This window comes from Ochotona curzoniae, unplaced genomic scaffold, assembly GCF_017591425.1.
Source record: "Ochotona curzoniae isolate NIBS_2020 unplaced genomic scaffold, NIBS_Ocur_1.0 scaffold_4812, whole genome shotgun sequence".
Classification (NCBI taxonomy): Eukaryota; Metazoa; Chordata; class Mammalia; order Lagomorpha; family Ochotonidae; genus Ochotona; species Ochotona curzoniae.
Window position 1 is genome coordinate 333,908 of NW_024467124.1, and position 126,146 is coordinate 460,053.

Consider the following 126,146-nt stretch of genomic DNA (forward strand, 5'->3'; position numbering starts at 1 on the left):
AAACGCTTTTATAAAAATTGCTTTAAAACCATATGCAAATGTGTAATCTCTGAGGGTTTGGGCCAAGATTGTTTTTTTCTATTCTGAGTCTCTTAATGTAGGCACAGCTTTGCGTTAACAAAAGCTGATTCTTAGAGCATGGAAATCAGCACGAAGGATAATACGGCAACCCAGGCAGTGTAAAACCTACGGAGCAGGTGCTTTCGAGGGAACACTGGTCTGAGACTGTTTTCTTACACTTGTAAATGTAGGTCACTGTAGGAACAGCACACCTGCGTGTATAAACTCGACTGTGGAGCTGGTTGGGTTTGTTTTTTTTTTTTTTTTTTCCTCTCTTAATGTGCTGCCTCCTACTTAACAAGGAGTAAAAAAGCAGAGTTAAGTACAGTCTCTGGTGCACCATTTCCACTATGTGACAGAGCTAGATTCTAGCTGTGCACCAGAAGCGGCTGGCTGAGAGCCCCCTTCTGTTGTGGCACTTGAATTCCTTGGGCCAAGGGGGTTTGTGATTTGTCTGTTTAAAGAAGATTAGATTTGGGGAGATGCCATGGATAAAATGTGTCCTCTTCAAAATTCGTGTTCAGACTTAATGACTGTGGAGTTAAGAGGTGGAGCCTGTGGGGTAATGGATTAAATCATGAGAGATTAGTGCCTTCTTAAAAAGTGGGTAATACCTCACTTTTGACGCCAATATCCCACATGGACTCCAGTTCATGTCCCGGCTGCTCCACTTTCAATCCAGCTACCTACTAACATACATGAGAAAATAATAGAGGACAGCTCAAACGCTTAGACCCCTGCATGGCTATGAGAGACCCAGAGGAAGTACCTTGCTCCTGGCTTTGGCCTCAGCCAGCCCTGGCTGTTACAACCATCAGTGGGAATTCTATCAATGCCTGACTCTTCCTCTCTCTCAGGAAGTCAGTCTTTCAGATAGATAGATAGATAGATAGATAGATAAAAAGGTTGGAAGGAACTGACTGGGGCCCTTCATCATCCTTCTCTTCTGCCCCAATGAGGACATGGTGTCTGTCCCCTCTGCAGGACACAGCGCATTTGTAGTATTTCTTACAACAGAACAAAAGGATCTAGAGAAGGGATGTATTTTCAGACAAATTTGATCAGTCCCACATTTGATCTGAGTTTTTCTTCAACTTCATCACCTCAACTTCTCTTTTTGTCTGTTTTGCTACAGACTTGGTAAGCCATAACCAGCAGGCCCTTGCTTTGCGTGGTTATACAGACTGGGACGTCTGAGACAACGTGTCACAAAGTGGTGTCTGCTGACGGCTGCTTGCCACTCCCAAGATGGACTCCTACATGGTTTCCAGCATTTTGGAGGTGCAATTGTGTACATATTTACAAGTGTCACTAGAAGAAGGTTTTGCAGGTTATAAGGAACATAACGTCTTAGCTTTATTTGGTATGATCGATATCAAAATAGCTGTGAAAATTTTCATTCCCTCTAGTAAAATAAGTTTCCATTTTCCATGTACTTCCCAAAATTTCTTACTCTGAATAAACATATTGGATCTGATTTTAATTTGTATTTCTCTAATTACAGTGAAGCAAATTTTATTTTCCTTTTCTATTCTCCGGTAATATTTTGAGGGAGGGGGAATTATTTTTTATTTGAGCACTAGAAAGAGACAAAGAGAGGCAGTTTACTTGTTTACTCCCCACTTAGAGAAGCCAGAATTGGCAAGTCAGTCTAGCTCTCCCACATGGTGTTAGGGACCTCATTGTTTGAGCATCCCCTGCTGTCCTCAGGACTCTGTTAGGAAAACAGCTGGGTTTGGGAGCTGACCGCAGGTACCCTGGTACAGGCACACGTATGTCCTAATCACCATCTTTTCTGTTAGGCCATTAAAAACCGTTTTTACATATTGATTATTTTTCCTTGTATATTTTGGATACTATTACTTGGTTACACATTTTAAATATATCTTTTGGTCTGTAGCTTGACTTTTTTTTTTTAAAGAGTTACTTATTCATTCAAAAGGCAGAATGACAGAGAAAGCAGAGAGAGAGAAAGAGATGGAGAGACAAATGCCAGTAATAACCAGGAACTGAATCTGAGTCTCCCACATGAGTGACAGGGACCCAGGTAATTGGGCCATCATGTGCTGCTTTCCCAGGTACATCAGTGAGAAAATAGATTGAATGTGGAGTAGTCAGGGGTTGAACCTCTGCACTGATGTGAGATGCAAGTGTCACAGTGGTGACTGAACCCTCTATGCCACAGCGCTGACCCCTGTAGCTTTATTTTTAAACTAAATAGTAAGCCATTGTAATGCCATTTATAAATTACAAAAATTATGAGCAAATATTTCCTATTAATTTTTTCTGTTTCTTAAGAGTTTTTGATTAACTCAGAGTCATAAAGACAATCTCTGTATTTTCTCGATTAGTATAAGCATTTTATTCCATATATTTTCTTTTTTTTTAGATTTATTTATTTTTTATTGCAAAGTCAGATATATACAGAGAGGAGGAGAGACAGAAAGGAAGATCTTCCATCTGATGATTCATTCCCCAAGTGAGTGCAACGGCTGGTACTGCGCAGATCCGAAGCCGGGAACCAGGAACCTCTTCCAGGGCTCCCACGCGGGTGCAGGGTCCCAAAGCTTTGGGTGGTCCTGGACTGCTTTCCCAGGCCACAGGCAGGGAGCTGGATGGGAAGTGGAGCTGCCGGATTTGAACCGGTGCCCATATGGGATCCCGGCGCATTCAAGGCAAGGACTTTAGTCGCTAGGCCATCGCACCGGGCCCATTCCATATATTTTCTATAGGTCTCTCTGTAACTTACCTCTGTACAAATCGTTAGGTAAGGATCGAATTTAACTTTTTTACATATAAAAAGTCAATTGATTCAATATTTTCTTTTACAATGGAAGCAGTTTTAACGGGCCTTTTTGATTTCATAAACAAAGGTGTGACTACAAGGCCCTGGTAGTGGAAGGATCCAAGTGACCTAACCCAGGACTGTGAGCTGCCTGTGGGTCAAGAATTCAGACAAGGCACGGTGGGGACTGCCTGTCCCTTTTCGGCCCACCAGCAGGGAGGCGACCCAATGGCTGGGCCTGACTTAGCGGCTGAACTCACCCGGAGTTGTGTTCACTTACATCATTAGCAGATGAGACTGTCTGGGACTGGAATCTCCGCTTGGACTGACATCCTACGGCTCGAGCTTCCTCTTGGCGTGCCTTGTTTCCCAAGAGAAGCTGACAGATGCATAGTGGTTTTTTCTAATCAAGTCTTAAAGTCATACAGTGTCATTTCTGCAACATTCTACCGGGAGCTTCTGCCAAGCTCAAGAGAAGTGAATACGGACACAATCACTTGTTGGATGTGACTTCCTGAAGGGCTTATATAAGTGGGGAAGATTGCCTCGCCTCTCCAGCTTTGGGAGATTTATCTGCCGTAGGATGTGATCCCAGGAAGCACTGGGGAAGCAAGAAATGCCAGCAAAGGGTAGTTAAGGAGAAGGTTGAATTGGTGGGCCGGAGAACTCATTTCTGCTGGAGAGTCCCTGAAGAACCTGTCATACACCGTGAAACCCAAATTGTCTACTGGAGAGAAGGGAGGTGGGTATTTGTTCACCGACCCCTGTGTCTCCCGAATGGAGGCAGACCTGAGGCTCTGAACTACATGACATGTCTGAGTTGCCTGTGCTTGAACTGAGCAAACACCTGTGGACTCAGGGACATGACATGGTCTACCTTAGATGACCTGAGAAGCTGCCCAAGAGAATAAAGGGCAGGGAACCAACCCACTCCTTTCCTGCCCAAAACATACACTCAAACAATCATTAAAAAGAAGAAAAAAAATACATTATAAAGTCATCTGAAATCTTTCTTCTTTATGATGCCCAATACTGACAAGTTTGAGGTCATTTGTCAAATAGTTCACCTTGGGCCTGGCATGACGGCTCAATGGCTAAGTCTTCAGCTTGCAAGAATCGGAATCCCATATGAGGGCTGGTTTGTGTGCCAGGGAATCTACTTCCCATCCAGCTCCCTCTTATGGCTTTGGAAAGCAGTGGAAGACAGCCCAAAGCGTTGGGACCCTTTATCCATGTGGGAGACCCAGAAGAGGCTCCTGGCTCTTGGTTTTGAATCAGCTCAGCTTTGGCTGTTGCAGCCATGTGGGGAGTTAACCAACAGATAGGATAGCTTTTCCTCTGTCTCTACTTCTTTCTGTAAATCTGATCTGTCTTTTCATTACAAATAAAATAAGCTTTTTTTTAAAAAAAAAAAGTTCATTCTTTTTTCAGTTACTTATAATAATATTCTGTAATATGAGTACTTTTTCTGCATTCAGGAAAACAGTTAAATTTTAATTCCAGGTTTACATATAATTTATAGAATTTCAAATATCAATTTAAAAGATTTTCAAGTTAGAGGACATCATGGTTGATCATCTGACTTCATTTAACAATATAACCAAGTTTAAAAAAAATGCCAAGTGTTACGTGGGAAGTGATTGCTGAAGAATTAGGTGAATCTTTACTATTTAGGGAAGTATTTTGAAATCAAGGCACAAAGAGTTTTAATATTATGTCCCACATTCCTGTTGTTTTAAAAGTAAGACTATCAGTATTTCCTCTCATAGGGGATTTCTCTAACTTTCTGGAAATGCATACCAAGGGAAAGCAGAGCGCCTTCCTGGAGCAGCAGCATGTAGCCGACTTAGGCAGAAAGCGAAGCAAGCAACCCTCGCATCACTGTGTTTTAGATCAATGCAAAGAAGTCAACTATTGTTTTTCATCACCACTGAAAACCTGATGGTTGTATTTCCACACACACACACACACACACACATGAACACTGTATTTTATGATGTTATTATTTGCCATTTTCATGAACTTCATAGTTAAATTGACCCATGGCTGCCATGATTTTAAAAATCATCAGTTCCAAACACATAGACATTATTCATCAGCATTTAGGACAAACTTGCATTGGAGCTCTGCCCTTGAGTCCAGTTTTGTGCCAGATGAACATTGATGAAGTTGCTTAGCTTTTGTGCAGGCATCCTGCAATCTATACAGCACAGAGTTTTCAAATGTTGTCAGGCATTTTCTGTTTCAAAGTGCTTTAAAAGGTTTTAAATGATCTGAGTCCTTGAATTATGGATGAATTATGGCTTGTGAGTCTCCGACTACGCATCATAGCTGGAATGTACTGTGTGGTCCAGTCCTCTTGGGCAATGCTGTGGTCTTCAAGGGAAGCCGTTTCTCTGCTGCAGGGTGCTGTGTTGGTGGTGGTTTGGACATATAGGTATTCAGTAGACTACCTGAGATACTCAACACTTTTTTGGAGAACTTACAATTATTTCACAGGTTTATGTCAGAGATAACTTTAAACTTTTAAAAGAAGGTTTATTTATCTGTTTAGAAGGGAGAATGACAGACAGCCAGAGAGAGAAAGAGAGAGATCTTCTGCCAACTGATTTATTTCCCAAATGGTTGCAAAAGCTAGGTCTGGGGACAGCTGAAGCTGGAAGTTAGGAACTCCACCTTGTCTCCCATGTGGATAGCAGGGCCAACATCCACCGCCTTCCCAGATGCGTAAGCAGGGAGCTGGACCAGAAGCAAAGCAGACGGAACTTGCATTGCCACCTCAACGTGGGATACTGGCTTCTTAAGCGGTGACTCTGCACACTACAGCACGACGCTGGCTCCTGTTAGCTGACTCTACCCTAGGATGAGCTAACAACTTATGCTCAACTGTGCCATAACATCCACTACGTTAGGTGTATTCAGTGCAAATTGGTCTTGTGAGATTTTCAATTTAGAATGGGTCTCATGGGACATAACACCATTATAAGGTGAGGAACATCTGTATTCAATATAGACTCCGATTCTAAATTGCAGTCCTGTAGGAAGTGATTTGGATGAACTCTATTAGAATTAAGTCTCTCACCCCAAACAAGATACATCTCCCTGCCAGCGTTATGACGCAGCAGGTGTAATGTATTGCCTGTAATGCTAACATCCAATATGAATAGCGATGCAAATCTCGGCTGTTGTGCTTCTGACTCAGCTATCTGCTGATGCACCCGGGAGAGCAGAGGTAGACTGTCCCAGTGCCTGCGCCCCTGCGACCCACGTGGGAGACGTAGGTGGACTCCCAGATGCTCGGCTTTGGCCTGGCCCAGTCTCAACTGTCGCTGCCATCTGGGGAATGGAACGGCAGGTGGGAGATCTATGTATCTCCCTCTCATGTTCTTTCTGTGACTCTGCCTTTCAAATACATCGATCATTAAAGAGAGAAACCAAGATACATCTCTCCTGGCTTGGTGTCCCTCTGCAGCTTCCTCTTTTGATAAGCTTAAAACCAAATTGTCAGAAAACAGTAATTACCACAAAACACAGCCAGTGTGTCAGCGCGACTAAATTCATAGCAGTGTGACAGGGGAGGTTGTGGAGAAGGTGAACTGACATGACGTTCTAGCACTATACGTGGAATTTAGCTGCGGACAAGCCCCGGTTGCTTTAGTCATGAGCTGTCTCTGCAGTCCCGCTTGCCTTCTACCACTTTCCCACGTTGGAGTTGCAAAGCTGCTCTCCTTGAGAACACTCCCGAGGAGGAAGAGAGGCTCTGTCTGTTTCTGAAACAACTTCTAGGGGTTTTTAGCAGGCAACTATTTTCCGTTGTGTGGTTTGCTTTGTTTCATCTCAGAGGCAATGTGGTTTCCAGCCAGCCCGGCGTGGTGACTGCCGGCATTTTACCTGCTCTGCCCTGCAGGCTGGAGGCAGGCTGAGCTCCGGCTTTCTCGAAAGCCGCTCTGCCACCTAAGCAGAACTAACGATGCTAGAAGAGCAAGCAAGTTGTAATTTAGAAAAATCCAGAAGCCAGCATTTTTTTTTTTTTTACCACAGTGGGTTTTTTCCTCTCCGGCCCACTCTGCTGACGCAGCAGCAGCGGCGGGTTCACAGCCAAGCTTCTGTGTTCTGCTGCCACTGGCTGAGCTCCGCTTGACAAGTGTGCCTTGGGGGACCATCTGTTCCGTGTGTGAGGCACTGACCATCCGCTGGATTTCAAGTCTCTAAGGACTCTGGGGCCCCTCCTCTCTACCCGTCTCTCCTATAGGGTCCAATACGGTATTTGTATTTTTGGTAGGCGGTCAATTGATGTATGGAATGAATGTATGTATAAATAAGTGAATGACTGAATAATAGCCAAGTCTCCCATTTTTAAAACTCAGTGATGCGAGATGGATGGGATCCATTTCAATCACAGAAGAGGATCTGTGGCAAAGCAGAAATAAAATGATGAGAGTAAGAAATAAAGCTGGGATATATACAGGAAATGTTTTTTGTTTTATGAATGATAAATAGAAGAAATATATGTTTGTCTTAGGGTAGATACAGCAAGAAATAAGGATATGATAAATACAAGAAATATAGTTATGTGTCATTATGGTAAATATAAGAAAGATGAGAATAAAACCTACACAAATTGAAACAGTAAGAATTCACCGATTCCATCGTGAAGGTGATTCAAATTTCTATAGATGGAAGTATGGCTCAGCGTGTGTGTGTGTACATTTAATAACGCTATTGATTTAAGTGCACATGCATCCACGTGTTTATACATTCTGTATATTATATACACATGCAGGACATCATATGCAAATGTATACATAATATTTGTGAATGTCCTGTATATGTGCATGTATTTCTACATTCTAAAACATGAATAAATACACATGCAGAGGGAAACACACAAGAACTTTTCTCCAAAAAGTTCATGAAATGCATATTACAAAAGAAAATCCATGTGTGGATTTCATCATAGTTTTGCACCAACCTAAAAGTTCTAAAAAAAGTGTTAATTTACTTTAAAAGGCAGAGTTATTCAGAGAGAGGGCAAGGCAGAGATCATCCATCCGTTGGCTCACCTCCGATATGGAAATACCAGCACTGCAGGCAGCAGCTTGACCCGCTGCACCGCAACGCCAGCCCCCAGTCTCCAGAGATGTGTTCACTTATTTATTTGAAAGGCAGAGTGACAGAGCAGGAGAGAGAGAGAGAGAGACAGAAAGAGAGAGAGAGACAGAGAGAGACAGAGAGACAGACAGAGAGGGCTCTTCTATTTGTTGTTTTTCTTCCCAAGTGGGCAAGCAGCTAGAGCTGGTCCAGGCAGAAGCCAAGGGTCAGGAGCTTGGTTCATGTCCAAGTACTGAGCCATCTTCTGCTGCTTTCCCAGGTGCTGGGAGCTGGATCAGAAGCAGGGCATTTGGGACTTGAATTGGCACTCTGTTATGGAATGCCATGATGTTGACTCCCTTTAAATCCCATTTTCCATGAACTTTTTGAGGTGCCTCACATACATATATTTTATCATTATTTTAAAAGTTAAAAAAAAAGTTTAAAAAAAATTTTTATCCTTTGTGAGAGAACGAGAGGGAGAGAGTTCCCATCAAACGCCCACAGCAACCCTAGCCGAGAATCCAGGACAGGAGGCAGGCGCTCCATTCAGGTCTCCCCCACTGGGTGGCAAGGAGGAACCCAGTCACTGGAGCTGTCCCCTTGTCTGTCAGGAAGCTGGGATCAGACGCGGAGCTGGGCATGGAATCCAGGCCCTCTGACACGAAAAGTGGGGATTTTAACCGGCAGCTCACAGCAGCGTCAAGCACGTGCCGCCGCGTGTGTATGCGTACACCAGAGTTCCTCCTGGAGAGATTTCTTCACTTAGAAGCTTCTTTGATCAGCTTCTTGTGGGCAGAAAGTAAGGGCCTGGGACCCGCCAGTAGAACAATTGAGCCTCCGAGTATCCGATGCCTCCTGGAGTCGGAGAAAAGGCTCAGACCCACCCGACAGGTGCCGTGGCCTCAGCGTGTGTCTCAGAGCTCCTTCAGCCAGGTGGAGGGTGGCTCAAACTCTCTCTTCATTCCAAGGAGTCAGTCTCTTGTGAGATCAGAGTTATGAAACAGAGCATAAGAAAGCCAACAAACTCACTCCACAGCCTTTTCCAGTAGCTGTTGGTGGTAGGCAGTGTGACGACCTCGTTAGCGTACAGTCTGATGCCGAGTCAGGGCCAGCGCAAACCTCCCTGCATAGGACCCGAGCTCAGGCCTGAGGCCACAGCAGCCACTCCTCAGGGGTGTAGCTAGGTTGGGCCACCCAAGAGGAAGGCTGAGAAGATGCTGTGAAAATGCTCAGAACCTGCTGCTAAAGTCTTTTTACCATTCCCTGGGGGATGTTGTGGTTACTGTGTTAAGATGCCAGGGTAGTTTCTACAGTTTTGTTGGGAGGACTGCACCGTGCGCTTGCTCAATGTGGGTGGGGTAGGATTCTGAGGGAGGGGATTATTTCCCTGGCTGGGTTTGGGCCACTGAATACCATTGTCCTCCACAAGGCTCTATTGTGAAACATTTACAAAAGCACTTTTAGGGAGAGATCAGTGTGTGTTTGTGTGTAAGCAGTGGTGGAGCCCTGAGCAGAGGGGAGCAGGGTACTAACACTTTGCCGTGGTCTTGCCACCTGCCCTGGGGGGGAGGGGGGTAGGATAGGGGTGGGGGGAGGGAGGGGCTATTTCTCCAGGGAGGCGAGGTCTCCATTGTATTCAGTGTGGGGAGGTGGCGGAACCTCTAAGAGGCAGGGCACACAGGAAGTGACTGGGTCACTGGGGGGCACTGCCTTGGAAGGGTGGGTCACAGCCCTTCTGCCGAGAGTTGTTGTAGTAAACTTGACCCCTGTTGTAACTTGACTGCCTGGCTCCCTTGTATGCACTCCCCCCATCGTGATGCCGTCTGCGCAATGTCTTCCCCGGAGCTGAACCTGCTGGCCCTGGAAGCAGAAGAAACAATACCTCTTCATGCATTAGCCACCCATGTCTTGTTAAAGCAGTGGAAATCATACTCAAACAACAACAAAGGTTTTAATCTGAACCCTCTGCTTTTTTACACAAGGTAAAAAAAGCCATGGCAAACTTTCTGGGGGTGATATTCTATAAATGAACAGGACGAGTAGCAGAAATACATTTGTCAAAACTGTCAAAGGGTTCACTTAAGATGTGTGTGTCCCTCTTTGACATTTTACCTCAAAGGAAAAAGAACCATATCCCAGAAATACTCCTAAAGATAATGAACTCTAGTTAACAATCCGAATGTCCAGATACTTGCCTGTGAAATGTCCTTCTGTATCAAACCCTGAAATGAAGGATGGCTAGAGGAATGGTTAGATGTGGGTGCGGAGGGATAAAGCAGGTGGAGTTCGATGTCATTCGTAGACTCTAGATGATAGACACAGGGTGCCTGAGGCGGAATGCCTTCAACCTGTCTGTCTGAGAAATGTCATCATTAACTGTAAGGGAGGAACAGTGGCGACACAGCCGCATGAAATCACACAGGTTGCCAGGGACCCTGCCACTGCTGCCTTACGCCTCGGGGTCCTGAGAGGAATTTTGTTTTTTAAAGATTTATTTATCTTTATTACAAAGTCAGATTTACAGAGAGAAGGAGACACAGAGAGAAAGCTCTTCCATCTACTGGTTCATTCCCCAACTCGTTGCAATGACTAAGAGCTGAGCTGATCTGCAGCTAGGAGCCAGGAGCTTCTTCGGGTCTCCCATGCGGGTGCAGAGTCTCAAAGCTTTGGACCATCCTCAACTGCTCTCACAGGCCACAAGCAGGGAGCAGAAATGAAAGTGGAGCAGGTTGAACATGAACCAGTGTCCAAATGGGATAGTGGTGGATGCAAGACAAGGACTTTAGCCACTAGGCTACTGAGCTGGACTGAAAGGAATTTTTTCTTTTTTAAGATGTATTTGTTTTTATTGGAAAGGGGGATATACAGAGAGGAGGAGAGACAGAGAGGAAGATCATCCATCTGATGGTTCACTGCCCAAGTGAGCGCAACAGCTGGAGTTGAGCCAATCCAAAGCCAGGAGCTATTCCAGGTCTCCCACACAGATGCAGGGTCCCAAAGCTTTGGGCCATCCTCGACTGCTTTCCCAGGCCATAAGCAGGGAGCTGGATGGGAAGTGGAGCCGCTGGGATTAGAACCGGCGCCCATATGGGATCCCGGGCGTTCAAGGCAAGGACTTCAGTCACTACGCTATCATGTCAGGCCCCCCCTTTTTATTTAATTGGAGGCTAGGAGAGGGCATTTATTATTGGCTCTTTAAAAATCAGTAGGCAGGGCCTGGTGCGGTGGCCTAGTGGCTGAAGTCCTCACCTTGAATGCACTGAGATCCCATATGGGCGCTGATTCTAATCCTGGCAGCTCCACTTCCCATCCAGCTCCCTGCTTGTGGCCTGGGAAAGCAGTCAAGGATGGCCGAAATCTTTGGGACCCTGTACCCACATGGGAGACCTGGAGGAAGTTCCTGGCTCCTGGCTTCGTATTGGTGCAGCACCGGCCGTTGTGATCACTTGGGGAGTGAATCATCAGACAGATGATCTTTTTCTCTGTCTCTCCTCCTCTATGTATATCTGACTTTGTAATAAAAATAAATAAATCTTTAAATAAAAAAAAAAGAAATGAATCAGTCAGCAACAATTGTTGCCTTGTGCCCGCCCGGCGCACGCCCACCTGCTGGCCCTGGAGAAGCAGCTTCGTGGAAGGAACCATTTTAACTAAGCTCATTTACCGGTGTTGTGGGTACAGAGCCTCCCTTGAAGGTAAAGCAGCCAGCATTGTGAGGCAGGGAGTCAAGGTGCTGCCTGAGCTGCCGGCATCCCCGTTCGGAGCACCTGCCAGAGTTCCTGCTGCTCCACGCCTGACCCATTTCCGTGCTAACATGCCTGGGAAAGCAATGGAAGCTGGCTCCAGTGTCCAGGTCCTTCACACTCGCGTGACACCTGGAGGGACTTCCATGCTTCTGGCTTTGTTCCATCCCGGCCGCTGAGCGAAGCAGGTGCAAGTTCTCTCTATATCTCTCTGTTACCCCACTTTTCAAAGAAGTTGAAAATTAACAAACAAACAAACAAATAAATAAATAAATAAGAAAAAGAAGAGACCTGGCCACTAAAGACTGAACTTTCTAGAAAGGCGTCTTTGGTTCTTTAACCTGCTCTGACACACATTCTGAGTGGCTGTCCCAGCAGCTGCTCACAGCATCCGGTGCCCTTGGCCACTTCCTCCTTAAGGAGTGTGCTCTTCCTGCCTTGCTGGAAGCTGTGCTCCAGGCTTCCTGCCCTCTCCACCTGGGAGACACCCACCCTCATGTTCCAGCCCCGCTCCCTTCTCTCCGTCTAGAGCGCACAGCTCCTTCTGCCATCCTGAGGTGGCCTTGGCCGCTTTCCTCCTTTAGGACAGCAATTTGAGCCAGACTCAACCTCTCTGTACGTCAATTGATGCCATGAGGTTGTAAATGGCTGTTGAGGGCATGTTGAGGCCTTGAATCGTTTGGGATGAAGCTTAGCTGGACTTACCTTCAGTCCAGAGATGGTCTCACCAAGAAATCGCTGAACCCACTAAGATAATAAGACACTGGACTTTATGCTTGGTAAATATTTTCAATGAAAGAACCACAACTGAATTTGAACTGTGGTAATGCAACAAGGTGGAGAAATCCACTATGGGGAGAGGGTTCAGGGAGGGCTGGGGGGAATCCCGGTGCCCATAACACTGTGTCACATAATGCAGTACAATTAATAAAATTAAAAAAAAAATAGGTTGACCTCAAATTCATACCCTGTAAGTCTGAAAAAAAAAATCTTAAATCCAAAGCCTTGAGTCTCCTTCAAGGTTCCTGTGGTGTCTCCTCTCAAATGAGCCGCACGTCTCCGCTTCCCAGGGCATCCCCCCGTCATCCCAGCATCCACGGGGCCGACAGTCTCCTGGGCTGCATCGTCCGAGTGCTGGCCTCACACGCCGTGGCCTTCCTCCTTTGTCTCCACGGCTTGTCCACCACCACGTCTGGCTCCTGGGAGAAGCTGATTTAATTACAGAGGGCAACACGGTGGAAACGGCCCAAGCCAGCCATTCACAATCGACACGAGCCTACACAGCACTGAAATATTACAAACTTCCGAACTTTCGAAAGGCGTGTCAAACTGAAACCCCTGTTCCATCCTTGCACTTACGCATGTGTTTTGTGACAAGAGCATCTCCATATTTATATCACATGAAACATAATAAATAGTCTGAGAAAATGTCATCGATTTCTTTACTTTGAAAAACATGGTAAAGACTTCCGTGCAATATAAACAGGTTTCCTGAGCAGGCACCATGCACGAGGGCTTTTGGAAATCTCTCACACATGTGGTTATTTCAAGATTGCTATCATTTTGCAAACAACGCTTCTTTTCCCTTATGATCCATTTCCAGTGTATGAACTATCAGTTTTTGTAGGAAAACTGGTTCCTGATGTGTGTTTCAGGAGATGACCACTGAGCTGGAAGGGCCAAAATGTCCAGCCAATACTTCTAGTGACTTTACAACGTGCGGACGAGAAATACCGGAGTGATTAGCAATGGGAAATGACACCAGAACTCACAGTGGTTTTCAAATGTTAGCTGGGAGGGGTGAGAGACAGAAGCATATTGGCCTGTGTGGATCCTCTAGATTATTAATGAACACAGATAGACTTGACTCGCTGCAATGAGCTGCAGTGTCTACCAGCACAAGTGAACGCTCCTAGGTTATCACTGAATGCCATCCTGTGGGCAGAATGGAGCTGAGATTCACGGATATTCCCCGGACAGGCGGAAACATGCCAGAGGCACTGAGTAAGCTTCCAAGCTGAGTTCATCAGAGCTCCTGGGAAACCCAGCGGATGTTGAAATTCAGCGGCAAGCCCAGAGGATCAGTCCGGGCGGAGAATTGGATCACCTCTGTTCTCTGTCGCCATCTACTGGGCAATGCTGGCTCTGCTCCCCAGGTGTTGGCCTGGGAGACTTTGCCCCACTTTGCAGGAAGCCCCATGACTATTATCTGAGACGTTTAAGAGAAACCAAACTTGCCATGTAGTTTCATTTGGATTTTGAAATGTCTGCTTCGTGAAGCACACCTGGCATTACATCACCTTTGCTCAGCCCCTTGGAAAAAATGAGCATCAGTGACTCTCCAGGAATTAAAAATGTGTGAGGTTGTTAGTATTTCCACTGAGTGATCATCACAACTAGATTTTAAAACTTTTTTCTCATTTCTCCCCCCGCCCCACGTTGTCTTTCCTGCCCACGTTGCAAGTCTTCAGTATAAACTTTTTAGTAGCACTCCATTGTGTAATTAAAAAATAATGCTAGGGCTGAAATTTAGATTTCTTATCTGCAGAAGCAACCTGTTCGTGGATTCTGACATTAATACATGAAATGGGCTATGACCAGCACTAAAAGAAGGGAAGATCTATCTTTTTTTTTAAAAAAGATTTGTTTTTATTAGACAGGTAGGGCCACAGAAAGAGAAGGAGAGACACATAGAAAGAGATCTTCCATCCGCTGGTTCACTCTCCAAATGGCCAGAGCTGGGCCAATCTGGAGCTAGGGGCCTGGAACACGGATGCGAGGGCCCGAGCATTTAACCCAGCCTCTGCTGCTTTCCCAGGACATAAGCAGGGAGCTGGATCAGAAGTGCATACGAACTGGTGCCCACAGGGAGGCTTACCTCACCACACCATGGCGCTAACCCTAAGGAAAGATCTATTTGTGTCCATCGGAAGGACCTCCATCCTGTTGCCCATTGCGGGATTCTGCCTACATGCATTGTCTCTGGGGCGCTTGGTCATAGCAGCAGGGAGCAGAGTGGTGGCTTCTGGGAGTAGGGGGAGGGAAAGCAAGGGTGCCCGCAGGGTAACGAGTTTTGGCCTTGACTCTAGAGGTCTCTTGTCCAGCAGAATACCTTTGCTTGGCACTGAATCTTTCACTTGAAACTCCGTTAAGAAGCTGCATCTCTTGTTGTGTTCTTACTGCAATCTTAATGAAAAAATGCTAAGCAAGCCAAACCATGAACAGCATCAAAAGAAAGCTAAGACTAGAGTGGAGAAAACCGGAATATGGCTCCCCTGTAGAGTCAGTGTGTATGTGTGACGTGATCGTTTTTTCCTGGGGTGAGGGTGGGTCAAGTTTGAAGAGGTTCAAATGGCCCCATTTTGTTCCCCTTTTGAAAAAAAACAAAGTAACGCTAAACTACTGCATTGTGTTTCAACCAAGGCTGTTCAGGTATGCTAAGGTGGTGACGGGGACGGAATTAAAGGTGTTTGGTGGTACTCTCTCCTCTCTCCGTCTGATGTGGGGGTGACTGACTGGTGTGGATGCTCTCCAGTGGTAAAACTCAGGGCTCTCAGAGGTCCTCTGTCCAGCAGGCCCCGAAACCACCGGAAGGTGAGGTGACGGTGCAGCAGAAATCCTGGAGACAAACCGGTGGTCTTTATTTGAGAGAAGTCACAAGCTTATATAGGGTAGGAAAAGGAGGCAGGCACATGGGTGGTCCTGACAGTACTCCCACCCAACAACGACATTGTAACAGGTTAGTAGGGATGTCTATCTCTCCGGACCCTCCAAGGAAGTTTTAAGTCAGGAAGTGCAGCAGGCCTCAGGGCAAACTCCTTACCTGTTGACTTACCAGGGAAGTCCTAGCACAGCTCGTTAAAGAGGCAGAGAGACTGGGGTGCAGCCCACTGCCCTTGCTGCATGTCCAGTGAACAGGCCATGTTGGTGTCTCAGTTAGCCAAGACTCCCATCATGGGTTCCCCCCCGGGGATACGGTGTGCCATGTGCCTATGGCCTCCCATGTTGGCTAGGCAGGCGGAGATCCAGGGTCGATCTCCCACACAGGGCGGCCCTGGTCCTGAATTCAGATAGAGAAATATGCCCAGGGGATTTTGAACTTCTGCCCTGGGCTGAAAGGGCTCACCCAACGATCATGCCCTGGGTACAGTAGCAGAGGTGGGCCCTTTAAGAAGTTTAGATCATGAGGGTTCTGACCCCTCCACTTCCTCCCTTGAATGACCTAATGCTGTTCTTGGAAAACTGGGTCCCTTACATACACAGCGAGAGTGAGTCTGTGGTGACCAGGTTCCCTCTCGCTGGCTCTCTCTGTCTGGACTCCCTTGTCAGACGCGGCTTCTCTATTTTGGAGTTGCCAGTTTCCAGAGTCTCAAGTCAAACTCGAGTGCTTTCTTTACAACTTACCGGATCTCCAATATCCCGCTTTAGCTGCTGAGGGCAGACTGTGACACAGCATCCTGCTGTGAAATGAAATGAGTCATTCTTACCTTGGCCTTGGTGGCCTCGGGATAAGAAGCCAAGAGGCCATGTGCCCAGTGTGTGGTGGGGATGTGGTGTCAGCACCCTGCTATAGTAGGCGTCATCGAGTTCAAGGGGTGCTCGCCTTTCTCTGTTGTCCTGGATGTCTCTGCACAATTGTGTGTTTCCGACCCTGTAGTCCCTTGCATCTGCAAACCCCAGGAGGGCTTTGCTTTTCTCTGGAGCCGTGCTGCCCACTGTGGATGATGACAGCTGGTAACCTGCTTCTGCTTCTCTAGTGTGTGTACTTTTTCATTCCTCAGGTGTTCTAGCCTGTTCTGACGGCTACAACAAGGTATATGCGTTGGGTAGCTGATAAGGAATGCACGCTTAGTCCTGGGACTGGCGGGTTCCAGCTTAAGGTGCGGATAGACTTGGCATCTGGCGAGTGCTCCCTTTCCTGACATTGGAGAAAGACTTCTGCCTGTGTCCTCATGGTGAAGGGGGGCTCTCTGTGGCCCCTTCCATTTAAAAAATTTATTTCTTGAAAGCTATAGTGGTGGCGGGGGAGAGGGGTAGAAAAAGAGAAGGTGTGAGATTGTGAGATTGTCCATCTTCTAGTTCACTCCCCAAATGGCCACAGAGCTGGAGCTGTGCCGGGCTGAAGCCAGGAGCCAGGAGTGCCATCCAGGGCTCCCACGTGGGGTCAGGGGTTCAGGCCCTTAGACCTGCTTTCCCAGGTGTATTCATAGGGAACCGGATCAGAAGTGAAGCAGCTGGGACATTAATCCATTCAGATATTGGATATCAGTGCTGCCAGAAGCAGCTTGAGCCCCTGTACCACTATGCCACATGACCTCTTTTACAAGGGGATCACCAATCCGACCATCCATCTTCCTAATCTTGTCACCCAACAAAGACACCCCCGTCCCCCATGACAGCGCATTGGTGATTAGATTTTCATTGTAAGAATTTTGGCAGGACACAAAGACTGGATCTCTAGGGCTTGGAGAAGAAGCTCATCTCTACTCTTTGATACTCAAACTCTAAGTATTTTCTCCACACTTACTCTGATGACAATCAGAGAAACAGTCCCCAGGCTACCTGCCCAGGTACATTTTGGGTGGCCTCCCTCCCCGTCACCTGTGTTCCCATCCAAGGCTGCTCTTCCGTGGGTGCCCTGGATGCTGCCCCCACCACTGCTCTCTGCTGCTGCAGTCCCCCTTCCCCACTGCACCTTCGACATCCCCCGCCTGATGGTTCTTGTCAGGCAGATAGGTTGTGGTTGACCCCACTCTGAAAATAAGCAAAAACATTTTTTTAAAATAATGATCCTTCCATTTTTCTCACTGCCTTAAAAATAAAAACCTTTTACCGATTTGTCTGCTTCACTTAGTCTGCTTTGCTTTCTCTTGGCTGCACCTTAGGCACACTCTGCCTCTGCCATTCCACGGAAGCACTCCACTCATGGTCACCAACGATTTCCACGGAGCCAAATCCAGGGGTCTTTTCTTTTGACACATCACCTGCGAGTTACTAGGATTCTTTGTTTTTGTCACCTTTACAATTTTTTTTAAGATTTATTCTTTTTATTGGAAATTCAGATACACAGAGAGGAGAGACAGAGAGGAAGATCCTCCATCTGCTGATTCAGTCCCCAAGCAGCTGCAATGGCCAGAGCTGTGCCAATCTGAAGCCAGGAGTCCAGAGCCTCTTCCAGGTCTCCCACATGGGTGCAGAGTCCCAAGGCTTTGGGCTGTCCTTGACTGCTTTCCCAGGCCACAAGCAGGAAGCTGGATGGGAAGTAGGACTGCCAGGATTAGAACCAGCGCCCATATGGGATCCTGGCACATGCAAGGTGAAGACTTTAGCTGCTGAGCTACCATGCTGGGCCTACTTTTTTATTTTTAAAAATGTACTTATGTGAGAGGAAGACAGAGGTTGCAGGCCAGTTGAGACTGGTGTTATGCATAGAGAGAGAGAGATAGAGGGAGAGAGAGAGAGAGAGAGAGAGAGAGAGAGAGAGAATGAATCTTCCATCTTCTGGTTCCCTCCCCAAATGGCCATACAGAGTGCTCTGGGCTAGGAGGAATCCAGGAGCCAGGAACCTCACCTGGTCTGCCGCAATGCGGCAGGGGCTCGAGGACACGGCACAACTCGCACTGCTTTCTCAGATGTGTTAGCCAAAAGTTGGATTGGAAGCAGGACAGCCAGGACTTGAACTAGAACTCTGCTGTGGGATGTCAGCATCCTCTAGTGGCACCTAACCTGACTGCCACTATGTCAGCCCCAAATCATGACCTTACATACACTGAGAAGCACCAGCCAAATCTAATAGAGATAAACCACACATTCATACACTTAGAAATGAGACAAAAACATATCAAAATATCCATGGTGACTCATCCCTGGGTGATGACATTACAAGTGATTTTAATCTTTGGGCTTTCCTGTAACAACACAATGTGTAATGTTCCTGTAATCAAACTAAAACAAGAAAGGAAGGATGCGTGGTGGGAAGGGTGCAGAGAAATCTACTCAGTAAACTTGGAAACATTCACTTCACGCCCTGGGCACCGGAACACACAGGAAATGCGTGAGGAACGTGGGGAGGCAGACCCCTTCATCGGGGCGGAGAGAAACCACACTCAGTGGCCTGCCCCGCCCACGATGGGCTCCGAGGTGGCCAGGTTCAGTGACCGAGGCAGGGGCTTTCTCTGAGGAAGGACAGTGGCCAAGTCCTTGGGGAACTGGTCTTGGATCTTTAGGTTCTGAGATTTTCTTGGAAGGAGAATGGAAATCCCCCAATTCTTTGTTCCCTGAACTTGGGGTTTTAACAGTGTTGTTTACTGCTTGTTCACTCATCAGAACTTTCCTCTCAAAACATATTTTTTAGTAATATTTGTCCTCCCAAATGAGTATCTGTGTGTAATGAGACTTAACAAATAAAACCAATAGCCTTGAACCAGAACTCTATCCAGGAATGAACCATACATCACAAAGCATTAGGACACTAATGTGATGGATGGTAAGTTTATCATATCAGAGTAGTGGTTTATAACAAACCAAAGATTATGATGTTGTTTTTATGGCAATACAATAGCAGTTTACGACAATCAAAATATATTACTATAGGATAACAGTTGGCTCATGTTATGATAATAATATCAAAATGATAGCAAATGATATCTAATGATATCAAAATGGCGGTTTGTAACAAGCCCAATGTGTTACAACATCACAATAATTTATGTGATGACAAAATTTTGGGTTATGACATCAAAACTGATAATGATGGCACCATGGTTGATTTATGATGTCAGAATGGTGGATTATCACAAACAGATTTATTATGATATCAGTGTCTTTATGACAATATTATGGTGGTTTATAAAATCAAAATTGATTATGACAGCACAATGGTTGGTTTGTGACATACAGGATTGTAATATGTATATGTGCTGCCGAAGCGAGCACAGGATTGCAATATGAATCAACTAATTATACTACAATTTTTAATGATAATACAATGGTAGTTTATGACATTAAATTTGTTTATGACAGCACAATTGGTTTAATATTATGATTATAATATCACAATTGTTGCTTTAAGATATCAGAATTATGGTTTATCAGAAACAATTATGACATTACTTTTTTTTAGATTTATTTATTTTTATTGGAAAGTCAGATTTACAGAGAGAAGGAGAGACAAAGATCTTCCATCTGCTGGTTCACTCCCTAAGCAGCTGCAATGGCCAGTGCTGAGTTTATCTGAAGTCAAGAGCTAGGAACTTCTTCTGGGTCTTCCACACAGGTGCAGGGTCCCAAGTCCTTTACTGCCTTCCCAGGCCATAAGCAGGAAGCTGGAAGGGAAGCAGAGCAGCTGGGATACGAACAGGTGGTGCCCATATGGGGTCCTGGCATGTGCAAGGCGAGCACTTTAGCCACTGGGCTACTGCACTGGGTCTTACGTTACATGTTTTTGTGCTATCACACTGGTTGGCTGTATATGACTGGCTCAGCTCTGGCCATTGCAGCCATCTGGAGAGTGGTCCAGCACATGGAAGACCTCTTTGTATCTCACTCTACCTCTGCCCCTGCCTCTGCAGCTTTTACTTTCAAATAAAGAAATTAATCTTTAAAAAATTATAAAAGAAAGTTGTGAATGGATTGAGGAAGACATGGGGCCTAAGAAATGTTTCTTTAAGTGACTTGAGAGGTGTTTACGTGTTGCTAACTTTTCAATGAGTTCAATTTTTACTTAGAATATGAGAAGTAATGGAATTTAAAGAAGTAATACTAGCTGACACGTAGTTGAGCACTGACTGGGCACAAGGATTGCCGAAGGGCTGTAATGCAGTACACCATTTATTTTTTTCCCTTCTCTTTTATTTTTAGTTTTATGATACAATTCCATAGGCTCTAGGTTTTCCCTGACCCCCTCCCCAAATTTCATCCCCCCACCTGATTTTCCCCCATATCATTACAATAGTAGAGTCCTTCAAAGTCCATCATTCTGCTATTTAAGTGTGTCCTGGCGTGGCTGGTACAGACAATGCCAGACAGTCCGGCATCCTATTGCCAAGATACATACAATAGTCTCTTTGAGAGTCCATCTTTGATGTGTAAGTAGAGATGCATACTGCACTGTATCTTCACATCTGGATATGAAAGTCTATTATTCAGTTACTAGACATCTATACTCTTTATTTTAATTCTGATAACATCCTCATGAGACAGCCAAATCATCCTGAACAAGCCCAATCTTGTCTGATTTCAGAAGCTAAGCAGGACCAGGCCTAGTTAGTGCTTGAATGAGAGATGTTTTAATATCATAACCCCCTTGTATATTAAGAAATTGAAACTTAGCAAATACCAAGTAATTTGCTTTGATTTATGCCCCTGGAAATGGTGGCAGAATTTTGAATGCAGCCAGTCAAAAATGCCTACAGTGGTTAAACTGCAAGGCCTAAGCACTTCTTTTAAAGTGTACATATTGGCTTATGTTACTCAAGAGCTTCAACAACGACTGACACAATCGTTGGCCTTAAGCCTCTGATAGCTCTAATAGTTTGCATAGCAGTTCTTTAACATTTCTTGAATGAATGATTAAAAATGAGCCCGGTTTTGATTCTATTGGGGCAAATCATGTATTGTCCAAATAATAATAACATTTAGCTGTATTTTCATATATAGATTGTTTATATCTTTAAAATAGTGGTAGCACCATTATGTTTACATATAAATGCATTTATAATTTACAGCATCACGGCTCTGCCGTGCTATATGCCTGAGCTATTTGTCGCCTAAGAGTACAAGCTTGTAGCACGAGCCCTGACTCTCTAGCATCATGCCTAGTTTGCCCCTTTCTTTAATTCACCCTGAACACATCATTGTATTGAGTGAAGAAGGAGCTTCCACTGGCACATCTCACTGAGAAAGCTCATTGTACCGAGAGAAAGAGAGAGAGAGAGAGAGAGAGAGAGAGAGAAAGAGAGAGAGAGACTACTAACCCTTTAGGCGTGCTCAAGGGCATGTGTAATGAAACTCCACCATGTGGATTCCACACCAGCACCTCCTGGGCTCCAGCTCTTCACACCCGGAGCCTCGCATGTGAATGAATGACAGAGGCAGCACAAGGCACCGGGCAGCATGCTCCTGATTCAGGTCTACCTGCAGCAAACTCAGTTAGCATGTCCACTTTTCTATGTTCTGATGCTGCGCACCCTTAGTGCTGATTTGGAGAGGAAGTTTCTCCAAAGCTGGCAAGGTCGAATCCCACCACACCAGGTCCTTAACTACCCACCAGGTTTAAGCCAGCTCTGTGAAACCCATTGCTTACAGAAAGGAACAGTGAAGGAGAACCCTGTAAGAGGCAAAACCAACCCAAAGCCCAGAGGAGGAATTCACTAGTAAGGTCAAACCACCTGCGCATGACACCCCACCCTTTCCCTGGCAGCCACATGCGACTACTGACATTCACATTGAAATCACAAGATCAGGGAAAGGCCTCTGGAAATCCACCTTCCCTATGGGAATACCTGGATGTAATTCCCACCTCTGGCTCAGTTTCCAGCTTCATGTGGACCCTGGGAGGCAGCAGGTGATGGCTCAAATGGCTGAGTCCCTAGAGCCCACATGAGAGACCCTGACCAAATCCTCAGGTTCTGACTGGATCACAGAGCAGTCTCAGCCTTTGCAGGTGACTGGGGTGACTCAGCAGATGGGAGCTCTTTCACCAGCCCACCACCACCTCTCAAGTTAAAAAGTTCAGTTTTGGGGGCCCGGAGTGATAGGCTAGTGGCTGAAGTCCTCACCTTGCACACACCAGGATCCCATATGGGCACTGTCGGTTCTAATCCCAGTGACCTCACTTCCCATCCAGCTGGGAAAGCAGTAGAAGACAGTCCAAGGCTTTGGAACCGTGCACCCGCATGGGAGACCTGGAAGAAACTCCTGGCTCCTGGCTTCAGATTGGCTCAGCTCTGTTCGCTGCATTCACTTGGGGAGTGAATCATCAGATGGAAGATCTTCCTCTCGGCCTCTCCTCCTCTCTGTATATCTGACTTTCCAATAAAAAAATGAATAAATCTTCTCGGTCACACTAACGTGTTGCAGGTGCTCAGTGATGGCAGTGTGATGTCCATCCATCAACAAGTTCTTTTACTGACAACCTTATTCCAGAAAAAGTAGAACCAACCCTCCATTGGATCTCCTGGCTCATTCCAAAAGCTGTTTGCTTTGAAAGAAAAAAAGAAGGGGGGCTGGGGGGTTACAATGAAATAGTGACACCATCAGGAAGTTCATTACTTCCCAAAATACAAATCTGAGAAAAAGATTCAAGCACAAAAGCCGTGGCTGTCCACATGCTGGGGCTCTGGAAATGCCTGTAACCTCTCCATCTGCATCCGATGTATTTGCACGACAATGATGGCATCTTAGGGAAGAACCTGAGGGTGAAGCACGTGGCTCTTATTTTTTTCACACTTGCGCACAGGCAGGGGCTGTGTTTGTCATGGAGCTCTCTGGCTGCAGAGCTTAGATATCATCTTTAAAAGTATTTATTTTTGTGCATTTGAAAGGCAGAGTTATACAGACAGGAAAATACACAGAGATCCTCCTTCCGCTAGCTCACTCTTCAAGCAAACTCAGCAGCTGAGGCTGAGCCAACACAAAACCAGAAGCCAGGCCCATGTTCTGGATCTCCCCCATGCATGCTGGGGCCCGAGCGCTTGGACTGTCTTTGGCTGCCTTCCCCGGCACGGTAGCAGGGAGCTGGATCAGAAGTGGAGTAGTTGGGACTCAACTAGCAACCATATAGGAAGTAGATATCTAACGAGGAGGCTTAACTTGTTGTGTCACAGCACTGTCCCTTTAGATGTCATTACTATATGTGCTTTTGGGTGTATGTCAACCCAAATAACAGCTATTAAAAGAAAGCTAATGTATCATATTGGTTTCAGAGGATTACTACTCTCATGACGGCTTATGTTTTAAACTGCTTATTATGAATTACGGCTATGATATTTGATGTTATAACTCCTGAAGCCACCAAGTCCATACCAGCCCCTAAGAAGGGCTCCAAGAAGGTGGAGACTTAGACACATGAAAGCAAGGTCTGAAAGATTAGCTGCAAAGAATTCTTCAGTCTCATGCACCAAGTGTTCCAGCAGGAGCACCATGACACCAGCATCTCATGCAACGTTATGAGCATCACAATTTCTCCATAAATGACATCCTGTGTGCCTGATTGCCGAGGTGTCACGTTCGGCTCATTAGTGTAAGTGCTCCATCAATAACGCCTAGGGAGATCTACACGGCCATTGCCTGCTGCTGATGGGAGAGCGGGCCAGCCACACTGAGTCTGAGGGCTCCAAAGCCATCATTGAGTGCACCCGCCAAGGGAGAGACACAAATGCAGAGAAGAAGTGAGTGCATAAAGTGATGGAAAATATGAATCTGTAGAAGTTATGAAGTATGCAGATTCTGATCTGCCAAAGAATGACTGATGAGTGTCTACATTCCACCCACATCTAACTAATTCTGTTTTGCTACCCACTGTACCACCAAAAGGAGATCACAGATTTTGCTTCTGTGTTAGGCCTAACTATTTACTTTAGACTGTATTGCTAGAAAAAAAAAAAAACCTGAATGGAAGGATTTCAGGAAGTGTACAAATGAAATGTTATGATCAATAAAAACCTGTGGAGAATAGGGAGGAAACAAAGTACTTACTACAGCTTGGGTTCTGTGAGAGTACTTTAATCTTCACCGTCATGCTATCATCATCTTTGTTTTAAGTCATCTCCAAAGAAGACCTGAAGATTGCTTCATCTGTGGACTCAGTCAGTCACTTACTTACATTCATACTAAGGATGTTCACTGTGTCAGGCACTTTCCCAAGAGGATGAACACACAGGGGACAAGCCATCAACGGCTTTGTCAGAGGATGGAAAGCAGAACAGATTGGACAGTTCTCCTGGCCAAGCTTTGCAGCATGTCCCTGGGTCTGCATATGCACACTGAAGTGACTCTGTCAACCAAAAGACCTTGGAAAAAATTTCCCCACCCTGGAGTAACAAAACCAACGACTTCTCAGATCTTGAAAGCACTCAAATAACACTCCTCTCTCTATTGGGATCTGTAGGGAGTCATCAAATGACCATGTCCTCCTCTTCTTCTGTGGATACAGGAGGAAAAAAAAAAGACTGAAGCCCGTGTCCCACCCACCTTCTCTGTCTGACCCTCACTACCCTAATCAGAGGCCCACCTAGGTGTGCATCCGTCTCAACTATGGAAGCAATGTTAAGGTAGATAGATAGATAGATAGATAGATAAATAGACAGATAGATAGGCAGATAAATAAGTAAATAAAGAGTTTGGGCAAAGAGTAAAATGCTTTCTTTCCACCCAGCATCTGGGTCACCCAGCATCTGGTCACCCAGTCCTCTTCTCAGGAAGCAAGCCATGTTACGAGTTTCTTGGACCTATGTCATAGCTGTTATTACTAATCCAGGTATATACAAGGCAATTTAAAAATTCAGATTTAAATGTTACCCAAAGAATCCTGTGACAGCCCAGGAATCTAAAAATCAGGTTTTAAATTTTTTTTTCTTTTTGTACTTCAATTCTAAATGTCAAATTGTGACATTTTATCCTTCTGTAATTTAGGCAATGTCTAAAGCATCTAAAAGGTCAAGTTCTAGCATCTGTGAATCTCAATCATTGAACAAATATGAAACTGTAGCTGTGAACCAAGCACAGTGAGGCTCCTGATCTGACTGAAGTATTAGTTTACAGGAGGACCCATTCACCTCAATGATCACTCCACGAGAGTGTACTGTGGCAGGGCTAAGGGACCAGGGCCGGGAGCTCGGGAGGTGCTTCTGAGATGGAGAACACACAGAGGAACTCCGGGCCAAGAGCAAAGCTATGAGGGAGAGGGCTGGTAAACAGGAGGCAGTGGAAGAGGTCAGCGTGGCTGCTGCCCAGAGAGCAGGACAGAGTGTGGGCCAAGGGCGGGAAGCCCCCGGAGCTGCTTGACCATGCAGGCTGATAGAATGGAAGCTCATAGAATGGCTGATAGAATGGAAGCCATCCAAATGGATTATGCTAGGAGGTGACAGGATCAGAGTTGTATTTGTAGAAAGTCACTACCCTCCGTTGTGTGAAAGGATGTGGGCAAACCAGTGCCAGATTGAGGTCAGTAGGGCCTCCCAACTTCCACCTGCAGTTGTTGCTGGAGATGAGGGAAGATCTCAGACTCAGGGGACAATGGCCAGATAAAAACCAACAGGACGCGCTGGGAGAGAGAGAGAAATCATCAAAAACATCTTCGTGTGGCCAGTGCCTTTTCTTTGCTGAGAGGATGAATTCCAATGCTTCATAAATTTGGAGGAAAAACTACCTCTTGGTAGTTTCTTCATGGTGACTGGTAGGTGTTAACAGCTTGTTTTTTGCATTAGAATTGTATTAGTAAAATTTTATCATTGTGTCAGTAGTCTTTCTGTTCTAAGTGCCCTGGGGCCTCTAAGGACTGCTGAGAAACGGGAAGAAGTGAAACAGACAGGAATCTCTCGCAGTGCTACCGTGCAGATCACAAAATGGAAGAACAGTAAGTTGAGATCTACCTGGGAGAGCTTTGTGGCTGGCAAAATTTTAGTATTAGAGTTGAACAGTTTCTGAAAATGGTCATGGCAGTTAGCAAGGAGTACTGTTTCAGTGTCCCCACGTCCTTGCCAATACTTGCTGGTTTAGAAATGGTTGGTAAAGGTGCAGTTCTGTAGAAATGTGGTTTATGTTGCATTTTCTGCTGAGGGAGGTTGCAGATCTTTTATTGGCCATTCCTGCATCTTTTGGGGAAGTACCTAGTTTTCATTGTTGAGCTTATTTTTCAGTTGATTTATACTTCCTTATTCAGTGTATCCAGAATATGACTCCCTTTTGGTGTATATTTTTGTTTTTCTCATTTTCTACTCTGTGTCTTGACTCTTCAAGACTCTTCTAACATTTTTTGAGAAATGAGATCTTTAATTCTTTTGTTTTCAATAAATGTTTTACTTATTTGAGAAAGGGGGTAAAAGGAAAAAGAGGGAGGAGAGAGAGAGAGAGGAGAAAATATTTATTTACTTTGAAGGCAAAGTGACACAGAGTGGGAGAGAGAGCTCTTCCGTCTGTGGGTTCACTCCCTAAATGGCCCCAATAGCCAGGACCAGGTCAGGAACTCTGGGTCTCTGATGTGGGTGCAGGGACCCAAGGACTGTGCCCAGGTCTGCTGTTTTCTCAGACATGTTAAGCATGGAGTTGGACTGGAAATGGAGCAGCCAGGGGTTGAACCAGGGTCCATGTAAGATCCTGATATTGCAGGCGGCAATAAAACATAATATGCCACAACTCCCACCACCCCCAACACTGTCCTTTAATTTCACAGACTGTACTATCCTACCTTCTCCCAATGTCTTGCTCATCCATAGACCTATTAGCAATTTGGAGGTTATCTTTTAGTATGTTTTTGTTTTTGTGTATAAACATGGGCACTGGTTAGATATAGGCTTATGTCTAAATAGATGGAATTATTTCATCTCTATTAGTTCTGCATACTGCGTGTAAGAAAAGATTGGATAGCCCATATTCAAATAATAAAACAAAGAGGCTTAAGTAACCAAATTAACTCCACCTTAGTTCAGGCCAATATCTCGCAGTCCATTGCCTACATAGGCTAGTTACACAAAACAGGATATTGTGTTCAACATGGGGCCCCAGTTTCATCTGGCCCAACCACAAAGTTTCTATTCCAGGAACAGCGCTGAACAAACAGCTGTCCTTTGCTGTAAAATGTCTTCCTCTTTTCTTCTAACCAACAACTCCAAGGCCAGTTCCCTACTACTAGCTATTTCTCATTACCCTACTAACCACTCAGCATTTCTCCTGGGCATCCAAATCTCCACTGCCCCGTGTGTATGTGTGTGTGTTTGTAATTTTCTTTTTTTTTTTTGGATTAAAAAATTTTTTTATTATTATCATTTTATGATACAGTTTCACAGGCTCCTGGTATTTCCCTTATTCCAACCCAATTCCCTCTTCCCCCACCTAGTTCCTCTATACCATTACTAAGTATAGTTCTTCATACACAGTCATATGTTCATCATTGTGGGCATGGACAATGGCAGAGTCCAGCATCCTGTTGTCAAAATATAGTAAACAGTTTCATTGTAAGTCCATCTTTGGGAGCAGAAATGCATATTACATTGTATCCTCACATCTGGATATGTTAGTTTCTATTTTATAGCTACTGTACACCCCCTCAAATGAAAAGTCATAATGCAAAATCAACAATAGAAAGAAAAAGAGAAATTTACAATGCCATGAAGTTACAATGACATGTTACTAGATATGACAGTCTCCATTACACAGCTACTATACATCCCCTTAAATGAAAAGCCACAAAACAAAATCAACATCAGGAAGAAAAAAGAAATTAACAACACCATGAAGTTAAATAATGGTTCTAATCCTGGATTGACTCAGCTCCAGCTGTTGCAGCCAGAAGATCTTCCCTCCTCTCTGTCTCTTCTCCTCTCTGTATATTTTCCTTTCCAATAAAAAAAAATAAATCTTTTTAAAAAAAGTATGAAATAAAATGGAAATGGGCAAAGGAATGGGTCTGGTTTCTTACAAGAAGGTATGCCCACTGTCATGTCTGAATGTCGAAATCCAAAATAAAAAAATTTTCATTTGTCAGATTGTCCATTACTCAATAGACTCATCTTTTTCCACTTTCTAACTACTAATTAACATTTGGCATTATCTTTTTATAAAATGATTTTATTTGATAATTGATTAAATCATTTGGCAAAATTTTTGGTGTAAGCCCTTCAATTAATAACTAGATGTAGGGTTAAAGCAGCTTTTATTTGGCAAACATTTTAGTTTTGTGCTGCCTATCTTTTAAAAGTTACTGTATTTTAGTTGAAACAAAAATGGAATTTGGAGTGAACATAGACATGAGTTTAGTCTGGCCTGCCCAATTTATTATTTCTATGATATTTATCAAATTGTTTATCTCCTCTGAATGTCAATTTCTTCAACTTTAATTTATGCCACAAACAACATCTATTTAAAGTGATTATTCAAAGGAATTCATAAGTGCTGCTGTGCATATGAACACATCGTGAAATATAAGCTATCATAGGAGTGTCAAATGTAAAAGGTTAAAAATATATCTCAATGTTGCTGTGTTTCAAATATACCCAAATAGTTAGGAAACAAAAGCTTAAACATTGTGACTTTTCCTTTTTTACATGATTTTATAAGGTATTATTCCACATTCTTTAGTTACCAAAGATGAGTAGTTTTCCTTTAAATATTACATATGAAAGTTTCCATATTTCTTAGTATAATAAAAATGTATGTATTTGAAAGGTGAAATTAGAGAGATGGAGAGTTAGAGAGGTGGCATCTATTCCCCAGATGACCACAATGGCTAGGGCTGGACCAGCTTAAAGCGAGGAGTCAGGAGCCAGGAACTTCATCTGGTCTCTCATATGGGTTCAGGGCCGAAAGACTTGGGCTGTTTTTCTGCCACGTCGGAAGTGGAGCAGCTGGGACTTGAACTAGGACCCATATGGGATGCTGGCATTGCAGGAGACAGCCCCCTCCAGTATACTTTTAAGGAATTATGCCTTATGACTAAAACATTTCTGTGAGTACAAGTTTCTAAATATGCACAGAGCCGCAGAATATTTCCAGAAGCTAACCTTTGAGCTCACATACTCACAAACACTCCAGCACTATTTCCAGTCTTTCTAGAGCAAAATAGGCATGCTACTTTAACATATATATATTTGTTTGAAAGAGTTATAGAAAGAAGGAGAGGCAGAGATTTCCCCTTCATTTGTTCACTCTCTACATGGTGGCAATGATTAGAGCTAAACCAATCAGGAGCCAGGAGCAAGAAACTTCTTCTGAGTCTCCCATGTGGATGCAGGGGCCCAGGGACTTGGGCCATATTCTGCTGCTTTCCCAGGTTCTAAGTAGGGAGATGGATTGGAAGTGGAGCATCTGGGACTCAAACCAGTGCCCATATGGGTGCCATAGCTGCAGAGGGAGGATTAGCCTGGGAAGTTACCATGGTAACACCTGGCATGCTATTTTCAAAAATGTTTGCTTTTCTTCCCACTAACATGCCTAGAATAGTAGGGGTAACAATTCAAAAGCTATTGAGAGCTATTTTTTTCCTTGTTCTTCGCTTCTGCGTAAGGAGGAGGGATGAGAATTACCTGGAATTTCCATTTCCAAATATCTGTATCATGTTTTACAAGGGAAGTTTTCATTTAATATTTCATTGAATACTTCTTTAAACCCAGCTTCTCTTTCTGCGCCTCTTGGAACTTCCATAGTCTTATTATTTGGCCTTTTAATAGTGTCTCTTAGTTCTTGAATACTTGTTTTGGCTTGAGTCAGATCAATTTCCAGTTTTTAATTGTTTCTCCATTGTGGCAAGAAATGTCTCCTAATTCTGCAATTCTTTCTCCTGCTTCACTTATTCTATTACTGAGGCTTTCTACTGAATTTTTAATTTGCTCCATTGCATTCTTAATTTCTAACATATCAGCTTTCATTTGATTCATGGCTGCCAGTTCCTGTGTGACATAGTCCTTAAATTCCTTGAACTCCTGTATGTGCTTCTCATTGTTGATAAGAAACTTTATAACAAATTTTTAAATTTCTTTATACCTAATTTTCTCAATGCCTTCCTCAGTTAACCCTGAAGTTGAAAAAGGTTTTTACTCCTTTGCAAGGGAGGCATCAGTAATATGCATTGTGCCTCTGTCTTTTTTTGCTCTTGGTCACTGCGATTCTGGTTAGCAGGTTCCTCTTAGTAGGGCTGATTTCTAAGCTGTGTTACCCACTGGTCTACAGATCAATTTTATTGATTGCATTTTGTATCTGGATCTTCATTTACAATCATTTGTGCCACTCCCTCCAGCAAGTTTCAGTCCCAGGTTCTTGTGCTAACTTTTTACCACGGCCTCTGTAGTCTCAGCTCCTGGCTTACCACTCTCTACCCTCTGTGATCCAGTGCTCTGGCTGCACCATTGCCTGCATGGCCTTTCTCCCACTCTTGGCTCCAGCAATGCCTTGCATTAGGGAGATACCAGTGTCCTAAATCACTGGGTGTTGGTCTTTGGGTCTGAGGGTCATCTGGACTTATTTTGGTAGGAACTCATATGATATCAAGTCAGTACTGATTTCTCTGCAGAACTGATGCGATGCACAGATCCAGAATTGATTTTGCTCCTGGCTTAGGACATGCGCAGCTCACTTTTGTCACTCTGGTCCCCTGAGCCTTTGCTACAGTACACAATTGTACTTGATTGTTTTTGTCTTAGTGCATACACAGCTCACTGCAATCTTTGCCACAGTACACAAAACAGCACCTGATGTGGCACTGGTGGGGTTTGGGCCATGAAATCTACCCTGTTCCTGCACCACCTCTTTGAGTCTGCTGCTCCATCTCTGCTCATAGTCAAATCAAACAAATCAGCAGGACAGGCATTTCGTTGCCTGGTTCACCTCCTGATCTCCTGGTGAACTCCCCTTCTCTCTGGTCATTGGTGGAGCTCTGATCACCGACTGCCAACAGCTAACCGCTGCTGGGGTATCTGGTCACTGTAACACCACTCCATTGTCTCTGCTGCTTTTCTGTGTCCATGGATCTCCAAGTGCTTCTTTGCTGTCAGCCTATTCTCTCCTATTTCCTGAAATCTCTTCTCTCTGCTTCATCCTGTCTATTTATTCTCCATCAGTTAAAACCTGTACTCATCCTATACCATCATCTTGCCAACCTATGCTCTCCATTCTTGTACAAGGATGAGCCACTGAGGTGGCCCAGAACTACAGCATGTGCTTAAGGATTGGCCTCAGGGTCAGACCACTTGTTTATGCAATTTTCCTTGAGGTTGAGGTTCAAGTGTAGCGGTCTAGTTGGGGAGCCTCTTAAGGAAAGTCACTTGGGTAGTTCTCCCTTCTTGCTGTCATGCCTACCAACTGGTTCAGGATTGGGCTCAATCTGCCCCCTGCACCAGCCAATGCACATATCAGTGGGTACAGCTGCCTGATCAGTCCGACCCCCAGCCCTGGCTCTCCTGTGAACAAATAGGTGCTACAGCCTGGCCCAGTCTGACTCATGTCTGGCTCTCATGTACACTGGCACTAAAGAGGCTGACCATGAAGAACTACCTGGTCCACCCCAGCCTGTTTTGATATATGCCAGTGGGTGCTATGACCTAGTAAGGCAACCCCTATGAAACCCTACTATGCTTGCCTCTTTCCCCAGTTTTTGCTTATGTCTATAGGTGCTATGGTCCAGCCCAGCCTGGCCCAACACTAGCCTACCTGCTCTTGCATACACCGGTGAGTGTTACAGCCTACTAAGGGTGATCCCAAAGATCTCCTACCAGGTCCACTCCCAGCCCTAGTTCTCAAACACACTGGTATAGTTAACATAGACTTGACATTATCCAGGTCCAGAATGTCCACTATCCAGCAACTGGCTGCTTTTCTCCCAGCAGTGTAACACTTACCTAGGAACAAGGCAATACAGGCAGTTATCGATAGCTGGGGAGTTGGCTTCTTAAGAACTACCTGGGGCTGGCCTTTGTGCCTATCTGGTAAAAACAGCTGTCTGTGATATTTATATACTTGATGGGTATCAGCTTGACTCCTGGGAACTCTACTTTGGAGCCAGCTCCATGTTAATGGCCTTGGAAAAGCAACAGAAGACCCAAGAGCTTGGACCCTTGTTACCCTTCGTGGAGGTACAGATGAAGCTCCTGGTTCCTGGCTTTAGCCAAGCCAAATGCTGCCTATTACACCATCTGGGGGGATGAACCAGGAGATGAAGCAAATCTTGCTGTCTCTTGTCTCTCTGTAACTCTTTCAAGTGAATAAGTAAGTTTTTTTTTAAAAAGATTTATTTTTATTATTATTTTTTTTTATTGGAAAGGCGGATATACAGAGAGGAGAGACAGAGAGGAAGATCTTCTGTCCGATGATTCACTCCCCGAGTGAGCGCAACGGCCGATGCTATGCCGATCCGAAGCCAGGAGACTCTTCCGGGTCTCCCACGCGGGTGCAGGGTCCCAAAGCTTTGGGCCATCCTCGACTGCTTTCCGGGCCACAGGCAGGGAGCTGGAAGGGAAGTGGGGCTGCCGGGATAGAACCGGTGCCCATATGGGATCCCGGTGCATGCAAGGAGAGGAGTTAGCCCTTAGGTTATCATGCTGGGCCCTATGTTGTATTTCAATTTGCATGTTTGTTTTATAATAGAACACATGTTGAGCCCCTGTTTCCCCAATTAATTTGATTGTCTCATGTGTTCATCTGCTAGGTATTGATTTTTCAAAATATTTATTTTTGGGCCTGGTGCGGTAGCCTAGTGGCTAAGGTCGTCACCTTGCAAATGTCAGGAAGGATCTCCTATATGGGTGCCAGTTAATGTCCTGGCAGCTCTGCCTCCTATCCAGCTCCCTGCATGTGGCTTGGGAAAGCAATCAAGGATGTCCCAAAGCGTTTGGACCCTGCACCTCTGTGGGAGACTGGGAAGAAACTCCTGGCATCAGATTGGCTCAACTCCACCGTTGCAGCCACTTGGGGAGTGAATCAGCTGACAGAAGATTTTCCTCTCTGTCTCCTGTATATGTGACTTTTTAATAAAAATAAATAAATCTTTAAAAATATTTATATTCTACATGGTGAGTGTAGTTGAGTTATTGTTAGATCAAAGTCCCTCAAGGAATGATGCAGCAATAAATATTTTGCTAAGATGTTGGCACTGCTGAAAGAGATTCAGAAAATATTTATCAGTCATTGCTTAGTTTACATGATGTCCTTCTAAATTTTATTGATCTTCGTCCAATTTGAATTCAAGTCATACTAGTATTTATCTAGGGGCCACTGTCGTGACATAGCACATAAAACCACAACCTACAATGTGAGCATCTCATTGGACCAAGTCTCAGCTACTCTGCTTATTATTCAGCATCCTGCTAATGGCCTGGGAAAGCAGCGGAGGATGACTCAAGTTACTTGGGCCCCAGTATTGGCATGGAAGAACTGGATGAGGTTCCTGACCATTGTAGTCAACCAGTAGATGATGATCTATCTCTCTGTCTCTTTCTCTCCCCTTCTTTGTACATTCGACTTTTAAATACCTAAATAAGTGTTTAAAAAAGTTAATTTCGGGCTCAGCGCGTGGCACAAGTGGTTAAGGTCCTTGCTTTGCACGCCAGGGATCCCATATGGGCACCGGTTCTAATCCCGGCTGCCCTGCTTCTCATCCAGCTCCCTGCCTGTGGCCCGGGAAAGCAGTCGAGGACGGCCCAAAGCTTTGGGACCCTGCACCCGCGTGGGAGACCCGGAAGAGGCTCCTGGCTTCGGATCGGCATAGCATCGGCCGTTGTGCTCACTTGGGGAATGAATCATTGGATGGAAGAACTTTCTCTCTGTCTTTCCTCTCTGTATATCTGCCTTTCCAATAAGAAAATAATAAAAATAAGTCTTTAAAAAATAAGTTAATTTCACTCTTCACAGATGTGTATGAAGGCTGGTAGCATTGTTATCCATCCGATGCATCATGTCATCCATGTGACAGATGCACTTCAAGTGTAACAAAGTTAGAAAATAGACAAGACTGAATTTTAGAACTTAAAAAATGTGGAGTAGATAAAAGGACATCCTCCATGTAACATCTGAACTATGGTTTATTTCACTGGGCATTCTGCTTCACGCCAGTGAAACTCAAGAGCAGTTGTTCCACAACTGCGTATTCCCAGTGCTCAGGATAAGTGGCTTGTGCTGGAGTGTAAATCACTGTCTTGCTTACCTCATCCAAAAGGCCGAAATGTCAGCTGAAGTAGGAGTGTGCTTAGTGATGCAGTGGTTTCCTTTTGTGGCAAAGTTATTTCAAATCAGATCAGTGATAAACAATTCACAGTCTCACTTCATGGAGCATCATTTGAGCAGCAGGTTTTTTTTTTTTAAATGATGCATTCATTTTCTTTTTGATGATGTTTACATAGTTGAGGGGGATGCACACCCATGTGGATCACCAGTTAGGGTGGGGAGAGTCAAGGAATGGGAGAAAGTGAACCAGACAAATGCCTGCATTCTTCCTTTTTCTTCTGGGATCTGGGAAAGTAAAGAGAGAAGGGGAGAGGATCGCTTTCAGCAATCCAGCCACATCAGTACCCAGGAATGGTGGAAGGCCACCTGATGTCATTCCAGGGTCCCCAGTGTGGAGTATGTTCTGAGGATACTGCTTAAGTGTTTTTGGTAGCTCTGAGATGCTCTTGATTTCATTGCTCCAAAGTTAAGGAAATCCTTCCAAAGCTCATTGGCTCACATAGTCCACCTTAGAGCTTGATTTTCCCAGATACTTGTCCAGGAGAGCTGTCCAATTTGTTCTGTGTTCCATGGTACTAGATGTCCTGTGCAGGCCTCAATGAGCTAGTTGTCCTCTGTCTCTTATCAATGTTGACATTTTCAAATGAAAAGGCATATATTAAGTTTAGGGATTTTTGAACTTTCACATCAAATTGTATTTTAATTAAAAAAAAAAATGCCCCAACAAGTGTTTTCATCCATTCCTGAATTACTCAAGCCAATTTTGTGTGCGTGTATGTGTGTGTGTGTGTATGTGTGTGTGTGTGTTTTGAAAGATTTCTTTTTATTGGAAAGGCAGATTTCCAGAAAGAAGGAAAAAGAGAAAGATCTTCTGTCTGCTGGTTTATACCCCAAATAGCTGCAATGGCCAGAGCTGGGCTGATCTGAAGCCAGGAGCTTCTTCTGACTCTCCCACATTGGTGCAGGTTGTTAAGGCTTTGGGCCATCTTCCTCTGCTTTCCCAGTCTATAAGCAGGGAGCTGGAACGGAAGCAGAGCAGCTAGGCTATGAACCAGTGCCCGTATGGGAATCTTGCACTTGCAAGGGGAAAATTAACCAATTGAGCCATCACACCAGGCCTTTATATTTTAACTCTTACTGTATTTGGCATGCACAATAAAGCAGCACGTGTAAAAACTACACAGTGCAAGAACTTTATCATAAAGGTTGGTTGTAGTTTTCTTTAGAATTTAGGTGAGAGACTTTTGGCCCTTTTTATTGGATAAATGGGGCCAGAAAGGCAGGGTAGGCTTTGAAGCACTGGTTTTGTTGACATTTATTAAAGCTGGGAACACAAAAAGCTAATTTATAGAAGCAATACTTTTTAATATGAAAAATTTAATGCAAACTTTGTTTATACTTTAGCCTAAAAAGGAAACTTGATGGGACAATATGGCAAATCGTAACAGTCAAAACCCAGATTTTTGAGCCTAGAAGTTATAGAAAATGAGAGGGCTAAGTTTGTATCGCGCATTTTGGTGCATTCAGGAGGCATGAAGATGGGACGGGACTGTCACTGGCCAAGCAGAACAAGCTCCCAAAGAGAAGAGCAAGAAGAAGCTAGTGAGTTTTAGCCAGGCCAGCTTTGCAGTCTCAGCCGGTGGTCACCGCAGTGCTCCTCAGCAAGCTGGAGCCTCTGCCAGCAGTCCTCAGATTGCTTTGTCAGGTAACGCAGAGCCGATCGGGACAGCCGGAAGCGAGCGCCTTCTCGTGCATTGGACATTTCTCGTCAAGTCAGTAGCTAAGGGCTTTTGACACTGAAGAGAGTGTGAAACTCTGAAGTGCTAGGGAAAAAACTTGACATGGGCTGTATACCTAAAAAGATTGTGCGTTCTGAAAGAAAAATATATGATGGCTACTTTAATCAGTGATTCTTTCTGAACTCCTCAAATATCATGAACAAGATATTAAATTGTTCCTAAGGATTTGTATTTCTTTAAATCTTGTTCTAAATAATATCTGTTTAATAAATGACTAGTTGATATTTGTGCATGTTATTTAATAGTTACATTTTTATAGAAAAATAAGAGTGAAGTGTGTACTGAATTTAAAAAAAAACTTCCACCCCCAAATGACAAAGCCAAACACTAGTATCTACTTGGACAGCTAGTAAAACTGTGACAGATTCTTCCTGGGAGAACTAATAGCCTTTGATGAATTAGTTTTCAAGTTCCAATCTGGATTAATATTCACTTTTTAAGGAAGTGTTACATGAGCTACAAGTTTCTTGGCCGTAGACATATCAGGCAGAGCCTCAATTTAATGAACTTAGAATTATGGATATCCTATATAGTAGTTGCAGAGAAAAATAGGCAGTTTTTCCCCAAAAAGTCAGAAATATTTCTGTAGTTCACCTAGAAAATGCTAACAACTTATCAAGATTTTAAATGGAGGAAATTGACTCTTTGAAACTCTCGAGATACCGTCTTTTCCTTTTATATGTAAGGAAACACTTTGAAGAGGGGACATATTTCATTTCTGGGTGTTGGTGGATTATCCCTGTGCAGGTTATCAAACCAGTTAGCTTGTGCATGAAGACTTTCAAGGCCCCTTTCAGTGAAAATATATTACCTTTAGGGTAGAGGTGTCAGATTATGTTCATCACTGCACAGGTTTCTCTTTGTTGTACGAGTATATAAGGCCTGTCAGTTGCTCATTAGTATTTTACAGTGCCCATAACTTTGAGTACATGCTATAAATTGTTGGCCTGAAGAGTAGGCCAAGTTACTAAACCAGTGGTCAGCTTTTTAAAATTGAGCTTCATGTGACACATCGGAATCTTTTACTATTGTAGTAAAAGAACTCACTTGGGTGTTTTCCTGCCGGTAGCACCTCTCCGAGAAGATCATGAGAAGCAATATGTAGAATTGCTTCAAGTGCAGCAGCCTTGATATGGCAAAATCAAAGGCTTTCTTTCTCTTTTGGAGTTTGAAGAGGTATTTGAAGTCTTCTATTGTCACAGATGTAGGCAGACTTATCTTTCATGTGTGCCTGCAAAAACTCAAGAGGTAGGAGTTGAATTCTTGACAAATGTACTCAGCTGGGAATGCCCTGTAGTTTCACCGAGTTTGCTGTGCTCAGCAGAAGCCGATAGGTTCATTTCCATTTAGGGAGCAACTGGTCTGAGAGGGACTCATCCCTCCAGTGCTTTAATAAAAGTAAACTTTATGGAGAGGTAGGATGTTCCTGAATTTTGGGACCTGGAACTGGAGGAATCTTATGACTATACTCACTCTATCAGAGTCCTTTTTTATCTGACCTAGATTAATAGCATATTTTATCTGGTCTTGATTTTCTCAGTTAAAAAGGGTACCAGGGGCCCAGTGCGATAGAGTAGTGGTTAAAGTCCTTGCCTTGAATGTCTGGGATTCCATATGGCCACCGGTTCTAATCCCAGAAGCCCTGCTTCCCAACCAGCTCCCTGTTTGTGGCCTGGGAAAGCAGTAGAGGCCGGCCCAAAGCCTTGGGACCCTGCACCCATGTGGGAGACCCAGAAAAGGCTCCTGGCTCCACATTGGCTCAGCTCCAGCCGTTGCTGCCACTTGGGGAGTGAGCCATCGGATGGAAGATCTTTCTTTCTGTTTCTCCTCCTCTCTGTACATCTGACTTTCCAAAAAAAAAAAAAAATCTTAAAAAATCAAAAAGGGGTATCAGAGGTGAGATGGGGCCTCCCATGCAGCATCTCTTTAGGAAGGCCTTAGGTGCTAGCCTCTTACTGAGGAGGGCAATGGGCAGCAGTTTAAGCAGTGTTTCGACATCTCTTGGTAAAGCCTGCCTAGAATTTTCTTAAGTTTGTCATTAGCCTTTTCACCTTTCCCCAATGACTGAGGTCTGAAAGAGGCATGCATGGAGATAAGAAGCTGTAGTTGAGCTTCGGCTCCTTGTGCCTTTCAGTTCGAGTTGGAAGAGCTTCTATCCATCCTGTGAAGCTATCAACAAAAAAAATAAGGTATTTGTAATCATGTGCTGGAGGCATTTTATTAAAATCAATTTGCCAATCTTCACATAGGTGTGTTCTCCTTTGTACAGGAGTCAACAAGGAGTTGGCCTGATGTGACCACTGGAGTTGTTTCGTAAACATAGAAGGCGGGGACAAGCTACTCCCCCCATGACAGTGTACAGTCATTTTCCTCCAAATACTCGAGACCATTTGGTTCACAGCTTCTCCTTACGGATGGGTAGAGAAGTACATGGCTATTTCCGCAATAATTTTCCGCTGGGAGGTCATTTGTAGTATAACTTTATGATCTCAAGCCCACCATCCACTAGCACCTCTAGTATCACTTCTTATGTGCATTTCATCTCGGGCTCTGTATATTGAGACTTTTTGGTTACCTCCCTGTTGGCTGGGGCCTTAGAGCTGTTTCCACAACCTCCTGTGCAGTTCCAAAGCCTGGTGTGCAGCTGCCCTTTTTGCTGCCTTATCTGCTAATACATTAAATAAAAGTTAACATGGCTAACTTTCTTTTGGAGTCATTTACAGCGGATGACAGCCACTTCTGAAAGTCCCAAGCCCTGCCTGCCATAGGTCTAATGTCTTTTTTTCAATACTTAATGTGACAAGTATTTATAATTAACAGGCTTCTTTCTTATCATATTGCTGCATATGCAAGGAACACAAGGAAAGTACGTTTGGAATCTGTGCAGATATTCACTTACTGCCTTTGCTTAATTGCAAGGCTCTAGTTAAAACAGGAAGTTCGGCCTTTCAGCTGAGGTGTTGTTTGGCAATGTCCAAGCTTCTATCACACGGTGCCATACACTGTGCCGTAATCTGCCTTTCTAACTTCCTTCTTCATGTAACTACCACCATCAGTAAGCCATTCAACACTCGGATTCTCTAGAGGTTTGTCTCACAGGTTCAATCTACTAGAATACACTTATTCTATAGTTTCTACACAAAAGTGAGTTAACTTTTTTTAAAAAAGATTTATTTTTAATTTTTATTGGAAAGTCATATATACAGAGATGACAGAAAGAAAGATCTTCCGTCTGATGGCTCACTCCCCAAGTGGCAGCAAAGGCTGCACCTGAGCCAATCTGAAGCCAGGAGCCTGGAGTCTCTTCTGGGTCTCTCACACGGATGCAGGGTCCCAAGGCTTTGGGCTGTCCTCTACTGCTTTCCCAGGCCACAAGCAGGGAGCCGGTTGGGAAGCAGGGCTGCCAGGATTAGAACCGGCAGCCATATGGGATCCTGGCACATTCAAGGCAAGGATTTTAGCCATTAGGCTACCGTGCTGGGCCCAAGTTAACTCTTCAGTACCTGAAGGCAGCAGTAGTCACTGGGTTGAGAAAAAACAATAGGGCCTGATATTTTGTGAGAAATCCTCCTGTTAGCAACTGATGTCCTTTAATTCCTTTCTTTTTTTTTAAAAAAAGATTTATTTTATTTTTTATTGGAAAGGCGGATATACAGAGAGGAGAGATAGAGAGGAAGATCTTCCATCCGATGATTCACTCCCCAAGTGAGCACAATGGGCCGATGCTATGCCGATCTGAAGCCAGGAGCTTCTTCCGGGTCTCCCACGAGGGTGCAGGATCCCAAAGCTTTGGGCCGTCCTCAACTGCTTTCGCAGGCCACAGGCAGGGAGCTGGATGGGAAGCGGGGCTGCCGGGATTAGAAGCGGCGTCCATATGGGATCCCGGGCGTGCAAGACGAGGACCTTAACCACTGCGCCACTGCGCTGGACCCTGATGTCCTTTAATTTCTAAAACTCCTTACACTTGCTGTGAATTTTGAATCTGAACAGGTTGGCTTAAAGTCAGCTTTGTGGCTTACTCCACCAAAAGTGCTGTAGCAGCAACTGCCCTTGACTTTGCAGCTACTCAATCTAGCTGTTTTGGAAAACTAGGCCACTGATGGTGGAATGGACCCAATTTCTGAGTCTGTAGTCTCAGAGCTGTGGCTGTTTCTTTGCTGAAAATAAAGTGAGTGGCTTATTCAGGTCAGGGATTCCTAGGGGTGGAGCTTCTGTTAATTGTTCTTTAATTCTGTAGAAGGCTTTTGGTAGTTTTCCTATTCAGCAAAATGAGTTTTAAAACCTTACGTAAAGGTTTAGATATTAATTCAAATCCTGAAATTTATATTCTACAAACCCCTGCAATCCCCAAACATGCCTTAGTTGTTTTATCCATAGTAACACTACACACCATACAGTTTCTTTTCTCTTGACTGAAAGAACAACACACTTTCCCGGCATAAGACTATATCCTGGGCAATTTTCCTCTTGTTTAGGAATCTGAACTTTTGTTGGAAGAACTCAGTATCTTCATTCTCCTGGATTCTGGGTTTAACGGAATGTAGAAGAAAACATCATGTTCAGCACAACAGGATGAGTAAAATGACTGCCTCATTAAGAACCCTGAGATCCTGAATCATTCTGTACTCTTCACTGGGCTCCAAAACAGGCAGAATATGAATATTACAGTGTGTGTGTGTGTGACAGAGAGAGAGAGAGAGAGAGAGACAGACAGACAGACAGACAGACAGACAGAAATGCAGGATCAGAGAGACAAAAAGAGAGAGAGGCAGAGTTAACGAGGCAGAAACAGAGAATGAAATCCTGAGAAAGGGGGATGAGCACAAGCCAGTGGGTGCAAGTGTCTGCACACGTGTAGTGACCGTGATGTTGCCTTGGGCCACAGCTGCTAATCTTCTCTATCCTTTCCTGTGTTTTTAAGATTCTCCTGAATCTGCCACTAGAATGACTTGAGATGATGCATGTTAAACAGAAAGGAGAGTTGGCCTGCGTGCTGTGCTTCTGATATTGCAGAGAGAGAGAGAGAGCTCTGTCAGTCTCGGTGTGTGTCTGTGCCCTTCAGGGAATGCCAGTCATCAAGTAGATGTCAACCATGAAGTAATTTAGAAAGCTGTTTCCAGCTGATCCTGAGAGAGATCACTTCTGTAAACATTTTTAAAACATGTTTTATGGTATGCTTCCATAGGCTCTAGGGTTGCCTGTGCCCTTCCCCAAGATCTTTTCCCCCACCCCCACATTGATTTCCTCTCTAGTTTTACAATGGATGTCCCTCATGAACAGTCCCAAGTCCACCGTGTTGTTGCTGAAGTGTTTCCCAACAATGTAGGCATGGACATTGTCAGGGAGTCCATCATCTTACAGTTAGGATGTATTCAATTCTTTCACTGGGAGTCCATCCTTGGTCTGTATGCACAGAGACACACAGCACTTTGTCTGCATGTCTGAATATACCAATCTCCACTATGCTTCCATTATATCCCCTAAATTACAGAACCAGTGAGCACAGTCCACATCGGGGTGAAAATAATACATTTTTGTCAACATTAAGTTAACAAGACATGCTACTAAAATAAAAATGCATCACAAGAGTGGTGAAAACAGGAATCAAAAACCTTCATGTAGAAATAGATGCCAGTGCATGGAGGAATTAAAATGAGTAACTAAAACCTCATTATTCATGATATGTAGTAAAACACTGTTGACATAGACATTTACAGTCTCAAGTGTTTACAAGCAAACCATCTGTTATGGATGATCAACTAATGAATCACAAGAATATATTGAGAGAGATACATATAACTAGTAAGTGCAAAAAGATAAGATTCACCGCAAAAAATAATTAGATTTGACTCTACAAAAATGCATATTGAAACAAGCAAGAGCCATTCCATAAGGAGATGAGCAGAACAACCCCTAGCCATGTCAGCATCGAGGTTTTTGACGGAAGTTACAGTAGAGCAAGCATGTGGCATGTGACTTATTGGGTTTGGCTCATTTCTCTTGGCATAATGGTCTCCAATTCTGCCCATCTGGCCAAAAAAGATTGTATTTCATTCTTTTTAATAGTTGAGTAGTACTCCATGGAATAGATGAACCACAGTTTCTTTATCCAGTCCTCTGTCAATGGATATCTAGGTTGTTTCCAAGTTTATGTGATTGTTGATTGTGCTGCAGTGAATACAGGGGTGCAAGCTGCTTTCTCATGTATCAGTTTCTTTGGATACGTTCCCAGGAATGCCATTGCTGGGTCCTATGGTAGGTGAATTTTCAGTTGTCTTAGTATTCTCCATTCTGACTTCCACAGTGGCTGCACCAGCCTGCAATCCCACCAGCAATGGAGTAGGGTTCCTTTTTCTCCCTGCAACCTTGCCAACAGGTGTTGTTGGTAGTTTTCTGTATGTGGTCAATTCTTTCTGGTGTTAAATGGAATCTCAGTGTTGTTTTTATTTGAATTTCCCTTATTGCCAGAGAGTTTGAGCATTTTTTCCATGTGTCTCTCAGTCATTTGGATTTGTTCCTTTGAAAAGTACCCATTTCCTGTGCCAATTTCTTGATTGATTTGTTTTGATGTTAGATCAGGACTCTGGTGGGATTAAAAAAGCAAGCAAAACAAAACAAAATAAAAAATGGCCTGAGGAGGAGACTACAGGCATAGACCCAGGCAAGCCAAATTTTTGATTCATTGATTTTTATGTATTGTTCATTTGATCTCTGTTTGTTTTATTTCTTCTCTTGATTGTGAACATCTACCTTAGCTTTTTCTCACCCCCATGGCATCTCTCTTCCTCTAGTGGCCTCTAGGGAATGTCAGACATGTCTCTTTTTCCATCTCTCTGCTCATCTGGTTCCTGTCACTAAGCTTTCTTCACAGTCAGCTATAGCAGCCTTTCATGATCAGTCATCTTGGATCTCTCCTGTAAGCTTTTCATAAGCCTAGACATGATATGGCATTGTGCTTGTAACAAGCAGGGGGAAATTAAAGAAAAGGAGGCAGTAGAATTAGTTCTTATCCTATCCCTGTGTTGCGTGGCTCAACACAGTTGGTAACCACATGCTGGGACTGTATGACAGGGCACTTCTGACCTGGAAACACACAAGAACACTGGTTCAATATCCCTGATATGAAAATATGAGGTATAAAACTTACCAGGAACCAACCTGTTGCTTAGGAAGTTTTAGATTTTTTTAAACACTTGTGGTTGTGGGATTTGGGATTAATGTTACTGAACCAGAGTAAGCTCTTTTTTGTATGGAGAATCCAGGAGAAAGATTATGGTAGTGTAGGAAGGAGCTTCTGTGTTGACCACGCTTGGGAATACTTCTCAGGCCCCCTTACCCTCTGTCCTCACAGAGCATACCATGGCCTTCTTATGTGTGAGTTTTTTAAATGACTCCTCCCCTCATATTTCTACAGCTTGATGACTGCTTTGAATTCTTGCTCTGTGTGGGCAAGAACCTGGAATAAAAATGAACACATAGGCCCATCACAGGTTGACTGTCCAGGAGAGGTAGACCCCCAAATCACAGTCTTTTTGCCAAATTAATGTATTATATGACATCCAAATAAGGAGACAGAATTAGCTCTCTGACTCCCCAGTTTCCATATGAAACATGATGAAGGGAAGCAAGCATGGACATCAGTGATGGGAGTTGATGGGTCAGCCAACGAAGACAGTTTCTGGTCTTTTTCATCAAGCACAGCTCAACTACATGCCTCTTCACACACTGCATGGTCAAAAAATAGACTATGTTGGCTCAAAACAGCGTAGATTCTCAAGTCAACACTGATGGATTTTAATGGGCTTGTTAGTTTTAACAAAGCTTGCTGTTATTCTGCCAGGTAAGCTGAAAGATTTCAGTGAGGTCCTAACCTCTTAACCCTTCCAGATCAAGTTTTAGTTCTCTTGGCTTTTGATCATTCTTCAGTCTTGAGTAGGGACAGTTGGACAAACTGCCCCATTGTTGGTGTGAATCATGAGCCTGCCTACCAGTCAGTGGAAATACTGCTAAGCACTTGATTCTTTCAGTTAAATTCTGTGTCCTCAGGACTTTAATTCCATGCTTTGTTGTTTTAGGATTGCATAGGATGGGTTGTAAGATTAAATGTACAACACAGAATTTCTGAATGTAATTAAACCAATACAATAATCCCTGAAAAACTGATCTTATGCCCTGTGAGAGCCATTAAAACAATCCCAAGACCTGGTTACTTCCTAGGGGAATTGAAATACCTGGGACTTTTCTGGATTATTATCTAATGTGCTTAAAATAAATTATCTACCGAAGCATATATATTAATACAGGTGCACCAAGAGAAATTGGCTTCAATGGACACAATGCTTGGCCCCAAGAGGGTATAATGGAGGACAATGCCATTTTCTGCCACACTCAGTTTGCACTTGCTGAACTGTGATAGCTGGAGTATATCATATCCAGTGTGACAGATGATTTTTATCATTTTGTGTGTGTGGTACCAAAGTCTCCCACTAGCATAAACGGTTTTTCTTCCATGTGTGGAGAGGAAACCATCTGCCTAAGACGCAGGTACATAGGCAGTTTTGGGTATATCAAGTTTAGGGGATGACCCAATGGAAGTCTCACTAAAGCAGTGGACAGAGCAAGGGGATATTCACTAGTCTGAGCTGCAAATACTTCACATATACCAGCTGTCAGTTCATTCACATGTTCAAGGCTGCATCTTGAACCCCTTAACAAATGCATATCCATCAAGGTCACACAAGAATCGATTCCTGAAGAAATGTAAAAATTGAGGCGCTCATGGACTAGTTACAGATTAAAATAACTTTCATTAATATTGGGTTGAAGATGAGTAGTCCAAGTTAGTGACAAACTTCTGAATTACAAGATCTTTTTAATATATATGTATTTTTATTAATTACATTGCATTATGTGACACAGTTTCATAGGCTCTGGGATTCCCCCAACCCTCCCTAAATCACAAGATTTTAAAGACTTTTTAATCAAGGGTATTGCATCAGTAGTTAATTTGTTTATTTCATTATGTCTTCTACATTATTGTCTAGTAAAGAAAGAGGGGCTGAGAATCTTCCTCTAAGAGATTACTTCCTGTGTTGAGACCTGCAGGGACATCAGTGGAAACTTCAGTGGACCCTGGTTTTCTGCACTATAAGTCACTGGTGATGGGGGGGAGTCAAAGTGAATAAAAAAGTGGGGGCCCACTTTGGTCAACATTATGTCCCAGTATAAACCTGCCTATTGCAGGCAGGTTGGCATGGAGAACCAGGTAAAAGCAGAAACAGATATGACCAGAGGATCGCGATGGTCATGTACTGGAATAGGACATTTGATGGCAAACTGAACGTCTAGGAAGACTGTCAGCTTTGATCAAGGCACAGGAAATTGCATTACCTTCATGCACGAAAGTGAAAAATTGCAATAAAAGTCCATCATAGGGGACAACAAAAAATATTTACATTTATGCTTTTATTTATACTTGATTTTTTATTTATACTTTTATTTCCTGAAATACAGCTTTGAGGTTTACAAAGAAAGAAGATTCATGAGGTAGTGCACAAATTAACATAATCCTGTAGATTGGGACGGATATGTCAACAGTCCAAAAAGTAAGATATCTGGGTATTTATACATTATTTACCTTGTTTTCCTTAGAAAAGTTGCTTAATGTCACCTACAGGTTACACAGTCCAAGCTTGGGCATGATGAAGTCCACACATGAAAGTAGATTTAGGAGGACTTGTATAAATGTATGATAAATCCAAGAGTGACAGAAGAAAATGTTTAGTTAAAAAACAACATCAACAACTTAAAGGCACAAAATGGATGCTACTTAGCTTCAGCTTGTTTTCTGAAAAGCAACCTGAGGATGCATTATAGGTTCACAAGAAGACTGAAGAGAGTCAAGAGTGGTGTGTATTATTGGTCTATCAATAATGAGCTTGGCCTGAGCACACAGCTGGCCTACTTGGAGCTTCTCACAGGGATGGGCTGTTGACTTCATTCCCTTGAGGATACAGCCTCATGTTTCCTTGGCATGTTTACCCTTCCAGGTCCTCAGCAGCACTTTGTCCCTTGGAGTCAGCAGATGAAGACACACAGCAATGGTAAATTCTTGGGAAGGACAAGTTTGGGACTACCACGGTAATGCCCAAGCTTCGCCTGTGCCCAGGGAGATCTAGTTCTGGAACCCACCATCTGCACTCCCCAGATCAAGCATACTCTAAAGAGGGTGAGAATTTGGTGCATCAGTTAAGATGCTGGCTGGAATGCCTGCTTCACTTTATTAGGGTTTAGGTCCTGATGCTTCACCCAATTTTAGCTTCCTGTAATGCAGGCATTGGGCTCAAGTCCAATGGTCTTAGTCACCAACGTGGGAGACCATGATTGAATTCTTGGTTTCAGACCAGCTCTGTCTTGACCATTATGGTTTATCTTTGGAGGCAAGGGGAGGGGAGTGAATGAGCATTTTGGGAGTTCTGTCTCTGTTTCTTGGCCTCTCAGACAAAGAAGTGAAAGAAACAGGGTTGGAAGCATACAATGAGATTTCTGAGTAGCATCTTGCAGAGGGCTGGACCAGACGCCTTGAGGCCGGTTGGAGCAGGGAGCAACTCTCCCAGGAGTGCAACTGAAGGACACTTATTGCAAGCCAAATTAGTCTCCTGACAAATCTGCATATCTGGCCCTAGATGGGATTCATGTTTCTCATGGTAACAGTGTCTCCCTGGTCAGCCCCACACTCCAGAAATCTCCAAAGATAATTAGAAAGCAGAGTGTCTCTATCACCATCCACTTGCATAAGGAGTGGCAACCCCAAGATGCAGTAGCACACAGTCAGTCACTGGGGACAAGGCTAAAGAGGACAGCAGAGCTTGTAGAGTTGCCAGAATCCTGGCTGAAGAACCTCTGGCAGATTTCATCCCCCACAGCCCCGGATCCCACTGTGCCCGGCAGCTAAACACAGAGAAACAATTTCTAGCATCGAGAGGTCCCCTCCCACATCAGAAAGGACCAGACCCAGTTCTCCACACACTGGATTCTTCTGCAGAACCCACACCCTGCTAGGTTCAACACTCATTTCACACTGCATCCTTCATTGTCATTGATGAGACCATTCAGTTGAATAGAGCATATGTGACATTGCTTAACAGCATTGAACAAGAGCTTGTCTGACACACCTCACTTTGGCCTTGTGACTGCTCACATGCAATTGGCTCATGCTGGGCAATTCTGGCACTAAACTAGGTTGCAGCACCAGCCTTATTGCTCCCCTACCCTGTGATATCCCCCAACCTGACTAGGCTCATCTTACCCCTCTGTCACTTCTCTTATTGGTTGTGATTATAAGATCTTCCAAGCCGATTCTGGGTCTCAGGTCAAAGCCAGCACAGGACCCGGACCCTTAACTGAATCCCCAGGGGCTGAGGTCATCAAATCCAGATAACACCCTTTTCCCCGAATTACTGAAACCAAGATGGGGAGCAAAGGAAAGCTGGGATCCAGAGGAGAGAGGGGCTTACTGTCCAGGAGGACAACAACACACCAAAGCTACCTGGAGGCTGAGGGAGATCTCCCTTTCTGTGGCACAATGCTGGCCTTGTCACTTTTTGATACCTGTCCAGTTGGGGTGTCTAGGGCGCTCATAGGAGTGCTGTCTCCAAAGTATGAGGGTAAGGAGTCTATACCAAGTCAACTGCTCCTTTCCTAACTTACTGAGACTATGGTGGGGGGCCAAGTGTAGCCTTGAAGAGGGATGTATGAAGGAGGAAGAGAAAAACAGGCCACCCCTTCTCTGAGAGGAAGGAATCCCATTGAGGCCCATCACCATCCCATGGGAGGCTGAGATAACCTTTCTTCCTGGGAGAGCTGTCTGGGGCTTCTCAACACTCAACACCTTTAGGAGGAGGCCCATGTCTCTCCTGTAAATGCCGCCTGGAAAGGGTCTGATCTGGCCTCGTACAGCCCTGACATAGCACCATGCATGTTGGAATGATCTATGCAGAATAAGATGGCGTCAGGTTGCCTGCCCAGTGCCCAAAGTGAGTCAACATAGGGGTTGCTGGGGTTAGAATCAGCCCTCCAGTAGGAACTATGCCAAGAGGTCAGAGGTAAGACTAAGGAAGAGTCGCACCCATGCACTTTTTCCTATACGGCCAGAGAGCAGCATGACCCCAGGGCCAGCCCCTCTGATCCTCAGTGGAGGCCTGAGAGCAGTCATGAGAAGGGAGGATCAAAAGGCAGAGGAAGCGAAAAATGAGCACTGCTCTGCCCAGAGAAACTGCACGCTCGACCTGGGGGCACCCAGGGGACTGCTCTTCATTCCTGGGAAGTCTTGATTCTGTTGGGAAATGGCTACGGCTCCTGAGAAGCCCACAAAGAGGACACGAGGGCTCTGCTCAGAGTTGGATCTTCTGCAGGATCTTGGGGTGTGTCCTGCCAGAGCATTGGCATAATCAGGCACTTGCATAGGGCACAGTTCCCTGTTGAGTCAACCCCAGGCTCAGGAGTAGAATAGCTAGGGGAGAAGGGTCCAACCACCTAGGTTTGCAAAGACAGTCTATTGACTATCAAACTCAGCTAACGAAGTGCCTCCTTTACAGATGGGTGGTGGGGGCCTCACCCATGCTGGAGCCATTGCCCCACATGTCATCAGATTCCAATGCTGGACTGTCTTGATGGGTTGCTCTTACCTCCTAAACTGCTTTGCATTGCTATTGAGGGAGAGATGGCACTGCATGTCCAAGGATGCTAAGGTCCCGGGAACCAGACACAGACCTTGATGATGGGCCAGAGCCCAGGGCCACTGCAGCACCACTGCAGCTGCTCCTTCTTTCTCCCCAGCTGTGGCAGATGTGGCAGAGCTCCTGTCCTTGTCCACCTCCAGTCTGCTTGGCCTCACTGCTTGCCACACCCGTGTGCCACACACAAATGTCATGCCTCCAATCCTGCCTCTCTCCTTCTACCCCAACACTGTTACATTTTAGGGTGGGAACAGCACACACACACACACACCCTAAGCCTCCTCTCCACAGCCTTTTCCTGCTGGTCTTTCCCTCCATGCATGGCCAGGCCCACGGTGGTGGTTCTGCCTTCACATGGAGTTGTAGTCCCTCCTGTTGCAGGTCTCCCCCAAGACCAGCCTTGTAACACTCTATATCCAGCCTCCCCCTGCAGAGAGGAACCTTAGAATCCCTTAAGTGTGATCCCCTTCCTTTACTTTCCTTCCTCACTCCTCCTGCAGGCCTTTCTGCCACTATCAGTGCCAACCTATCCCTCCTCCACCAGTCATTTCTTCTACCACAGCCAATGCATCTATATGCTTCAATTCTGAGCCTTCTTTAGACCCTAAGGTCGCAGGCAATGATTGGATCCCACCTCCTCCTTATGCTGTCATTTTAAACTTTCTCTTTGCTCCAGTGGGAATCCCATTTCCCCACCCCCACAGCAGAGTGGTTTGATCCACTCTGCCAACACACCAATCCCTACCAGCCCACTTGGGCCAAGGTTTCCCCAAACCGCCCCAATTTTTGCCCATTCCTTTAGTCTGAAACTGTTCTGTCCAGACTGGGGACTCTTAAGGCAGCAACACTGAGGCTGTCTCCCTAAAGCCTCATTGTCTGTTATTCCAATAAAGGCTCCTGCAGCCTCCTCTGCCCATGCAGGCAGCGTGTCCGCAACCTCACTGCCTTAGCTGGCATGAACAACACCAGGGTGTGGCATTACTACTCCCTGTGTCTCCACAGACAACTATAGATCATTTTCCATGGTGCTTCCTGGTGCTAGAATTCATCACTCAGTGGCAGCATTGCCTCAGCACAAATCTGCTTGCATAGTGTGCCATGGACCAACACACACTTCCAGCCATCCCTTTAATACAGGAATTTCACTGAGCCCACATGCGGTATGCATAGTGACTGCTGTATTTTGTGGATGCCAGAGGCCCCAGCACCAGCCTAGTCCACCCTGCTTCTCCTCAGCGTCATGCTGGCACCATGAGTGAGTTTGACATGTGCATGGCTTGCATTTGTTATGCCACACAAAGCATGACCAGCTTTCCTTACGAGGACAGCCAGTGCTTCTGGCCTACCAGGGTGTTGTCCAGGGTCTCAGAATGACTGGGAACAGTAGTACTTATTTTGCTGGCAACTCTCACTCCAGAGCCATTAGTGGCTATGGAACTAATTCAACCTTTTTTTTTCATTGAGAATTTTTGGATTTGCATGTCCACCCAATGCACCACTTCTAGTATAATAAACTTAGGAACACAGCATTGGCTGTTGTAACAGGGATCCAGGACTGGCTTTGTGTTTGATTCCCATTTAGTGCTCACCACATTCAAGGCACCTATAAGTACAATTGACTTATGCTGCCCCAATAGGTCCCGCTAGGAGAGAGGCGGATGCCACATGCACCTGTAGATCTTTGTGCTTCTGCTTGCCGCAGGTGTATCTGAGGCACACCTGGACAGCAAAACCCACACAAAGGGGATGTATGCCCTTGGCCAAGGAACAAGCATTAAGAGGTCAGTCTCCACATTGCATCCCAGTGTGGGGCTTACCTGAACATACCATAGCCATCACAGTTGCAATATCAGCACTGTCCCTGTGTTTGTAAACACAGCCAAGGTTCAATACTTTATAGTCATTTGCTCAGGACTCGGGTGATCCTGTGGACATGGATGGGGCCACACCCATGATGTAGAACCTGTGTCCCTGCTTCCTAACAATGCATCTGAAGCACAAATGGTTAGAAAATGCTTCTACTTTTAGAGGAGCCACCACTGTGGCCAAGAAACCTGTGTTGGAAGACCTGACTCCATTCACCTCCCATTCCAGAACCTGGAACTCTCTTGGCAACAACACAACCACTGCGACTACAAACACCAGCACTGAGTATGGACATACATTTGGGTCCACTTTCATGCCTTCTCTAAGCACAGGAGGGAATGTAATCTTTCCCTTGAAGAGAGGCCCAGGTTTTCATCTTTCCATCAGTACCAGTGGGGCCCATCTGGCCAGATCACAGGTAGCACTACAGTGGACCCCACTACACATGTTGTGATGGAAAATCCTTGCAGTCTCAAACAGCAGCATGAACCCAGAAGAGGCTGGTGTGGGAAGTACCAGGCATTTCTAGGGGAAAGCACCAACCTTCCTTTAGCTAAGAACATCAGGGGTCCACTCAGCCACGGGCCTCTTTTCCTTAGAACTGAAGCAGCAGTATTCATAAAGGGAAGTTGTCTTTGAAGGCTCCTGGGTCTGTGCTATGGACTTATTCAACAGCCCCCGAGGCACCTCTTCATCTGCCCTGGGTTACCTAGGAACTACCCACACAGTCTTTCTCCTCCAATGGATCTCAACAACAAGGTGCAAATGAACTCTCCCAGATGGTGCCCTATGAGTGGACATCACTGAGCAGGGACTCAGGTCATGGAAGCAAAAAAGAGGTGCAAGATCACACTGATATCAACCTGTGTTGTTTGCATATTTACATATGGGTTGCAAGTATGTGCTGGAGGGTCTGGGGAAGACAAACTCACCCCATGGAGAGGAGATGCTGACCTGGGGGTCCCTAGCCCCTGCAGGTGTCTAGGGTGGCCCATCTGGCCACAGCTCTGTGTTGGTTTACTACAGGTGTGGCACTGGCAGTGTGGCTCCCTGGTGTTCTCAAGCACTCTTTCCTTGCCCTTCCCTCTTGCCTATGGTGGCCCATGGCTTTCCCAGATGGTGATGCAAATGAAAACCTGTGCACGGTCCTTGGCCTCTGCTCTGCATCTTTGCTCCTCAATTCCACGGTGGTGGAATACTTGACAGGGTGAGTTGTGAGGAGCTGGGCCAGACTCTGTGCCAACAACATTCTTTCACAAGGAACAGGATGCACAAGTTCTGTACCACACACCTGCACCTGCTGACTTCAAGGACCAAGGACTCTGTGGTTTCAGTGGCAGAGATGACAAGCCATGAGGACGGGAGCCCTTAAGCCTTTTTCTTCCAAGCTTCTCTTCCAGTCCTGTAACCACCGCTGAGGTCACATCCGCTTGATGTGTGTTGGATTGTCATGTCCAAAAAAGTCTGAACATCTTTGAGTCTGTGTGATTTTCTCCACCAGACATCCTCACACCTCCTGCTTCTTAGATGGTGGACATGATACACAGCTATCTGCGCCTAGAGGAACCAAGAAAGGGACAGTCTTTGCTTAGTTTGCGATCAGTAAAAATGGAAGTTTCTAAATTACAGCTATGACATTTTAAGACAGATGTGATTTACCAATCTTTTGATCCTCTCAGGAAGCTGCTGTTGGATTGCCACATGTCACATGATACCAATTTTAATACTTCAGCTTTGGACTGTATTTTAGATGAACTTCTATAGCAAGTCCCCAAGTCTAGAGACTGTCTAAAGTAGTCATCGGTAACTGGTAAAAGTTTAGACTCATAAATTGGAAGCCATACTGCCCCACCTTATGTAATACAGTCTGCCTGCATGTGGATCAAATAGTCCCTTCCCAAGGTTGCACTCCTCATCTGGCAACCAGCCCTTTGCCCAGGCTCCTACAAGCCTGGCAATGGGGAGGAGTGTCCTTTCTGTCCCCAGGGACACAAAGAAGTGCAGAACCACCTCTCTCCCACCTTTCCCCTCTCTGAGTATGTTTTTTGTGATTTCCTCACCTTTTAAATAAACTTGACAGAAAAAAAAAAACTGTCAAGACACATGATAAGATACTTGGATAAATAAGCCCAAAGGTCAATGAGAGTGTTGGGATTTGAACTCTGGTCTGCCAATAGGAATCACTGCAGTATAAAGACAAGGGCTTTCAAATCAGACTGCGTGCCCCCTGAGGACTTCGTCTGTACCAGATAACTTTTTATATCATAAACATCATAAGCTTTTTATAACTTTTAATATCATAAACAATTACATTTTAATCTGAAGTCTTATTAGAAATCAGGAAATCAGTTTGTGGAATCCTGGACTGATTCAGAAATAAGCAAAAATGATTTCTGAGGGTGTTGTATAAACATGTCTAGTGTATCTTTATAGATGGAATAAACTTAAAGATGCACTTATTGGAAAATTAAGCCAGAACAAATTGTCTTAATTTTTTCTCTTCTTCAAAATTTACCTTGTCTATTAAACTTAATATTATCATGCCATTAAAAATTTACTTTAAAAAATTTATTTATTTAAAGTAAATAAATTTATTTAATAAAGAATGAATTTTAGGTGTGAATAAAGCAAGTTGCATCATTTAGAGCCACAAACTTCAATATAGTTCGTGCCAGCAAATGCCAAGATTCCAGGTCTTTATTGCACACACCTGTCTGATGGAATCCCATTGTTTTCAGACTGTCACAGCCCAGACATCTCACTGCTCTCTGCATGCAGGTACCAAAATACATCCCTCTCATTCTGTTCTTCGATGTCTGTTCAGTGCGGGGTGTAGTAACGGCCTTCAGGGAGGAATCCCCTGCATTCCCCAAGGCTGGAGTATTACAATAACTTACAGAGTTAAGATGGAGATCAAAATCATCTTCATATTGTAGGTGAGGAGGGTTTAAAATTCCACTTTGAATGACAGCCAAATCATCCCCAATTCCAGAAGTGCTGATGTTTGTCAAGTAGTCGTCACGCACAGGACTGCAGAGGCCAAAGGACCTCACACACAGTTTCAAACAAGAGACCAGTCTGAGGGGTATTGAGCAACCCTAGGAAATTCTTCCCAAAGCTTTCCTAACAAGTCACATGCTCACCCTGGAGCGGGGGGACTCAGGCCAGGTTCACAGCTGAATGGCCTTAAGGAGACAGGTGAGGAAGACAAGGACAGAGGAAGAGTAACCCAACTTTCCATTCTCTGTCCACACACCTCACATTTAAACAGGAAAACATTAGAAAGTACTGTGGCCTTATTTGCCCTTTATTTGCTAGCGGCCACTCAGTAGCCTGGGACACAGACCCTTCTTCACACCCTCAGAGGAAGGATGGAGACCTGCGGGCTTCAGGATTTTTTTTTTTACCAGGAGACCCTGCCCTAATGACGTCAGCCAACTGGTACCTGTGGCCCTGTCCCAGATTTCTCACTGAGCTCCCTGGATTGGTTCTGAACACATGATAGGAGCCAGGAAAGGATTCAGGAATTGGTATATAAAAGAGTTTGGTACATAAAGAGTGGGGAAACATTAGGTCTGGGGACAAGAAGTGGCTCCACTGAACACTGGTACACCACTGTTAATGGACATGATTTTTTTTTTTCTATGCATCTGTATGTTGGTGGTAAAGTTTATGTATACAGACTTTCTGGTTTACTCACATCCCATTTTGATGGCCAACTTTGTTACCCCCCAAAAAACCTCACATGCCAAAGCAACACCAAGAGTTGTTAGAAGGTGTTCCTGGTGCCCAAGGACTCTATTGACTAGGAGAGGACGAAGGGGGGCTGTTCCACATGAGCTGAACATGGTTCTGAGGATGAGGACTGAATCCCACTCCCAACTCATGGGTGTCCACTTCTTACATAACCACCTTGAGCTACTCTCTAGAGAGCGACCTGTCTGGTGTGAAGTCCACATAGCAAGTGGCAAGCCTCAAGAGTGTAGAAGTTTTTGCTCTTTATCATTCCCAATTTCAGGCTTAAGCTCCTTTGAAATACATTTCCAATGTGCCTCACAGCAGTCTGCAGCAGATGCGATGGCAAAGGAGAGCTAGAGAAAGGACGTTTTATTTCAGTTCCAACTACTTTGGAGTCTCCAGTCAAGTCACCTGCTCCTACTGCGTCTTGGCCGTTTCACCCAGAAAATGGAGGAAGCTTTTGAGAGCACATTTACAGAGAGGCTACTTGGTTTCATGTGTGATGGCGTCATGTTTTTAGAATACCAAAGAGACGTCTAAGGTGTTACTGCAAAGAGTTCAGATGAGAGGCCGAAGCTCAAAGGACTGAGTTTAGGAGTACGTGATGTGGACCCAAGATGTTCAGACGCTGGTTAAGAGGGCCACCTCCAAGAAGAGTGCCTGGGTGTGACAGCTACCTCTAGTTCCTGTCCCTAGCTTCCTGCACAGTCAGACCCCCGGGAGGCAGAAATGAACTCAAAGGCTTCTGTTCCAGTCACACACGTGGGAGATGTGGGTCAAGTTCTCCCCACCCGTGCTGGGCAATTAAAGACTGACTCAATGAATGGCCTCTTTTTCTCCATCATGCTCTGTCTGTCTGACACCCTGGCTTCCAAATTGATTAATTTTGAAATACAAATTTAGATTTATCCATGACTTTTGCAATCATGTGTAGTTTTTTCACAGTCCTCACAACCCATGAATTTTGTGAAAGTCTCTTGCATTCTTGGTCTTCTAGTTAAGATCCTGTCAAAATGAATGAAAGGACCTGCACCTTAAAGTAGTTAGGACTTACCCAAGGGGACATAATGATGTTCTGGTAGATGTGGGTCAGGAACCCAGAGCTTCTAGTTCCATTCTAATGCACTTTCATTGGTTCTGAAAATGGCAAAACACACACAAATTACAACCTTTCTGTCCAATGAGGCTGGGCAAGATAGAACCTGGGGCGCTAGTTGTTAAGAGGCATCTGGGAGAACAGGAAGGTCAAGTGAGATACCCACCAGGAGCAAAAGAGGGCGCCCCAGAGCAAGGCCCTGCGGGCTGTCTAAGGCTGGCTGGCCATGGCACTTGAGTGCTGGCTGCAGGTCCCCAAACGCTGAGTGAATTCCTGTTTCCTGGCCTCTGGATGCTTCCACTCTGTTGTACAAAAGGAAGAGCAAATCAGCATGTTACCCAATATGTAATGCTATAGAAGATTTCATGCACCAGCTGAGTTACCATTAAATCACTTCAGAGCAACTCTTGTCTACCATTTGGGGTTTAGCATTACGAGTAAGAGAACATTCTCTCAGAAATATAACTGGCCTTTCACTCCAGTTTGGGAAGAAAATTGATTTCCCAAATTCCTTCTTAATTTTTGAAACCTCAAAATTTGTTATATGTTGAATGCGTTTTTCCTTTGTTAAAAAAAAATGAAAATGATACTACTATTTTTTAAAATTCGCATTTGATCTTTTGCGAAATTGCTAACAAGCAATACTTTTAACAAAATTGCACCAAGTGTTTTTTTCAAACAAACAAAACCGTATTTTCTATTATATTCTGCTCAAATGATTCCAAAAAACTGACATGTAAAGTGGCACTCAATTTCAGCTTCTGAAGAGGTTAGAAAAGAACCTTTGGTGAATGCTCCGTGTCTCCATGGTTAGTTGAGAAGGAAGTCCAAACTTGCCCAAATATATTAGAAAAGGAATCTGGGCCTGGCGGGGTGGCCAGGCGGCTAAAGTCCTGGACTTGCATGCACCCAGATCCCACATGGGTACTGGGTGCTGGTTCTAATCCCAGCAACTCAGTTTCCCATCCAGCTCCCTGATTGTGGCCTGAGAAAGCAGTTGAGGATGGCCCAAAGCCTTGAGATCCTGCACCTGTTTGGGAGATCCGAAAGAGGAAGCAGGCTCCTGGTTTCAGGTCAGCACAGCTCCTCCGGCCATTGCAGCCACTTGAGGAGTGGATCATCAGATGGAAGATCTTCCTCTCTGCCTCTCCTCCTTGTCTCTGTATATCTGTCTTTCCAATAAAAATAAATCTTTTTTTTTAAAAATGGGGAATTTATGAGCAGAGGGCCAAAAGATACTGTGCAACATATGAATTAAGTCAGAAGTAACTGTAAACAGGTTTTTAAAGACTTACCAGAAATGTAAACCTTTTTACTGATTTCTGTTATTCTTAGTCTTAAAATGTCTGCAAAGTGATGCACTGGCTACACATCAGCCTCGTGTAAGAGAAAAACACTCCAAGGAAGTGAGCCAAGGGAACAATACTCTAAGTGAATAAGGCCGTGAGGGAGAGGGTGGTCCGATCTTTCCTGGGGCGCTGATGCCTCCAGCTCCGAGGACAATGACTCGTGCTTCCCTTGTCCAGACATCAAAGGATATTTTTTTGTCTTTGGCAACCAGAGCTGGTGAAGCCACTGCTATCTGTTGACTCCAGAAAAAAAAGCCCCAAATGTTGTTTTTTCTAAATTTCTTGCAAAGGGCAAGAGAACCTGCCTGCCAGGAACCAAGCTTAATGTTGGCAGCAACCAGTCAGGCCCCCACAGCACGCACCTGCTCGGAAGCCTTTGCATCCTGGTTGGTGATGCTGGGGACCAGGTAGCCATGGAGAAAGCGCCTCCTGTCCCACTCTCCAAGAGACACACAGTAGGACGCTCCGAGGGCCTGAAGGATTTGGATAAACCCTCGCGGGGCATAGCTTTGCCCTCTGTGATCTGCGGGAGAGGACCCGCAATACCTGGCCTTGTGGCGCATCTGAAGTCCTGGGCAAGGCACCAGGAGCCTGCAAGGGCAGTGCCCAGACAGGACAACTCAGTCTGATCTGACTCCGCAGGTCCCAATGAGCCCCCAAGGAGTGGTCCACGCAGCGCCAAACGCCTGCAACCGTCTCACAGGAGGCAATGGCCGGTTTAGCTCGGGCCTCTGAAGATGTCCGTTGATGTCCGTTGATGCCCACACCGGCTCGCGCTGTCCCAGCACGCGCCTTCTCGCGGGAACGCTTCCCCCAACACGTGTTCCGCAACGACTTCCCCAGCGTTCCCTCCACCAAGGGCACGTGCCCCCGAGAGGGTAGCTCAGCAGGTTTCTCCACCAGTTCCTCATCCTGGGGCTGCATGCGCACAACCTGCTCCAGATGTCACGGTTTTCAGTGCGGAGCCTGGCCCTTCTGCCCCAGCAGACCGGCTCCCCTGCGTCCCTGGCCGGCGCCGTGCCCCAGCCCTGACTCCGGGCTCTTCCTCCAGGATCTCTCAAGGGCCCCTCCCACAAAGGTCTGGAGGTATCCTTCAAAGCAGATGCCGGTGGTGTCTGCTGGAGACTCTCAGATCTCGGACCCTAGAGAGCCTTGATGTTCCCCAGCCTCAGGCCTACATTCCCCCTTCTATCTTCAGCGCCTGAGCAGGTGATCAGGGCTACAAACCACCATCTAGCCTGTCCCTTCCCTGCTAGCAAGAGGCTGAGTTTGACCTTTTCCTGGGGGAGAAAGTGGGGTCATACAGGGAAGGAAGAGGGGGAGTGGGAGAAAAGCTCCATCCCCACGGATGACGCATCAACAGGATCCTGGAGGCTCTGGAGAGCGCACATCCTCCCAGTGCAGGTGGGGGTGGGGGATGAGAGTTGCAGGGGGAGCAGGAATCTCCATTCCAACCTCTGCAGACCTCAAGAGGGCTGGAACCAGCCAGGGGCCTCTACGGAGCCTCTGGTGGGGCAGCTGCGCTGTCCCAGGGGTCCTGCCTCCTGTGCAGCCTGCCCCTCCACACAGCACTGCTCCCCTAACTTCAGGTCTCCTCGGTACTCCGACTGCCCCTGGTGGAGTCAGTGGGCCCAGCTCTCCAGACCTTTGCTTGTCTGTGCAGGGTGCAGCAGGACAGCCTTCAGTTGTTCCAGCCCAGAGCTGGCAACATCCTCCAGCTGAGTGTGGGATGACAACCCCAATTGGTCTGCAGGGGAGCTTAGACTGTAGCCCACCACTTTCCTTTGCCAGCTACAGCAATGAGCCCAGCCACTGGTGAATCAAGGAGTTAGATATTTCTGTGAGATTCTGATTTTCATGGAAATAAGTGGAAAAGAGATGTCAGGAAAGATGAGTTGTCATTGGTTGCCAGGTTGCCATTGTGGCCACCAGGTCAGTGCATCCTCCCTCAGGTGCATCAGGTGGATAACCTGGGTGCAGAACAGTCCTGTATCCTGGGCCTGCATCCCAGACTGTGTCCTGGGGATATGAGTGGAAGCATCCTTCATTTGGACAAGCACCTGTCAGCAACTGCAGTCATGCGTGTCTGGTGTGTTAGATGATTCAGGGCATCTTAGCGTTAGGAAGGCCATATGTGATCCACAGTGTACTGGTCACAGCTGTATTACAATTCCTGCGAAGACCTTCTGAGTAGTCACACAAGCAGGCTCTCTCTCTTTTTACATTTTTTTTAATTATTGGAAAGGCAGATTCACAGAGAGGAGAGAAGAGAGATCTTTCATCTACTGGTTCACTCCCCAAATGCATGCAACAGCCAGAGCTGAGCTGATCCAAATCCAGGAGCCAGGAACCTCCTCTGCTTATCCCACAGAAATGCAGAGTCCTAAGGCTTTGGGTCATCCTCCACTACCTTGTCAGGCTACAAGCAGGGAGCTGGTTGGGAAGTGGAGCAGCCAGGACATGAACTGATGCCCAAATGGGATCCTGGTGCTTGGTTGGGGAGGATTATCCATTGAGCCATTGCCTTGGGCCCACATTCAGGATCCTGTAAGCAGTAGGGTGGGCACTGCTGCTCGCTGGGTTCATTTCTGTCTAGCTTTGACATCATGGCATCCATCCTCTGTTTCAGAATTGTTTATGATTTGTAGCAGATGCAGGACTGTGGATATTTCATAACAGATAATATCAATATGGGCAGTTGATGGATCAAGTTAGTAAAGTCGTTAATAAAAGCAGGGCAGATAGAGCATCATGGAAGCTTCTAAGGCTGCAGAGTGGTTTCTGTTGTTGCATTCTTGTTGAAGCAGATCCCAAGATGGAGCAGGCACATGTATTTAGACTATGATGAGTCTGTCATTCAAGTGAGCATTTCCAAACAGCAAATACATTACAATCATCTTTATTTTAATTCTAAAAATTGAAAATTATGTCAAAAAGTTAATTTTAGTGGATATAAGCATTTAAAATGCAAAGTGCTTTAATAAGTAGATGCTATTTCATTATAAGCTTTGAGTTATGTAAATTATACTCAGTCTTTCAACTTGACATCACTAATGCCATGGCAGAAATGACACTGAAGGAAAACCTTGTGGGTGTGGTTTCAGAATTCTTTAATGATCACCGTGGCTTAGTGTTTGTCACTGTAGTGGCCAGTTACCTCTGGCATCCAGGAAACCCTGAGAGGCTTGGTGGCAGATTCTGTTCTCAGTCTTGGAGTCCTTCTCACTTGGCTTATGCTGGTCACACCAGCATGGTCTTTGGTGATGTGATCACGAATGTGTGTCATCTGCAGTGACCTGGTCAGGGTGATGACTAAAATATTGTTCATAGTTGGGAAATGGGTTATTGGACACACTCTGTAATGAGAATCAAGTAGTTCCTGCCCCAGAAAGCCTCTGGACACCTCACCACGATCCTCTGTATTTTTCATACACAAAGGCTTCCAGGGTGAACACAACGTGACTTAAAAAAAAGAGACTTATTTATTTAGAAAGACAGAGTTACGAGAGAGAGGGAGATAGGGGAAGGATGAGAAGAGAGAGAGCAAGAAAGAGAGATCTACCCATTAGTTCAAGCCATCCCCAGATGGCTACAACAGCCTGTGCTGGGCCAGGCTGAAGACAGGAGCTTCAGCCTCCCACGTGGGTGGCAGGGCCTCAGACTCTTGGGCCATCTTCTGCTGCTTTTTCCAAGGCCTTTAGCAGAGAGCTGGATCACAATTGGAACAGCTGGAATGAGAACCACCATCCATACAGAGTGCCAGAGTCACAAGTTGTGGCTTTACCCTTTGTGCCACAATGCATGCCCCAAATGGCATACTACTAAATTAACAACTAGTGGCCACAGAAATGTCTAGATTTAGATAAACTCTATCCAAAATAGAGCACCAAACAGAGATAACTAAAATTTCTGTGTATCCTGAGCTCTCTCATCATCAATCTAAAAATCTTTCAAGGCAGTTGGAATTGTATGATGGGTGTTCTTGTTTAAACAAGTGGGAGAAAGAGACAGAGAGAATTCTGTTCCGTACTGCAGGGAGGCTGCTGTCTGAGCAGCTGGCCCACTTTAAGGACAAAATCGGTTTTCTAAATGTGTGCAGTTTACGTAATGCACATCTCAGAGTCTTTCCCATGAACAACTGCAGTTAAGTGCCCCAGATAGTGCTGATCCAACATCCACTGTGGCAGAGCTGTGGTCAGGAGGTCAGCTTCCAGCTTCCGCACCTGCCGTGGGGGGAGATGAGCCTGGTAGGCTTATGGATGAGTGTGCATTTTTAAACTTATTTTTTTTCTTTTCTAATAATCTAGATGTACTTTCACTGAACATACAATTATTGTCTTCTGTCCTGGGCTGCCTAGCTCTGGGCAGTGCTGAGGGGTGGGACATATTCCTGCCTCTGGCACCTAAGCTGGACTGATGGTTGTTGGTGTCTTTCAGTAACCTGTTGATGCATGGAATCAACTTTCCTCTCCTTGGTCTTACTATGTAGTTGACATTCACCCCACCTTAAAAAGAAGACTGTTTATTTGAAAGTCGAGGTTACAGAGAGAGAGAGAGAGTGTGTGTTATCTGGCAACAGCCAGATAACTAATGCAGTTGACATCCACACCCCTCCTTAAAAAAAAAAAAGATTATTATTTGAAAGTAAGAGTTACAGAAAGAGAGAGAGAAGAGAGAGGTCTTCAACCTTCTGGTTTACTCCCCAAATGGTTGCAACAGCCACATAACTAGTTCAATCTGAAGCCAGGAGCCAGGAGTTTCTTCCAGGTCTCTCATGTCAATGCAAAGGTTCAGGTACTTGGGCCATGCTCTGCTGCACTCCCAGGCACGTTAGAAGGGAGATGGATTGGAAGTGGAATATCCAGGACTTGGAGCCCGTTTGGAAGGTCAGTGATATAAGTAGTAGCTTTACTCACTATGCCTCACTATGCCATAGCTCCTGCCAACCTTTTTTTTTTAAGATTATTTTCCCATTTTCTATAAGATACACTACTCATTTAATTTTTAAAAAAAATTTTAAAAAAGATTTATTTATTTATTGGAAAGTCAGATATACATAGAGGAGGAGAGACAGAGAGGAAGATCTTCCGTCCGATGATTCACTCCCCAAGTGAGCCGCAACGGCCGATGCTATGCCGATCCGAAGCCAGGATCCAGGAGCTTCTTTTGGGTATCCCACACGGGTGCAGGGTCCCAAGGCTTTTGGCTGTCCCCGACTGCTTTCCCAGGCCACAGGAAGGGAGCTGGATGGGAAGTGGAGCTGCTGGGATTAGAACCAGCGGCCCATGTGGGATCCCGGCGCGTTCAAGGTGAGGACTTTAGCCACTAGGCCATGACGCCAGGCCCTGCTCATTTAATTTTAACAAGTTATAGGAACATCATTGTCTTTTTAAAAAATAGTCTCCTCTCCCCAGTAGATTGATATTGTGGTCGTGTGGACAGATACACACATCATTCCCCGTAGTCCCTGGGGGAACGCCTGATGGTTTCTCTGAACTACAGATCTGATTGTGCCATGCAGAGGCCCCAAAGCTCTGCAGGCTGCCTGTGCATCCAGTTTCCACTCAGGACTCCCACTTATCCCGCATTCAGCAACCCCTCTTTGTGTCCACTTCAGATCCCCACTGCCTAACGATGCATCCATGACCAACGTCTAACTTCCGCCTTTTTTATGTGATCACCTCCCTTTCAGGTTTTCTTTTCGGGGGGGGGGGGCGGCGGAAGGGAGACTTTCCTCCCGCAAGATCCCACTTCACCTCCGCGGTTTGTAGATGTTTCCCTCATTCTCTGCTTGCCCAGTCTGTTTTCACTATGATATTCATGTCCCGGAGATGCAGGAGCACTGCCGCCTCAGGTCTTCTATGTCACCTTACAATCCCTTCCTTAGACAGCCACTAATATGAGGATGTGTAATTACCGCTGTGTGGTACATGGAAGGCGTGGACGATCGACTGGGGAGACACCATGGTGTCATGAGCAAGGTGAGGCCTTGGATATCGACATGGTGGTTCACCTTTCCACGTGGGGGAGGCGAGGAAAGCGCACGCATGTGTAAGATGTTGCTTATGCTTACTTTACATTGATCTGTACATTGTTTTTCCATTTATAAAGTTCTCAGGAAACCCGTGAGAGCGATCACGCTGTCCTCTGATCACAAGTGGCCTGACACTAAATACATCTTTTTTTCCTCCACCTCTTCTTGTTTTGATGAACCTAAGCTAACCGCTGAGCTCTGGGACTAACTGCAGGGCCTGGTGAATGTAACAGCTGTATACTGCTTGTCTGAGAATTGTATCTGATGTTGTTTCTGAATGGGGTTCAGTGCAAAATGTTTGGTATTTATGATATCTTTAGTTTCCCCCTGGAACAAATAACATGCTAGTGTTGTATTACGTTTAACATATGATTTTTTTTTTTGTAATAAAAATAAGTATATAAGAGTGATGGCCATGGTAAATAACCCCAATAAGAGAGACAACTTGGCACCTTGTGGGCGAAAGACCCTAGGACCTGCCAATCGATTGGATGTGGCCAGGCAGGGAGAGGGGACAGGATTTTGGTTTGGTTTCTGAATTTCTAGAACCCAAATCTAGATCCCACCTAAAAGAGAGAACTGGCTGTGGGTCCTGGTTATGTGTTTGAAGCTATGGCTGCATTCACAATCCATGGAAAAGAATGGCGTAGACTTTGATGGATCGCTTAGCCCAGTTCTTCCTACAGTCTGGTTTATCCACCTGACCGCTTATACTTGTACAATAACAGCTGATTCTGAATGCAGCCCTGTCTCCCACCTGCCTTTCTGACAAGCGAGTGGGGTCTGAGCCCGACACTAACTTTGCCTTTCAACTTCACCTCACCTCTCAAGGTCCTTGGCCTTTGTGGCCTCCTGTCCTGGACAGGAATTGTCTCTGCCTGTACCATCTTGCTCATCTGTCTCTCTCTTCCCTTCTCACCTTACATATCTTTAGTCTTAAAACTGTTTTCTCCAGATGACTTTGGTCCATTAAGACCTCCTGTTTTGTCCTTGGTTTCTGAGAACACCCTAAAACATGACTCCAACCCTCCAATTCTGACATTTTTTGATTTCCTATTCAAAATCAGTTCTCTCTGTCTGAGACCCTTTTTGTTTCTGTGGGCCTCTCAGAACTCATAGGCCCATCTACTTTGGTATCTGATACACAAGGCAGGCCTGAGCCATCGCTAAGCACCACTTGGCACCTGCTGTACTTTTGAGCAGAGCTGCAGCTACCTACAACCAGAGCACAGCTGTGCATTCTTCCGGGCTGCTGGGCTGACACATACACCATGAGCATCTTTAGTAACACATTCACTGCCAAAAACATAATGTCACACATGGCTTAATGCCTAGTGCCTTGAGCAAGTGTTTGCCCCACCAGACTTGGGGACAGGTGTCCAGGGGGCCCTTTTTTGACAGGGCTGACTCTGGGGGGTTTGCAATGGCGTTGGAGATCTCAGCACTTGGAAGATCTGGTCTTCCTGCTGATGTCTGAGCTCCAGGACATGGGGAGGTGATGGAAGCAGAGATTCTTCTCTTGGGACTCCTTAGAAAAGAAGTTCTGATGACACAAAGGCAGTGGAAGAGAAATGAAGCAAGTTAGAGGTGAGCAGGGACGCCCACAGTGGGAACAGAGCTCATGGCAGGGACAGAGTTCAGCCAGGAAGCCGAGGAATGTATCAGGTTGCAACTCAGTGGTTGAGTCCAAATAACAAGTCTCAAAATGGGACAAGTTAGAGTCAAGTGTGCCTATGGCCAAATTTTCAGACTTTCATTTGTAGTTTAAGGTGGTCTTCTGAAGTTTGTCCATTGAACCTCAGGCAAAGCAGTTCAGGCAAAGGTAACACCCTTTTACCTACTCTTTGCACCTTAAATTCTTTTTTCTCCCCTCAGGGGAGAGTGCAAATACAGTCCCCCAATACCACAAATTATGCAGTGGAGTTTCCCACATTTGGGGAAATCTCAGGGGTCGGTACATCCCAAGTACAATGAATGAGCCTTGCCTTGGGAAATCCACCTGCATGACCATGGTATCTCCCCTGCCGTGTAAGGATCCACCTTTAATTCTTAAATAATGAGAGAGAGCGAGAGTGAAACAGAGAGAGATCTTTTATCCTAGACAGCTGAGACTGGGCCAAGCTAAGGTCAGGAGCTTAGAACTCTGTGAATCTTTCATGGGTGCCAGGGTGCCTGCTGTTCCCATGGTACTCATTAGCAGAAAGCTGGACTTAGAAGTGGAGCCCACACTCCGTAGCATGAGATGTGTCGGACCAAGGAGAATCTTCACTGCTGTGTTGAATGTCCCTCCCGCTCCCTTCTTTTTCAGTCTCAAATGAGTTTGGCAATCAATGCTAAGATGTTTATATTGTAGCTAGGGCTGGCTGGCATTCCAAACTTCCAAATAACCTTGACTTGATAAACAAAATTCTCTGTTTTTTGATCTGGGTTGTTTGTCTAACCCAAGCAGGTGGGAAACATTTAAAAATTAGTTTAAAAAAGCTATCTGCAGACTTTCTGCTTTTTCCTGGGCAATGTGGCAGGTAAAGTCATTTTACATTGGAAAAAGGAGATATATAATCATTTCATTAAGTTCAAGATTTTGATCAATGCATAAATGCCATCAGAAAAATAAAGGTGTGGACACGACGGCATGGTGAGTTCCACTGAGACCTGTAGCGATGGCACTCACTCCATCTAGGTGCTGATTGGATTTCTGGCTGCTCCACTGTTGATGCAGCTCCATGCTAATGTGCCTGGGAAAGCAGTGCAAGATGGTCCATGTGCTTAGGCCCCTGTACCCACTTGGGAGACCTGGAAGAAGCTCTGGACTCCCTGGCTTTAGCTTGGCCCTTGGCTGTTGGTGCCTCTCTACCTCTGCCTTTCTCTCTCTGCAATTCTACCTTTCAAATTATTCAATACGCCTTTTAAAAAGAAAAAGGAAAAGGAAAAATACACAGTAGTCTTATCTGAGGTGCTAACTTTTAAATAACATTTGTTAATATGAAAAGATTTAGTGTATTTTCTAGGTACAATTCTAAAGGGATAACCGTACTTTCCTTTGTCCACCTCTCCCTCCTTCCCTCCATCCCTCTCTCAATCTCCTTCCTTCAGAGTTAACTTTTGTAAATGCTTATCTACTTCCCCCCATTATTAATCTTTCCATGAACTCTTTCCTACCTTTAGCCATCATCAGTTAATCAAACCCCAGTGCTTTGGGTATCTTATTGCTCCTGGGTGTCTTGGTTGCCATGCAGCTGCTCTAAGTTACAAAACTGCAATCTGAAATTTTTGTTCTCTCCCTATCTTGGCTGAAAGACTATAAAAAGTATGACTAAGTGAGCTCTGGTCTCCACTGTGTAGAGCAGGTGCATCTGATGCACCTGTTTAGGCTGAGTCTGCATGGTGGAATCTGTTAACAACTGATATTTAGATTCCTGGGTGCACTTAGAAGATCATGCAGGGAAGAGTGTGATTCTGCAAGCTCATTATTCATTGGCTCCAGTTTGCTCTTTGATGTGGGCATGTGGGTGTCTTTGTCACTTGACAGGCAACATTCCACCTGCAGGTGAATTAGAGGCTCTGAGTCAGGGGTAAAGAGAAATGTGATTGGCACCATCAGGTTTCCATGGTGAGATAGTGCATCCTAGGAAAGGATTCTCAAGTGCTCCCATGACTGTGCAAATGATTTCGACTACATTCAGTTCCATGTTGACTCATGTTAAGATTTAGAGATTTTAATTTCCTAGAAGCCAACAGATGTGCTTCTATCAGTTTCAACATGCAGTTTGTTGGAGTTTATAACTGTTGAAAACACACTTCACACTTCTCATCAGAGAGCCGTGCTTTACAAATGGAGCTGCTTCCCTTTCCTTGAACACTATTGCTTTAATCTTCTTATTATCCTTACTCCGGAGAGAGTGCCTGTACATGCAGCCATCCTCCTCTGTGCGCAGAAGGTTTAAATAAATCATTTTAAAGATTTATTTTTATTATTTTTTTATTGGAAAGGCAGATATACAGAGAGGAGAGACAGAGAGGAAGATCTTCCGTCCAATGATTCACTCCCCAGGTGAGCGCAACGGGCCGATACTATGCCGATCCGAAGCCAGGAGCCTCTTCCGGGTCTCCCATGCGGGTGCAGGTTCCCAAAGCTTTGGGCCATCCTCAACTGCTTTCCCGGGGCCACAGGCAGGGAGCTGGAAGGGAAGCGGGGCTGCCGGGATTAGAACCGGCGCCCATATGGGATCCCTGGCGTGCAAGGCGAGGACCTTTAACCACTTGCGCCACCGCGCCGGGCCCTAAATAAATCATTTTAAAGAAATATTTGAATTATCCTTGAATTGGATTTTTTTTCCCCGTAGGATTGCCTCAAGTCTTGTATTAACAAAATAGCAGGTAGCACCTCATCTCAGATTTTCGGCGTCATGCATTTTCTTCTCCAACACGAGGTGTACTGCCTTTACCAACAACAAATCTGCACTGATGGATCATAGGAGTGTATACTTATGTAATAATTATGAATAATTATATATAGTTTATGTGTCATTTATAAAATATAATTGCATAATAATAATAATTTTCTCATACCACAAGTTTCAATTACTTTGAATTTCTTGGGTGCTATTTGTATTTTGTAGGCTTCCAAACAAAAGACTAAAGGCCTTGCAATTAAAACAAGGAATCGCGCAATCCATTGTAGATCAGTAGTTGTGGCGTTAGAGTCGGTGTAGAATCCTGCGTATCAGTAAGTATTTTGTAGAGAGAATGCGTGTATGTTTAATTCTGTTTTGCGTGTTACCAATGAGTATGCTTGAGAACGGGTTTGTAAGTAGATTTTATTGCTATTTTTTTAAAGATTTATTTATTTACTTATTTATTTTTTATTGGAAAGGCGGATATACAGAGAGGAGAGACAGAGAGGAAGATCTTCCGTCCGATGATTCACTCCCCAAGTGAGTGCAACGGGCCGATACTATGCCGATCCGAAGCCAGGAGCCTCTTCCGGGTCTCTCACGCGGGTGCAGGGTCCCAAAGCTTTGGGCCGTCCTTGACTGCTTTCCCGGGCCACAGGCAGGGAGCTGGAAGGGAAGCGGGGCTGCCGGGATAGAACCGGCGCCCATATGGGATCCCGGGGCGTGCAAGGCGAGGACCTTAACCACTTGTGCCACTGCGCCGGGCCCATATTGCTACTTTTACAAACAGATCATGGTGAATGCTGTGTGACATTGTGACACGTTTATTATATTCGTGGTACTGAAAAAAAAGTTTTTTGAGGTGGGGAGCAGGTTACACCTGCTACAAACTTTTGGTATTCCGACTTTACTGAATAAAGCAACTTTGGTTTTTGCCCTAGTTATGATCTTCCTTGGGAACCAAAGCACATATTGTAGACAAAAATGGGGTGACCTCCATAGCCTTATCCCATCCTTCCGGAATTATCCAGCAGTTCCTATAACTGGACTCAGAGAATGGAAATTCCTGCAGCAAACAGCTTTAGCAGAGGAAGAGGCTGGCTGTGGTTTGCATTGCCACTTGGGATATTGGCATCCTCAGGGTCAAATCCCAGCTTCACTTTCAAATGCAGCTTCCTGCTAATGCGTACCCCGGGAGACAGCAAGTGATGATTTAAGTATGTGGGTCTCTGCCACCCTTGTAGGAAAACAGATTGAGTTCCTCGCTCCTGGCTTCAACCTGCCCCAGCCTGGGCTGTTGAGAACATTTGGAGTGTAAGCTAGCAAACGGAAGATCTCTGTTAGCACCTACGTTCCACTGCCTTTGGCCTGCTTCAAGCCACGAGAACTCACATCGAACCTGGTCCCCAGTTGCAATTGCCCAGGCCTGAGGAGGGGAAAGGATGCTTCATATTCCGCACCGGAGCCAGGGTCCAGGTGGCCCCGGGGCGGGGACAGAAGCAGCATCCACTATCTTCCTGCCGCAGCCTGCCCTTGGTTCTTCCTCAGCCGATGCGCACTCCTGCGTAGACCGGTTCCCATGGAGAGGCCGTCCCGGTGGGCCCCAACCCTCGCCTCTCCGTCAACATTGCCAGTTTCTGCCAGCTTCTGTCTGCCGGTCAGAAGAGCAAAGTCCCATTGGTACCTACCCGGGTCCGGGCTCCCGCACCGGCTCCCCAATCAAGGCTCTCTTCAGCACCGTCATCCGGACTGTCCAGGAGGGCGAGTGTGGGCGTCCCCGGGGCCGTGTGAGTCCACCAGGCTCCGCGCTGGACCGGGCAGCAGCGCACAGAGCAGCGCGAAGCCGCGCAAACTGCACCTGGCCTCCCAGGTGAAACTGCATCAAAGAATTCTTTGTTAGAGAGTCACGAAGCAAGCTCTTTTTCCAAGACCCAAGTTAAGCTTTTTTCCCCCTGTAGCAGACATATGTGAAAAAGATTTTACTTATATTGGAAAGACAGACAGAGAGAGAGAGAGAGAGAGAGAGAGAGAGAGAGAGAGAGAGAGACAGATTCATCCCACTAAGGCTGGGGCTAGGCCAGGCTGAAGCCAGCGGTCTGGAACTCCATCTGGAACTCTACCCCCCAAAGGGGGTGGTAGGGGCCCAAACACTTGGGTGTCTTTTGCTGTTTTCAGAGGCACGTGAGCAGAGGGCTGGATGGGAACTGGAGCGGCTAGGACTCAAACAGGGCTCGTAAGGATACTGGCATCTCAGGCAGCAGCCTAACGAGCTGTGCTACAACACCCACCCTGCAGGTTTTTTTTTTTTTTTTTTTTTCCAGAGAGAGCACAGGGTTTGTGGAGGAAAAACTGGAGAAGAGGTGGCTGTGGAGGAAGTGACCTCAAGGACAAGCTTCTGAGGGGATGAATGATGTGCAGGAAAAGCCGGGAGAAGCATTCACTTTCCTTCTGGATGGGGAGACACAGGGGTAAGCAGAGCATGAATGAAACCATGTGCTGGCTTCCTGTAAGCCGACCCCACACATCTTTGGTGATATTCACAGCAATTCACGAAATACTGGTGGAAGTGAATTGCTGTGGAAACCCATGCAGGGCTTAACTCTGCACGGGCATGAACACAGCGAGAACAAAACCAGTAGAGCCCCAGACAGGAAGGCAGGGATTGCTGAAAGGCATAAGCCACTGGGAAGGAGCAGACATTCAGAACCTTGGTTTTAGATGTCATAGAAGGCAGGGGTTGAGCTGCATGTAGGGGCTCTCTGAAGGCAAAGGGGGCTCCCTAGCTGGCAAGTAAGCCGTCTGCAAAGAGAATTTTTTTGGAAAGGTCAAGCCCTGTCTCATACAAACCTCTGTACCTGACAGTTCATGTTGCAGGAGGAGGTGACTACTTCTGACTTTATGATTTGGAATTTCAAAACCCATAGGGTAAAAAATTAGCTTTTCCGTAGGACCTTAAATAGTCCAAATAGGCATTTGTCCTAGACAGGCATTTAAATCATCCACATCCCATACCAGACTGCTTGAATTCAAGTTCTGGTCCCATGCCCCGTTACAATGTTTCCTGCTAGTGCAGACCTTGCTCAAGTAGTCCGATCCTAGCCACACATGTGGGGGACCAGGGGGAGCTCCTGGCTCCTGGCTCTGGCTTGACTTGGTCCCAGCTATTGGATGGCTTGGAAAGGGGTGGACTGGCAATTGGGAATTCTCTGTCTCTCTGCCTTTGTCTTTCAGATAAAGAAAAAAATTGAAAATGAACAAATATTAAGTAGATAAAAGAGGATCTGCTAGTTGAATGTTTCACAAAAGTAGATCCTATGTTCTAGTAACGGTTGGAGCTTGGGGCTGAAGTGTAGAACTTTGGGTCAACTTGGGTTACTCTCCCCGGATGCACTTGGTGTTGTTTCATGCTGCACTCCACAGCAGCCCGTTTCTGAGACAATGACTAGGTTGTCCCAAAGCCTGAGAGTGAGCGGCTTCTAGATTTTGTCGTATTTTTAAATGTTTATGTATTTTTATTCCCATGAAAGAGACAGAATGAGAGAGAGCACGCACTCTTCCATCTGCTGTTTCTTTTCTCCAATGCCCACAGCAGGGCATTGGACGCCCTGAAGGCAGGGCACAGGAACAACACGTTGGAGGCAAATGTTCAGTATTTTGGACCATCGTCTGCTGTTTCTCAGATGTATCAGCAGGAAGCTTCATCAGAAGTGGCGGTGGGACTGGGACTGAAGCCTAGGCACTCGGGACAGAAGTACCGATATCCCATGCGGGAACCTGATCCGCTACACTACAGTGCTCCCCAATACAGCTTTACCTCTTACCACCCCTTCGAGTCCCCAACTCTGCACCTGTGAAATGGCAATAATTGTAATTTTGAGATGACTTAGCAAATCCTCAGTGTTCATTCTCATTAACAATATTAGTGGAAATACATGTAAGCCGTATCCTACCCTAATGGTTCATGATCTTCTGGGTTGTCAGACTTGTGCCTTGAAACACATATGGAGAATGAATAAGGATCTAAAGACAAGGAGAGTTTCTCCTGAACAGAGTTAGATGTCAGGAAGGCAGACAGGTGATCCCGCTCATTCACAACAGCCGCTGCCAGAAGGCTCCACCACCAGCCATCACTCTGGCTGAGACCCAATCGTCTGGGATCAGGGACCTTGCCATTTAAATTAAGTTTTGCTCAATTATAAATGCAAATATTGCTGGAAAAGATACTCTGGGAATGAGTAATTGTTCATACCTTGCAGTAGACAATTTTAAGCATTCCCTTCCTAAGATGACGGGCTTTGAGTAAGATTAGGAAGGGGAAAGTATGGAGGCATGGGTGTATTCGTCAGTTAACCGAGTGAGCCCATAACTTGTTTAATTAAATACCCGTGCAGGTGTTTCTGCGATGTTGCTAGTGTTAGCACCTACAACCAGTTGCCTTTAAATATAGGAGATTACCCTGGATAGTGTGGCTGGACCTTGTTTAATCAATAGAAGACCTAACAAGCAAACCAAGAGATGTCCTGGAGGAGAAAAACAGCACAAAGTCTAGTCTGTAGCCAACCAGTTGGTCCTGCAAATCTGACTGAAAATGGTTGCTACAGCTCCCACCTGAGCTTCCAATCTGAGCCTCAGTTTGGCTGCATGTTTCAAATGAGCTAACCCTCAAATGCACATGAGCCAATTTCTAAAAATAAAGGAAGTGTGTGTATATGTCCTGTTGGTTCTGTTTCTCTGACATATGGAGTACATTTTGGACATAAATCAGCACAAGAATTTCAGAATATCCAGTAGAGACCAGGGGAGAAGAGAGAGAACTAAAGAGATGTTGGAAGGAAACAGGCTCTTCTGAAAAGGTCACTAAATGGAAGCAGAACTTCCACAAGAAGTAGGAGCTCTCCAACTAATGCTCAACACCTAGTGAAGCTTACAGCTAGGCAGGTCCTGCTAAAGAGCATCCTCTTTGTTTCTCAGCATCTTCTGCCATGAGCCGGGGGCCCTCTCCTCTTGCTCCATGGCCCTAGCATTTGCAGAGGTGCCTCTTGCCTAGTGGCCCAGAGATTTCAGAGTTAGACGGAGCAGCTGCTGTGCCAGGATCAGTGTAAGAAAACTGGCTTTCCCAGCCTGAGACTCCCTGGTGACTCTGGGTGACAGGTAAGTGGTAACACAATGTAAGGGAAAGGAAAATCTCCTTTGACCTCTAAGGATTTCAAGTGAGGAGCCAGGACCTCCATGTGGGTCTCGCATGTGGGTGGCAGGAACCCAACCACCTGAGCCATCACCTCTGGCCGCCTGGCATGAGCATTAGCAGGAAGCTGGAACTGGGGAACCAGGCCAGGTAGCAGGTGTCCCAAACAGTGACCTAAACTGCTAGGCCAGATGGGACTCTATGTAGTCTTTTAAAGTCTCTGTTAAATCGTCTGTAAATTTTGGGAATAGAACGTGTCACTCACAGGGCTCTTTATTTTAAAAAAAGTTTATTTATTTGAAATTCAGAATTACGGAGAGAGAGGGAGGGAGAGAGAAGAAGAAGGAACAGCAGCAGAGGAGGAGGAGGAAGAGGAAAGTAAGAAAAGAAAGCAAGAGAGAAATAGCTTCTGTCTACTGATTCACTCATTCCTCAAATAACAGGAATAACCAATTCTGGCTCAGGTCATTGCCAGGAGGCAGGAGCTTTTCCAGATCACGCAGGTGGGTTCAAGGTCCCAAGCATTTGGGTCATCCTCCATTGTTTTCCCCAGGCATATTAACAGAGAGCTGCATTAGAAGTGAAAAAGCTGGGGCATGAACCAGGGCCTGAATGGGATGCTAGCATTGCATGTGGTAGATTTTTGAAAGGCTTGTCTGTATGCAAAATTTTGTGAAATGTGTCTAATGATATATAAAATATACAGATAGTAAATTTTTAAGGTTCTTTGCATTCATATAGAAAATATAAAAAGCACTCTAAGATAATTTAAAATAACTTTTTAATTACCTGGGAACATGGCCAGACCATCACTTTGCCAAAAAACAAAAACAAAAACCAAAAAAACTTTTGTATTTGAAAGACAGAACAATAGAGAGAGGAAAGAGGATAGGATGAGGGAGCGAGAAAAAAAGAAAAAGGGAGAGAGAGAGAGAAAATTTTTTTCATCTATTGGTTTATTGTTCAAATGGCTGCGGCAGCCAGATCTGAGCCAGGCTGAAACCAGGAACCAGAAACTCCATCTGGGTCTCTCACATGGATGACAGGGACCCACGCACTTGGGTCATCTTCCACTGCTTTCCCAGGTATGTTAGCAGGGGTCTGAATTGGGAGCAGAGTAGCTGGATTACAAACCGGTGGTCTGATAAAGAGGCTAGAATTGTAATTGGTGGCTTTGCTCACTGTACTACAATGCCAGCCACAGCCAGGCTATCACTTTTGGTAAGGTAATGCCTCCTCATTTTGCTACCACCTAGAAAAAGAATTCTAGATGCATTTAAGCATCACAATTAAAGCAAAAATACCCAGACCCTCTGGGTGGGCTGTAACACTGGCTATGCCAAGTTGAAGCATGTGGGACATCAGAAGGAGCTCCCTAAAGGTCCTTATTTTATCAATTTCCATCTGGCTCTCTCCAGTGCAGCCCTGCCTCATGATCCTGTGGTCTTCTACCCTCCTCCAAATGCAGCTGTTGTCTAGCATTGTGGTTTGGACATTATGCTCATGTGTGACAGGCTTGATCCCTGGGGAGATGCTTCTTGGGAAGTATTAGACTTCTCATAATGTGTGACCTAATGTGGCATCTTAGGGAAGTGGGAGTACACGTTAGGAAGGTGGTTCCTGCATGACTGCTGGAGTTCTGGAGAGAGGGTTGTTACCAAAGTGGAGTCTGTGCCCATCCACTATGCTTTTTGGTTCATCACTAGATCCTTCCTCTGAAAGCCCTCTGGTCATGGCACCTGCAGGTGGGCTTTCCTGAACTATAAGCCAAAAGAGTCTTTATTAAGTTGTTTCAGGTACTTTATTGTATAATAAAAACCTACCTCACCCCACCTGGGGATTTACCTCTTGCTTTCAGTATGAATGGAAAAGGCAGATGACAAATATTTATTGAATCAATGAATTCAGCAACCATGTGTTAGGTACCTCATGCATTGCAGGAACTATAGACGCATTGGAAACACAGCCAAAAGCATGATAGCATCAAGACTCCTTGACTTTGAGGAAATCTTATTCTAGTCAGAGGAAAAAGAGAACAACAGACAAAAACAAAACAAAACAAAACAAAACAGCCATCTGCAGCATGCCAAGTGGTAACAAGTGCTGTGGGTAAAAACAGCACGAAAGTGAGATGGGTGTAGGTGAGCAAAGACTAAAAGGAGAAGAATAAGTGAGTCCCGCGGACACTCAGCCGAAGGGCATCCAATGGAGGGAGTCCTAGCAGGAGTGCTCTGGGCCAGGGGTGGCCAAGTGTGATCCAGGACGACAGGAGGGCTGTGTGGAGCACACAGGGAGCTGGGTGCAGTGAAAGGTCTGATCAGAATTCTTCAGCCTGTGTCTGAGGTGAGCTGCTGACTTTATTGGAACTTCCCAGTACAGCAGAAAATGGAACTTGGCTTTTGATTGACTCTGAGTCAGATGGACGTGGAGGCAGAGGGTCTGTTACTATAAGGCTGGGCGGCTGAGCAGCTGGGCAGCTGGGCAGCTGGGCAGCTGTGCAGGCTGCGAAGTGGGAGCACAAGAATAAAGTCAAGTGTAGCTGCAAGGCTGCTGGGAGGAAGACTCCGCCTTCTCTGTGGAGGAAAAGCTGCAGGACAAGAAGGCTTGGAGAAGATCAGACACAGTAAATTGCTTTTCAGACAGAAATGTGTTATTTATGTTGGCGTAACCATCAGGTTTTGAGAGCAAATGGTCTTTCTTTTCAAGGATAACGGCTTGAGGGACTGAGGGCTTATGCAGCAGCCCAGTGGGAACCAGAACAGCAGAAAGGTTAAGGAGGAGGGTTAGCAGATGCGTATCACTTTAGCAACTAGCAGGCTTTTAGATGCGGTCTTCAAAAGCCACCTGAGACCATCAGTGAGCAGTGTGGTGGGCCCGCTGGATTAAGGTAACTGAAGGAACCCTTGGAATGGTGCAAAGCTTGTGGACCCTGTTGGGAGAGACAGTCCATACAGACCCCCAAACATCCTTGTGTGCTCCTACTGACCCTGCAGTTTGTCTTCTGTTAGGGACGCTTTCCTGGTAAGTAGAGCAAGTAAGTGTGTCCACATGGAGGGAAGACCAACTTGCTCATAGCCTGTTACACTGACTGCTACTGTGTAGATGCTGGGCCTTCAGTCCTGACTCTTGTCCTGTGATGAACCCATCGTCTATGCAGAAGTCATCTGGGATGATTGTTTCAACCAATGCAAATATACTCGGGCTGACCGCTGTGTTTTAGTAACAGTCCTTTGTCCCTGACCCAGGAGTCTTTTGCCTGGTACCAGCATCCAGGAAGCAGTAACCATGTCATGAGTAAAGTTTCAGACCTTTTATAATACTCAACAGGTATTCTCTCTCAAAGGAGTTGTCTAATGCTCCATTCTGTGATTGAGAAGTAGCATGGGGAGAAATGTGAGGGGTATCAGGCCAGATGGTGCACCTGAGCAAGGGTTCCCCCTGGGGACTGTGTTTTTGGTTGAACTGCTTGATGGGGCCTGATGAAACATTAGCAGCACCTCTCATCCACAAAGGTGACACATTCTAAGATGTCCCTCAGAGGCCTGAGACCATGCATATTACCAAACCCCATTTACACAAAATATTTTCCACACATGCATGCCTATGATACAGTTCCAGTGTAAATTAGGCTCCATAAGAAAGTAACAACAGCCATTTAGTAAGACAATTATATACTTCACTAAATGTTGTTTAAAACATATACTTTAAAAAAAATTTCTGCAACTTCCCACTTCTGTGACTATTGGACTCTGACTACTGGACTTTCGAGAAGCTGAGGGTGGCCTGGCCACTGGAGGGCTGGACCCGCCCACCCCCACTCATTGCTGCTGAGTCCCCTTTCCCGCCTCTGCAGAACAAATGTCAGCAGGTGCCTCCAGGGCTGCTGGGGGTGGGTCAAAAATTGGTTGCCTGAAGAACATCATTTCAGGAAGCCTCCACCTGTTAGGAATGTCCAGCATTAATTTAGTGACATACTGAATCCCATGAACTATTGCAAATCTATTATTTATAGTTTGTTCCTTCTGGTAGAATCCATCTCCTTGGAGTTGGCAGTAATGAAAAAGAGATAAGCATGTGATGGAACTGGTTTGTAACCATGTATAAGGAGACTCATATGGCCGCAAAGCGTTTGAATGAGATATTGTAAGGTCAAACTCAGTGGTTTACCCAATGCCCCCAAAGCGTCTCCAAACCTTCTTTGCCAAATCTATTCTTAGATAAATGAAGGGTGATCAACATGGCATGCTGTAGACAATAATGCATCATGCAGGTAGTCTGGCCTTGGTTCCTATTCTGCCCCCATAAGAGTAAGAAAGACTTAGTGTCTGTGCTTCTCTTTGTCTGACCGTGCTGCCATCCAACAAAGGAAAGACAGGAAAATTGAAAGATGATGGAATGTAAGGAAGCCTAACAAGTGGGAAGTTCTGTACATGCACAGGCACAGTACCTTTGTTCTGCAGAATGTGTTGGCTGAATTTAAAACAGTCTTTATCTGCACCCACCCCCTCCAAAATGGTCTGTCTCATCTTCATTGGCAGGACTTCCTGTTGCTGCTTTTGCCGATAGCTCTAAATGTTTCTATAAAAGGACAAGCATGCTATCTCAAACCAAAATCTACGTAACTGACTTCCACATTAGGTTCTATTTACTTCCAATCATACAACACAAACCATAGTAATTGCCATCAGCCTCTGAATCACGGCTTCTGCAATAGGGTTGATGAATTAATGGATGTTTCCACATCATTTAAAACATGAAGAATGCTACTACTGAAGCTTGCTCTTTCCACCTCAGGGAACGTTGTGGGTGATCACCCTCCACCTGATTCCAAAGACAATTACTGTCTTCTCTAGGGACTGGTCACTTGGCTGCTGGGAAGCAGCATCAGGGCTGGAAAGACAGAGCTCCTCCTTCTGTGTCCTGGGAAGGGTTCCTGCGGAGGGAAGCATTTGCTTTGCAGTTCTGAGTAGAGAGATGCTTCTTTCAGGTTAGGTGCCTTTTCTGCACATTCTGGACCTTCCCAAGTGTCTGATGCTGCCACCCAACCAGGCAGAGCATCAATTCTGCATCAGCAGGCTCTGGCCATATCGTGGCAACTACTGGATAGAGGATCTTCCAATACTAGCCATATGCAATCTAAGCACTCCAAATGAGGCTGGCTGGTTTTAATTGAGATGTGTCACAACACTAAACCATGAAAGTCTCCCTCTTCTACAGGCTTGCTCTCTCTAGTTGTCAGTCATCAGTGGCCAACCCTGGCCTGACAATGTTGGGTGGAAAATCCCCAAAAGTAGCAATGTGTAAACTTTAAGTTGTGTGCTGTTCTAAGTAGTGCGATGTCTTGCGATGTCTTGCTGTGTCATACCCAAGATTCGAATGACCTCCTTTGTCCAGTGTATCCACACTGTAAACATTACCTGCCTGTTAGTTACCGAGTAGCCAAATCAGCAGATGTGACTGTCTCAATCTTATGATGCTTGTGTTTGACCTTCAAAGAGTGCCTTATGCTTTGTTATAAAACTTAGGTCTTTCACCTCACTTCATCTCATCAGGTAGGCTTTGCATTGCCTCACATAGTAAGAAGTTTGAGTGCAGGGGCTGGCACTGTGGTAGCATAGTAGGTTAAGCCTCTTTGGTGTGGGGGGGTCAGCATCCATAAGGGTGGGTACCAGTTCATGTCCAATCTGCCTCAGTTCCTATCCAGCCCCTGCTTATGATGTGGGAAAGCAACAGAAAATGGCTCAATGCCCATGCCCGCTTGGGAGACCCAGAAGAAATTCTTAGCCCCTGGCTTTAGACCGGCCAAATTCTAGCTGCTATGACCATTTGTAGAGTGAACTGAAGGATGGAAGATCTCTCTCCATGTCTCTCCTTCTCTACAAATCTGCCTTTCAAATAAAATAAGTGAATCTTAAAAAAAATCTGAGTGTAGTACAGTAACAGATTCTGAGAGAGAAAAAGAGAGACTGCATTCATGAACTTTTAGTTCAGTATATTGTTACAACTCTTCTGTTTTATTGATAGTTTTTGTTTATCTTTTACTCTTTATAAATTAAACTTCCTCATAGGCGTGTTATGTATAGGGAAAAGTTATATATAAAGTGTTGGTACAATGCAAGGTTTCAGGGATTCATAGTGCATCTTGGAACATATTCTCAGGCAGAGTAACTATATACATGGAATTCAAAGTCTTAGTCTGAGAAAAAGCACCCTATGTAGACACCAATTCATGTCCCATCTGCTTCACTTCCTATCAAGCCCTTGCTTACGGTGTGGGAAAGCAACAGAAGATGGCTCAAGTCCTTGAGCCTCTGTAGCCACTTCGTTGTCTCAATTTTGACATTAATTACATGTTGATGTGATAGCATTTTGGATAGATTGAGTTAAATAAAATACATTATTTGAGTTAATTTCTTTTTAGTTTAAAAATGTAGCTACTGGAAAACTTTAAATTAAATGTATATCTACTGAAAGCTACTCAAAGGAAAAAAGTAATTGTGTTGACTTTTTTATTCCTGCTCTAGATCCCTGAAGGAGTTAGGGAAGAAAAGATCTTGAGACCAGCATTGTGGCATGGTGGGTTAGGCTATCTACAGCCATGGCCTATCGGGAGTACCAGCTTCAGTCCCCCCACCTGCTCCAGCTTCTGGTCCAGCTCCCTGCTAATGTGCCTGGGAAAGCAACAGAAGACGGTCCAAGTGCTTGGGCCGTGCCACCCATGTGGGAGACCCGGTTGACATTCTTGGCTCCTGGGTGTGGTCTGGCCTAGCTTTGGCCATTGTGATTACCGGGAAATAAACCAGTGGATGGAAGAGCTCTCTCTTTTTCCCTTTTCCTGTACCTCTGTCTTTTAGTAAATGGTCTTTAAAAAAATAAAACATGAGGGTTTTTTTCTTCTTAAAATTTATGTGAAAGACAGAGTTACAGAGAGAAGGAGAGACACCATACACCACACACACACACACACACACACACACACACACACACACACACAGAGCAGAGAAAGAAAAAGAGATCTAACAATTGGTTCACTCCCTGGAAGGTCACAACAGCCAGGGTTGATTGGTCCAAGCAGGAGCCAGGGACACTTTTCAAGTCTCCACGGTGGGTGCAGGAGCCCAGGGACTTGGGGCATAAACAGCTGTCTTCTCCGGTACATTAGCAGGAAGCTGGATTGGGAAATGGAGTATCTGGGACTGGCACCAGTGCCCACATGGGACGCTGGGATTGCAAGCAGTAGCTTAACCTGCTGCTTCATGACACCTGCCCCAGATCTTGTTCTGCAGCATTGTAGAGCTAGGGAGGCCATTAAGAATGATTGGGTTGGTCTCTCTCAAACCAGAAGCCCTAGGATCCTCTGAGATTCCACAGATGCAGAGAAATCCTCAGGCACTCATTTGAAAAGCAATGCTAGATTCCAGCAGTTATTATTATTATTGTAGATTAGGATATCAGGATTCAGGAAAAATACCTCAAGGCCCCCCACCTAGCTAATGGAGATATGGAAGGCTGGTTTCAGAAAATGGAATTAAAAGATAAATTAGTGTTGATATTAAAAGATGTTTTGAACTCCAGTCCAGTTCTTAGTGTACATTTTTCCATGGCTGGAAACCATGTGACTGGAACCCAGGTCCCTCCCATAGACTCATCTCTAATAGATTATGGAAATGTTTTCTGTAATAGGAAAAAAAAATTCCACTCTTCTATTGCTGAAAACATGTCAGCATACGGAAAATGTCAATGTGGAAAAGTGGTAGTGTCCAAATGAAGCTCATTTCTTTTTGTGCAAATGCAATGACATTTCCATGTTTTCCCCATGACCTCAAATACCCTTAAGGTCTTCCTTTAGGATTTACGTCCACCTGTCTGCCACTCTGGATAGCTGTTATTCTGACATTTACCTCTATGGACCCAAATGTGAGCTGAGGGGATTTTACTCCCTTTGTACATCCACCACCCCTTTTTTTCTTAAAAAAAGATTTATTTTATGTATTTGAAAGGCAAAGTTACAGAGAGGGAGAGAGTTAGACAAAGGTCTCCCATCCACTGGTTCACCCCCCAAATGGACGCTCTGATGAGGCCAGGAGCCAGGAGCTTCCTTTGGTCTCTCCCCTGTGTGGGTGGGGAGTCAGGGACCTGAACCATTCTCCCCTACTTTCCAGGGCCTCTTTGAGACCTGGATGAGAAGTGGAGTAGCTGGGACTCAAACCAGTGCCCATAGGGGATGCTGGCACTGCAGGCCACTTAATCCACTAGACTTCAATACCAGCCTCGGATTCCCATCCCCTACTTTCTTTTTTTCAAGTCAGCTTCACTGTTTACTGCCAGCTTTTCCCTCAGTGCTGGGGTTGGTAAAACCAGCATCCCTGAGCCACCATGTCTACGACCTCCCTGCATGTGACTTAGTCAGTGTGAGAGCTGCCACCCACAGCTCCCTCTGGTAGACTCCTTCAGAGTTTCCTTCTGTAGTGGCACTGCATTTGCTTAGAGAACAAGACATTCCTGGAGTGTTCTTAGTCCTTGCCCAGACTTCCTGGAGGACTGTGTCTCTTCTACCCCTTTCTCTGGCTTGGTGAATCATTGCAGAGGAGACTGCTGGCTGTATGCATTGTATTTCCTTGGTAAGGGAAATCTAGCCTTGCACTCAAGTTCTTGGTCCTTGTACAGACCCGGAACTTGGCTTTAAGGATTGAATATAGAGATTCTCCACTTCTCTAACTTTGTCCGCCCTGCATGCTGTAGGATTACTAAATCTGCTAGAACTGTCCGCAGTTGAAGATATTTCTACATCATCTACCAGCACTTTCATTCTCTACCTACTATTGAAAGAAAATGGAGATCTTTGGGTCCTTGGGATTACTCTGCAGAGGAAAGATAATGTGAGATGAAGGTGTAACCCTCTCGGTGTGTACCTGTTAAGAAGGAATACATGTGTGTTTACCATTGTTATTGTTCACCAGCAGAAAAAACTAAATGACTACAGCTTCATAAATATTTTCTTCCTTTAGAAAAATTATCTAATTTATTAACATGTTCCACATGAACTACTATGTAACTCATCTATTCAGAGATCACCATCACTGATAAACGGGGGAAGTTACCACTTTTGACACTGGCATTCCCTATGAGAGTACCAATTAAAACCGGTGCATGGGTCCAATGCAATAGCCTAGTGGCTTAAGTCCTCATCTTGCTTGTGTTGGGATCCCATATGGGTGCCAGTTCCTATTCTGGCTGTTTCATTTCACTTCCAGCTCCTTGCTTGTGGCCTGGGAAACCAGTCAAGGATGGCCCAAAGCCTTGGGACCCTGCACCTGTGTGGGAGACCCAGAGGAAGCTCCTGGCTCCTTTCAGATTGGCTCAACTCCAGCTGTTGCAACCACTTGGGAAGTAAGCCAGTGGAAGATCTTTCTTTCTCCTTCTCCTTCTCTCTGTAAATCTGCCTTTCCAATAAAAAAAAAAAAGAATCTTTAAAAAAAAGAGAGAAAACAAAAACAAACAAACAAACAAACAAAAAACCCACCAGATCTAAATTGCTTTACTTCCAAACCAACATCCTACTGCTGACTCTGGGAAGGCAATGGATGATGGCTTAGATGCTTTGGCCTCTGTCACTTACATGGGAAACCTGAATAGAATTCCTGGCTCCTGGCTGTCCAGCCTGGCTGGTGCCGATATTTGAGAAGTAAACCAGTAGATGGAAGTTTGACCTCTGTCTCTTATTCCTCACCCCTTATCTCGGATATTTTTTATCTGCTTTTCAAATGAAATACATGTATATATAAATGTTTTTAAAAATCATTTATTCAGCAACCCTTACAGAAGTAACCAAGATTTATTGGGTGCAGAGTGTCTTTGAGTATCTTTGCATGGACTAACTCCTGTAGTTCTCCCTGCATTACCATGAAAGGATATGATCACCTCTGTTTACGGGAAAGGAAATGAGTCACATGACTGACAAGATAAGAAACTTGGGACTCAAGTCCAAGCTATGTGCCCCTGGAGTCTAGGTACTTAAACATGAGGCTATTGCAGCTCCATTTTCCCCATAAGACATGAATAAAGGCCTTGGAAGAGAACTTGCCCCCTTGATTTGTGCAGGGCATAAGGAAGTGAGTTAAAGCTTAACAAGCAGAAAACATAGATGCCTCTAGAATTGGAGGAAGACTAGGACATTGTAGGAAGAATCGGGGTATGACCTTGACTGTTGAAACACTAGCTTTGCAAAGTAAAAGGGGGAGTAGGCTAGCTTGAAACCACCTGGAAATGAGGGCATCAGAGAAGTGAGAAATCCCGGTCCTGGGAGCACATCCATCCTGAGGTTGAATGTGCCCTCAATGCTTGCCTCTGGTCACTGAGAAACTCAGGGAGGACTTGTACCCTGGAGAAGTTAACTCCACCTTTCTTTGTGGGCAATCACAGTGTCACTCAAAAAAGTAGGCCTACAGGGCGGGTGCCTCCCCATGCCTTTCAGTTGAGAATCTGGCTTTTCAGGTATAAGATAATAATCTTGCTTCCTATTCTGTTTCAACCCTGAATTATTGCCAGCAAAAAAAACGGTAGACTTCCAAGGTCAGTCACAACTAAATCACTACTTGGGGCCCTGCTTTGTAGGGCCACCAGTTGTCACTGTGCAAGTATAATTACTAACCTTGAAGAAATGAAGCCTACCGTATTTTCTCACGCTCTGCCTCTGGTGTCCTAGATGCCATCTCTCCTTGTCTTCTTCTTTTGTCCCAGCCCTGTAAAGTTGAGTTTTCCTCCCTTGTGGATCTTGGGGGAGAACTCAGCAGAGGTTCCTGGCTCCTGGCTTCTAATTGGCTGAGCTCCAGCCATTGCTATCATTTGGGGAGTGAAGCAATAGGTGAAAGATCTCTCTTTCTTTTTGTGTAACTGCCTTTCAAGTAGATATATTCCATTGTCTCTTACGTAGGAGCCTCTTGTCTTTTTCCAGCATCCATGAAATTGTAACAAGCTAATTTATTAATTTGGAATCAGGGTAATATCTCAGCTTAGTGAGATTACAATTCTGTTAGAGCCACTGCTTTTTGGAAGAGTAATGAAAAAGTCTCATGGGTTGGGTTAGGGGTTGGGATTCAGTACTAAGTATGGGATTGAGTTCAGATTGGGTTTGGAGGTTCATGGATCAAGATCAGGTGGCTCTTTGATTCCGACAGCTGAGGCTGGGGGAGGGAGGAACACACCGTGAGCCAGGAAGCAGGCAGGCACAGGGAGCATGTGTGGTCCATGTAAGCATCTCTTTGGTGAAAACCACCTCAAAGCCTCCCACTAGGCCCAGACACTGTGTTCAATAGGCTCCATCCTTAACCCTCCCATGTTGTTACGACTCCATTTTGTGTTTACCTCATAACTTGGAGGTTTTGAATGAGTTTGAGAGCCAAATTCTACTCAAACCCTAACAGGTCCCAAAACAAGAGTAATCAGAAATGACGTAGAACACCATGGAGCTCCCTTGTCCACTCCTGACTCCTCTGCCCTCTTTCAGACAGCGTTCCCCAGTCAGCTCCTGCATTTAACTCTGCCTCAGAGTATTTTAAAAACATTCCAAGATTAAATAAAATATTTTATTGGGATGTCAGACATACAGAAGAGAGGCAGAAAGATCTTCTGTCTGCTCTGCTGACTCACTCCTCAAGTGGCCATAATGGCTGGAGCTGAGTCAATCAGAAGCCAGGAGCTTCTTCTGGATCTTCCATATGGGTACAAGGTCCCAACGCTTTGGGCCATCCTCAACTGCCTTCCCAGGTCGCAAGAAGGGAGTTGGATGGGAAATGGCCAGGACATGAACCGGCACCCATATGGGAGCCCTAGTGGCTAAGTCCTGGCTTAGTGGCAAGGACTTAGCCACTAGGCCACCACATTGGGCTGTAAAGGAGGAGCATGGGGTGTGGGGATGAGAAGTTGAGAAGTCAGGGGGTCTTGAACTTTGACGACAGGTGTATGTTAAGTACAAGATCTAAGCTTGTAATTACTTTTCTTCACTACTTCCATTCTCTAAGGACTGACCTTAGGCTCAATAATTGGGAAGCAATGGGTTCAAATTAAACATGTGAATGACTCTCTTCTCAGGACCAAATTTTAAAATACAAAAGGGCTGGCCTCAAGTCCCTCGGCAGTCAATGGCTCAGGAATCACCAACTTCTCCGTAGCAGAATGGGGAGAGAGAAGAATGGAGCAAGGCTATTAGTTTTGTTGAGTCAGGAGAGGAACCATAACTGAAGTCTCATGGGATTGCTGTTCAGTGATCTGGAAACATTTTGGCAGCAGCTTTCATGAGCGAGAGGCCAACAAGGGCAGAGTACCAACGGCGCAGCTGCCATCCCTCTCTCCAGGCAGCTGGTCCAAAGCTGCTGCCCCTGCAGGCCATTGGTGATCTGGTTGCCATGGCAGCAGTTACCACCTGAAGCGCAGACTCCAAATGGAAACACACACCTCTGAATCCCATTCATTTTTTTCCTCTTTGGTGTTTCAAAACAGTGTTTTAAAGTAAACTGCTTAAGACCAGAGGCTTCCTTCAGCATATGGTAACACAATGCCCTTGCCTTTTTTTTTTTCCATTCCTTTCTACATACGTGAAACCATTATTTTAAATGACTTGAAGTTTGTATGGAATTTTTCCAAAAGGGGCTGTATGCAGCTCTGGTCAAATAAGCAGGTGCGTATTATCATGTTACAAATATTGAAATGTGTCTTAACTGTTAGATACTTGCAAAGGCTGATTGTTTTCTGTCCTTCAAACCAAAGACATTAAAATGTCACAAGTCTTTCTCCCTCAATCATGAGCAAATTTTCAGTAACTTTTTTTTTTTTTGGTTAACTACTTTGTTTAAACAGCTCCAAATCAGTAAGAGGGAAACAGCTTGAAAGGACTAGGAACTGGAAAAAAATTGTTATCTGGTACTTGTGTAAATGGGCAGATGTACAAGTAAGAGATAATAATTGTAATAATCACTGGTTATTGAAGACATACTCAGTTGTAGGTATTTTGCTGAATAATTTTATAAAAGTTTCATTTCATCATCATATGATCTTTATTAGATAGGCATTAAATCTGCATTTTACACATGTAGATTTGGAAGATGGCATCTCTGCTAGAGTAATGTAAAAGGGCTTGTATGAGACAAGGTTTGTATTTGCCAAGTTTGCCATCAGTGTCCTAGATTTGAGTTCACTTTCTCTAGTCACAAGGCACTCTCCAGGGTTCATCCTCTGTTCTTTTTCTTAGCTACAGATAGGCCACACGTTTGTTTTTTTGGAATTTGTTGTGATTGGAACCAGGTTTGGCTCCCGAAGTTGTGCAGATGTTTCACTCCCAAAGTCTCCTTCTGCGACTGACGCTGAGAATGAGAAATTAGTCCTGTGACGGTGTCTGAAGGCAGGCGTCTGGAGACCGATTGGATTAGATCACGTTGCTAGGGTGGGGTCCCATGATCAGATCACGGTGGCTTTATAAGGAGAAACCACATGGATGAGTGAGTTCCCTGTCTCTCTTCTTGGCTCTCACTCCATCTGCACATGCTCCCCCATGGATAGCATCCACCCTTACCACGTGCCAGACTAACTGGGTATGTGATCCTGACTGGGAACCTCCAAAACTGTGAGCTGAAACGAATGTTCCTCCTTCCCAAATAACTCTTCTTAGATATTTGTTGCAGTGACAGAAAGTTGACTAATGTAGAACTTAATACATCAGGAGTTTATTCATTGTGCACCAAACAGGGCTGCAGGGACAAGGGTCATTTGCAAAATCTCAAGATGGTGCTGGGCTGAGTCTTCAAATCCTTATTAAATCTTTTTTTTGGGGGGGGGTGTTGCTTTATTGAGATGCAATTCTCATACTCAACAATTCAGTGTTTTTTTTTTTAGATTTTTCATAGATATGTATAACCATCATAGATATGTAATCATCGTAGATATGTGTAACCATCACCACCATTGATCATTGACATTTTGTCACTTTAAAAAAAATGCACAGCTGGCTTTGTGACATATTGGACTAAGCCACGGCTTTGAACCAGCATCCCATATCAGACTGCTGGTTCAAGTCCCAGCTGCTCCACTTCCAATCCAACTGCTTGTTAACGTGGCTGGGAAAGCAGCAGAAGATGGTCCCAATGCTTGGGTTCCTACCACCCACCTGGGAAACCTGGAAGGTGTTTCTGGCTCCTGGCTTCTGCCTGTTGTGGCCATTTAGGGAGTGAACTTGTGGATAAGAAATCTCCTGCTCTCTTTCTCTGTCACATTGCTTTTCAAGCAAACAATAAACAAATAAGTATTAAAAAAAAAACTTTTCTTAAAGATCGTACCTTTTACTCCTCACTCCCCTGCTGGCTCATCTGTCTCCAACTGGAAATAAGCGCCAGCCCACTCTCTGACTTCACAGATTTGCCTCGGCTGGGAATTCCGTATAAATGGAATTCATCATATGTGGTTATTTGTACCTGGCTTCTTTCAGCTAGTAGAGCATTTTTAAGGTTCATGTGCGATACAGAATATATCAGTACTTGTATCTTTTTATGGTAAAAGTGATGAATGTATCACATTTTGTACTAGTTTTCACAGATGTATTTTCATTTTTCTTGAGTGTGTACTTAGCAATAGAATTTCTGGGTTATGTGATAACTCTATTTTTTAAGAAAACCGTTCATCTGTTTTTTCCCACGATGGCTGCTCCGTTTTAGCTTCCCCTCGAGGGGTGGTTTCTCACTGTGATTTTCCGACATTTCTCTGCTGACTATAGATGTTGAGGTTCTCTCAAGGGCTTATCGGCCATTCCCATGTTTTCTTTTTTTTTTTTTCCCTTTGTATATTTATTTATTTATTTATTTTTATTTATTGTTGCTTACATTGTATTATGTAGTACAGTTTTATAGGCGCTGGGGATTCCCCCCACCCCTCCCATACCCCTCCCCCCATGGTGGATTCCTCCACCTTGTTGCATAACCATAGTTCAAGTTCAGTTGAGATTCATTGCTTGCAAACACATGCCTAGCATAAAGTTCAGCGTCTTATTGTCCAGATAAGTTCAGTGGCCTCTTGAGGAGACCTTCTATGGTCTGAAGATAGGTCTAACAGAGTAAAGATCCGGTCAGTTAAAAGCCCCAACAAAACCTCAGTATCAATATACAACATTATGGAATTAAATTAATTGACATAGTATTGGGTAAACAATATGTTAAAAATAATGCAAGTTCCATTCTTCGAAACATCTGGGTTGAGACAGTATCAATGACAGGTTCAAAAAATAACAAACAACCAAACAAAAAATTACAGGTTAAATCAAGGCAAGCATGTGGTATCTAATCTTTTGGGATTCACTCATTTCCCTTAGCATTATAGTTTCCAGTTGTGCCCATTTAGCCACAAAGAACTGCATTTTGTTTTTTTTAATAGCTGAGTAGTATTCCATGGAGTAGATGAACCAAAGCTTTCTTATCCAATCTTCTGCTGATGGGCATTTCGGTTGCTTCCATGTTTTTCTTAAAGAAATGTTTGTTCAAGTCCTTTGCCCATTTGCTAGGTCGTTTGTTTTTTGCTGATTTGTCAATGCTTTCTCCCTCTTGTAGGTCTTCTTTCTACTCCATTGCTTGTTCCCTTAGATGTACAGAAGATTTTACTTTTGATATAATTCAAAGTAATTCTTTTTCTTTCTTTCTTTTCTTCCTCCGTTTTTTTTTTTTTTTCTTGTTGGTTTTGGCATGAAGACATTGCCAAATTCAGTCCCATGAAGCTTTCCTGCTGCATTTTCTTTTAAGAGTTCTTGAGCCATTTTTTGGTTACTTTATTTATGTGACATGAGGTAAGCATTCTGTTTCATTATTTTGCATATGGATATCCTATTATCCCAATATCTTCGTTGTTTTTCTCATTATTTCACATTAATGATTTTGACATACCTGCTGAAAAAATTTGACCTTAAGTATATGTTGAACTCTTTTGAACTCTCAATATTATCCCATTATTTTTGCATGACTTGAAAATATTAATTTCATTTTTATTTGAAAGGCAGAGTTACAGAGTGGAGTGACACACAGAGAGATCTTCCATTTGCTGAATCACTCCCCACGTAGCTGCAATGCCTGAAATTGGGTCTCCCACATGAGTACAGGAGCCCAAGACACCAAAGGGCATGAGGGCTATCTTTTGCTGCTTTCTCAGATTACTAGTAGGGAACTGAATTGGAAGTGGAACAACCATGACTCAAACCAGAATCCATATAGGTTGCTGGCACCACGGGAGGATTAGCCTAATATATCACAGTGCTAACTCCCATGCAAGTCTGTCTTTTTGCTGGTACCACACTGTTTTGATTAACATTGCTTTGTAATAAGTTTTTATAGATTTAAAAAAGATTTACTTTCTGAGGGTCTGGTGCAATGGCTCATTGGCTTAGTACTTCACTTGCACGTGCTGGGATTCCATATGTGTGCCAGTTAGTGTCCAGGTTACTCCACTTTCCACCTAGCTCCCTGCTTGAGGCCTGGAAAAACAGTAGAGGATTCCCCAAAGCCTTGGGACCCTGTATCTATAGGAAGACCTGGAAGAGGCTCTTGGCTCTTGGTTTCGGCTCAGCTCAGCTCTGGTTATTTTGGTTACCTTGGCAATGAGCCAGCAGATGGAAGATCTTTTTCTCTGTTATCTCCTTGTCTCTGTAAATCTGCCTTTCCAATAAAAAGAAATATAAATAAATAAATCTTTGAAAAAATGATTTACTTCCTGAAAATGACACACACACACACGTACACATCCACTGCTTCATTCTCCTTAGGACCACAACAGCTGAGGTTGGGCCAGGTTGAAGCTAGGAACCAGAAATTCCATCCAGGCCTTTATGAGGCTGGCAGGAGCCCAGACATGGAGTCATCAGTTGCTACTTCCCAGGTGTATCAACAAGGAGTTGGATTGGAAGTATAGGATCCAGGACTCTAACCAACATTTTAAAAGGGAATGTAGGCATCCCAAGCAGTAGCTTAACCTGTTGCACCACAGCACTCACCTTGGTTTTTATGAAATTGTTATTTATTTGGAAAGCAGAGAAAGGCAATGAGCTCCCATATACCGGTTCATTCCCCAAATGTCTTTAAATAAGTTGAGACAGGGTTGAAGCCAAGAGCCAGGAAGTTAATACAGCTCTCTCAAGTAAATAGCAGGGACCCACCCACTTAAGTCGTCAAAGATGCCTTTCTTAAGGCTGCGTTAGCAGGACACTAGAATTAGGAGCCAGAAAGGGTATGGGACCCAGGTACGCTGAAGTGGGATGTGGGAATCTCAACTGCTTGAATAAACTCCTGTAACATAAGCTTATAAAGCTCATAAATGAACACGTGAATCTCCCGATTTTTATTTTTTAATAATTGTTTTGACAAGTCTGTCCAAAGTCTCTCACAATATGAGTTTGATATATTATTTTTAATTTTTTATCATTTAAATTTATTTTAAAGTGTTTGTTACACAGATGATGGGATTACAGACCCATTAAGGTCTCTTGGGTGGAATGGGGAGAGATGAGGACAGAAGGCGACTGAGGGAGAAGACCCTTGCTCTCCCTTCGATGACTGTGGGGTTGAGGAGGAGGGGGTGATGTCACACTGCTCCTTGCTGTCCTCTGACCAGAGCACAGAGATGGTCACCTCATTTCATCCCAGGGACCCTGATGGGGAGAAGAATGACCTGAGGGTGTCACTTGCGTAGTTTTTGATTACTGTGAGATAGTGTTGGCTTTGTTGCACCAGGTGTGAGATATCGTGTCCTGCACTTACTGTCTGTCCATGTTTTGGTGTGTCCATGAGCCTTAGAAGCTTGGTGGAGAATTTGGTCTGTAGTGTTATTCAACTTGCTCTTTCCTTTTTATTTTTGGTGAGGCATTCAAGTAATACTGTTGAGTCAGAGAGGCTGTCTGTCCTGCCTTTTGGGTACATCCCACTATATTTTTTCTTATACAGAATCAGCAACAGAGATGACCCAGACCTATAACATGTGCTCTAAGACCAGATTCCATGTGGTGTGAGGTTGGTGATCAAGTAGAGTAAACCCACTGGTAAGACTCCTAAGAAACCCTACTGAGTTGGGCCCCAGATCTGGCTCTTGTGTATGCTAGTGTATACTGGCCCAGCTGGGCCCCATACCCAGCCTCGCATGTGCTGGAGGGATGGTAATCTGGTCAGGTTGACCCCCAGGAACCTCAAACAGGCCTGTGCCCAAACTCAGGCTTTCTTTTACTGGTGGGTGCTGCAGCCCAGCCCAGGAGACCCCTGAGGCTCCCCTTCCAGGCCTGCCTTCTGACCTGGCTCTCACATTCACCCAAGGTGCTGAGCCTAACCTGGCCTGGCCCATCCCCACATCTGGCTCTTACTTGAACCAAAGAAGTGTTGCTCTAATGTTTTCTTTTTTTCTCTCAGTGCCATGGTCACTGGTCCCACTTGGCCAACAGAGCTCTTTGCTAGGGTCACAAGGTTTCAGCTGGATTTTCTTTTTTCTAATTTTTTATTTTATTTTATTTTATTTTTGTTTTTTTTTAAAGATTTATTTTTATTATTTTTTCATTGGAAAGGCAGATATACAGAGAGGAGAGACAGAGAGGAAGATCTTCCGTCCGATGATTCACTCCCCAAGTGAGCGCAACTGCCGATACTATGCCGATCCGAAGCCAGGAGCCTCTTCCGGGTCTCCCATGCGGGTGCAGGTTCCCAAAGCCTTGGGTCGTCCTCGTCTGCTTTCCTGGGCCACAAGCAGGGAGCTGGAAGGGAAGCGGGGCTGCCGGGATAGAACCAGCAGCCCATCCCGGCAGCCCATATGGGATCCCGGGAGTGCAAGGCGAGGACCTTAACCACTGCGCCGGGCCCTAATTTTTTATTTTTGATGATTTTTTTTTAATGATCTTTACATAGTTTATTAGGGCACAAAGAATCAAGGGCTAGAGGAAAATGGATAAGAACATTGTTTGAACATTCTCTTTTTTTCCTTTCTGTGTCTGGGGTACAGAGGGAGATAAAGGCAGAAGCCACACCCAGCCTCCCAACCATCCCAGTGTCCCCGGTGTGGGGCATGCTCTGAGGGCACTGCTCAAGTGGTTTTGATAGCTCAACATTTCTGAATTACTCTCAGTTTTGTCACTCCAAGCACGATGAAATCACTCCAGAATCTACTGATTGACAGTCTACCTTAGAGTCTCCGTTTGCCTAGATTTTCACTGCTAACTCTTGGTTGGGATAGTTGATCAATTTGTTTTGTCCTCCATTCTCTGTTATGATACCAGGTGTCCTCTGCAGGTTCTAAAGTACCATTGTATCCTCCATGTGCAACTGGCTATGCTGTCCACTGTTTTGTCTAGGCCACTGAGGAGGTCCAGCTCTGACACAAACACTCCATGGTTGGACCATGGACCCTGCAATTTTCTCCATGGTTGGAGTTCTGAGTCCAGTGGTTCAGTTGGGGGATCTCCAAAGAAATTTCATCTGAATTGATCCCAGACCAGATTCTTGTGTGTGCTTGCCAATACAGGGTCTGGCATAGTCTGTCGCCCTAAATCAGCTTACTTGCACACTGGTGGTTGCAATTGCTGGGCCGGTTCTGTCTCCAGCCCTGTCCTCTACGCAAACCATTGGGTACTGCAATCCAGCTTGGTCCTGCCCACTACACAGTTGACCAGTGGGAGCTACAGCCTAGTTGTAGTGACTCACAATAACCCCCACCAGGCTTGCCTCCTGCCCTGGTTCCCATGCTTGCCTATATGTACAGCAGACTGGCCCAGTCTGTCCCACATCCCATTCAACTCTTATGCATGTCAATGGGCATTGAAGCCTAGTTCAATCCAACCAGCCCCACTATCAATTCTACACATGTGCTGGTGGGTGCCACTCTGTCAAGCCATGCCTGCCCCAGTTCTGGTTTTCATGCTCACCAGCTGGAGTGACAACTCAAAAGGGAGGTGCCCACTGATTCCCTATTGGGCCCACTCCCATTCCTGAATCTTGCACTCTCCAGGTGGTTCTGCAGTTTAATTTGACAGAATTAACTTCCACCCCATGCCAGTGTCTGCCAGCTGGTGCTGTGGCCAAGTCCAACCAACCCACACTCACTCTGGCTTATGCATGCGCCAGTAACAACAGTCAACCCAGCCTGGCTTTCCCTTAATCCAGCTCATATGAGGCCAACAAGTGTTGCCCCGCCCAGGCTGGTCTGCCCTTAACCCCAGCTTTCATGCTCAGCAGTGGGAGTAGTGGTCTAGCAGGGGAGTCCCCCAATAGTCCCCCTACCTATGTTCACTCCCTACCCTCAAGTCTCACATGTGCTGGTTGAGTGCTGCGGCCCATTCTGACATGGTCCCCCCAACCTCGGCATTTGCCAATGAATGCTGTAGCCTGGCCCAGCCCAGCGCAGCCCCCAGTTCCAGCTCACTCTGGTGGGAGCTGCAGACTAGCCTGGTCCAGCCCAGTGCAGCCCCCAGTTCCAGCTCACTCTGGTGCGAGCTACAGCCTAGCCTGGCCCATCTCAGGCAGCCTGCAGTCCTGGCCCTAATGTAAACTGGCTGGTATTCTGTGGCTCCTGATTCCAGCTGTTTTAACTCACTTTCATGTGTTACAGTCACTCTAACATCATGGCACCTGAGCCTAGGTCACCTGTCTGGATTACTCGTCCCTTCAGCCCTTCAGGGTACTTGGTGTTCTTGCATCCATCATTTGGAATGTCTGCAAGCTGTTGAGGCTGTTCAGAAGTGCACCAGCTGTAGCCCGTGTTTTGGAGCACTTGGGGATAACAGGTTTCACTTTATTTCTCTCTACCTCTCAAAAATAGAAAAAAGTCCTGGAAAAATATCCAAAGAAAAGGAGGAAAACTGATCCACCTATGCTGTGTCCCAAGCCTTGTTTCCGCTTGTGGAGCCCGCCTCTTCCTCAGGCCTTGTTTCTGCCCATGGAGCCTGCCGTTTTCCCAGGCCGTGTTGCAGCCTGTGGAGCGTGCCATTTTCCCAGGCCGTGTTTCTGCTGATGGAGCCACCATTTTCCCAGGCCCTGCTTCCTCCCATGGAGCCCATCACTTCCTCAGACCTTGTTTCTGCCTGTGGAGCCTGGCTTTTCCTCAGAGGTGGGTTTAAATCCCTGCCTCCAACTCTCCTTAGCCTTGCTTTTACTTTGCTTTCCTGTCATATTCTCAGCTGTAACTCATCCTAATACAAAAGCAAAGAGTATTTTTTGTATATTCATATCATCTATGAAGCTGTATGGATCTTTCAGTAATAGAAAAGTAGGCAAGTAGGAGACTTCACTTCCTTCCCCTAAAAATACAACTGTTTTTTAAAAAACAGGAAACTGATCCAGGAGGTTTCTCACTGGCTTACTTTTCTTCCTGTGCATAAATAATTTTTGGTTAAGCAAGCAAATAAAAAGATTCTTCTGCTTGATTTTCAGAGATAATTGGACCTGATCTTTTTTTTTCTCTCTTTACTTTATATCTGAGAGAATTCAGGAGAGCTGAGATCATTAGGATCTGCTAGTGAGCCCTGATATTTAGAATAACTTTAAAATTAAACAAAATCCCCAAACAATGAAAGGGTTTATTTAATAAAGAAGGCTTATTAAATATTCAAATATTCACTTACTTGGTGGGTAACAAGAAGATAACCATTGGGTAAGCATTTAGAAGCACACCCTATCTGATTTTAGTGCTATCACTAATCGCTGTCCTATCTGAGTAGAATTAATCATGCATGTTTCATTCTGAGGGTTTCTCTGCTTCAGAGTTCAGTCCTGAAATTGCCCACATATCTTCAGAAATAAAAAGCCAAGAACATAAAAAGTTTAAGGGTATCCAACTTTTCTGTTTGACTGCAGAGATGTTTTGTGAAAGTAGAGACATAGATGAAGAGAATGGACAGAAAGGGCACCTGTACCTGCTGCTTGCACTCTAGTTACCTGAAACAGCTGCAGATTGGTTGGAACCAAAGCTGGTAACCAGGAGCTCGAATCTCAGCTCCCACATGAGTGATGACGTTAGACACCCTTGAAAATGGAGCCAGGCGTTATTTAATCTCCTTTGAGTAGCTTATCAGATTTGGCTTAATGTTCTCAGAGCTATTTAGTGGTGTTGGATAATGCAGATTTCCTTCCCCTTTACAAAGATTTACTTATCACTGTTTTCTGAAAGGCAGATTTACAGAGATGGCTGCAACGGCCCAAGCTGAGCCAATCCGAAGCCAGGAACCAGGAGCTTCCTCCAGGTCTCCCACATGGGTATAGGGGTCTAAGGACCTACGCCATCTTCTGCTGCTTTTCCAGTCCACAAGCAGGGAGCTGGATCAGACATGCAGCAGCTAGGACTAGGACCAGTGCCCATATGGGATGCAGGTGAGTGATAGGCCTGTGGAGCCTCTGCACCGTCCCCTTCCTTTCTTTCAGAGGGTGAATGAGACATTTGTATATAATGCTTTTGAAAAATCAATCCATAAGATTAATGCCTGACCTAGCAGTTAAGACGCTGCATTAAGGCTTCTGTGTTCCTCAGGTTGAAGCTGGTGAAGGAGAGGTGGAAGAAGTACATTCCCATGGGCAAAGCTGGAGAGCACCCTGCAGGAGAAACAGGTGGAGCTGTGTGAAGACAGCAATTACACCCGAGGCCACCCGGATCTACTTTAGGTGGGGCCCTTAGGGTGCCAAGTCAGTACTATTTTCCTTGTGGGGCCAGTGCAATGCACTGGGCTATGAGTTTGCTCCCAGCTTAGCACAATCACAGCTCACTGTTGTCCCTCCAGTCCCACAGCCTTTGTCACACTGTACAAAATGGGGCCTGATGTGGTACTAATGGAGGTTTAAATCCACTGGCTGTTAGGTCTAGGGGCTATCTGGACCTATTTTTGGTGGAACCTGTAGGGACAACAGTGAGCAATTTTATTTACATTTATTAGTTTGATTTGTTCATTTCAAATCTGCAAAGTTGCCTTTATTGACTACTTATATAACATTTAAGTATAATATACATTGTAGAATGAGTGCATCTGGCTAATTATCATGTATTACCTTGCATAGTTATGCTTTTCAGGTGAATGTATTTTGCATCTACTCTGGGCAATTTTTCAAAAACAAAATAAGTTGTTGTCTATATTACCATTCTCCAATGGTTGTAACGAGCAGGACTGGACCAGGCCAAACTAGGAGCCAGGGTTTTCTTTTCAGTCCCCACATGGGTGGCAGAGCCTGAGGCACTTGGGTGACCCGCTTTTCCCAGGTCTTTCAGGAAGCTGCAGCAGAAGAGAAGCAGCCAGGATGTGAATTGGCACCCACTGGGGATGCCAGTAGGTGGTGGCTTTTACCTACCATGCCAGAGTGCTGGTCCATGCATCTATTTCTATCAACTTGTATCTATCAGTTGATTCCTGTTTCTTTCATACTACAGTAATTCTATGGTGTCTTTAGATACTATAATTCCTGGTTTCGAAATCAGTTGTCCTCTTTTTTGTATGATATTTTTGAACAATCTATTATAGATACTTTGCATTTCTTCCAAGTTTTAGAATGAGTCTAGAAGTTGATGGGTGCTGTGGTTACCGGAGAAGGGCTGGCTTTGAGTCAGATCCCACACATCACTGGGGCCTCAGCTGGATCCAAAAGGGGCAGCAGAGATTGGGCTTGTCACCAGGGCAGCAAAGTCCTGATGGAAATAGGTTCACCTGTTGACCGACACAAGCCTCACCTAATAAGGACCGGAGCAGGATCCGCTGGGGCCTCGGTATTAGGAGGGGTTTACAAACTTCATGAGCCCTCTCTCACACGCCTTTCCCGCCCCCCCAGCTCCCCTCTGTCACTTTCTCCATTGTGTGGGAGAAAGGTGAGGCAGAGTTCCCTGAATAAAGGCCTCTTTACATTTTTTCTTTCTATCCTCGGCTGCTGTGTTTCTTCACTGGAGGTTGACGAATTTAACAGAAGTTTCTTTAAAATAACCACAAGTATTTTGATTGGAATCATTTTGAAGATGTGGACCAATATGGGAGACAATTGGTATTGATAATATTGGATTATTGTTCCCAATAAATGTATTTTACTGCTTTTTTTGTTTTGGGACTCAGAAGATCATAACCCCCCAGTGTGACCCCTTGGCTCACTGAGTATTTTGAATTGCAGTGAACTTGAATAACTGCAGAACTAGAACAATCACCCTGATCCTTTACCTTCTCCCTGAAACAAATTATAACAAAATGCTCCCAGGGACTGGCATTAGGGCACAACAGACTAGGCCACCATTTTGTGATGCCAGCAGGCGGTGTCACAGTGCTGGATCTAGTCACAGCTGCTCTGCTTCCCATCCAGGCCCTGCTGACGCACCTGAGAAAGCAGTACAAACAGTGGATGATGATGGCAGAAGCGCTTGTGTCCTGGCCACCCATGCAGGAGATCTAGATGGAATTCCGGGCTCCACACTCCTGACTGCAGGCTGGCATCGGCCGAGGAGCAAACCAGCACATGATCACTTTCTCAGTCTCTCCCTTATTCTCCATCACTCTGCTTTTAAAACAAATAAGTAATTAAACCTTTTTTTTTTAAGTTCAGCTTGGCTCTTCTGGAAGAAGGTCAGAAGGCCCTCATTCTAGAGGAATCCTTTCCTAAACTCTGGGAGCACGGATAATCTGAAAGGGAGCCTGGGGAAATCCCTTCTCAGTTTATCGCCTTAAAGGCAGGGCTTGTGGTTCTCCACTCACAGTTCTGCATAACTGCTTAACATTTACACAGTTTCCTGAGATCAATCTTTCTAGCTTTCACATAGGAGTGCGAACATGTGGCATTTGTCTTTTTAAGCCTGGCTCGATTTGCTTAATGTTCACAAGTTGCATGCTGCTATAAAAGAGGATTTCATTTTCTTGGGGCTGCATAAATTCTGGTGTGCAGATTGACTCATTTTCCTCATCCAGTCGTTGATGGACGCCTCGATTGATGCCGTATCTTGCTTATGGTGAATAATGCTGCAGTAAGCATGGAGGGCACCTGTTTGTTTGATGCATTGATTTTACTTCTTTTAGACATGTACCCAGTAGGTGGAAGGCTGGATCACGCAGTGGTGTTAATTTTAGCCTCTTGCGCAGTCTGCCTGCTGTTTTCCGTAATGGCTGGACTCATTTACATTCTCAGCAATAGTGTGTAAATGCTCCCCTTTCACCACATCTTCAGGAACATTCCTTTTTTAAAAAACAATCGTGATGATGGCCTATCTTAATGGGATGAGTTGATATCTCATTTTTATTTTGATTTGCATTTCTCTGAAACACTAATGATATTGGACATCTTTATATATATACATATATATATTTACTGTTTATATATCTTCTTTTGAGAAATGTCCATTTAGATCATTTATCCATTATAAAATCTAATTTTTGTTGATTTTAAAAAATTCTTTGTGCATTCTAGATATTAATCTTGTCCAGTGTGCAAATCTTTTCTCCCTCAAGTTATCGCTTCCTTCTGTGAATTTTTTTCTTCTGCTGTACAGAACTGCTTAATTTAATATAGTTCAATTTGTCATTGATGCTTTTGGAGTCTTATCCAAAATATTCTTGTCTATACTGGAGTCTTTTCCATGTTTTCCCCCCAGGATTTACATAGTTTTTCAATTGGATCTTCGATCAGTTTGGATTGATTTTGTTCATAGTGAGATATGTTCATTATATGAATACCTAGCTTTCTCAGCCTCATTTTCTAAAGAGGCTATTCTTTCTCTGATGTGTGGTTTTTGGCATCTTTGCTGAAAATCAATTTGCTGTAGATTCATGAATTCAGAAAGTGGTGGTGAGGATACAGTAAGGTTATATACTGGACACCTCAGTACCAGCAAATGGAAGGGATAACTGAAGGCAGGGATTCTAGAACCATTCCCCCACAGATGTCAAGGGGTGTGGACTGTATCCGGAAACCTCCACTTCAATGCAATTCTGGCAAATGAATTATCACAGGGTGAGAATTATCTTCCAATAAATCTTGCTAAATTAGGACATCAAAATCAACTGTCTTTACACATTTGAGGCCAATATTTATCTCATTTTTAAAATGACTTCCCTATATCACAAGCACATAAGTATTTCTGATGTCTGTCATGACTCCTTTTAATTTTGCTTCATTTTAAAATATGCTATTTGTTTATTTGAGATGCAGAAAGGCATGATGAAAGAGACACATAGACACACATAAAGATTGCCCATCCATTGGCTCACTTCCCAAATGCTCACAAAACTTGGAGATAAAAATTCATTCTGGATCTCCCACATTCGTGGCAAGAAACTAGTCTCTTAAGTCCTCGCCACCGCCTGGGAAGGAAGCTGGAATCAAGGGTGGAGGTGAATGCTGAACCTAGGAATCTAACTACTAGGCCAAGTGCTCACTGTGTGTGTTGTCTTCTTTTTGATAAAGGCTTATGTCCCTCGGACTCCACAATGCCACCACTCATGAATCTGAGATTCTCCATGACCCAGTCAAGCTGCCCGGGCTCTGCTTCACTACCAATACTAACTTCCTGCTGAAAGCTGTGTCTAAGGGTAAGCGACCCCAAAACTGCATCCCAGCCACACATGGGCTCCCACAGAGTAATCCCATCTCTGCTCAGGCTTCTCTCTCTGCATTTGTTAAGAATACAACACTACACCTTTTCTATTTTCCCTCCCCCTTCAGGGTTGAGCTGCACTGTCAATCTTAACTTGTCCATCAGAATTGGTTGTCAAGCACCCAGGGGTCCGCATCACTCAGTAATCTGAGTCCTGGTCTGACTCAGGACTTACAGTTTCAACTTCCTGTGGTTTGTACACTACAATCAATGGATACTTTCACCACTTGCAATCCCTGGAAGACTCAGACCGACTCATATTTATGTCCTGTTTCATAAGTTGACCATTTCCTCTTGTCACCCTTCAGATAGAGGATTAAGACAGAAGTGCCAACACACCAAAAATTACTACTTTTCCTAAGTATTTTGGGGTATTTTGAGCATCTGGGACTTACCCAACTAAATGATTAATGGAAAACAGTTTTAAGATCTACTGAGTGTAATTATTATAAGGATTTTTATTTATGCAAGATAAAGCAATCCTCCAATCATACCAATGCAGTTGTCACCACCATGTGGGGCGGATGAGTAATACTTATACTAAAACTTTGAATCACTTTATGAGAAAGCACGTTACCAGGCAACAGAGAACAATGATTTTTTTTAATGTTAAAATTTTTGTGGGTGTGGCGGGATAACTTAGTAACTAAATTTTACCTTGCGTGCAGTGGGATCCCATACGGACGCTGGTTTGTGTCCCAGCTGCTCCACTTCTCATCCAGCTCCCTGCCTGTGGCCTGAGAAAGCAGTCAAGGACGGCCCAAAGCTTTGGGACCCTGCACCCATGTGGGAGACCCAGAAGAAGCTCCTAGCTCCTGGCTTTGTATTGGCTCAGCTCTGGCCATTGTGGACACTTGGGAAGTGAACCAGCAGATAGAAGATCTTTGTCTCTGCATATCTGCCTTTCCAATATATATAAAAAAATCTTTTAAAAATTTTCGTCTAATTTTTTAATATTGTTTACATAGTTGAGAGGAATGGCCGTCCCGGTCAGGGTGGGGAGGGTCAGGTATGGAGGAAGGGGGTGGTGGGACAGTTTCAGCTTTCTCCTTCTTTTTCTTCTGTGTCTGCTATTGGGGAAGGCATAGAGGCTGCTCCTTGCTGTCAAGCTGCATCAGTACCCAAGGATGGGGGAAGGGTATTCAATGTGCCTTGGAGACCCTGGTGTGGGGAAGAGTGCTCTGAGGGTGTTACTTGAGTGGTTTTGATAGTTCTTGGACATTGGCTTCATGACACCAAGGCTGAGAACATCTTTCCAAGGTCTTTTGGTTGAACAAGTCCACCTTAGTGCATCCACAGTCCCAGACACTTGTTGCAAAGCTTGGCCAGGAGAAGGATTCAACTTGTTTCTGCTTTCCATCCTCTGAGGAGGCACTTGACATCCTCTGCTGACCTAGATAAGCTGGCCGTCATGTCCCCCTTCTAGGCATACTGTTTACTGCACTGGCATCAGCATCTTGGGAGGCCCAGTCCTGATACGTGTCCTCCAAGGCAAGACCACATATCTTGTGATTTTCCCTGTGGCCAGGGTCTGAGTGCCCCAAGAGACTTGACTATTCCATGCTCCATCCAGATATGGTCAAGTTTGGTTTGTCAGCTGCATCTATCAACACACATACCAGTGGACGAGTGCTGTGGCCCAGCCCAACCCATCCAGTCACAGGCCCAGTCCTAACATATACAAGCAGGTGCCACAGCCTAGATTGGGTGACCCCATTAATTCCAATAGGTCTGCCTCCAGCCCCAGTTTTTGGTTATGCTGGCATGCTCTGCAATCAAATGAGTATTATTTAATATAGTTATCATTTGGCAGACTTCAAGGTATTTAAGGAGAGTCCTCAATCCCTAAAGAACTAGAAAAACAATATTTAGAAAAGGTTCCCAGAAATTCCAGCAATCTGATTAGGTCAGCATTCTTCAAAGTCTGTGTTTTTAAGCAGACAGTCAAAGCTGAAAGGCCTTGAGCATTTCTGTATGGCTTCACACTAGGTACCAATACAGAAATGTGCTTAAAACAATGTTTCCCCAGCAAAAGGTACGAGCAACTGAGTGCACTGGCCCCCTTGGGGGAAGGAGGCTCGGCAGGTCTCTGGGACCACCCCATCCTGGAGGCCAGGTTTTTTGATCTGCAGGGGTGCCTGTAGCTGGGAGGACTGGGCAGCAAAGGTGCAGGGCGAAGCCCCTTGGGCTGCCCAGGGGCAAACCTCCATGGTTAGAGCGTCATGGTTTAATTTTGGATGATGGGATCGCACAGGTGACAGTGGGAGAGGACCTTTGTTTTTTTATGCCCAAGTTAGTAATCTCAGCTGAGGGACTTCATTGATAAGTCCACGACATCTTATATATGGAGGGGACCCACACCAGAGTGGTTTGGGGGTGAGAACAAGAGTAAGAGAAGTTGGTCTATTAGCAGAAGCTGTGGGGGCAATGTAGGCTTGCCCTGGTGGAACTGCAATCTCTGCTGGCTCCTCTTGGAACTGAGGATGGTGTCTGGCCTACTGGGGAGTTAAGGGGCACCCCAAATGGGTTGGTGTTCCCACTGGTGAGAGTAGGATTAGGTGCAGCAGGCGTGAGTGTACATGGCTACTGACTGCACCAGCAAGCATGTGCACTGGAGCGATAGAGCGACAGATTGGGGTTGACTCCCGCCCCCACTGGTTCTCATGAGAGCCATTTTGGGTGTAGAACTGTCCAGACCAGGTCTTGACTCCTGCTGAACTATGTGAAAGCTGTGTCTGGGTGTGTACCAGGTAATGCTGGGCTACAACAACCAACAACAAGAACCACAATGGTTGTGGCCAGTTGGGCAAGGCCACTGTTCTCATCAGGACAGGAGGCGGACAAAGTCAGCCTGGGCCAACGGCCCACTGGTGTGCACAAGAACTGCCATAGGGAGGAGACTCGATGGAGGCGCTTGGGAAACTCCTTCATTGGGACATATACCCTGCAGGAGAGTGCAAGAAGCAAGGCAAGGAGCAGCCCAGACCCTGCCAGGCTGCAGTACCTGCCGCATACATGTGGGTCAGGTCTGGGGACAGACTAATCTGGGCTAGCACATAACACTCACTGGTAGATCTGAGGACCAGTGTAGGGGTCAGCAGGAGCCAGGTTGGGCCACAAGACCAGCCAGTTCACATTAGGACCAGGACAGGGCCGGGACAGGCTTCAGTGTCCACCAGCAGGAGCAGGAGCTGGAACAGGGGGGCAGACTAGACTAGGCCAGGCTGTACAAGAAGACTGCAGAAGCTCAAGTGAGGCGAGTCATGGCAGCCTGGGCCCAGCGGGGGCCAGGTACATGAATCCCAGGGACAGGGAGTCTGATATGGTTGGGTAGCTTGGCTCATGTCATGGGATCCACATGTATGGTGGAGGATGGGTTCCTGAGCTCCATGGGGCCCACCTCCTAGGTGGATGTTGGCTCCGTGAACCCTGGGGTGGGGAATCTGACAAAGCCTAGGTCTCCTGGTCCAGGTCTCAGGGTTGACATAATAGGTGGGTGTTGGGTTCCTGAACCCACAGAATGGGTGAGGGATCTGGTGATGCTTGAGACATCTGGCCCAGCTTTTTGGACTCGCCTGCAAGAACATGCTCTACCTAATGAAAAAGGTGGAGCAGTGTACACAGGCCCTGATGTAAAATGAGATTAAGACAGCACATTTACTGCTGTAGCAGAGGAACAACTAACTGGACAACAACCCCAAACAAATGAAGACAGCAAATAATCTCGGTGAATGGAGCCCATGGACATTGGGAAGGTGACGTCATCCTTGGATCAATGAAATCTGCAGCATTTCAGAACTATCCAAACCACTTGGACAGAACCCTCGGAATATGTACACAGTGAGACTCTGGGTTATTTGAGGTGGCGGTTCCTTATGCCTGGGTACTGGGACGTGTGGAAATTCATGAGTGGTATTCCCCTATATTCTCCCCTTCCCCCAGGAGCAAGAAATGGCAAATTTGGAAGTAACAGATTCACCCAACTTTCCCTAAACCTTGATCCTTCCCACCCTGATCAACCATGTAATAATTATTTTTAAAGATAAAATTAAAACAAACAAACAAACAAAACAAAACAAGAAACACAGTGTTTTTCAAGAGGAGAACATGTAATCTACTGCTCCATGGCTCACTGCCTCAGGAGATTCGGGCATTGGCGTATCATTGGTGCTCTTTGCAGGTGCAATTTTAAGGCAGAGGTAGGAACATGAGGCAAATTCTGGAGCAGTGAATGTTAGGGTATGAATAACGGGTGCTTGAAAAACCTGGATACAAAGAAATATCAGGAGAGACAGAGATGGTGCCAAGGCACAGAGTCAAGGGCAATGTCTGGGGTTGGAGCAGGGATAAGCTGGGGCTCAAGGAGAGCAGAATAAGGAGAAAGGTTGATGGAGCAGTGTCTTGGCAGGGGGGAGAGAAGAATGAGGTGTGAGTTTAGGAAACTGCCTTTGTGAAGGGAGGGCATATCTTTTCTGGAAATTCCTGCAAGCTAGAGGCCATAGTGCTTGGGAGGCACATCACAGAGCTATTGCTTATGGGCGGCCCTCAGGGTTCCTGCCTTCTGTGTCTGGGGTTCTTCGTCTGAGGATTCAACCAACAGTGGATCAAAACCACTGCTGGGGTTGGACTTTAGGCATGGCAGTTGGGATGCTGCTTAGGATGCCTGCATCTCATCTGAGGAGTGCCTTGGTTCAAATGCTGGCTTTGCTGCTGATTCCAGCTTCCTGCTAAATGCTTGTTCTTGGGAGCCACAGGCGATGGCTTAGCTGCTTGGGTCCTGCAGGTGAGACTCAGACTGAGTTCTTGGCTCCTGGTTTTGAACAGTAGAATGTACAACAATTTACAGAGAATTAGACTGCATTGGGCATCATTCATAACCTAGAGATGATTTAAAGTGTAAGGAAGGTGTGTTGCGGGTTCCACGCAAATACCATTTTGAGTAAGTGATTTGAGTACCTTGGGTTTTGGTGTTTATGGGAATTCTTGCACTTTTTTTTTTCCCAGAGATGAAGGGGATGGGGTATCTCTTTGCATCTTTTTTTCCATTCGGGTTTATATTTTGTCTACTGTTTTGTGTAATTTTTTTTTTCACCAGGGTACAGAAGATCATCACACAAATGTTCTCCCTCTCATGTCTCTAAGGATAACATTTTCAACAAGTCTGGGACACAATGATTGCCTCCATCTTCTCAGAAGATTCCACAGAGGAGAATTGTATATGCCTTTGCATTTGCTTTTTCCTTTGGCTGTGGAGGGAAGAGGCTTGGTCTTGTCAGTAAGAGAGCTGGAGAAAGGCTTGCTGATTGGGGAAGATAGGTAATAACTGATGAAAAAGATGTGAAGATAAACTGATCAAAGTTGGCTAAAAGGACTGAGGAGTAACTCTAAGGGGGTCAGGATCTTGTAATTTCACAACTCTGTACAACAATGCAGCTTTTGTTAGCTATTTGGGTATAGAGATCTGTGTTGCCAAGCTGGCAGGGCTGCCTACTAGCGCTGGCATCTCTTTTGGGTTTCACTTCCAACCCAGCTCCCTGTTTGTGTCCCAGAAAATCAATGGAGGATGGCTCAAGTCCTTGGGCCTCTGCAACCACGTGGGAGCTCTGGAAGAAGCTCCTGGCTTTGGATCGATCAATTCTGTCCATGTGGTCATCTGGGGAGTAAACCAGCAGATGGAAGACTTCTCTGTCTCTCCTTTGCTCTGTAAATCTACCTTTCAAATAAGAAGAAATAAATCTTAAAAGAAAACATACCATGCTGGCATTTTAGAAGGCCTGATGAATAACAGACAAATAATAAAAACGAGGGCCAAAGTACTACTTTTCTTGTAGAAAAAAAGAAAACCCTGATATGCAGATGGTTGTGGCTTGTGTAATCAGCAAGTGGACTTCCAAATAGTGACGCACAAATTCGCCACGCTCCTCGGTCACGAGTGTTGTTGGAACACCTCAGGAGATCCCTAGCGCCCCTGGAGGTGGCCCCTATAGCCAGGAGGCTATGGGGCAAAGGGAAGAAAACCACCCAGGTCTCTATTTGCAGGGCCACAAAGGTAGAAAAGAGCAAGCAGTGGGCAACTGCTGGTCCTTTGTTCACAACCCCCGAGAAACGCCTCCCTCCCAGCTTTAAAAACGGCTGGTCTTGAGTGCTTGGTTCCATGAAAACATGTGGAAATCGAAGCACACGCCTTAAAACCAGCACACCCTCCTGACGAGATGACTTGTGGAATGTGAGTCATGAACACGCTTCAGGCATCTGTCAGCCTGACCAGGACTTAGCTGATCACACATGTCCCTGGGGGCTCCGGAGTGAAGCACCACCCTGCTCTGCCTGACTCCCGTTGTGCACTTCCCAGCACTGTCTGAGATGCCTCGCTGTCACTGAACTTGTATAATTTTGGAGACCATAGAAAGGAAGCCTGCGAGTGTAAAGGCTTAGAAGCCATAAGAGTCAAGGGTTTTTAAAACATAACCAGTGTGTGATTTACAGGAACTCCGGTTTTTCTGAATGGGAACATCAAGCATGTCATCATCTGGTGATGTTTTTCCAAGCAGTCCATGGATCACGATGATGGAATGTCTGTACATGGACCTACGGGCTAATCTAGCATAGAAAATCTAGTTATTACAAGCAGTCAGCTGGAGAAAAATAATTACAATGAAAAGACCTCAGGGAAAGGACTGTTCTGCTTGAACAGAGGAACCTCAGAATTCAATTACTTCCACTGGGAAAAACAAATCAAATTCAGGAAGGAAGCAGCTGCACAGTGGATAGCGGACGTCAGTGCTATGCAGTTTTATTTCAATCTGAAATATATGTTACATTATGATTCAGTACAGATACACTTAACTGGGACAAAATTTCACATATACACGCACACACACCAAAACCAAATTACCTTCATTACAGGCAATGTACTGTGACGTTTTCTATTCTATTCTAGTTCTTAATAAGTCATTATTTCGTTGAAACATGGCAAATATGCAGAACTGTGCATGAGTTTAAGTGTAGTTCTGAGTTTGATGAATTTCACACAGTACACATGTTCATATAATCAATACTACTTCATTTTACTTTTATTGCTTTATTTTGTAACCTAAATTCTACCATTTTGAAGTTCATGGGCATGAAGCACACTCACTTTTTATTGTATAACCGTGGTCATCATTCACCTCCATGTCTTTTGTCCTCCAGAACTGAAATTCTGTATCCACTGAACAATAATCTCCCAGTTCCCTGTCCCTTTGTGAGTTTAAATACCCTGAGCATATCATCTGAATGCAATTATACACTGTCTTCCTTTTGTGTTTAGTTCACTTAGTATAAAGTCTTCATGTTGTTACAAGTGTCAGAATTTCCTTCCTCTTAAGGCTCAACAGCACTCCACTGTAAGATTATACAGCACTCCACCTGAGCATGTGAAGGCCGAGGCTGGGGGCAGGCAGGGTCAGGTGGCTGCATGCACTGGCACTTGTGGGAACTGGGTATCAGAGCTAAACTGGTAGGGGTTCTAGAAGGACTCCCTCCAATCATGCCAACACACCCACAGACAGGAGATAGTGCAGGTGGAGTCTGGACCAGCTGCAGCACAGGCTGAGGGCGAGAAACCAAAATTGGAGGTGGGCCAGGTAGGTCCTCTGAATTGCATGCATATCTTAGCCCAGTAGGATCCCCCATTTCAAGGAACATTCCGTGGGGTGTGGTATGACTACAAAGCACATGCTGCAGGACTCGGCCACCCCCATTGCTGACTCCTGAGAAAGACTGTGAAACATACCCAGATGCACATGAAAGACAAGACAACAGGCTCCTCTTCAAAGAATGGAAAGAAGAGCAAGTGGCACAGCATCCCAGGCCAAATTCCACAGAAAGTGCCTAGGCCTGTGGATACTTTGAGACAAACATGGACAACCAGTAGATCTCAGAACTTATATTGGGAGACCAATGAAGAGCCAGGTGAGGCCAGATGGACCATGTTACCTCTAATCAAATGACTGTTCAAGCCGCATTCCCAGGATACGCCCCCTACCCAGGCCCTGAGGTCTCAAGAGACCATCTCTGTCCCCACTACTACTGGAGTCTGACAGGGAGCAATCTACCTGCACCACAAGCACATCTCTCTCGCCTCTCCCCATTTCTGACCTTCTCCATCCCTACCAAAAGCCCACATAGGTCTATAATCTCATCCCCTCACCTCTGTGATGAACATTTCAATAATTAATGAATTTGTTATGAAAATAAATAAGCAATGAATGTTAGGCTCTGCGTTTTGTTTACTTGTCTGTTGGCAAACACCTACATTATTTCTACTTTGACCATTGTGAATAAAGCTGCTATGCACATGGGTGTGTAAATATCATTTTTAAATGCAAGCTGTGAGACAAAACATTTTCCTTGACTTTGAAGAATAATGATGTGCTAGTTCATAAAATGAAGTGGAATACACTGTTTCCTTCAAGCCACGTAGGGTAGCCAGGGTATACTTTGACTCTTCATTTCCCTTGCTTCTTGAAACAAATGGAGATTCCATGCATGTCAGAAGGTCTGCTGGGGGGTTCTTTCCTTTGCAGTTGAAGCTGCCCAGCTGGGAAATGTGATGCCTCATGAGGAAAAATCCCTTCGTCTAGGCTTGCTCCTACCTCATGCCTTCGGTGATCTCTTTCAAAAAGTGACACCGTATGGCGGGCCAGCCAGTATTCCTACATGCTCAGGATTGAGGTGTAAGCAGGAGCCCAGTGGCACCAGACTAGCTGGAAGCTGCTGCTTGACTTGGCTGTGGCTCTCATTGTGTGTCCTTCCATAGTCAGCCTTGCTGTCTGTGGGAGCAGCTACCTCAAAGCATCTCAAAGCACAGTAACTCGGAACAGAGCAGCCTGCCAGCTGCAGGTTGGCCCTCCTGCTGTCTCTCCAGGGATCACTGGTGGCTGCGATCACCTCCTTGCTCCAGTGAGGCTTGGGCAGCCAGGAGAGCTTTCTCCATCTGTCAAAGTCAACAGCCAGCCCAGAATCCAGGGATGGAGACACGAACTGGACCTCTGGATAAAGGAATAGCCAAGTACCTACACAGACAATTAGTGTAGCCACCTTGGCCCATGATACACAGCACATACCACCACAATCTTCCTACAATCTACAGTGCCCTATTCTTGTTCCTAACAACTAGATTTAGCCCTGTATGCTCACTCCTGTGAATGTACTTATAGGTCTACCTGCACACATGCAAAATCATGTATATATATTATATATATAGTTGTCATGTATATATATATATATTGTTATTGCACTCTTCATAAATAGACACAAAGCAAGTAACCATTAGTAGGGCACTGGTTAAGTAAGTCATGGCACATCCATATGAATGAACACTGTGTATGTATGGCTATAAAAGTGTGGACACAGAAGATTTTTTAGAACAGACTATTCACTGCCAAAGATCAAAGCCATGAACAGTGTAGGCTGTGTCCAAAATGTCTTAATGCAATCTTAAGCTTTTATAATGTCAGAGAAATAGAAACAATATAAACACACAAACATGGTTTGGAAACCCAACTCTCACAGTTATCATTCACTTATTTAGTCTTGTGAATTTAGGATAGTGTGCTTTGATTTTAGTATTTCTCCTCCCATCAGTGTTTACTATCTGCAATCCAGAGATACTCAAATAAATGAGAATAAACTGCATTATTGGAACTCATATATCCCAACAAGTATAAAATCAACTTAAATAATAAGACTTTCAAGGGATGCTATTTGTAAGTTTATAGCATTCATGTTAAATTTATTTATTTCTAAGACTTCATCAATTTTTTTGTTTCTGTTTTTCTTCTTTAAAAGATACTTTAAATCATTTGGTAGCTACAATGAAACAGCAAGGGAGAGTTATAGAATATATTTAATAAATGACTAAGATATTATGCTTTTCCATTCACATCTGAGTCATCAATACTTTTGGGACATCCTGTAGACACTCATGCAGGGTTTGCTCACTTTAGTTTAACAAAGGAACAGAAATAACTTGCTTTTTTTTTTTTTGGTAACTAAGCACCGCAAAGTTAGTGGTTTAAAACAACCTTATTTATTCTTTGTTGTTCTGGAGGTCAGAGGTCTGATACGAGTTGGCATGCTGCCTTCCTGGACACTGTAGGGAAGGGCTTATTACTTGTGCCTTTCCAGCATCTAGAAGCTGCCGGTTTGCCCTGGCTCCCAGCCTCTCTCGCTACCTTCCCACTCAGCAGCTCAGGGCATCTTCCGGTCTCTCTGGCTTTGCTTGGGCTCTGACCCCCTGCCTCCGCTCTGCTCCCTGCAAGAATCCCTATGATTACAATGGACCCTCCTGGATAATCCAGAACAATCCTCTCATCTCAAAATCATTAACCACTCTGTATCTACAAATCCCTGTTTGCTGTGGTTCTGAGAATCAGGATGTGAACATTTCGGCAGAAGGGAAGCAAACATTATTTATTTATTTAACACAACCTTAAAATCCAAAACTACAAAGTTGTACATAGTCCCATAATACCTCACACCCATCTGCTTTTAACATTTTGTATTAGAAAGACTTATTCTTGTATTTGAACATTACATTTGAACATATGAATGTATTATCTATTCAACAATAAAATTTATAATAATTACTATGTAGATAGGGCCTGCTTCATTGTAGGCATACTTGGCTGGATTTTTGTGAACTCAGGATTTAATGGGGATAACAACATGACTTTTTCCAGAATGCCTGGGTCAACTACAGCCAGAATCACAATGTGAAATGCAATGAACTGCAAATGACAGTTATCCCTCAGTAGCCTTGTGGGATTCAGTCCAGGATACTTGGAGATACCTGAATCTGAGGGTGCTCCAGTTTCTTTTATAATATAGCACAATATTTTCAAAGAGCCAATGCATGCTCTCCCATACACTTTAAATCACCTCCAGAGTGCTTGTTCTACCTAACACTGTGTAAAGGTACCTAATGCAATGTAAATGCTATGTAATAGCTGTCGAAGTGTATTGTTTGGGGAATAATAAGGAAAAAAAGAAAATTCTATACAAGCTCAGTACAGACATAGGATTTTTCCCCCAGGTGTTTTTGGTCTGTTATTGGTTGAATTAAATAATACAAAGCTAGAGGATTTGGAAAACTGATTATATGTGCAAAAAGTTCTGGAAATTTACCTTTAGCTCATTCTTACCTAGGAAATGGTTCCCCAAGGGATAGTTCTGATTCAGCCTGGGTCCTGGTATAAGTCAGGCTGCTTGACCCTTTCCAGAGGGGAAATGATGTTTCCAAGCCTGGTGGTTTAGGATACGTGGTCTCAGCAATTTGCCTCCGCTAGGGTCATTTGTACATGCAGCCATCCTCTTGCACACACAGATGTGTGTTGGCCCAGGGTTTGGGCACAGGTGGGGAGTGAATGCACCCTCGGTCCTCATAGCACTTCATCCATAGGGCTACTGGGAGAGTCTGCAGGAAGCAGCCCTGACCTACACAACCAGGAGGAGAAATCTTCCCCTGAGTATGGCTTGCCAAGGCCATGTGCCCAGCCCTGCATGGTGCCCATGAGGCCAGCAGCTCAGAGAGAACAGGTGGGACACAGTCAAGGAGCAACTGCATACACACATGTGAGGTGGGAGTTTTATCTGTCTCTCTGAGTGAGCTTGCCTGGCAGGGGCCTATGGTCTCTCTGATGTGTGTGTTGGGATAATTTTCCTCTTCTTTCTCCTCCCTCCTTTGCTTCCACCAGAAGGAAACTGTACTTGGCTGAGGAAAAGAGATTGCCCAGTGCTTGGCAAATACCATCCAACAGGAGTTGGCTCTGTCCCCTGCAAACAAGCTGGCACAGCCGGCCAGTCAGCTGAGTCACAGCCCGCTGTGCATGACTCAGGCTAGCTGCTTTCCTGCCACATCCAGGTGACCTCAGCCCGAGGACTGCATCATGTTGCCACTGCTCCACAGCCACATCCTTCCTTTCCAGGTTCAGGTGACTGACTGTAGGGCAGGGTCCAACAACAGCCCCCACCCACATACCCTGTCTTTTACACAGGCCACTCTTGGAGGTGAATGGGGGAGGTGATTGGGAAGGGGATCTGGTATTCTGCTCTTATCTGTGCTTCGGTTGCCTTTGGTTGACTATTTATCAAAAGTGTTACATGGAAAATCCCAGAAATACATCGCTCATGTGTTATGAATTCTGAGCAATGTGATGTAATCTCACATCATGCCGCTCCATTCTGCCCGAGGTATGAATCATCCCCTTGGCCAGCTTATTTTCACTGTCTACACAAGCCACAGCCAGTCATGTAGACAGCATCTCATGTTTTAGACCAACTGTCATGGTGTCACAGTGCTTGTGTCCAGATAACCCTTATTTTGCTTAATAATGATCCCCAAGCATAAGAGCTTGGTAATGGTAATTCAGATATGATAAAGGTATGTGTGTGGCAGGGGTGGGAGAAAGGTGGGCATCTAGTGCTTCTTTTAAGTGAAAAGGTGAAAGTTCTTAACAAGGAAGGAAAAAAAAAACATTATGTGAAGGCTGCTGTGTTACCAGTGTTCATCTCTTAATGTGCCTGCTTTATAAATCAACTGGTATCATGGGTGTGCATAGGAGAGAACAGAAAACCAGACAGAATGACAGGATTATGCTCTGAGAAACATGCTGTTAGGAGACCCTGTTTGACCACTAGAGGGTGGTTACAAAGTTATTTGGAGGGCCTGGCGCGGTGGTGCAGTTGTTAAGGTCCTCGCCTTGCACGCCCAGGATCCCATATGGGCACCGGTTCTAATCCCGGCAGCCCCGCTTCCCATCCAGCTCCCTGCCTGTGGCCTGGGAAAGCAGTCAAGGACGGCCCAAAGCTGTGGGACCCTGCACCCGCGTGGGAGACCCGGAAGAGGCTCCTGGCTTCGGACCGGCATAGCATCGGCCGTTGCGCTCACTTGGGGAGTGAATCATTGGACGGAAGATCTTCCTCTCCGTATATCCGCCTTTCCAATAAAAAATAATAAAAATAAATCTTTAAAAAAAAAGTTATTTGGATGTGTATCTTACAGGACCAATCACACATACAAGGATGTGTGGTCCTTCCTTACCTGAAAGATAAGCAAGGCTTACCGTACTCATATGAGAAATGTGTGTTAGAAAGGAATAGCTAGCCTGGGAGAGGCAGGCAGGGAGAACAATGGGACCAGTGGTTAGAGACCACGTATGACACCCCACCCCATATAAGCGTTGGTTTCATTCCTGGAGGCTCCACTTGCAATCCAGCTCCTTATCAATGTGCCTGGGAAAGCTGCAGATGATGGACCAAGTCTTTGGGTCCCTGCTACATCTGAGCCATCTCCATGGAGTCCCAAGCTGCTGGCTTCTGGCACAGTTTCTCTCTCTCTCCCTGCCTTTCAAATAAAGAAGTAAATAAAATTTCTTAAAAAGGAGAGAATAGTTTCCTTTTGACTGACAATGGCAGGTTGTGGATCTTTACAGAAAGCGAAATCCAAATGATGATTTAGGAAATTTTCCCCTGTGGTGCAGGGGAAAAATCATTTTATCTTTGAATATCCTCAAAAACACATCGTACTGACCCAGTTGCTTTTCAACACCTTGAAATCTGACTTGGGTTTACATGTGTGAGTTGAACACAAAGACTGACCCGGGGCGGCCATTAGCACAGTGGTCATAGCACCAACACTCTGTGTTGGGAGGACCTTGGCCATCCCAGGAGATCAACAGTAAGGATGGAGGTAGGTCAGGAAAGAGGGAAAACAAACAGAGGTTAGGGCTGATGCAAAGGTAGATGTGATACAAATTTGGCTGCAGACTCACGGATAAGACAGCAACTGTACACCGGCCATCTGCAAGGCTCGTCTGGAACCATTGCTCCTGGAACCAATTATTGGCAGTGGGAAAATGAGTGAGCAGTTCATTTGGGCCCCTTCTCCTTTCCTGGTGGTCAGTGGTCATGACTGGCTACACAGGGCATATTCCCCCGTGTTTCTGAAGCTGTCACCCTGTCTGTCTGGCATCCCCCCAGGGACAATCAGAGCCTCGGAGGGCGTCTGTTTTGTTCACACCTGGGTGCCAGGGCTGTGATCCTACCTGTGCTGGGAGTTACGGCAGGTATGTTCATGTTGAAACCCAGCCTGTCTCTGTCAGGGGAAACTGAGGCTGGCCGCACCTTCGGGTGGTGGTGTGACAGCTGCTGCTGTGCCTGAAACAAGCAGCTGAAGCCTGGGGAGGTCACCAGTTGATAGGGCACGGTTGCTTTATGTGAAAAAACACATTTCTCCCCAAGAAATTGTCTTCCTAATTATTAAATATAGGAATTTTGGACAGTGGAGAATGCATTGCCTCCCCTGGCCAGAAAGTTCTCAAGACTAGCACACCCAGGTCCTGGTGGGCAGTGAGTCCCTATGTCCCCCACAGCCTTCAGGACCAGTCTGGAAAAGTGACAGCTCTTGAGGATGGCACACAAAGCCTTCCACTGTCCAATCCCTTCCCTCTTTCCATCCGCCTCTCTCTGCCTCCCTCCCGCCCTCCCTCCATCCCTTTCTCCTTATTTCCCTCCCTTTCTCTCTCTCCTTCCTGTCTTTCACAGGTTTTCTTGCCTCCTGCACCCTGAGCAATGCCATTCCCCTGGCCCATGGGGTTTCTGTCCAAACCATCCCCCTCTCCCAGGACCCTGCCTGTGGAGGTTGTTTTCATGTTTATGTGTTTTATAGAAATTCAGAGTAATGGCTAATTTGTTAAGAGATTTCCCTGCTTTAAGAATATAAATTTATGGGGCTGGTGCAGTGCATTGCTAATCCTCTGCTTGCCGCACCAGCATTCCACAGGGGTATCAGTTCATGCCTGTTTCATTTTTTCTCCAGCCTTGCTTATGATCCAGGAAAGCAGCAGAGGATTGCCCAAATCTGTAACTCCTGGCCAGTTTTCCTGGTGCCGCATTCTCTGGGAGGCAGCAGTGATGGCTTAAATGATTGAGTTTGTCTTTGTCTAACGGGAGACCTGGATCAAGTTTGCAGCAACAGATTGGCCCACTCCAGGCCTGAGGGCCGTTTCAGGTATTTGGAGAGTGAGCCAATAAGTGAGAGCTCTCTTTTTTCTTCTCTTTCTCTAGTCTATGCCTTCTCAGAGACGAACAAAAACAAGAAAGGTAAAATCCACCTAATAGCACCTAGGAGGCCCTCTGTAGCCACTGGCTTTACTAATGAGATTGTTGAGGCTGTGTGTGCAGAGCAGTGGGGCACTAGGGATAGAAGAGCAGGGTAGCTGGGTTGGAAGAGCAGGGTAGCTGGGGTAGACACTCCTGCAGGAGATGAGACAGGCTGTTCATTTGTCCCGACAGCTGCGTTCAGTCTGCAGTGGTGCTGCGCAGTTTGCCTTCCAGCACCTATTCCTTTCAAGGTGTGCTGTCTATTTCCTTCTTTTTTCTTCAGTAAACATCCTTTAACTCAGACATCAAGGGGCCAACTCTTCAGAAACAACAACGAGTGGACAAATAAAACCACTTACTGGAGTTGGCACTGTGGCATAGTAGATTAGCCCTGTGCCTGTGCTGTTGGTATCCCATACGGATGCTTGTTTGAGTCCCGGCTATTCCACTTCTGATCCAGCTCCCTGCTGATGAACCTGCAAAAAAGCATAATAAGATGACTCAAGTCTTTGGGCTCCTACACTCATATGGGAAATCCAGAAGAGGCTTCAGGCTCCTGGTTTCAGACAAGCCAGTTTTGCCTATTCCTGCCCTTTGGGGAGTAAACCGGAGAATCTCTTTCTGTCTTTCCATCTCTCTCTGTAAATCTGCCCTTCAAATAAAAATACATAAACTTTTAATTTAGAAATGAAGAAGCCAGTTGCTTGAACCATCCCCTGTTGTCTCCAAGGGTGTGCATTAGCAGGAAGCTGGGGATGTGGAATGGAGCCAGGACTCAAACCCCACTCTGGAATGGGATGTGGGCATCCGAAGCAGTCAAGGGACTGTGCTCTGTTACCTCCATCACTTGCCCCATAATTATTTTTAAGATTTAATTTCAATTTTCTTTTCAGTTAGGTCTAATATGCTGTATTCTCACTCACCATGTTGTTAATTTCAAAAACCATATTTATTATTTCCACAATTTATGTATCACTCCTTTTGAAAAACACATGTGCTTTCCTGATGCTACTCTGTAATTTGACTTGCGCTTTGTAAATCATCCTTTATCTCTAAGTGTTTTAAAATAGGAGCCAGCACTGCGATGCTGCACGTTAAACCACTGCTGGAGACACTAGCATCCTATATTGCAGTGCCAGTTAGTGTCCTAGCTGCAATGTCTTGGGTTCAACTCCCTGCCAGTGCACCTGGAGCAAGCGGCAGAAGATGACCCAGGTCCTTGGGCTCCTGCTCCCCATGAAGGAGATCCGCCTGGAGCTCTGGCTCCTGGCTTTGCCCTGGCCTGCCTGTCCATGACAGCCATTTGGAGAGTGAAGCAATGGATGGAAGATCTCTTTCTGTAAGTCACTCCTTCCCACATTCTCTCCACCACCTTACCATTCAAGTAAATAAATTCAAAACCTGTAAGATAAATCAATAAATATTTCAAGTAGATGTGTTTAAAGCCTCCTTGATCGTATTTCCTCACTTTTAGTTTGGAGCAGTGAAGATGCTCCTGCATTGTTCCAGGGGCTCGCCCTTTCCCCATGAAATGTCTGCATTTTTCTTGTGAATGGCTCCCATGCATCCTGTTACAGGGTACCATGACAGAGAGCCAGAGACGGGGGCGCTTCCACGGCAGGAATGTGTGTCCCCAAGATTCTCAGAGGGAGTGAAGGTCAAGCTCCTGAGGCCTCTGTCCCTGTCTTGCAGACAGCTGCCTTCTTGCTGTGTCCTCGCATGGCCTTTCTTCCGTGCACACGCATCCCTGGTACCTCGTTTTAGAAGAATGCCAGTCATGACAACTTCCTTCAGTCCTCATGACCTCCACAAAGTCCTTGTCTCTCGAAATAGTTACTTTAGGAGCTGTAACTTCAGCGTGGGAGTGTAATTGGGATGGAGGTGTGGCACCATGCCATCCACAGCAAGGGATTCAGAAGTGTCTGTGTGCAATGCTTTTGCACATCCCTCTGTTGTATTTGCTGTGGTTTCACCCATCCCAGGAGAGTTGTTACATCAAGCTCTGAGTTTAAGGACCTCTTGCTTTATCTACACTGTGAATTTAGGTCCCGTATCTCCACGTGGGCTTTATTGCGGTGCATCTTTTCCCCAGAGACCAGAGTAGACAGTAAGCTTCTAATTTCTTGCCTGGGCGAGTCAGGAGAGTTGTTTTCAGCTCATGTGTTCTGAAAGGGATGGAATTTGAAACCTCTGATAATGTGGGAGAATCCCTTTCCCACGGCCCTGGGTCTGATCCAGCTGCCCCAGAGTACAAGTGTCAGAGCACAGAGTCCTACCCAGGGGACCATTTTTTGGGTATAATACCTGCCAGGCCATGCTGTTTCAGCTCTTAATTCCCATTCTGGCTTTGTTTCCCTTTTTATATTGAGTGCCTTCCCTAAAATTTGTGTGCTGAGCTATGCATTTAAGTCTATTTTTTTTGTGGAGGAAGCGTATATTTTATCCCAAAGGTTTATGTGACTGGTGAAACTAGAGTCGTGGACTTCTCTCACGTGCACTTAGCTTCCATGTCCCAAAGAAATAATTCTGGAAAACCTGTGTCTTTACTCATCCCCAGCAGTGACAAGCAGCTACTCTTCAGTGTCAATATTCGTGTTTTTACTTGCACAACTCATGACACATTGAGCATCCTTCATTCAAAAGTAAAAAATCTGAAACACTGTGACCCCACACGCAGAAAATTCCACACTTGATAGCAGGGTTTGCAGGGAAAGCGCAGGAACACTAACAACAATACATAAGGCTACGTTCAGGAAGTTGGATAAGAAACAAATGAATTTTGTGTTTAGACATTAGGCCTTGTCCCCAATGCACATCATAATGTGTGGGCAAATATTGCAAAATCAGAAAACATTAAAAATCCAAAGCACTTCTGGTCTCTTAGAATTTTGGAGAGAGGGTACCCAGCCTGTAATTTTCTGCTTCTTAACTGAGGGCTATCTTCAAGTCTTAGTTTATTCATTAGAGGTCATTGGAGGATGCACAGTCAAGTTCTACATGACTAAGTTTACCTTCTATCCCTTCTCTTCCTTAGAAAGAGTTCTCAAGCTCTCGTCTCCACTTGCCTCCCTTGGATAAATGAGTTGTGAGTCTTTTTGTTGCCCCACATTAAGTATCTGAAACTGACAAGTGCAGCAAAAATAATTGCCACTAGGGAAATGGGATTTTGGTTCCTCCATGACCATTAAAGTGTGATTTTCAGGGGGGACGGAGCAGGGGTAGGGGGCAGGGGTAAAAAACATGGGTGCCGTATCTGAGATGTTACTAGAGGTTGGCAGAACCCTGATGTGCAGGGGTGATGCCCCAGCCGCAGCAGGACCAGCCACCACCGCTGCTCACACTGCCTTTTGCTGCTGGGTGGATTCCCAGGGCAGCCTTCAGGGAACTGCGTGCTGACAGCACCAATGAGCTGATCGTGATGGAGACACAGCTCCCCACGGGATCTGCAACAGACATTGCCCAGCCCTGGGAGGAGGGGAGAACCATCATTACAAAAACACAAGGGAAAGACCAGGCACAGAGGCCTTGCTCAGCTCTATTTTGTGCAACACAGGTAGAGCAAGACTTTAAGAAATCTGATTCTGTACCAGATAGTGCTGTCTTGCTGATTTCACTGTTTGGGGTCTCCTGGGGCTGCTCTGTCTCAGCAATTCCTTCAGCAGGTTGGCCGGGGCTGGGGATGGAAGATAGCCTTTCCCCTGCACATGATTTAAACTGGAAAGATTCATTTAAAAATGAAGACGGAGTCAGCTACTGAATTACCTGGAAATAACAAACATCTTTTCAGTTGGGAGGCTATGTAGAATAACAACAGCCTTAGAGGGTTCTGATTGTGGCTTGAAGGGACAAAAGTGCTGCAAGGTGAACTTGAATCTGAAGACGGACTGTGCTTTGATCATATTCTGGGCATTCAAGTTTTGTCCTTCGGTCAACTCTTTACACAAAGAGTTGGAGAGTGACTGTTCTCTACTGTGCTGATTCTCTAACCCCACCCGGGCTACCTGCCTGCCATAGAAAGCGCCAAGGTTAGCGATGGCTTTAACAGGATTGATGCACCATTCTGTCAGGCCTCCTGTGTCACCTTGATTTACCCTCTGCGCATTTGGCTGCTTGTCTTTAAATAGTCTGAAAGAATATATGAGCCAAGTGCATTCCAACCCAAAGAGTTAACACGAGGAAAAAAAATATCTGGTCCTAAATAAGAGATGAAAGTATTCCAAAAAGTGAGTGGGAAATGGAAATAGAAAGATAAGTGTATTTTGGTGTGAAAAAAATTCGAAATCATGCACATAAAGATCTTCCAAGGGTTCATTAAAGTATGTGTTCTGGATAAAATTACACATGTGTTCCAAACTTTTCTATACCAGCACACTTACTCTTTAATATATTATTCCATCTGCTTTTTCAGTCCCCTCACACAATGAAGCAGAAGCCACTGCTTAACTCCCCGCAAGCATGAGTATCGACAGATGGAGCGGAAGCCATCGGAGAGAACATGGCTGGGAGCTGTAGGGACTGGGCCCTGAGCTGAGGTCTCAGAACACGGGCTGTCCCGCAAAGGCAGGGCATGTCACCCCCTACACTGCTTACAACGTTTTGTAGCAATGCAGGGTTGGGGGGATCCCAGAATGAGGACAATCAATCGTCACTGTCATCTTTGTCACCTGTCATCTTTGAACATAATCTTGTCCCTTTGAGCTGTGCAATCTGCAGTCTGCAAAGTGGGGTGAGGCCCAGGGAGACCACAGTGCAGGAAAAGAATGGCTTCCAGAATGATCTGGCTCTGTTTCTGCGAATTCAACAAATATCTTTGGTAATTTGTATGTGAGGCATCCCAAGGGCAGGCTTTGCTGTCAGCGACTATGTTATCAGCTGGATGTTCTTTCTGAGCCTTTGATCTGCTACATTTATTTAACACCTATCATGCAACATGCTCCATTCTAGCTTTTGTAGAGGTTTAGATATAAAAGATATCCAAATAATGTGTTATGAAAAATAATGAAACAACATAAAGGGGGTATTTCACTGAGTAGAGAGGTGGCTTTTATTTGGAGAAGCATAGCAATATCTATAATGAATTTGTATAGTAGCCATTAAGAAAATACTGCATTTTTATGAAATTCAACTTCCTGTATCTGATATTCTGCTAGTAATTGTATAAAATGACCATTTTGTCTGTGACAAAAACAAATACAATAGTCTTTAAAGTACTCTCTTTTTAAAGAGAAATTTATTTGAAAGGCTAAGTTACAGAGAGAGAGGGAGAGACAGAGAGAAATCTTTCATCTGCTGATTCAACTCCCCAAATGACTGCAGTGGCCATGGCTGGGCCAGGCCAAAACCAGAGCCTTCATCTGGATCTCCTGTGTGGGGTCAGAGTCCCAAATATGTGGACCATCTTCTGCTGTTTTCCCAGGCACGTTAGCAGGAAGTTGGAACAGAAGTGGAACCATCACCAATACAGATGCTGACACTGTAGGTTTTGGTATAATCCATAACACCAGCCCCCATAATACATTATGTTCAGGAGATAATGTATTTAGATGCAAGGTCGTTTTTCGATATATACAGAAGATCGAATCTGGCATCCTTTAAGGGTACCAAAATCTGTTGATGTTCAAGTTCCTTAAATAAAATGAGGTAATATTTGCACGTAGCATCTTCTCAGGTACTTTAAACTAATGGCAAAAGGGGTCAGTGATGTGTTGTGGTAGGCTAAGCCCCTAGCTACGGTGTGTACTAGCACCCCACATGGACACCAGGTCATATCCCAGCTGCTCTATTTCTGATTCTGCTCCCTTACTCATGGTCTGGGAAAGTGGTGAAGAATAGCTCAAGTCCTTGAGCCCCTGAACCTACATACAAAATCTAGAGGAGGCTCTTGGCTCCTGGCTCCTGGCTTCAGCTTGGCTCAAATATTTGGAGCCATTTGGGGAGTGAATCAATGGGTGGAAGATTTCTTTCTTTTTTTTTTTTTAATCCTCAAAATAGTGTATTTACTTTTTTTATTCTTATTTTCTGTTTTATAATTTTGCAGGCACAGGGCTTCCTCCTTCTTCCTTGCCATTCCCTTCTCTCCTCCATATTGTCCCTTTTGTTTTGCAGTAAAATAGTCTATCGGGTGTAGTCTTGACTCCAACTTTCTGCTCCTTACACGGGATATGACATGGCTAGCTTAGGCAATGGTAGAAAGTTTAATATTTTGTTGTCTAACTATATCTAGAAGTTTCATTGGGGTCTGCTTTTATTCTGTTGTAAAGATGCATTCTGTCAATTTTCTTAACTCCTGGTACTCTGGTCTCTGTTACATCCTTATTTTTGAGATTGCAAGTGTATGTGTGTTTATCTTTTTTTTTGTATTGTATGTCTTATATTATAAGCAAACCTATGACATTTGTCCTTCTGGGATTGGCTCATTTCGCTGAACATCATGGTCTCCAATTGGGACCATTTGGTTGCAAACTGCAAAACTTCATTCTTTGTAATAGCTGAGTAGTATTCCATAGGGTAGATGTACAGTGCAGCTCTTCCCATGTGGGTGCAGGGTTCCAAAGCATGGGGCCGTCCTGTACCCTGCTTTTCCCAGGCCACAAGCAGGGAGCTGGATGGGAAGTGGGGCTGCTAGGACATGAATTGGCACCCATATGGGATCCCAGTGTGTGCAAAGCAAGGACTTTAGCTACTAGGCTACCCTGCTGGGACTTTAAATGAACTTTTAAAAAATTCTTTGCCAACACAGTTGAAAGAGGTATTAAAATGTAAGTCTTTAAGTAAGAAAGAATTAATCATAATCTGCTTCAAAAGTAACTAATTTCTGAGCATTACCTGCAGTTCTACCCTGGCCAAAATTTAAAAGGCATTTCTCTATGTGGTTCAAAGTCTGTGGTTTGGATTATTATTATTTCTACTAAATATCAAAATGATAAGAAAACAGATTGACATAATAGGCAAATATTGTATGATGAAATTGTTGGCTTATTTTTTAACATTTATTTTCATCCACTGGACAGAATCACACACACACACATCCACATAGGGAGGAAGAGAGAAAGAATAAGAGAGAGAAGTAGAGATCTTCTATCCACTGGCTCACTCCCCAAGTGTCCTAACACCTCAGGTGGGGCCAAAGCAACACCTGGAGCCAGGACTCTGTCCAGCTCTCCCTCGTGGGTGGCAGGGTCAACACCTGTCGTTTCCCGTGACGCATTATCAGGAAGCTGGATCAAAGTAGAGGGGCTAGGACTCGACGTAGCATCTGGTATGGAATGCCAAAAATCCCAAGTGGCAGCCTCACATGCTATGCCACAGTTCTTACTCTTACTATTTTAAAGTACTAAAATGCTCCTAAAGTTGCTTATCAGATTGTTAATTAGCAGAAGCCGCTTATAGTGCACGTAAGTAGCTCAAATTAATTTTAGATCTAATTTGAATGTCTAATTTGACTTAAAATACTTTAGACAGAATTCCTTTTGGTGTATAATAGCAACTACAAATATAAAAAAGAAACTACTACAGAATCTAAGATGGCTGGACAGGTATAACCACACCAAGTTGAGATAGTTTGGAATATGAAAAGAACAAGGCAGTACTGTATTTCCAGGAGTCTGACTGATGAAAAATGTCAGCGAAGAAATGAAAAACAACAACAGTAACAATGAAGGTGCTATGGGATACCAAGAGAAAATCAGGGAGGGACACCACTATAGCCAGCTCCATGCTGCAGCCACTGTAGGTTATGATGCATCATCTTACCACACCGAGGTAGGAAGAAATTGTCTGCACCTGCAGTTCACAGTTTTCACCCACTGACTTCACTTCAGCCTGGAGAGCTGGCTGGGATCTGAGCAAACTGCTGGGCTGGGGGCAGAGAAGCTGCCTTGCTGTCCTCCCCTCCATCTCCTGAGTGATCCACACTCAGCAGCAAAAAGTCGGGCTGTGTGCCTCTGTTCCTGCCAGCACACAGAGTCAGCACCACAGTACAGAGCAAAGGACAGATCTCCCGCAACCTGTGTTAAGCCCACAGCTAGGCTCACTCACCCTGCATGAGTTGGAGCATTGACCTTTGCTCCTGGGAGCTAACACCAGAAGCAGCCCATAAAAAAACTTGCTCCCACTCAGGGAAATCTGGGTAATGAGCCCACTGCACTTGACAATACCAGAACTGTGGCAATTCACTGCAACAATCCACCAAGTTTCTTGGTGCCACTGGAACCCTCCCAATGGACATGGGGCAGATGCTGCCTGCACTCCACCTGTCTGGGCTCCTGTTCTCCAGAGTAAAATATCATGTATACCTTAGAGTCACTTTGCAGGACTGGAACAGTGCTCATTTCACATGCCTGGATCACAGGACCAGGGCTATTCGGATTTTAAGCCACAGCACTGGTCAGGTTCTAGCAGAATCCATCACTGCCACAGCCATGGAGCTTGCCAGCAAGCCAAGGTGGCAGACACCTTTGTCTCCCTCTGCACCTAGAACAAGGCTCTGGCTACCATATTTACCAAGGAGACTGACACTGAATTCTGTGGACCAAATATGAAATCCTTATTCATAAGCCACACTTCTGTCCATACTGATTGCAGTAGATGACCACCATGTCATTTATAAATATAGCTGGCATTGGTTAAGGCAAAGGAAACCACTCAGCAGCCACACTTGTGAGCTCACCTAGAAGTAAAGCAAGAAGCCAAGTGATGGCTCTGCATCCCAGCTAAACTCTTTTCCTATAAAACTTACTTTATAAGGAAGGAGGGATGAGTACACCAGATGAACAAATGCCAATCAATGTAGGGACACAGGAGACACAAGAAAGCAAGTAGCATGACATCTTCAAATTTAGACTCCAAACTAAAAGAAATCTATGAAATGACAGCTATAGAATTCAAGCTAATGATTATAAGGAAGCTTGATGAGCTGCAAGGGAATGCAGGTAAACAGATTAAAGAAAATTAGGAAATCAATGAGTGATATGAATGAAAATATTACTAAAGAGATAGAACTCGTTACAAATTGCCAGACAGAAAATTTGGAGATGAAATCTTCAATCAGTGAAATGAAAAAACCCGGTTGGGAACTTTAACAGCAAAACAGACCAACTGAAGGAGAGAAAATCTGACCTTGAGAACAAGACTTGTGAAATAACCCAGACAATAATATAGCGAAAAGACTCTAAAAGAATGAAGAAAGTCTATGTGAAATATGGGATATCATTAAATGATCAAATATTCATGATGCTCAGGTATTCCTGAAGGAGAAGAAAGGGGAAAAGGGCATTGAGAATCTGCTAAATGAAATGATAGTTGAAAATTTCCCAGGTCTTAGAGACCTGGGACATCCAGATATAAGGAGCTCAAAGAACCCCAAACAGATTCAGCTGGGCAAACATCCTCTTCAGTGCATGCTGTCATCAAGTTGTCAAAAGACAAAAAAAAGTTAAAGACAATGAGAGAAAAGTGCCATGTTACAAAGTAAAATTAGACTTGTCAGCAGAAAGCCTACAGACCAGCGTAGAATGATATATTCAAGTTTTTAAAGAAAAAAGAAAAAAAAATTTCCAATCAAGAATATCATGTGTGTTCAATCTATTCTTTAAAAGTGAGGGAGAGGGCCCCAGTGTGGTAGCTCAGCGGCTAAAGTCCTCACCTCGCATGTGCCAGGATCCCAAATGGGCGCCGGTTCCAATCCCAGCAGTCCTACTTCCCATCCAGCTCCCTGCTTGTGGCCTTGGAAAGCAGTTGAGCCCAGCCAAAAGCCTTGGGTGCCTGCATCCTTGTAGGAGACCCGGAGGAGCTCCTGGCTTCTGGCTTCGGATCAGCTTAGTGCTGGCCATTGCAGTCACTTGTGGAGTGAATCGGATGGACAGAAGATCTTCCTCTCTGTCTCTCTTCCTCTCTCTATATTTTACTTTCCAATAAAAGTAAATAAATCTTTTTAAAAGTGAGCAAGAAATAAAATATTTTCCAACAAAAGAAAACTCATCATTATCAGATCAGCCTTATAAGAAATTCTGAAGGGTGACCTGCACTAGAAACAAATATGAAATACATGTTATGATCAAATTCACTAACAGATCAGGTAGGACCATTATCCAAATCAACAAAATAACAGATCTTAATTTTTATCTATCGTTACTAACTTTGGGCACAAATAAATTAAATTCACCAAAAGACTTATGTTGGCTGAATGGATTAGAAAACCAAGACCCCACTAAATGCTGCCTATAAGAAATTCACTTTGTAAACCAAAATAACACAGACTGGGAGGCTGGAGAAAGAGTTACTGGGTAAATGGAAAACCTAAAGCGAGCAGGTGTATCTATCCTGATATCAGATAACACAGACTATAAATCAAAACCTGTAAAAGGAGATAAGGAAGGACATTATATTTTGACAAAAGGTTCAGTTCAACAAGAAGACAGAACAACCATAAACATAAATGCACATAAGATCACCCAGATAGAGCAAATACTATTAGATCTAAAGGGAGAGATAGCTTCAAACACAGTACTAGTGGGTGATTTCAGCACCCAGCATTCATCAGTGGACAGACAACAAACTCAGTAAAGATACGTCAGAGGTGAAACACATTACTGAGCAGGTAGACCTAGCCATCATTACAGGATAGTCCACCCAACAGCTACAGAACACATTCGCATCAACACATCAACCATTTTCCAGGAAAGAACACATCTTGGGCCACAAGTCAAGTCTCAGCAATTTTTTTTTCTTTTTTTTTAAAATTTATTCTATTTTTAAATCATATTCTTCACAATCTTTACATAGTTAATTGGGGTAAAAAAAATGTTCAAGGGCTATAGGAAAATGGGTAAGACTATTATTTCAATATTGTTTCCTTCATGTTTAAAGGGGGGTACTAAGGGGTATTAAGGGAGAAGGCCCACCCAATTTCCCACCCTCCCCAGGTCCCGCATGTAGGGTATGCTCCGAGGTTTTTGCTCAAGTGGTTTTGATGGTTTACCAGTTGTGAATCGTTGCCAATCTTGCCACTCCAAGCACTATGAGGTCTTTGAAGAATCCACTGATTGACATAGTCCATCTTAGAGTCTCCGTTTGCCCAATATTTCGCTGCCAACATATAGCTGAGATGGTTGATTGATTTGTTCTGTCTTCTGTCTTTTCTTGGATAGGGTTCTGAGTCCAGCATTTTGATTGGGGAGATCCCCAAAGAATCTTTGTCTGAGGCGTTCTCAAACCAGATTCTTGTATGTACTAGCAGGTACAGGGCCCGGCACAGTCCATGGCCCTGATCAGCTGTTGGTTGCGATCACTGTGTTGGTTCTGTTTTCAGCCCCACAATTCTCAACAATTTAAAAAAGATTGAAATTACATCATGTATCTCCTTCTCATACCATAAAAGAATAAAATTAGAAATCAACAACAAGGACACTAGAGCACTCACAAATAGAAAATAAACAGCATGCTTCTGAAGGATTTGTGGCTCATTGAAGAACTTGAGAAGCAAATCAGAAACTTTCTTTAAAACACAGCATATCAAAACATGTGGGATACAGCAAAAGCTGTATTAAGAGAGAATTTCATAACATTAAGTGATTACTTTTTAAAGATTTATTTATTTTTATTGGAAAGTCAGATATATACAGAAAGAAGGAGAGACAGAGAGGAAGATCTTCCATTTGA

At 44.8% G+C, this 126,146-nt stretch overlaps 1 long non-coding RNA gene and 1 other non-coding gene across 2 annotated transcripts; one reads left to right on the plus strand and one right to left on the minus strand.

Moving 5' to 3' along the window:
• Positions 1-25,657: 25,657 nt before the first annotated feature.
• On the plus strand, positions 25,658-99,293 carry LOC121149890. The gene is made up of 4 exons (XR_005882872.1): positions 25,658-26,077; positions 46,397-46,450; positions 69,883-70,029; positions 99,155-99,293. It is a non-coding gene; the product is annotated as an uncharacterized LOC121149890 (long non-coding RNA).
• On the minus strand, positions 65,040-65,203 carry LOC121149966. The gene has a single exon (XR_005882910.1). It is a non-coding gene; the product is annotated as a U1 spliceosomal RNA (small nuclear RNA).
• Positions 99,294-126,146: the final 26,853 nt, after the last annotated feature.